General features: G+C 43.1%; 3 protein-coding genes and 1 pseudogene across 7 annotated transcripts; 3 read left to right on the top strand and 1 right to left on the bottom strand.

Annotated features, from left to right (window-relative positions):
- The window catches only part of LOC142437038 (non-histone chromosomal protein HMG-17 pseudogene), a 365-nt pseudogene extending 179 nt beyond the window's left edge, over positions 1–186 (bottom strand).
- Positions 187–53,162: 52,976 nt separating this feature from the next.
- On the top strand, positions 53,163–113,961 carry OTUD7B (OTU deubiquitinase 7B). 3 transcript variants are annotated; one of them, XM_075560996.1, is made up of 13 exons: positions 57,263–57,568; positions 58,010–58,139; positions 89,840–89,990; positions 95,808–95,996; positions 96,949–97,176; positions 98,751–98,852; positions 99,570–99,697; positions 103,522–103,634; positions 104,045–104,172; positions 104,489–104,638; positions 105,311–105,425; positions 106,344–106,428; positions 107,532–113,961. In XM_075560996.1, the coding sequence occupies exons 3-13, from the start codon at positions 89,906–89,908 to the stop codon at positions 108,738–108,740; spliced, it is 2,532 nt and encodes an 843-aa protein (XP_075417111.1). In that variant the 5' UTR covers positions 57,263–57,568; positions 58,010–58,139; positions 89,840–89,905; the 3' UTR covers positions 108,741–113,961. The 3 variants fall into 3 exon arrangements, with proteins under 3 accessions (XP_075417120.1, XP_075417111.1, XP_075417103.1); XM_075561005.1 differs by lacking the exons at positions 57,263–57,568; positions 58,010–58,139 and adding an exon at positions 53,163–53,308; XM_075560988.1 differs by lacking the exon at positions 58,010–58,139.
- A 516-nt stretch (positions 113,962–114,477) lies between these two features.
- On the top strand, positions 114,478–123,425 carry MTMR11 (myotubularin related protein 11). Of its 3 annotated transcripts, none has more exons than XM_075561030.1 (17): positions 114,482–115,084; positions 115,416–115,503; positions 116,146–116,267; positions 116,456–116,516; positions 116,701–116,843; positions 117,301–117,379; positions 117,534–117,669; positions 117,902–117,989; positions 118,147–118,235; positions 118,327–118,451; positions 118,907–118,973; positions 119,188–119,258; positions 119,759–119,922; positions 120,213–120,386; positions 121,421–121,603; positions 122,252–122,545; positions 122,818–123,425. In XM_075561030.1, exons 1-17 carry the CDS (start codon positions 115,019–115,021, stop codon positions 122,962–122,964), a joined length of 2,097 nt encoding a protein of 698 aa, XP_075417145.1. In that variant the 5' UTR covers positions 114,482–115,018; the 3' UTR covers positions 122,965–123,425. The 3 variants fall into 3 exon arrangements, with proteins under 3 accessions (XP_075417154.1, XP_075417145.1, XP_075417134.1); XM_075561019.1 differs by having other exon boundaries at positions 119,714–119,922; XM_075561039.1 differs by lacking the exon at positions 121,421–121,603 and having other exon boundaries at positions 114,478–115,084; positions 119,714–119,922.
- An 826-nt stretch (positions 123,426–124,251) lies between these two features.
- Positions 124,252–128,256, top strand: SF3B4 (splicing factor 3b subunit 4). Its single transcript, XM_075560977.1, has 6 exons — positions 124,252–124,379; positions 124,826–124,954; positions 125,050–125,592; positions 125,815–126,021; positions 127,468–127,641; positions 127,840–128,256. The coding sequence occupies exons 1-6, from the start codon at positions 124,346–124,348 to the stop codon at positions 128,025–128,027; spliced, it is 1,275 nt and encodes a 424-aa protein (XP_075417092.1). The 5' UTR covers positions 124,252–124,345; the 3' UTR covers positions 128,028–128,256.
- Positions 128,257–144,179: the final 15,923 nt, after the last annotated feature.

Below are 144,179 nucleotides of genomic sequence, written 5' to 3'. Positions count from 1 at the left end.
CTCTCCTTTCTTCGCAGGGGCCTTTTTCGGCTTAGGCTCTGGTTTTGGAGGAGCGGGTTTAGCAGATAACCTTGCTGAGCTCCTCTGAGGCTCATCCTTCACCTTGGCTTTATCTCCCTTAGCATCCCCTTCAGCCTTTCTCTTGGGCATGGTGACGACGGCGGCGGGGCGCAGGCGCTGGATGAGGGGATGCCACGGCGCACAGGCTCTGGTCGATCTGGGGGTCGTTCTCACCTCTTCTTCACACTGCTCCGAGAGTTTTGTTTTATAAACTTTTGAGTTAAAGCATTTCCTTGAGGGAGGGAGGTGAAGGAGTATAACTCCCTTCTCTAGCTACTGCTGGATTTTACCAGCTTTCTGGCCAAGACTATAATGTCACCTCCCGGCACATTCTTTTGCTTCCCCGGAGATTAAGGGACTGCTCCTTTCAGGTAGGTAAATGATAGTATCAAGGCTCAAGGCAATGAGAGTCTAGCTCTTATGTGTGAAAGTTTCATTCTATGCTTGACGGTTAAAACTTCACAAGTGACTGGCCATTGCACCACCAGGGGTCCTGAAGTGTTCCTTCCCTCTCTGCGGTCATTTTGTCACTTTTCTGTGTGTTCTACAAGAAAGTATCTGGACATTTCCACAGGCTTACTAACTCTTGACACTGGTTACTGAATTTATGGCGGGGATTCGTTTCTTAGGACCCCCTGTGGTATAGCGCTCATACTTTTAGCAGGGTCGGTGGTTTGAAACTCCCAGCCACTCTGCAGGAGAAAGACTGGGCAATACATGGAATCCACGTGGGGCTGTCTGCCCTGTCTCAGAGGGCCAGGGCGGTGGGAGCTGAGTTCGGGAGGGAGAAAGGTCACGAGGGCCCAGTTTGTAAGCACCTTGCTTTCTATTTGGAGTGCGATGTGAAGTCACTGGCGAGGGTCCCTCTGGCTGCCCGGTGGGAAGCAGCTCTGCGGGAGAGGAAAAGAATCAGGAGTGGTTTGGCAGCTTTTACAAGAATCCAGGTGAGCGGTGGCCAGCTTTGGAGGTGGTAAGAGGGCAGTCGGATGCTGGAGATTGGGTCCGTGTTTTCTAATGGCCGGAATGAGGGGTTCATGGGAAAGAAAAGAATTGTAGCTAGGTTTTCAGCCCATAACAGCGATTCTCCACCTGTGGGTCACAACCCCTGGGGGCACGTCGAGCGACCCTTTCACAGGGGTCCCGATTCATACCAGTGGCAAAATGACAGCGATGAAGTAGCGAGGACAACAATTTTACGGTTGGGGGGTCACCCCACATGAGGAACTGTATTCAAGGGTCCTGGCAGTGAGGAAGGTTGAGAACCTTGAGAGGCACCGCCTTTCACTGAGATGGAGGAAACTGCCAGAAAGCAGGTTTTCTTGGGAGACCTCCCTCCCTCCCTCCCTTCCTTCTAACATCACTACATCACCTACGTGCCACGTACCTGGAACATGGTCACAACCAAAGCTCTCGAACCCATCCTGCATGCATGGGAATCGTGACCCAGTTGTGTAGTTTGGGGAAAACCAAGTGCTAGGCCGCTATCCAAAGGTTAAACATATCTGGCATGTGTTTTGTTTAATATGTTTACCCTTCTATTTCATTGTTTCTGGTGTTGTTTTTCATGACCCAGTAAACTTTGAATAGAAGTGCTTTTGAGATTTCGTGACTTAGGTTACTTTTCACTAAATAAGTGTTGTAGTTCTTCTGTATAAGTTAGTGTTCATACCCTTTTGTAAAATAAACACAAAGCCGTTTTGTTCACTTAACATTTTTATATTTCTGATGACTGCACAGAGTTTACAAGCCGTCAGTGGGATGGGAGCTTTGTACTCTTTGGCGGATCCTAATGTTGTCCCAGACCGATCGTGAAGCATAATTGGCTTGTTTTGGTTGTTTCACATGCAGGACTTTAACAACACAGATTGGAGACAATGACACAGATACAAGAAAGCAAGTAAATTACTGTATCACTAAAACATTTAATTCTACTATCAGCAAAGTCTTCTCTAGAGATTTAGAAAGCAGGTTTGTAATTTTTCTCAGTGTTTTTCAAGCTCCCTCCTTCAGAGAAAAATGGACGACTTCTCTTCTATAAGAAGGTGTGAAGAGGACAATGTATATGCACCAAGCTTTGTCAGTGGTCAGCAGGGGCAGGAAGGCAGGGCAAGGGGGAGTTACTGCGTGTGGAGCTGAGTGTCGGTTCCCGTGATCGAAGAGTCACACTGTTGACGAGTGTCACTGATGTCAGTAAGTTGTACACTTGTTAAAAACATGAATTGGTAAATGTGTGAGATATATTTAAAACAATAACCACAACAATAAAAGAGCAGCTGCCCTTACTAGGTTTGGTTTCTCCAGTTGAAGGTTTAGGGTCAGGGTTTCACAAGACTTTCCAGTGAGGTGACCTTACACAGAGCTTAGAGCTTCTGTTCTTCCTCCAAGTTCATCCCACAGAGCCAGGGTGGGGGTAGGGGGAGGGATTTAAAAGCTTGCCAGCTGCATCCAAAGCATAACAATTGGTCTCTATTTGCCTGAAGCGGTAGAAGAAGCCTAGTCAGGAGCAGGAGGAAGAAATAGGATGTGTGGCTAATTGCTTCCTTGGCCAGGAGAACAGAACTGAATAGTGCCTAACTACTGAGTATTTTAATTAAAAGATTCCATAGGAGAACAGCGTGGAAATGATGAACAGAATTTCACATTCTCACGGAATTCAGCATTGCTGGAGACTTTGAGACTGAACAACACCCTGAAACTATTGTTCTGAGAGTTAGTTTTTAAACCTTAAACCCAAATATTCCTTGAAGTCCTCTTCCAGGACAGTGCATGAGCATTGTGCTTTTAAAAAGCATCGTAGATGTGGAATTACATTGACAACAGCAACTTGAAAGGCGGCATGGACAGCTTAGGGGGCAACAAGTTGATGTTCATGCGGAAGAGCAGTTTGGAAAAGGAGTGTGAGTGGGTGCGAGCCTGGAGAACAGACTGAATCCACGGAATGGTTGAATTGCAGTGTGCTCTGTGTGGCTTGTCAACAACAAAATTAGAATTTCCATTTTGTTAAATGTCTATTGAATCATATTTTTTACTTTAGAAACAGTGCTACCTTGTTTTCAAATGGCATTTGAAATCTAAATCTAAATCTTGATGTTATGACTGATTCTTTGGCATTGCTGGACACCTTTCTGTGTAAACACTTTGGGTAGAACTGCTACATAAATGTAGTGAGGAATATAAATTCTATTTTAAAAACTGAAGTGTTTTTTTCCCTATCAAATTCAAGACACATAATTGTAAAAATAATTGTCACGGGAACTAAAGTATCTTGCTTTGTATCTTCAGCTTATGTATTTCAGCTTCATGAAGAAGAATGGAGTAACATGCGACTTTATAGCCAGATATAATAATGAGATATTCTAAGTAGTTTTCTTTCCCACATATAAATTATTTGTCATTGCACATCTGATTTTGATGACAGTTTTGTGTTTCTGGTTCTCAGAATGGGTTAAGTCATATTTATATGTACAATATAATTGTATATGAGATTTCATTTATTCACACCATTTAAAAAAAAACAACAACCATGCTTTATTGTCAGGTAGGTAAAGGTTTACACATCATCAATTTTACACTCACCAATTAATACTCATTTTGTTTCAAATCATCTATTGCAATCTGTTCAATGTACCTATCCCATGACCTCCCTGTGTTTCCTGTCTTTCTTTCCATTAAAAAAAATCATTTTATTGGGGGCTCAACTCTATGCATTCTGTCCTGGGGTAAATGAAGCCCATTTGCTCTTAAATGGTTGATTATTTTGAAAGGGAAACCAGTCTCTATCCAGTCAGTAAGCCTAGTCTCTTTTATGATTTTGAGTTTTCTTTTACATTTTTCTCCCAATCTGTCAAGGGCTTTCTAATGTGAACTCTTTAGGGCAGCTGATGGTGGTAGCTGGCCACCATCTAATTCTGGTTTCAGGGCTGGGGAGACTGATATTCACATGGTCCTTGATAGGTCCACTGGACTAATTGTTTTCACTTGCCTTTCAGTTTTCTTTTTTTTTTTTTAGAGACGGGGTCTCGCTATGTTGCCCAGGCTGGAGTACAGTGACTATTCACAGGCGCGATCCCACTACTGATCAGCACGGGAGTTTTGACCTGCTCCGTTTCCGACCTGGGCCGGTTCACCCCTCCTTAGGCAACCTGGTGGCCCCCCGCTCCCGGGAGGTCACCATATTGATGCCGAACTTAGTGCGGACACCCGATCGGCATAGCGCACTGCAGCCCAGAACTCCTGGACTCAAGCGATCCTCCAGCCTCAGCCTCCCGAGTAGCTGGGACTACAGGCGCGCGCCACCACGCCCGGCTACCTTTCAGTTTTCATCAGTCTTCTTTACTCCAGGCAGGGAGAGACATTAGATGGCTTCTCAGGAGCTTTGAAGACCCCAATTACTACTCATCAAAGAAACATGTACAACAGCGCCTTTGTGAACTCCAAACAAACTTGAACTCCTGGCCATAGAGCAGATTCCAGCTGATAGTGACCCTGGAGGATAGAGTGGAATGGAGTAGCCCCCGGGGGTGTCTGAGGCTGTAAATCTTTATGGGAGTAGAATGCTCTTCTTTCTCCCTTTTCTCTTCACCAGCCTGGCAGCATAACCCACTACGATGCCACCAGAGCTCCTTTGTTATGCCAACTGACCTTGGTCACGTCAGCTTTTTGGACATTGTGGACATCACCAAAAAATATGTCTGAGTCCTTGTACTGTGAACAAATAGGCATCAATGTCATCTAAAGTTATTAACATTATAATATTATAATTTATACTTTTATAAGATAAAATTTATATTATAAAAATTGTAACCCACAATCACAGAAATAGTAAAGATTTTAAAATATTATGCTCTTTTTTTAATAGCAAGATCTTTAATATCTAGCTGAAACAGAGGGGTCTTAGGAAAATACAAACCAAAATGGACTAAAAAAGGAGAAAATCTAATAGTCCAATCATCATAGTCAGATTGGAAAAGTAATTTTAAATATCTTTAAAAAGGAAAGACTCCAAGTCTAGGTGATTTTGAGCAAATTATTAAAAAAAGAAAACAAACCTTTAAGGAAGAGATTGATTCACTTGTGATTTAAACATTCCTAAAGCACAGAAAAGGAGCTCTGATGGCTCAGTGACACGCACTCTCTAACCAAATGCTGGCACTTCCAAACCACCAGACGGGGCAGTGCACTTCCTAAAGATTCCCAGCCTTGTAGACCCTGTGGGGCATAGCTCTATTCTGGCCTGTACAGTTGTTGAATCAGAATTGACTTCAAGACCATGGGTTTGGGTCTTTCGTTTGTTTAAAGCACAGAAACCCATTAGATGGATTAACACAATAACCAAGACAAAGGGCTCAAGATGAGGCAGTGTTTTGTTCTAAGAATTCATGAGGTCTCCAACTCAACAAAGGCGGACAATCACAGAAAATCAACACAATCACAGTGTATTCCTAGGTCCAAGCCAAACACTGCTGTCAAACTGATTCAAACTCAGTGAGCCTAGAGGACAAAGTACAACTGCTCCAAAGGATTCCTTGCTGTAACTCGTAACAGAAGCACTCTTACAGCTGGTAAATTTGAACTGCTGACCTTTCCGTTAGCAGTCAAGTGCTTTAACTCTTGTGCCACCAGGGTTCCTATGTAGCATAAGGTTAGCCCAATCTGTCTAAAAGGCACCATGCGGGGTGATGCCGTGGTTTCCCGAGGGGCTGGGATCTGTCAGCAGTGTGGTCACTAGCAGCTCCCAGTGAGAAAGACTGGGCTTCCTACTGACATTCCAGACTCAGAAACCCACAGTGCGTTAGCACAGACTCAAAGGCAGTGAGTTTGTTCTAAATCTGTATAAGAAAAGAAGGTAAGGCGTCAGTCACATAGAAAATTGTTACCTCAATCCATTTGTGAATGTAAATACAAAACTCAGCAGTTGATTAAAAGAAAAATAGATTATACCTGTCTGCTGGAAATATAAACTTCATGAGGGTAGTAATCATGGTCAGTTCTGTTCTGGATGCTAAGCGCCAAAAAAGTGAAATATATCAGATTCTTAACTACTTGGTGAATTGAATTAATTGAAGTAATCAAGTAGGGTTAATCCCACAAATCCCAAGGTGATTGGCCTTATGGAATGCATTCATTATACTGAGAAAAAAATACCAAATATTTTGAAAACAAAAACCAAACCCTGATAAAATTTAACTCCTATCCTAATAAAAAATATTATAAGCCCAGAAAAAGAAATTTTCTTCATTTGATAAAAGCCAAATATTAAAAAATGTAAACATCATATTTTATCGTGCAACATTAGAAACCTTTTCAGGACTAAGACAAGAATGCCTGCTCTAACCATTGCTACTCAACAGTGTTTTAGAGGTACCAGAAAGAAAGAAAAATGCTAAATCTGTGTATTATGTCACAGTTGGTAGAAAATTTCCATTATCTTTTCATTCTGCTTTTCCAAGATCCTTTTGAAGCCCCCTTGTCTGATTGCCTATTTAGATCATAAGGAAAGCATTGGAACATTAATTAGAACTAATAAAGACAGCGCAATAAAGTGACTCAGTATAAGATAGACAAAATGCACAGCTTCCTCTATGCCTCATTAGCAATAACTGAGGAAGTGTAGTCCGGGAGGCGAACAAAAAGCGATCCCATTTATAAGAACAGAACTAAAACCCCAACAATAAGTACATAAGACATATGAAAATGATATTTTTGGAAGACAATTGAGAATGTTTTGAATAAATGGAGGGGAAACATGCAATATTCAATGCTCAGGCTCGTTCATATGATGATGATAGTTTCTAACTAGTGCTTAACGTGAATGTAGACAGGATGTAGAATGCAATGTTTAACTTGAATGTAGACAAGAATTCCATTTTAAAAGAATGTTTTAATGAGCAATGGATAGCAGAAAGGGCTGGAAAGACTTTCTCCAACACATAATAGAACATTAAAAGTAGTTAAGATAATTTAGTAATGACAAAAGAAAGACACATAAATTAAAATGGAATAGAATGCACAAAATGGACCCATGTATAAATGGAAATTTATGATAAAGATCATATTTCAAATCAACGTGGAAAGGATGGGCGATCAAAGAGATGTTGAGGCAATTTGCCACCCATTTGGAAAATAAAAACAAATCCTTTCTTGAAATCTTATGTAGAGGGATACACATGGTAGACAACTAAAAAGGAGGTGGGGAAAGGAAAAAATAATAATAAAAAAGAAATGGGTAGTGGGGGCACAGGCACTAACCCACCCAAGGGGAGGGTATTGTTTATATCGCCACAGGGAAAGAGGGACCAGACTTCAACCCAGTGCTCCAAGATGTGAATGCAACATGGCGGTGTGGAGTAGGGAACCAGTGGAGAGGTCTGGGGGGCTGGCCCCAATCGCAAATACTAAGTGGACACCTGTTCCTCCCCCCAGAAGAATTCATTTCAAAAGACGGCATTGAATCTGCAGCTACGGGAGAGGGGCATAACTGATCGGAGCACACAGGAGCAGATGAAGGGGGAGGAAGGGAGAGTGGAGCACAGCCTGGCCCACCAGACCTTGAAGACGATGATCCTGATTAGAGCAGCCAGTCCACAGAGAGGACCACATGACCGGGCCCACCATGAGACATGATGGCCCTCATTGACCCATAGCCCTACAGGGGACAACACCGGAGACAGTGTGGGAATTGTGCCCGATATGATCCTGCTACACTGAGGCAAAACACTAAGGGGGTGCAACAAAACAGCAAGGGAATGGAGTGGCGAAGTCCCCAAGGGATGCTGAAGGTGGACTTTGGGGCCAGGGCGTGGTGCCCCAACAGACTGGCCTGGAAAACACTCCTAAAGGCCAACAAATGATCCTTGAACTAACTACAAGCTTTTCTTTCTTGTGTTTTGGTTTGGATTTTTGTCATTAGTTTGTTGTATATTGTTGCTTGGTTTTGCTGTCTTGTTTTTGTGCATGTTATTATCTCGGCAGGTCTGTCTAAATAAGATAGGCTGGAGGAACAATTTGGAGGAGAAAACAACAGGACCGACTGTTGGGGGGGGGGCGGGGACATACGGGAGGGGGGGAAGGAAGTGGTGTTAACAAACCCAGGGACAAGGGAACAACAAGTGATCCAAAATGGTGGTAAGAAGGGTGTGGTAGGCTGGTTGGGCATGATCACGGGTAATGTAGCAAAGAGGAATTGCTGAAACCCTGGTGGGGACTGAGGATGATAGTGGGATAGGAGGAAAGCCAAGGGAAATAGAAGAAAGAGCTGGGAGGCAAAGGGCATTTATAGAGGTCTACATAAAGACATGTACATATGCAAATATATCTATGTATGAGGATGGGGAAATAGATCTAGGTGCATATATTTATAGGTTTAGTACTAAGGTAGCAGAAGGATATTGAGTCTCCACTCAAGTACTCCCTCAATGCAAGAATACTTTCTTCTATTTATTAAATTGCCATTCTATGATGCTCACCTTCCCGACACAACCGCTGAAGACAAAGTGGGTAAATAAGCAAATGTGGTGAAGAAAACTGATGGTGCCCGGCTATCAAAAGATATAGCATCTGGGGTCTTAAAGGTTTCAAGGTAAACAAGAAGCCATCTAGCTCAGAAGCAACAAAGCTCACATGGAAGAAACACACCAGCCGGTGTGATCACGAGGTGCCAAAGGGCTCAGTTATCAGGCATCATCAGAACAGAAAATCTTACCATAGTGAATGAGGGAGGGGAGTGCGGACTGGAGGCCCAAAGCCCATTTGTAGGCCACTGGAGATCCCCTTGCAGAGGGGTCTCGGGGAGAAAAGAGCCAGCCTGGGTGCAATGTAGCAATGATGAAATATATAATTTTCCTCTACTTCCTAATTGTTTCCTCACGCCCCGCCCCCTCCAACTATCATGATCCAAATTCTCCTTTGCAAGCCTGGCTAGACCAGAGGATGTACGCTGGTACAGATAGGAACTGGAAACACAGGGAATCCAAGGCGGATGATCCCTTCAGGACTTGTGGTGTGTGTGGCACTACTGGGAGCGTAGAGGGAGGGTGGGTTGGAAAGGGGGAACCGATTACATGTGACCTCCTCCCTGGGGGATGGACAACAGAAAAATGGGTGAAGGGAGATGTCGGACATGGCAAGATATGACTAAATAATAATTTATAAATTATCAAGGGTTTATGAGAGAGGGGGGAGCGGGTAGGGAGGGGGGTAAATGAGGAGCTGATGCCAGGGGCTTAAGTGGAGAGCAAATGTTTTGAGAATGATGAGGGCAATGAATGTACAATGTGCTTTGCACAATTGATGTATGTATGGGTTGTGATAAGATTTGTATGAGCACCTAATAAAACGATTTAAAAATCCTATGTAGAAAGAACTATAGATGTGTTAATGATTAAAATGTGCAAATAAAAATTGTAAAAATATTATCTCTAAAAGAGAACATTTCAATCCTTGAACTAAGAGCAGCCTTGCTAGCAAGACATAAAACTCAAAACCATGAAGAGCCTTAATCTTAGGCTTCATGAGCTAGCTCTGCATATTGAAATATTAAGAACAGTCAATTAAATATGAAAATAGAACATATTTAGAGACTTAGGTGACAGGAGAGAATAAAGAAAACAATCAATTCCACGGAAGAAAGGAAATGGGACAGAGAAGGGGAAAAAATCCTAAACCGCAAAAAATTAAGATGACAGAAAATAATCCAAATATTCAATATATATTTATAATTAGTAAAAATGGATCCAACTTGCCAATTTAAAGACAAATTAATTATTAGGTTAAAAATACCTGTATGTTATTTTTGATAGACATGTGTATAATAATAATTTTCTAAATGACAGATTGGTACAAAGCAGAAGTAAAAGAAAAGATACAGCAGGTGAATATTAATAAAAAACAATCTCCACAATGCATTTTAAGCTAAAAAACCTGTAAGACATAAGTGGGAGTGGGAGAAGAACTTTTCATTTTAACTTCGGATAGGAAAGCCATTCTTAAACCAGAAAAAATGGTAGCATAAATTTTAAAATAAAAGATCAATTAATTTGAATATATACATAAAAGTTACATTATTATCTTCAATTAAGGGACTATAAATGAATGAAAGCCAAGCCATAGACTGAAAACTCCAAAATCACCACCAGAGAGTCAACTTTGCCGCATGGCGATCCTATATATAGGACAGGGTAGAACCGGCCCTGTGGGTTTCCAAGACAGTAACTCTTCTCGGGAGTAAAAAGCCTCCTCTTTCTCCTGAGTCATAATCTAGGAGAATATATTTGGGTCGGGTGTATCAGTGTATATCCTTACAGATCTGAAAGGATTAGTATCCAAGGTATTTACAAAACAAAAACCAAACTCATTGCCATCTTCTATTCTGACTCACAATGACCTTATAGTATCTTATGTATCTTACAAAGCAGAATTAAAAAATGGATGAATATGTAGAATCTTTTGGAAATGGGTGCTTTCTTTATGTTGTGAAGGGAGGGTTAATGTAAATGTGCCTGGAATCAGTGTCTTTTTAAAAAGATATCAAAGATATTAAACAAGCAAGTGAGCCTGCAGAGATGGGAGAAGAGTGATCCAAGCTAGATCGAGCTCTAGGTGGCACAGTTATGCAACTGATCCCAACTCCTGAGGACCCCTGGGTCGGAGGGCCCCTGGGTCAGAGGCCCCGGGGTCAGAGGGCCCCTGGCTAGCCCCGTGGGTTTCAAGGCTGCAAATATCCATGGGAGCAGAAAGCCTCGGCTCTCGCAGAGCAACAGAGAAATTAATGAGCACTTGGACAGACAGCTTGTACTAAAACCAACCAAACAGAAAGATGAGGGTCTATCAGAGGGACTGACCTTTGGTATTCCTATTATTAGATAAAATGCTGAGTGTATCTGATGGGCTGTATCTGATGTCATTTTTGCTAGCTCTTAATTTTCTCATGTATGCTCGCAAGCAGTTCTAAATAAAGCACATTATTTTAAAATTAATCACGGTGTCTTGTCTCTGTAAAGTGAACAGGAACAGTGGAAGAGCAATGTACCTTTACTTGAAAAGGCCTGACCAGTAGTGTTTTCTGTCGCTGCTGTTTAAATCTTTCAAGGTGACTAATTCGATTCTAGGAAATAATTAAAGAGGTACATGAGCTCAAATTCTTTAATTCTGTGCTGTTGTTAAATATTTTGGAATATGTTTGTTTTATTAAGTAGGATGAATTATTTTAACCAGTATGGAAATCACCCGATAGCATCTCTTAGGTTGTTTTTTTCCTGAATTCACTCCCATGTAGGTCATTCCACTAAAATAATAATCTTAACTTTTCTGAAAGAAAAAAAATCTTTGAAGAAAAAAATTCCAACTATTGTTGTTATTGTTGTCAGGTTCCATCAAGTTGGCTCTGATGCACGAAGACCCATGTACAGCAGAACGAAGCACTGTCTGGTCCTGCGTCGGCCTCACAATTGTCCCTGTGCTTGAGCCCACTGATGCAGCCACTGCGTCAATCCTCCATCAAGGGCAGTGGTCCTCAACCTTCCTAATGTCATGACCCTTTCAGACAGTTCCTCATGTGGTGGTGACCCCAACCATAACATTATTGTCGTTGCTACTTCATCACTCTCGTTTTGCTGCTGTTATGAATTGGACGACCCCTGTCAAAGGGTCGTTCAACCCTAAAGGGTTCGCAACCCACAGGTTGAGAACTGCTGGTCAAGGGCCTTCTTTTTCCCTGGCCCTCCACTTTACCAAATATGATGCCCTTCTCCAGGGACTAGCCTTTCCTGACAATATGTCCAAAGTATGTATGACGAAGTCTTGCCATTTTTGTCTCTGTGGAGCACTCTGGTCTTACTTCTTCCAAGACAGATCCGTCTGTCCTTTAACAGTTCATGGTACTTTCTGTATTCTTCTCCAGCACCACAGTTCTGACTTTCACACGCATACGAGGCAATAGAGGATATCATGGCTTGGGTGAGGCACACGTTAGTTCTCACAGGAGCATCCTTGATCTTCAATACTCTTAAGGAGGTCTTGTGCAGCAGATTTACCTAATGCAGTACATCTTTTGATGTCGACTGCTGCTTCCACGAGCATTGATTGTGGATCCAAGTACGACAAAATCCTTGACTGCTCTAACCTTTCCTCCCTTTATCCCGATGGTCCCCATCGGTCCAGTGGTGAGGATTCTGGTCTTCCTGACATTGAGTTGTCGTCCACACTGAAGGCCACAGTCCTTGATCTCCATCAGCAAGCGCTTCGAGACCTCGCTTTCAGCCAGCGAGGCTGTGGGGGCTGCATGTCTCAGGTGGTTGATACACCTTCCTCCCATCCTGATGCCGCACTCTTCTGCATAGAATCCAGCTCCTCTGATACTCTGCTCAGCATACAGATTGATCAAGTCCGGTGAGAGGATACAACTTCCTGGTTTTAAACCATGCAGTATTTCCTTGTTCTGGTCATACAACTGCCTCTTGATTCATGTACAGTTTCTGAATGAACAACGAAATGCTGTGGAATTCCCATTCTTCTCAAGATCATGGTCCACACGGTCAGATGCCTTTGCGTAGTAGTCAAACACAAGAAGCTGCTGAAAACCTTACGCACAGCTTGGAAGCATTTTCCAATGGTTAGGAATTATGTATTCTGATGACATAACTAACAACGAGCTATTACATCGTTTTTTTAAATTATTTTTTTATTACATAGTTTTTAAAGCAAAATACCTTCAACACATGAAAATGAGTATACAGTATTCAAAATGTGGTCTGGGGGCCACTTGAAACCTTTCTTTGTAAGATTAAAACTAAGACATTATTTGCCTCCCCCCCCGCCCCGCCCCTTCTTTTCCCATCTTAACATTCACAGAGAGCAAATGGCTGGTGCCTCCCCACAAATGACGACAGAGGCACCGTCAGTGCGGAGCAGTCATTGCACGAGTCACTGTCAGGCACTGGCAGGAAAAACAGAAAAAGGAGAGGCCAATTTCACTATGAATAGTCTTAATGAAGCAGAAAAACTATTTATTAGATGTCAGTTCTTGAGTACATGCGTTTTTAATATTCTGGGCGATGAGATAAATACACAAAAGCACATCTGCTGTGCTTTAAGCTAGAGTGGCCAACTTGAGGAAGAACATTTGTCCGATTGAGTTGTGAGCTGAACGAGCAACTTTTAACAATTATACATCATTTTTACTTCAAAGTGACTAATTGTGGACATTGAGGCGTGTGTATGACAAGCATTTCTGAACAACTAATGAAATGAGCCTCATGCTTCAAAGGAAGCAATTGACCAAGACTGTTGCCAATGATGAAATCAAAGCTTCCAAAGAAATATTAGAATTTGGGGGGAATATATGTTTGCTACTATCAACTAGACAGCTCTCTCAGAATTAAAGACTTTCTAATGAGCTTGGTGGCATTCATAAATGCAATTTTTGATGGTGTAAAACGGAATGTGTCACCATTTAGAAGAACAATAGCATTCAGGTGACCAGTGTTTTTAAGCGGCCACCGCATGGTTTATAAAATAAGAATGGGTAAAAGATCCATGCAGAGTGTCAGACAGAGCTATGGATTTTAATGTGACAAAGTATGGAAAAGCCTTTGATGTACTTTCAGATTCCATATGGTAACTGTTGTTTTTTTTTTTTTTTTTTTGGTAACTAACCTTTTGAAACGAGTCCTTACAGGGAATCCAGGGTGGATGATCCCTTCAGGATCAGTGGTGAGAGCGGTGACACCGGGAGGGCAGAGGGAGGGTGGGGGTAGAAAGAGGGAACAGATTACAAGGATCTACATATAACCTCCTCCCGGGGGATGAACAACAGAAAAATGGGTGAAGGGAGACGTTAGACAGTGTAAGATATGACAAAATAATAGTTTATAAATTACCAAGGGTTCATGAGGGAGCGGGGATTGGGGAGGAAGCGGGGAAAATGAGGAGCTGATGCCAGGGGTTTAAGTGGAGAGCAAATGTTTTGAGAATGATGAGGACAATGAATGAACAAATGTACTTTTCACAATTGATGTATGTATGGATTGTGATAAGAGTTGTATAAGCCCCTAATAAAATGATTTAAAAAAGAAGAAGAAATGATTGCTTGCTGAATTTGGCAGGATCAAAGATTATCTGCAATGAAAACAGTCTTCCCCTTTCCAACTATAGATCGGAGTGAGGCTGAGATTTTGCCAGAGATTTCACCTTTTAAAGATAACATTGCACAGACTCAGATAGGAGCAGAATCTAGCTGTCTTCTGTGAAAGAGATTTGCAAAATTGTAAAACAATGCCACATTCTCACTAATTTCTTATCTTATAAATTAGTTGTTTTTCTTTTAAAATATGCTAGCGTAGTGAGTCTACTTTAAAATGAATAGGTACAATCCATGTAAATAAACTTCAGGAACTTCAATACTGTTTAAGAATGCAGAGTTCCTCAGGCCCCACATTTAAGAACGTCTGGAACAGAGGATTAAAATGACATTTTTTTGTTTTTTGTTTTCTTTTTAAAATGACATTTTTTTGGTGGCTTGATATTATGAAAAAAGCTGATAAAATTTATTTTATAAAATAATCAACTTCGCCTCTCATCCTCCCTCTCTCTGGCCTTCCCGGAGAAACTGATGCTTTTCTCCTGGAAATGGATCCCAGGAGTCCATGTGCTTTGGATCCCAAGTCCGAGCACTGGTCCTCTGTAAAGAGAAGAATTGAAACGGCTGCAGCTCTACTTCCCCGACTCCCTCGGATGCTTTAGGCTGAGCCAGACCCCAGGGCTGGCACTTGTCCCCTTGCTTAATTGATAAGCCATCCAGCTCGACAGACAGACAGCTCTGAAAATGACAGCAGGGAGGAAGCTAGCCCTTGCAGGTCGTGACCCGCACTGTGAAGCACAGCCCGCTTCAGTCTTCAGTTAAGGCGTTGCTGATGTTACAGGTTACCCAGCCTTCCTTCAGTTCTGATGCTGGGTCTTCTTCATCTGGAACGACTTACCACCCTTGGATTTATATGATCCTGTTTCAGAGATTACTACTCAGCATGCAGAATGAATAAATATGGCAAAGGATACAACCCTGACACATATCTTTTCTGATAATAAACAATGAAGTATCCTTTATTCTACCGCCTCTTGGTCTACTTATAGCTTCCACAGAAACATAAGGAAGTGTTCTTCTAAGAACTAGCACCAAGGGTTATGTACCAGGAAAATTAAAATTTATTCTCCAGGCAAAACAAATAATCAACCTCATTACTCTAAATCATATAGAAGTATTTTTAAAGATCCATAAATGACCACAAAGTAATAAACGGCTACAATTTCAAAACATATGTTTGAAATGTAATAAAAGCCTACATACTTGTGTGGTGTGTGTGTGTGTGTGTGTGTGTGTAGTTGGTCTAATGCCATAAGCACTTCAAAAAATGAATGCTAAAATAGTCAGGTTCTCTGATTACAAGGATCTACCTCCTCCTTGGGGGACAGACAACAGAAAAGTGGGTGAAGGGAGATGTCGGACAGTTTAAAATATGACAAAATAATAATGATTTATAAATTATCAAGGGTTCATGAGGGGAGGTAGCAGGGAGGGAGGGGAAAAATGAGGAGCTGATACCAGGGCCTCAAGCAGAAAGCAAATGTTTTGAGAATGATGAAGACAACAAATGTACACAGGTGATGTGCTTGACACAATGGTTGGATGTATGGATTGTGAAAGAGTTGTACGAGCCCCCAAGAAAATGATTTTTTAAAATTCAGGTTCTCTTATTCTAGCACTGGAAACATATTTCTAGATTATTCTGTTTACAAGATTATAGTCGTAGTCTCCAAAAACCAGGAGGATGAGCAGTTTCAAACGTTTGCAGAAATTATTTCTTCTTTTAAAAGTAACTGCCAGCTGAAGAGCAGAAACAGAAAGGAGCAAACTCGCTGAATAAGAACGGGCTGGAGCAGGCAAGAGTTGTCACATTATTCCGTAGCTGGCACTCCCACCACAGCTAGGAAAAACCTACGTGTGGGGAGGCCTGGAGGTCAGGCTGTCATCTACATTGTGCCCACCATGCCATGTGAGTAATTTTTAAGTCCTAGCTGCCGGTGTGGCACTGGCTATGACTAATTGGTAGCAATTGAGTTTTCTGCCCTGGCTGTGTAAGGTTGAGCACTCGGCGGATCACCGGAAGGGAGGTGGTTTGAACCCACCAGCTGCTTTGCTCAAAACCCTTGTGATGGTCAGCTTCCATCAAGAACCCTTATGGGGCTATTCTATTCTGACCTATAGGTTTGGTATGAGCCAGAAGCTACTTGAGGACTGTGGATTTTGTTTAACGTATTGAAATAGACTTTGGGTCAGTTACTTAATATATGAATGGATCAGAATATAATATTCACTATATCCCACAGACTACATATGTGAGAGTCTTACATATAGTAGTGCTTACACATAATGGTTACATGTTGGGCTGTGATCTTCAAGGTCAGCAGTTCGAAACCACCAGTTACTTTATGGGAGAAACATTTGGCTTTCTACTCCACTAAAGAGTTACAGTCTCCAACAACAAGTGATCCAAAATGGATGGCGAGGAGGGTATAGGAGGCCTGGTAGAGTTTGATCAATGTCAATGTAACTGAGAGGAATTAATGAAACCCAAATGAAGGCTGAGCATGATAGTGGAACAAGAGGAAAGTAAAAGGAAATAGAGGAAAGAACTAGGAGGCAAAGAGCATTTATAGAGGTCTAAATACAGGCATGTGCATATGTAAATATACTTATATATGACCATGGGGAAATAGATCTATGTGCATATATTTATAGGTTTAGTATTAAGGTAGCAGATGGACATTGGGCTTCTACTCAAGTACTCCCTCAATGCCAAGAACACTTTGTTCTATTGACTTGGCATTCCCTGATGCTCACCTTCCCAACATGATCGCTGAAGACAAAGCAGGTGCATAAGCAAATGTGGTGAAGAAAGCTGATAGTGTCCAGCTATCAAAAGATGTAGTATCTGGGTCTTAAAGACTTGAAAGTAAAACAGCGGCCATCTAGCTCAGAAGCAACAAAGCCCACATGGAAGAAGCACACCAGCCTGTGTGATCACGAGGTGTCGGGATCAAGTATCAGGCATCAAAGAGCAACAACAACAAAAAAATCATATCATTGTGAATGAAGGGGAGCGTGGAATAGAGACCCAAAGGTGATCTGTAGGCAACTGGATACCCCTTTACAGAAGGGTTGCGGGGAGGAGATGAGCCAGAGTGCAGTATAGCAATGATGAAACATACAACTTTTCTCTAGTTCTTTAAAGATTCCTCTCCCCCACTTTTCATGATCCCAATTCTACCTCACAAATCCAGCTACACCAGAGGATGTACACTGGTACAGATAAGAACTGGAAACACAGGGAATCCAGGACAGATAAACCCCTCAGTCAGGATCAATAATGAAAATGGCGATACCAGGAGGGGAAGGGGAAAGTGGGGTAGAAGGGAGAAATCAATCACAAGGATCTACATATAACCCCTTCCCTGGGGACAAACAACAGAAAAGTGGGTGAGGGGAGATGTCAGACAGTGTAAGACATGACAAAATAATAATAATTTATAAATTATCAAGGGCTTGTGAGGGAGGAGGGAGGAGAGGGAGGGGGAAAATGAGCTGATATCAAGGGCTCAAGTAGAAAGAAAATGTTTTGAGAACGATGATGGCAACAAATGTACAAATGTGCTTGACACAATGGATGGATGGATTGTGATAAGAGCTGTATGAGCCCCCAGCAAAGTTTTTTTTTTTTTTTTAAAGAGTTACACTCTCAGAAACCCACAGGGCAGTTGTATCCTGTCCTACAGAGTTGTCACGAACTGGAATCAGCTCGATGGAAGTGAGTTAAATGAATGATGCTTATTAGTATTAACAAAATGTTTAAACAAGTGTGTTTCACTTGTGTGACACTCAGGTTTTGCCCATTATAAATGTATCTCCTGTCGCTGGGGGGTTCAGTGAAGCAAAGTGTTTGCTACAGAGCCTGGACAAACGTGCAACAGACGGTCACTGTTGTAATTACGAACCAGAAGGTTAAGAAAGACTGGAGAGATCTAATGTCTTGTTATTTACCCTTCATATACTCTGAGTCATAGAGACTCGGGTAATGCTGGATGCCATTTGAGGATAGCGTTAAGATTCTTATCTTCTTTCAATGATTTCCCTTTGTTTAGACAGCAGGGAATATGAGGTTGCAAAGCTGGAGGAAGAATTAGTTTGTCCTCCAAAGGCCATATTTAGAAGAGGCATATTATGAGCAAAACTATCAAAGATAGAAATGCCATGTCGGTGTTGTTCAGGGAAGCAGGCTAATGGATATGTAAAGTGGTACAATCTTTTGTAATATAATTCAGCAATCCCATCCACTGCCATAAAATCAATTTTGACTCAAAGTGATTTTACATAGGGCTTCTGAGGCTGTAAATCTTTAAGGGAGCAGACAGCCTATCTTTCTCCAGAAGAGTGGCCGGTAGGTTTGAACTGCTGGCCTTCTGGTCATCAGCCCAGGACCACTAGGCCTTCTTCAATTTAGCAGTTTGTATTAAAATTCTTTACGATATTCAACTCTGACCCAGAAATCCTATTTTTATTTTTTTCAATTTTTTTTGAAATCCCATTTTTAGGAAAGTCTTCAAAGGAAAAGAATTTACTGCACATCAACAAGGTTTGTGTGTCTTATGGATGTTCTGCACATCATTAATTATCATTGCCAGTTTGAAACAGGTAAATGCCCAACAAGAGACACTGATTAGGTAAATTATGACCTGGTCGTAGCAGAAAGGAAAATGCAACTATTCAAAATCATGGTGTTGGTTGAAGCTAAAAAACCTGAAATGCTTTTAGACCTTCAGCAAGTAAACCGGAGCGTGTGACAGTCTGAGCACAAGGCTCAGGAGCAGCGGGGCTGGGTGAGCTGGAGAGTTCACGCCCCCCGGGAGGCACTGAAATTCAAATTATAAAACTACATGTGTATATCACCATATAACATGGTTAAGACAAAAGACAGTCTAAAGTAACTTTAAACAGCTGCTGCTGAAGACTATTAAAACATGGGAAATTACTAGTGGTGTCAAAGAATAGTCGTGTCACCCGGACCTAACTTCAGGAAGGATAACAGCCAAAATCAGGACAAAACGGATTCCTATGAAGTTGGAGTCAGCCATACCTCCACTTTTTTTTAACAACAAAAAATTGTTTTTATAAACAAAGAATTTTTAAACAAATTTTCTTTTTTTTAAAACCAATCCTGACACTGACACTCCTATAGCCATCGCCATTTCTCTTCTGGGTCCAATAATTTGTTGCAAGAGCCACATAGAACTGACAGCCATACTTACAGCTCCGTCATTTATTCAGGAAGTAAGGAGGCACAACTCGGACTCAGGATCAATAGCCTACAACTCAGGATCAGGATCAGGGAGCATGCAGGTAATGCCTCCCTTCTTGAGCACAGAATAGTTCCCTCGGGTTTGCTCCGGTCCCCTCCTCTCTCTCTGCAGTCTGTCCTCTCAACTCCGCCTCTCGCCTCTCGCTGCCTTCAGTGTCTCAGACCGACTGGGGTGCAGCTCTTTGAGCGTGTTCCTGGCATCTCTCTCTCTCTCTTCCTTGTTATTATCGCTTCTCTTCTGGTTTCTTTCTATCTGAAAAACCTGTGTGGGGTATACACAACTCTGCCAATTTCAAACATGACTCTGCTACAACTTGGGTCATGAATTGACCAATCCCACACTCATTAGGCAACGCTTTATTTGCACATCAGGCTACAGAAACTTGATTTTTACATTCTGTTAACAAATTCCTGGAAGATGCATACCTATGCCAGAGCAGACTGTGTCCAGGACCAGGCCAAAAATATCAAACTACAGTTCTTTACAGCTTACCTAGGAAAAACCAAGACAAAAGTAATAAATCCTCTTGGGTAGAAACCTCTGGCAAAGGTAACTCCTCAGGGCTTAGGGAAAAAAGATCTCAAGCTATTGCTCAAAAAATAAAAAGGTCATTGCCACATGAAAGAACTAATTTCACTACACATGGTTTAATTAAGTGACAAAAGCAAATAGAAAAGCATAAGTAGAAAATCATTTTTAATACACACACAGAGGCACTACAAGGTCAGCAGTTCAAACCCACCAGCTGCCCCACTGGAGAAAGAGGAGACTTTTCTACTTTTTAAAGATTTATAGCTTCAGAAATCCAAAGGGGCAGTTCTTCTTTACCTATAGTGCCAGGATGAGCCAGAATTGACTCAAGGGCCCTGAGTCGGTAGGGTTTTATTGCTAGATGTATACCTCTTTTGATTGTCAGTCTATCTGTGTAGAAGAATATTTGCCAAAACAAGAATAGCATTTGCACACCCCTTACTATGTGCCAGGAACGATTTCAATTACTTTATATAAATTCATTTAATTTCAGAGCAATAATTGGAGATTACTATCTCTGTTTTTGCAAAGCTGAGGCATAGAGAGGTTTTGTCCAAGGTCACACACAGAGAAAATCATGAAGCAGACACATGGCGGCCGTGCGCACACCAGGATGAAAAGCTGCCAGATCTTGAGTCATTTCAGTAATGGCTGCCTTAAGTCCATGGCTGTGGCCACCCTGTCAATCCATCTCACTGAGGATTTTTCCAGTTTTGCTCACCGTACTGAACCTGATGTTCTAGAGATTAGTCTTTCCTGTTGACATGCTCAAAGTCAGCAAGGTGAAGTCTTCCATTCTTTCTTCTAGAATATTCTGGCTATATTTTGTCTAAGACGGATTTTTTCTTTCTCCCGTCAGTAAAGGAGAAATGCTGTATAGTAGCTCCAATAGGTTATGACTCATTGTCTCCATTGGTTTTTTGTTTTTTTTTACATTTTATTAGGGGCTCATACAACTCTTATCACAATCCATACATATACATACATTCTTTGCCCTAATCATTTTCAAAGCATTTGCTCTCCACTTAAGCCCTTTGCATCAGGTCCTCTTTTTTTTTCTCCCCTCCCTCCCCGCTTCCCCCTCCCTCATGAGCCCTTGATAATTTATAGATTATTATTTTGTCATATCTTGCCCTACGTGAATTTTATTTTCTCAATATCTCGGGCAGTTGAATTTTTCCTCATAATGAAGATGTGATTTATGATCAGAAAAGGCACAATGTTTTGTTAAAATATATACATTTATAGCCTAAGGCTATATTCCTTTTGTTTCTCTAATTATTGTAGTCTATTACTAAAAATTAGTTTGTCCAGCTGGCTGAATGAAACCTTAGGCCCCGAGGACACAAAAACTAGGACAGGTGAATTTTATAGAGATGGAAGGGAGAGCATGCCACTGGCAGGCTCTGTGGGACAGTACAACGGGGCCTTGAGCAGAAAGAGCAGGACGAAGTTAGTCAGGAGTGCAGTGTGAGCATATTTTCAACTGGAGATGAGTTCTGTGTAGGCCTGACCCTGCACCTCATCGCAAGTCTCATGACACAGAATTCTTTAACGTCACTTAAATTTTCCATTATTTTATAAGCATTGATTAGCTCTTTTACTACTAGGCACAATAAAGCATACAAAGAAAGATCATAGAAGGAGCTTATAATTCACTAAGGGAGTTCTAGAAGATAATTGCCATAAAAAGATATTATGTGCCTTAAGAGGTCTTAAGAGGTCAAGAGAGCTTTATTTATCCAGCCAGCACTTTACAGGGATTGAGGAAAAGGCTCCTGATGGCACACACGCTTCTTATCCTCAGTGAGCTTGCATCCCAATGGTGAGGACAGAGAACGGATTACATGACTGGGATCCCAAGCCCAGGGTCTTATGGAGTAACTGAAGGAATTCGTTGTTGTCACTTCTGACTCATCGGGCCTCTGTGCACAACAGAAGAGAACTCTGCCCGTGCTGGGCCATCCTCACGATGGCTGTTTGAGCCATTGTTGTAGCCACTGGCCGACCCAGCTTGTTGAGAGTCTTCCTCCCCTTTCTCCCGTGCCTCTGCTTTCCATGCATGATGTCCTTTGCTGCGGAAGGATGGGTTCTTCCTGATAACGTGCCCAAAGGATGTACAAGGAGGTCTTGCTATCTTCTCTTCTCAGGGACATTTTGGCTGCACATCTTCCAAGACAGATGTGTTTGGTCTGGTGGCCCATGATATATTTAATATTCCTCGCCAGCACCAAGGGCACCAATCCAAGGGCACCAATTCTTCTTTGGTCTTCCTCACTCAGTGTCCAGCTTTTGCATGCCGATGAGGGGACTTGGCGAAGCATAAAAGCACAGAAAAAGAAGGAAAATTGGCAAAGTAAGGATACCAGAACCACACAAATCAGCGCAAGAAATTAATATTATAGGTCACACTTAGTTGCGAAACAAAATGCAAAGTTTTAAATATTAGAAAAATTAAAAAAATCAATGTATCAAAAGAATAATCTATCATCACCTAATCGAATGTGCTCCAGGTTTATAGGAATGGGTTAATATTAGCAAATTTATCAATACCATAATTTACTAGATAAATATACTAAAGAAGCAAAAGACATAAAAGATTACTTCAATTCATGGAGGACAAGGATGCATCAAATCCAGCGCCCATCCCTTAATAAATAGAAATTCATGCCAACAAGGAAAAAAGACATCTTCTTAACTTTATAAAGTATTTCAGTGTAGAAGTGGATATTCACTTCATGATGTATCTTTAGGAGAATTCTCAAGCAAGAAAATTCATTATTACAATTCAACATTGTATTACAAGTCAAACCCAATGTGATAATATGGGAATAATAAGAGGTATACAGAGTGTACAAAGAAAACTGGCTTTATTGGAAGCTGACATGATGGCCGACAAAGAAGAGAAAACGAATGGACAAAGTGCTAAAGTCCGTCAGAGCAGTCTGAGAAGATCAACAGACACAAATATGTTTCTTTACATCATTAATATGCTTGTCTACTAACCGAAAGATTGGGGATTCACATCTCCTCCGAGGCACTTGGGAACAAAGGCCTGGCCATCTACTTCCAAATACCAGCCATTAGAAACCCTGGAGCACAGTTCTACTCTGACACACATGGTGGCCATGAGTTAGAATCAATGCAATGGCAAACGGCTTAGAGATTATTAATATATAATTTAATTTGAAAAAACAGTCCTCAATTTTCTCTCTCCTTGCACTTCCTCCTAATTTGTCTTTGTCTCATAGCAACACCATGAAACAGATAGAACTGCCCCCTTTGGGTTTCCGAGCCTGTAAATCTTTACTGGAACAGAAAGCCTCATCTTTCTCCTGTGAAGCGCTGTGTGGATTTGAACTGCTGACCTGCGATAAGCCACCCAACTCGCAGTCCCCTATGCCACCAGGGCTCTTTCATATAGGGTCATTCTGAATCACAATGGACTCAACGGCAGTAAATTTTTGGTCGTTTGTCTGGTAAACATGGTGGTGTAGTAGTTATATATTGGGGTTCTATCTGCAAGGTCAGCAGTTCGAAACCACAAACTGCTACTTGGGAGACAGAAGAGGCTTTTTGTTCCCAGAAAGATTTGCAGTCTCAGGTCAGAATCCACTCGATGGCAGTGAATTTGGTTTTGGTTTTGTAGTCTTTGTCTAGTTGCCCCTGGGAAAAAATAAAACTTTGTATTAGGCAAAATAATCTGCATAGGATTTCATATAGTGGTTACTATGGTTTGAGCAGGGTTCTATGGTTTGTTGATGCCTACTTAATTCTGTGTACTTAGTCTCACAATGTCTGTCCTCTCCAGGATCCTTTTGATAAGAACATCTTAGAATCTTGCCAAGTCTCTTTTATTTAAACATATAACTCTTTTAAAAAATTTGTTATTAAAAGATCATCTTATTGGGGGCTCTTACAGCTCTTATAATAATTCACACATCAATTGTATCAAGCACATTTGTCCATATGTTGCCATCATGATTTTCTAAGCATTTACTTTCTATTGGTCTCTTAGTACCAGCTCCTCTTTTTTCCCTCCCTCCCCCCCATGACCCCTTGGTAAATTACAAATGATTATTTCCTATTTTACACTGTCCGCTGTCTCCCTTCCCAGATGGTTTCTGTTGGTCATCCCCCTGGAGGGGTGGGTGGTGGTGGTTATGTTGTGTTCGGTTCCCTCTTCCTCCCCTCCTCTCCCTCTCTTTCCCCTACTCTCCTGGTCTTGCTGCTCCCATTCCTGTTCCTGGATTCTATGTGTCATGAGCTCTTATCTCTTCGCTGTACCTGTGCACATGCTCCAGTCTAGCCCGAAGAGAAAGGCAGGACAGGGGACATGACAGTGGGGGGGTAAGGAAGCCTCAAGGAACCAGAGGGCTAGTGTGTGTTTCATCAATGCTGTACTGCACCCTGGTTGACTCATCCCTTCCTTGTGACCCTTCTGTGAGGGGATGTCCCATTGTCTACAGATGGGTTTTAGGTCTCTGCTCTGATCCTCCTCATTCTCAACAAAATGTTTGTTTGTTTTGTATCTTCTGATGTTTGCTACCCAATCCCACCGACACCTTATGATCACAGAGGCTTGTGTGCGTCATTGATGTAGGCTTGTTGCTTCTTTGCTAGATGGCCGCTGGTTTATCTTCAAGCCTTTAAGACCCCAGATGCTATATCTTTTGATAGCTGGGCACCATCAGCTTTCTTCACCACATTTGCTTATGCACCCATTTTGTCTTCAGCACTCGTGCCAGGAGGGTGAACATCTCAGAAACATGTAACTCTACTGAGCAAAACTGTTACAGGCAGATAATTTTGTGACAATATTAGTGATTTTCAACTACTATCTAATAAATTAAGGAGCTCTGGTGGCATAATTATGTGTGTACTGCTAACTGCAAGGTCAGCAGCAGAAATCCGCCAGCAGCTCCAGGAAAAAATATGAGGCTGTCTGCTCCCTTAGCTTCGAAAACCATACACAGGGTGCTGTGACTACCAGTTTGTCGTACTGTTGTGGCTTGTGTGATCCTGTTCTACTGGAAGGTATGTTACTGGTATTTCAAACACCAGTAGGCTTTCAGACTAAGAATAAACCATGAAGAAGGGATTAGCTATCTACTTATGCAGGAATTAGCCGTTGAAAACCCTAGGCACAGTATCCAAACACTGTCAAATACTGAAGCCCTACTGAACAGAAGCAGAGCACTGTCAGAGAGTGCCAGAAGATGAGCCCCTCAGGCCAGAAGACACTCAAAATATGACTGAGAAAGAGCTGCTTTCTCAATGTCGAGTCTATCATTATGACACGGAGGGGGTAAAGCCTGTGGACCTTCATTTGCTGATGGGGCACAATGCAAGACAAGGAGAAACAGCTGCAAAAAGTCTACCAATAATCAAAACTTGGAATGTACAAAATATGAATCTAGGAAATTTGTAATTGGTCAAAACAAAACGAAATGTATAAAGAACGATTTCCTAGGCATTAGCAAGCAGAAATGGACTGGTGTTGGCCACTTTGAACCAGAATCATATGCTTTACTGTGCTGGGAATGACGCAAGAAGAACGGCCTTGCATTCACTGTCAGAAAGAACATTTCAAGATCTCTCTTGAAGCACAATGCCATCTGTGATAAGATTGCATCTATCCACATTCAAGGAAATCCAATAGATACGATTTAAATTTATGCACCAACCACAAAAGCTAGTGGTGAAGAAAATGAAGAATTCTACCAACGTCTTCAGTCTGAAACTGATCAAACATACAATCAAGATGCATTGACAAGTATTGATGATGGGAATTGAAAGTTGGAAACTAAGAGGAAGGAACAGTAGGTAGAAAATCTGGTCTCAGTGATAGAAATGAAGCTGGAGGTCCCATCATAGAGTTTTTGCAAGACCAATGATGTATTTATAGCACATACATTTTTCAACATCATAAAAGGTGACTGTACACATGGACTTCTCCAAATGGAATACACAGAGATTAATCCGTGGGAAGAGACAACGGAGAAGCTCAATACCAGCTGCTAAAGCCAGGTCAGGGGGTGACTGCGGACCATCAATTTCTCATATGTAAGTCCAGGTTGAAGCTGGAGAAAATTTAAACACATCCTTTTTTTTTTTTAATATTATTTTTTATTTTTTAACAAATTATTGGGGCTGATACAATTCTTTTCACAGTTCATACATATACATACATCAATTGTATAAAGCACATCTGTACAGTCTTTGCCCTAATCATTTTTTCTCCTCTTTTCTTCATTTACATTTTATTAGGGACTCCAACAACTCTTACCACAATCCATACATATACATACATCAATTGTATAAAGCACACCCATACATTCCCTGTCCCAATCATTCTCAAGGCATTTGCTCTTCACTTAAGCCCCTTGCATCAGGTCCTCTTTTTTTTTCCCCCCCTCCCTAAACACATCCTTAACAGCCAAAATAAACTTTGCGTCTATTCCATCTGAATTTCAAGAAAATCACAAGAACAAATTTGCCTCAGAGAGATGGAGGAAAGAGCTAGGAGTCAAAGGGCATTTATGGAGGTCTAGACAAAGACATGTACATGCAAATATATATAGGAGGATGGGGAAATAGATCTATGTGTCTATATTTATAGGTTAAGTATTAAGGTAGCGGAAGGACCTTGGGTCTCTACTCAAACACTCCCTCAATGCATGAATACTTTCTTTTATTAAATTAGAACTCTATGATGCTCACTCTCCCGACACAACTGCTGGAGCCAAAGTGGGTGAACAAGTAAATGTGGTGAAGAAAGCTGATGGTGCCCGGCTATCAAAAGAGATAGTGTCTGGGGTCTTAAAGGTTTGAAGGTGAACAAGCAGCCATCTAGCTCAGAAGCAACAAAGTCCACATGGAAGAACACACCAGCCTGTGTGACGAGTGGTCCCGAAGGAATCAGTTATCAGGCATCAAAGAACAAAAAATCATATCATTGACTGCACACCTCCATGATAGGATCGCTGAAGACAAATGGGTGCATAAGCAAATGTGGTGAAGAAAGCTGATGGTGCCCTGCTATCAAAAGAGATAGTGTCTGGGGTCTTAAAGGCTTGAAGATAAACAAGCGGCCATCTAGCTCAGAAGCAAAAAAGCCCACATGGAAGAAGCACACCGGCCAGTGCAATCACGAGGTGCCAAAGGGACCAGGTATAAGGCATTATGCAAAAAAAAAAAGATATATGTGTGTATATGTATATATATATATATATATATATATATATATATATACACACACACACACACCATATTGAATGAAGGGGGAAGTGCAGAGTGGAAACCCAAGGCCCAAGTGTCGGCCAATGGAGATCCCCTCATAGAGGGGTTTAGGAGAGGAGATGGGTTAATTAGGGTGTGAGGTAGTACCGATGAACACAGCTTTCCCCCAGATCCTGGATGCTTCCTCCCCCCAACTACCATGATCCAAATTCTACCTTGCAGAGCTGGATAGGGCAGAGGTTGTACACTGGTGCATATGGGGGCTGGAGGCACAGGGAATCCAGGGTGGATAATACCTTCAGGACCAAGGGTGTGAGGGGCGATGCTGGGAGAGTGGAGGGTGAGTGGGTTGGAAAGGGGGAACTGATTACAGGGATCCACATGTGACCTCCTCCCTGGGGGAGGGATGGCGGAGAAGGGGGGAAGGGAGACTCCAGATAGGACAAGATATGACAAAATAACGATGTATAAATTACCAAGGGTACATGAGGGAGGGGGGAGTGGGGAGGGAGGGGAAAAAAAAAGAGGACCTGATGCAAAGGGCTTAAGTGGAGAGCAAATGCTTTGAGAATGATTGGGGCAGGGAATGTATGGATGTGCTTTATACAATTGATGTATGTATATGTATGGACTGTGATAAGAGTTATATGAACCCGTAATAAATTGTTTAAAAAAAAAAAGAACAAATTTGCCTCGCTGAACACAAATGATAGAAGACCGGATGAGCTGTGGTGGGACATCAAGAACAGCATTTACAAAGAAAGCAAAAGGTCATTAAAAAGACAGGAAAGAAAGAAAATATGAAAGTGAATGTCAGCAAAGACTCTGAAACTTGCTCTTACTTGTGGGGTAGTTAAATTACATGGAAAAAATGATGAAGCCGAGTTGAACAGAAAATATCAAAGGGCAGCTCAAGAAGACACAGTAAAATATTATCATGAAATGTACAAAGACCTAGACTTAGAACACCAAAAGGAAGAACAAAATCAGCATATCTTAAACTGAAAGAACTTAAGAAAAAAATTCAAGCGTTGAATTGCAATATTGAAAGGCTCTATAGGCAAATTACTGAATAATGCAAGAATCATCAAAAGAAGATAGAAAGAATACAGAGTCACTGTACCAAAAAGAACTCGTCAGCATTCCACCCTTTCAGGAGATCGCATATGAGCAAGAAACACTGATATCCGGAAAGAAGAAGTTTAAGCTGCACTGAAAGCATTAACCAAAACAAGGCTCCAGGAATGGAGGAAATACCAATAGAAGTGTTTCAACCATGTATGACGCACTGGAAGCACTCATTGGTTTATGCCAGGAAACTTGGAAGACTTGGCCAACTGATAGGTAGAGATCGATGTTTGCACCCATTCCAAAGAAAGGTGACCCAACAGAATGTTCAATTTCATTGACATCACACAAAGGCAACATGTTGCTGAAGATCATGTAACAATAATTGAAGCAGTACGTTGACAGGTGGGACTCAGAAGAGGATGTGGAACACGGGACATCATTACTGATGTCAAATGGATCTTGGCTACCAGAAGAAAACACCAGAAAGATGTTCACTTGTGTTTTATTGGCTCTGCCAAGATATTCAACTGTGTGGATCATAAGAAATTTTGAGAAGAATGGGAATTCCAGGACATTCGGCTGTGCTAATGTGGAACCTATACATGGATCAAGAGGCAATTATGTGAACAGAACATTTTAAAATCACTAAAGGTTTGTGTATGGTTGTATCCTCTCACCATACTTATTCAATCTCTATGCTGAGCAAATATTCAGAGAATCTGGCCTATATGAAGAACAACGTGGTATTGTGATCGGAGAAAGCGTTATTAACAACCTGTGATATGCAGATGCTATAACCTAGCATGCTAAAAGTGAGGAGGACTTCAAACACTTGCTGATGAAGATCACGGATTGAGGCTTCAATATAGATTAAGACTCACTGAAAAGAAGACCAAAATCCTCACACTGGAACAATGGGTAACTTCATAATACATGGAGAAAACCATTGAAATTGTCAAGGATTTCAATGCTCATGGAAACGACAGTCAAGAGACTAAAAGACAAGTTGCAATGGGTAAGTCTGCTTGCTATGCAAGACCTCTTTAAGGTCCTGAAAAGCAAAGATGTTATGTCGAGGACTAAAGTGTGCGTGACTCACACACGGTATTTTTAGTTGCCTCTTCTTCCTGTGAAAGTTGGACATTGAATAAGGACGACTAAAGAAGAGTCGATACATTTGGTGCTATGGAAGAGGATTGAAAGTGCTATGTACTTCCAAAAGAAGCACAACCAAGATGCTCCTTGGTGGCAAGGATGCTGAGACTTGGTCTCATGTACCTTGGACATGTTATCAGGGAGATCAGCCCCTGGAGAAAGACACCATGCCTAGTAAAATAGAGGGGCAATGATAGAGAGGAATGAAACAACGTTATTCTAGCTCTTTGGTGCTTCCTTGCCTCCACTATCATGACCTCAATTCTACCTTACAAATCAGATTAGAGCAGAGCAGGCACACTGCTACAGATAAGAGTCCAAAACACAGGGAATCCAGGATAGATAAACCCCTCAGGGCCAACAAGGACAGGAGAGATACCAAGAGGATTAGAGGGGGTTGGGGGAAAAAGGAGGAATCGATCACAAGGATCAATCTAGAACCCCCTCCCAGGGGGACGAATAATGGAAAAGTGGGTAACAGAGGACGATGTAAGATATGGAAAAAAAATAATCTTTAACTCATCAAGGGTTCATGAGGGAGAGCAGGCGTGAGACGGAAGGGGGAAGAAATGAGAAGCTGATATCAGGGCCTCAAGTGGGAAGAGAATGCTTGGAAAATGATGATGGTGGCATATGTGCAAATGTGCTTGGCACATTGAAGAATGTATAGATTATGATAAGAGATATAAGAGCCCCCAATAAAAGTATTTTTTTAAAAAAGAAAAGAAAAAGAGGAAGGCCCTTGGTAAGGTGGATTGACACAGGGGCTTCACATGGGCTCAAACATGACGGCAATGTGAGGCTGGTGCAGGAGCAGGCAGGGTTTTGCTTTATTGCCACAGGGTCGCTGTGGGTTAGAACTGATTCGATGGCACTGAACAACAGCAACAAAATGAGTTAGAACTGGTTGGATGATGGTAGGTTATTTTTTGTTTGTTTGTTTTGGGGGGAGTAACCTAATAAATCCATTTTCCTAAATAAATAAATGAATAAATCAATTTTCCTATCTAAGGATATTCAGTTTAAATTATAGATAGATTTGTGATTTTGAAAGATATATTACTTTTACTACTTCAAAAACATTTTCTTATTTTTCACTTTTCTGTATTAAAATGTGAGAAGTTCTTCAATCTTTGTCAATTAATCATCTTAATGATCTGAATGCACTGTATTAGTCGGATTTATTTACATTTGTAATCTCTCGTGAGAAAATAAAACATATATTTCAGAGGGAAGTAATAAGAAAAATAAAATTTCCAATTTGTAATTTTAAGACATTGTGTTTTAGACTAATGGATAATAGTAGAATTACCAATTAAGTATTTAAAGGAAACTTCTTTTAAAAGTATTTAAAGGAAAAATGTTTAGTAATTAGATATTAGATAAGGGACTAATGTCTAATTTGGTAAATAAAGTTGGATACGTGTAGTTGCTCACTCCTACCTTTGTAGCATTGTTGACTTTTACACATCTCTATGAGAGTGCTTCTCAACCTGTGGGTCATGATGCCGTTGGGGGTCGAACGACCCTTTCACAGGAGTCGCCCGATTCATAGCAGTAGCAACATTACAGTTTTGAAGTAGCAATGAAAATAATGTTATGGTTGGGGGTCACCACAACATGAGGAAGTATATTAGAGGGTCTCGGCATTAGGAAGGGTGAGAACCACTGCTCTCTGACATTGTGTAGTATCTCTCTGTCTACAGAGTTGGGGAGAGTGACGTCATCTTGTATTCCCTGCACCCAGCTATAAGGGTGATTATCACACAGAACACACTCAAGACATACAGCAATTTTTATTTACATTATCTGAAGCCTGGAGCAAATATTTTTAAAGTACAGCATATCATATAGGTAATGGAATTCATTGTTATGTTTGTATAGTTTGGTTTAACATTTTTAAATGTTAGTTACATTAACAAAAATACAGAATAAATGCAGAAGCCCAAATAGAATGAGTGTAAGCAAGATAAGGGTGCAATGACTCTCATGGCCAAATTGCAAGGAAGGCAGAGGTGAAGGTGTTCTCAAGGATAATTAGCTCTAGAAAGGAAAGAGACTCTACTTACATAAAGCACTACTAAAGAACAAGGTAGAAAGCCTCACGCCTCCTGATCTCAAAACCTACGATACATCTGTGGTGGTCAAAGCAAACTGGTGTTGGTACGATGGTAGATACACAGACCAGTGGAACAGTTGAGAACCTATCCATCTGCAATCTTTGACAAGTAGTGGAAATTCATTAAATGGAAAAGAGAAAGTCTCTTTAACTAATAGTGCTGGCGAAACTGAATATCCATTTGCAGAAGAATGAAACAGGACCCATGATTCTCACCACATGCCAAATCAAACTCAAGATGGATCAAAGACCTACATGTAAAACCTAACACTAGAAAGATCATCAAAGCAAAAAACAGAGTAAGGAATGTAATGCATGGTCTAAGTACAATATCAAACACAACTAAAAATGCACAAAAGACACAGTAGACGAAGGGGAGCTCCTGGAAATCAAACCTTTATGCATATCAAAATATTTTACCAACAGCGTAAAAAGAGAACCTAAAGGTTTGGAAAGTTTTTCAGTAATGACATATTAGATAAGGGGCTAATGTCTAAAATTTATAGACTCAATGTAACTCATGTAATATAGTGAATTATGTACTATGGCCCATCGACCTACAGTCTTTGATACTCCCACCAAATGTCTGCGTAGGATTATGCAAATGTGAGGTGCTTGCGGCCAACCAAGGGAGTTACACTGCTTATTAATAATGCAAATAAGATGCATGGTCCCCTTATGGGAGTGGGACTATGCAAATAAGGTGTATGGAACCCTCACACAGGAATCAGTCAGGTTTGCCATTCCTGTAGGCTTAAAACGAACCATCCCAGAGGCAGAAAAGGGGATCTCATGATCACTGAGAAAGAGAAGCCAAGAGTAGAGCATGTGGGCTCCCTGTGCTGCCAGCCCCTTCAATCCAGAGACAAAGAACTGTGCTACCAGAGACGGCCACGAGCAGTGGCCGAGAAATGGTGGCAACAGAGGCAGCAGAACCAAGAGACTGGCATAAGACAGAGGGGTGGACTTCTCAGTGCACAGATCAAGAAAGCTGGGTGCCTTCAGCTAGCTGATGGAGTGGAGTGCTTCTGCACTCTTAGTAAAAATTGGTTTGCTAAGCCACAGAGTTAGACCGAGCTCTTTTGGGTAGAGGTGTGCTGATAGAGTGGGATGCCTCTGGACAGATATAAAAGAGGTTTGTAACACTTGCCTGAGTAGGGCAGAAACCATGGAGCTTCGAGACTGTGGGGCTGAGATCGGCGAGAGAGAGATGGGGCTATGGGAACTTCTGAGAACTGTCCTGATCAAAGGATTGTATCCTAAATGCTCTTGAACTTCAATTATAACCTGCTATTTACCTCATAAACCCTGATGACCCTGAATATCACCTGTGAGTTCTGAGTGGCAGGGGAGGGACAGTGGTGTCAGGCTTGGTAAAAAGACATGCCATACCTCTGTCTCACAGGCTCAGCCTTGGGCTCTTGATCTTGATCTTCCTTCTCTCTTGTGAAGTTAGAGGCGATACACCTCTGTCATACCATTTTTACACTTTGACAATAAAAAGTAAAGCCAATTAAAAATAAGCAGAGGACTTAAAAAGACATTTCACCAAAGAAGGCATTCAGGTGACTAATAAACACATGAAGAAAGGCTTGTGATCATTGGCCATTAAACAGATGCAAACCAAAACAATAAGATACCATCTCTCACCCCAACATTAATAACAAATAAAAAAACGAAAAGAAAAAATATTGGCAAGGACGTGGAGAAATTAGAATCCTTATACACTCTTGGTGAGACTGACAATGGTACAACCACTGTGGAATATGGTACGGTGCTTCCTTAAAGAGTTAGAAATTGAAATTCCATATAATATAGTAATCTCAATGCTGAGCATATATCCAACAAAGAAAGAGCTACGGCACATATAGACATAAGGCCATCATAACAGTGTGCACAAGGGCAAAAAGGTGGAAGCAAGCTAAATGCCCAGCAAGAGACAAGTCAGTAAACTTTGGTCCACATGAAGACGAGTCAAAAAGTATTGCTGTTAGGTTTCCAGTTCATACATGTATGGGTTTATTCCAAAGAAAGTGTGTTAAAATATAGCTGGCAATCAGTGCAAACAAGTTCTTTCAGTAGTATACTTTGTTTTAAGTCAAATTCTTTGAGGCCTTGTATTTGAAGTCCTTGGATAAAAGAGGAGGAGAAAAATATGGGGAAAAAAATCAAAATCACACACACACACACACAGGCTTATATGTCAAATAGACTGGAGGAACTCCCAAAATTGTGGACCTTACTCACCCCATAGTTCAACTTCAGTTAGTAGACAGGTTTAGACAGTGACAATAATGCCAGGAAGGTGTGCACACAGCACCAATGGAGAGTCAAAGGCCTCTGCGTGGGAATGAAGTTCAGAAGGCAGAATGGAAGCGAGAACCGCAGGGAGGAAGCGGTCGAGTGCTGTTACCTTTTGAGGAGTACAATCAATGTGGCTGTTCCTAGATGCCGTCCGGTTGGTTCTAATTCACAATCCAATGTACAACACAATGAAACACTGCCAGTGCTGTGCCGTTCCCACAATTGTTGTAATGTTTGAATCCATTGTTGCAGCCACCGTGTCAGTCGGTGAAATCAATGGCATGAAAAAAATGCATATGCATTGTTTGAATGGATAACTGATTTGCTCTATAAATGTTCACCCAAATCACAATAAAAAGTTTTAAAAACTAAACTAAGAAATAAAAACTTGTATTTCCCATACACGATGTTACCATTTGAAAAAGAAAGAAAAGGATGACTGCCCACTATCATTTCCAGTCTCATATCTTTCCCTTCACTTCTTACCTGACCCATTGTGATCTAGTCAGAACCCTTTCTCCAGATTTTAAAAATTGGGCAGAGAAAGTGATCTCATGCTTTCTCAGAGATGAGCACTGTGGGATGGGAGACTCTGGAACTGCTGTTCTTCCCGCTTGTGTGGAAGAAGCCAGCTTGCAATGGAGAAATTAAGCAGAAAGAATAATGATGAAGATGCTAGAGAATCCTGAAGACATCTGAGTCATTGGCTTCAGTCTTCCCCAAGGTTCACCATAATGGTACCTTCCTTAACTCAGCTCATACCAGATTATGGTGTTTTTAAAAATTCACTGAAGACTGATTTCAAGTAAAATTTGTAGAGAGAGAATAAACTTACCCAAAGAAACAAAAGACGTACAAAGAAAACTCTAAGACACTATCACAACAAATTAAAAGTCACAAACATGAAAGAATGCTCTTTTTTCATGGATAGGAAGACCTGACATTGTGAAAATATCAATGCACGAATAAGAAAGAAAAACAAAGTAGGAGACTTCTCACTTCCTGAGCTCAAAACCTGCTACACAGCCACAGTAGTCAAATAACCTGCTATTGTTAAAATGAAAGATATATATAAACCAGTGGAATGGAAGAGAGAACCCAGATAAATCCATACATCTATAGACAATTGATATTTGACAAAGGGCTGATATATTAAATGGGCAAGAGATAGTCTCTTCTATAAATAGTGCAAACTTGGATTTCTATCCGCATAAGAGTGAAACAGGACCCATACCTCACCCCATATATAAAAAATGAACTCAAGATAGATTAAAGAACTAAACATACACCCTAGAATGATAAAGATCATCAATGAAAAAATAGGTACCAACGTAAGAACCCTAATACACACCATATAAGTAGAGGACTGAGACCTCCTAAAAATATGATTTATGTGCATTGAAAGACTTCATCAAAAGAGTAAAAAGAGAATCCACAGACTGGGAAATTTTTTGATAATCGTATATCAGAAAACAAACTAATCTTTAAATTTTATAGAAAACTGCAACACCTCAACAAGAAAAATATGAATAATCCAATTTAAAAATGGGCAAAGGGCGGGGTGGGGGGGAACCAACCTAGGGACAAGGGAACAACAAGTGAACAAAAATCAATGGAGAGAAAGGTGTAGGATGCCCAGTGGGGCTTAATCAAGGCTAATGTAACAGCAAGGAATTACTAAACCCAAATGAAGGCCAAGCATGATGGTGGGATAAGAGGAAAGTAAAAGGAAATAGAGGAAAGAACCAGGAGGCAAAGGACATTTATAGAGGTTGAAATACAAGCATGTACAACATATGTAACTATGTTTATATATAATGAGAGAGAAATAGATCTATGTACTTATATCTATATGTTAAGAATTAAGGTAGCAGATGGACATTGGATCTGCACTCAAGTACTCCCTCAACACAAGAACACTTTGTTCTAATAATCCAGCATTCTGTGATGCTTGCCTTCCTGATACAATTGCTGAAGAAAAAATGTGTGCATAAGTAAAAGTGGTTAAGAAAGACGATGGTGCCCACCTATCAAAAGACATAGTGTCTGGGGTCTTAAAAGCTTGAAGAAAAACAAGCGGCCATCTAGCTGAGAAACAACAAAGCCCACATGGAGTAAGTACACCAGCCTGTGTGATCATGAGGTGTCGAAGGGATCAGACATCAAAGAACAACAAAATCATATCATTGTGAATAAGGGGAAGTACAGATTGGAGACCCAAAGCCCATCTGTAGGCAACCGGACATCCCCTTACAGAAGGGTCATGGGGAAGAGATGAGCCAGTCAGGGTGCAGTGTAGCAACGATGAAACATACAACTTTCCTCTACTTCTTAAATGCTTCCTCCTCACCACTATCATGATCCCAATTCTACTTGACAAATCATTCTATACTGGAGGATGTATACTGGCACCGATAAGAGCTGGAAACACAGGGAATCCAGGATAGATGATCCCTTCAGTGGTGAGAGTGGCGATACTGGGAGGGTGGAGGGAAGATTGGGTAGAAAGGGGGAACTGATTACATGGATCTACACATAATCCCCTCCCTGGGGGACGGACAACAGAAAAGTGGGTGAAGGGAGACGTTGGACAGTGTAAGATATGACAAAATAATAATTTATAAATTATCAAGGGTTCATAAGGGAGGGAGAGTGGGGAGGGAGAGGAAAAATAAGGAGCTGATACCAGGGGCTCAAGTAGAAAGCAAATGTTTTGAGAATGATGATGGCAACAAATGTACAAATGTGCTTGACACAAAGGATGTATGTATGGATTGTGATAAGAGTTGTACAAGCCCGCAATAAAATGATTTTAAAAAATGATGATGGCAACATATGTACAAATGTGCTTGACACAATGGATGAATATATGGATTGTGATAAGAAATGTAAGAGCCCCCAATAAAAGTATTTAAAAATAAAATAAAATGGGCAAAGGACATGCATAGGCAGTGAACTAAAGATGTCATCCAGGAGGCCAGCGGGCATGGAGAGATGCTCAGTATCGCCAGCCATTTGAGAGATGCAAGTCAAGCAACACCCTCACACCAAGCCTCAGAGCCAAGTTCCAGAAACAGGAAGCAAATGCTGGAAAAGATGCGAGAGCTTGGAGTCCTCACACAGTGCTGGTGGCTCGGCGACACTGCACGGCCAGATTGAGAAGCAAAGGGGACTGAGTGAGAAGACTTGTCCGCTCTTCACTGCTGTCGGTTCCCAGGTCCTGTGTGCACACTCTAAAATGGTAGCAGCTTTCGTGACTGTGTGAGGACTTTGTTCTCAAAAGCGACACTGGAGTCTATACAATGCTTGTTATGTATCTTAGGCTAAAGTCCCAAAACAGCAAAAGTAACCCTTGACGCATGCAATGAGGGAGACGGGGCACAGCACGCAGATGAGCATCTTTAACCACTGCTAGCTCGCTCCATCAAGCCCTCTGCCCTGGCCTTTATCCTCTTTATTGTTTTCTTCCTGCTTAAGCTAATGTCCCCTCCTAAGCCTCTGCCATCCTTTATTCCCCAGAGTGCAGATCCTCATTAGGGACAAGCTCCCAGCAGAAAAATGTTTACCTTGGCTTGGTTATTTGCCCTGGACTCATCCTTACCAAGGAGCCACGTTAGGCCACCAGCCAAAAGGTCAGCAGTTTGAGCCCACCAGCCACTTGGCAAAAGAGAGATGAGTGATTCTGTTCTTATGAAGATTCACTGCCTCAGAAACTCAACGAGGCAGTTCTATTCTGCCCCATGAGGTCACTGTGAGTCAGAATTGACTCCATAGCAGTGATTTCTGTTTGTTTATTTTATCAAACGAAACAACAGTAGTTTAACTGGCTCTACTTGAAGGAATTTATCGTCTGCGGTCTAAAATATCTCATATGCTCTTAGAAAGGCTAACCAGGAACTAGATCTAACTTCTTAAATGTCATATTTATCTCACTGCTTTGTGCAGAGAAAGGAGCACTTGCGGCACAGTGGTTAAAGTGCTGAGCTACAGGTCCAAGGTTGGCGGTTCAAAGCTGCTCCCTGCTCTACTCCATAAAGGATTGCTAGAACTTGGAAGCCCCCTGGGGCAGGTCTACTCTATCCTATACAGTCTCTATGAGTTGGAATAGACCTGATGGTTGGTGAGTTGGGGGTTGGTTTGTGCAGGCAAGTGTTTCAACGATGCTTTTGTTAAAATGCTAAGTAGTGAGGTTCCGCTGTGGAAAAAATGCCTTTCATTTTCCTAACACTGACCACCATCTGCTATAAAAACAAAAGCTGAAGGAAATAGTATTGCTTGTGGTTAAGGAACTTCTGACATCATTCACCAATATATGTAGGAGGAAGCCAGAAGTGTTGATGTCACTCTGGTAGGTTACTATATATTTTTTTAGTGTTTTAAAAATAGCACTTCCTGCTTCTGCTTTCACAACATATGCCAGGTGACAGGAATGTCCTTGTCTTTTCTAGCACCTGGTATTGCCATGCTGTCATTTAAGGGTGGCAACCTCCTTGCTGCAACAGTGGCAAACACTAAAATCCTGCTGCTGGTGTCAGGTCTCATCGAGGCGGTTCCGACTCATAGTAACTCTGTCTACACAACAGAATGACACCCCGCCTGGCCCTGCGCCATCCTCACATGCGTTGTGATGCTCAAGCCCATGGTGCAGCCACGGTGTCCACCCAGCTCGTCAAGGGTCTTCCTCTTTCCTGCTGCCCATCTGCTGAAGTCTGCGTGGATGCCGTCTCTCTTAGCTGTTGTCACTGCAACAAACACGGCTGTGGCTAACAGTGGCCATGCTCTGATCTTCCAGGAAAGAGACTCCTTGTGCTCTTCAGTAATCGGGTCCTGGAGGCGGTTTACCTCCCGGCATGATTTGGACACATAATGAAGCAGCTGAGATGTAAGAGGGCTTCAAAAAGTCATGGAAAAATAGAATTTAAAAATCATGGAATTTTTGGATGAATCTTTGAAGCCTCCTTGTACCACACAGTGCAAGAAAACTCAGGGTGAATGCAGAGTGACTCCGAACTGACTTACCCAGAAAATATCTCCGTTGGTGGTGGTTTGCAGAAGTCTGCTTTAGAGTCGTGGTGATAAGATGTCATTACATGCCATTATATGAAGTGTCTTTTTTATGCCTGTGATCGTCTCAGACCTGGACACATGAGATTTTACAGTGTCGGTCACAGGTGAGGACTGTGATACTAACCCTGACTCATTGTCTCCAGTTTAATTTCCAGACTGGGGCTGGGAAGCAAGGAAGAATGAAAGAAGAGAAAGAGAGAGCGAGGCTGACACTGGAATCGAGATGAAATTATAGTTCTCTTCATTTTCAAATAAGAAATGTTTTTGCATCTTAATGACTAAGTTAGAAGTTCTGTTTGGTGCAAGAGAAAGTCCGTTGCCGTCTGTAATCATAGTAAACACTAAATGTGCACATTTACTCCTTCCCACTCCTCTGCTGAATTAGCTGGCAATGTACACATTTAAGGCTGCTAACCCCAAGGTTACCAGTTTGAAGCCACCAGTTGCTCAGAGGGAAAAAGATGAGGCTTTCTGCTTCACTGCCTTGGAAACCCAAAGGGATGGCTCTTCTCTATCCTCTAAGATCATTATAAGTTAGAATGTGGGTGGGCACATATTTTAAGGAAGTCTTATATATTCTCCATAAATATTGTTGACTGATTTCGTCACTCCAAAAATATTCATTGAGCACTAGAGTCTGGATTCCACTGAGCTGGTGCTGCTCTGTCTTCTGTCACTCAGTCTGATGAGGCTTAGCCCAGATTGGCCCAGCCCATAACAGGGAGCTCTGGGACTACTGCATGCTATACACCTGGTCCCTCTCACCTCATACCTGCCTTAGTCACTACACTCGAAGTTACTAAACTCTGTCTTCATCTCCTATTTTTGGCTCGGAATTTGCCCATAGGACTTGATGACAAGATTTTGCTTCTCCAGATTAGTATTTAACCCCTGCCACACCTCCCAAATATCACTCACCCTCTGGCTTCGTTTTCTCTCGGCTGCTGGGGGTAAATACCTAACTCAGTTCCTCCTAGCCTATAGCACCCTTCCCAAGTCTGGCCTGCCTCTCTCCCCAGCCTCGTTAATGGAAGATCAAATATCAAAAGGCTTAGCCATACACTAGCTCATATAACAAATGGACCGTATAAGGCTGAGTCAAAAAGTAGTGCTACCCAGGTTTCAGTTTATACATACGTGGGTTTATTCCAAATGAAACATATTTAAACATGTCTCCAAAATCCACGGGTGGCTATAAATAGCTTTTTTCAGTAATGCCCTTGTCTAGTTTCATTAGGGAACTGAGCTTGGACCATTTGGGTAGGGAATCTCAGATCCCCAGACACCCAGAGTGTAATCGAGAAGGACTGTGTAGTTCTGGGCTCCACGTGGGCATCTCGCCTGGTCCTGTGGATTCCTCATTTCATGGGAAGAAGTATGGCAAAAGGAAGACCAGAATGGGTCCTCTCTGAGTTGAGGCTCAGACTCAGGACATTATTGATCTGTACCTGGAAGTCACCCTTCATTACTCCTACTCAGGAGGAACTCATACTTAGAGAAGAGCATCATGCTGTGTAAAGGTAAGGGCCCGTCACATAGAGGAATGCCCCTAAGGAGATGGATTGACACAAGGGCTTCCACAATGGGCTCCACCACTTCAATCTGTGACTCACAAGGTTGCTACGAGTCAGAAGCAATTCTAAGGCACCTAGCAATATTCCTACTCCACTACTAATCCCTTGTCCTTATCTTTTGCCTCTTTTCTCGTCTACTGTTTTCCTTCCCACCAGAAAGAGGCCACCTCCTGCCCTGCTCAGATAGAAGTTTTCATTAAATAGGACACTAAGATGGTTTCTCCATTATTTCTCTCTTTGGTTTCAATTCCCTCTACTAATTATCTAGGACCTTTCCTATTAGCAAAGTTTACCCAGGGGAGGACTGCCAGGGAAGAAAGAGTGTAGGTGGCAATAAGTCTGGGGAAGAACATGAAGGAGGAGGGCTTCAGGATATGGCTGCTCTCAGGGTTCCTGGCAGATTCTACCTCTTGGTTGAAGAGTCTCGTCGTCCCAGCAGCATTTGCACCAGGGAGGAGGGGGTGCTGTTCGCTGGACACAGCCAGAGATGATGGAGCAGGACTCTGAGCAGATCATTTTAAATGAAAAATTCACGTCAACCCCATTAGAATATAGAAATACTTACTTAGTGCTCAGACACATCATTTCACTGTCTCTAGTGTGTGGTGGAAGTCCCTGGGAGAACACATTTGGTCACTAACTGAATGGTTCACTCTGAGCTCCTTGGCAGAAAGGTTTCTAAAAACCAGTCATTGAAAACCCCATGGAGCTGGGCTCTCCTCTGACACATACAGAATCGCCCTGGGTGGAGTCCCGGACAACTACTGGTTGCATTTAGTTTTAAGCAGGGTCATTAGTCACAAATGCACCCATGTGGCCACCTATGTGTAGATGCGTACATACCTAGTGTTGGGGTGTCCCAACGGAATAGCAGACCAGGTAACACCAGGTCACTGGCCTGTGTTTGCAATTGCAAGAAGTCGTTACCATGCTGTCTTGTTGAATGTTAAGAGCTGGCTCATTGCTGCACACATAAAAAATCCATACTCACTGCGGCTGAGTCGATGCTGACTCATTGCTACTCTACAGGACAGCAAACCACTGTCCCTGTGGGTTTCTGAGACTGCACCTGTATGGGAGCAGACAGCTTCATCTTTCTCCTGAAGAGGGGCTGGAGAAGAAGTGCTTCAAGTCGTCTTTGCTTTCAGCAAGCAAAGTTGTGCCCTCTGCATATCTCCAGTTATTGTCAACCTTCTTCCGGTCCTGATGCCACACTCTTCGTCATATAGGCATTTCGTGATGTGTATGGCGAAATGACACCACCCTGACAGACATCTTTACTGGTTTTAAAGCATCCAGTAACCCTTTATGTCTCCTACTTGGTCTGTGTAAAGTTCTGCATGAGCATAATGGAGTGTTCTGGAGTTCACATTCTTCTCAACGTTATCCTTAGTTTGTTATAATCTACGCAGTACAATGCCTTAGCATAGCCAATAAAACGCAAATAAGCATCTTTCTGGTGATCTCTGCTTTCAGCCAAGATCCATCTGACATCGGCAGTGTTTTCCCTCGTGCCACATCCTTTTCTGAAACCAGCTTGAATTTCTGGCAGCTCTCTGCCAATGTGATGTTGCAATTGTTATTGGATGATCTTCAGCAAAATTTTACTTGCATGTGATATTAATGATATTATTCAATGATTTCTGCATTCTGTTGGGTTACCTTTCTTTAGCATGGCAACATGAGTGGAATTCTTCCAGTAGATTGTCCAAGTAACTGTCTTCCAAATGTCTTGGCATAGATGAGTGAGTGTTTCCAGTGCTTATCAGCCTGTTGGAAGGTTCTCTTTAATAAGCCATCAATTCCTGGAGCTTCTTTTTTTTTTCTAGTCTTCAAGGCAGCTTGGACTTCAACCTTCATTACAATCGGGTCTTGGTTGTATGTTACCTCTTAAAGCGGTTAAAGCACAACCATTCTTTCAGTCCAGTGACTGTGTAGTACTTCCACCTTCTTTTGATGCTTCCTGCATCATTGAAAACAAAACACCCAAAACACTCCACGGAGTTGATTTCAACCCACAGCAACCCTATAGAGTTTCCCAGACTGTCCGTCTTTTCAAACACAGACAGTCTCCCCTTTCACTCACACAGCAACTGGCGGGTTTAACCACCCGTGCCTAGCCCACAGTGACACCAAAGAATCCTTCAGTGTTGCACTTGGAATTTTGATCTTCAGTTCTTTCTGCTTATGATATGCTGAGCATGCTCTTCACGTTGGATTTTCTAAGTAAGTGCAAGTCTGCACAGTTCATGACAATGCTTGACTTTGTCTTTTCCAGCTGCCCTTTGAACTGCGAGTCAGTGCTTTTATATCATCATTTCTTCCATTCCCTTTGATTACTCTATGTCAGTGGTTCTCAACCTTCCTAATGTCATGACCCTTTAACACAGTTCCTCGTGTTGTGGGGACCCCCAACCATAAAATTTTCGTTGCTACTTCATACCTGTAATTTTGCTACTGCTGGGAATCATAATGTAAATATCTGATATGCAGGATGTATTCTCATTGCTACAAATTGAACATAATTAAAGTGTAGTGATTAATCACAAAACAATATGTAATTATATATTGTGAAATATTTATTTCTAATTAGAAATAAATGAAATGTTGTCTTGAAGCATGGTGTAGCATGGGTAACAGTCTTCACATCAGGTACTCCTATGTGGGTGGATCTGCCTAAAGACGGATAGAGGAGCGGTGTCTCGGTTCCTAACACCATCGGAAATATGGGTTTTCCTATGATCTTAGGCGACCCTGTAAAAGGGTTGTTTGACTCCCAAAGGGGTAGCGACCCACAGGTTTGGAACCACTGCTCTATGTTCAAGAGTCAATAGTCAATATCATGATGAATGGAGAAAAGATTGAAGTTTCCAAGGATTTCATTTTGCTTGGATCCACCAACAATGCTCATAGAAGCAGCAATCAAGAAGTCACATGCTGTATTGTATTGGGCAAATCTGCTGCACAAGATCTTTTTATAGCATTAGAGAGTAAGGATGTCCCTTTGAGGACCAACGTGGGCCCAAGCCAAGCCTAGGTATTTTCAGTCCCTTCATATGCATGTGAAAGTTGGACAAGGAAGACTGGAAAATAATTTCTGCATTTGTATTATGGTGTTGGGGAAGAATTAAAAGGACCACGGACTGTCAGAACAAACAAGCAGGTCTGTCTTGGAAGGAATATAGTCAGACAGTGACTTAGTAGCAAGAATGGTGAGTCTTTGTCTCACATACTTTGGACTTATTGTCAAGAGAGACACGTTCACTCGCTGCCATTGAGTCTATTCCAGTTGGAGAAAGACCTTGTGCTTCGTAAAGTAGAAGGTCTGTGAAACAGAGGAGGACCCTTAGCAAGAGGTGCAGCCATTGGGAGGAGGGTGCCGGACTGGGCACTGGTTCACCCCGCTGCACGCAGAGTTGCTGTGGGTGGCACCTAGCAACAGCATTCAATAGGATGGTGGCTCTCAACCGTCCTCATGCTGCGACCCTGTAATACAGCTCCTCGGGTTGTGGGGACCCCCAACCATCAAATTATTCTCATTGCTACTTCATCACTGTCATTTTGCTACTGCTAGAAATCGTCATGTAAATATCTGATATGCAGGATGTGTTTTCATTGCTACAAATTGAACATAATTCAAGCATAGGATTAATCACAAACCAAGATGTAACTATATATTGTGAAATATTTATGTGCTTTCCGATGGTCTTGGGTGACCCCTGTGAAAGGGTGGTTCGACTCCCAAAGGGGTTGTGACTCACAGGTTGAGAGCTGCTGCAATAGGAGGTTTCAGAGTTCCTTCTGACATCCACTTTGTTTGTTGTTCTTTTTCCTTATCACCTTTTAAATAACTTTTTGTTTTCTTCACATATAATCTTCTGGATGTCATCCAAAAATTCTTCTGGTCTTTGGTCCTAAGTGTTCAATGCATCATATCTGTTATTGGTAAGATCTCTGAGTTCAGGTGGGAACTTATTCAAAGTCATATTTTGGTTCTCGTGAACCTGTTTTAATTTTCTTCAGCTTCAGTCTGAATTTGAATGCCAGCAATTGATTGTTCCTAAGTTTACCCCTGGCCTTGTCTTGGCTGACAATATTGAGCTTCCTCACCGTTTCTTCCCATGAATGTAGTCTTTTGATTCCTGTGTATTCCATCTGGTGAGGTCCATGTGTATAGTTGCTGTTTATGTTGTTGAATAAAAATAGTTATAATGAAAAAGTCATTGGTTTTGCAACATTCTGTCATGTGATCTCCAGCTTCATTTCTGTCACCAAGGTCCTATTTTCCCAGCTACCATCCTTTGCTCTTTGTTTTCAACTTTTGAATTCTAATCTCCAAAACCAAACTCACTACCATCTGGTTGATGCCGACTCTCAGCGATCCTATAGGTTAGGGCGGAACTGCCCCTGTGCATTTCTGAGACGGTAACGTTTTTAGGGGGTAGAAAGCCTCATCTTCCTCCTGTGCTATGCAGTTAGCAGCCCAAAACGTAACCACTATGTCAGCAGGGCTCCTTCTAATCACCAGTAATTATCAATACATCTTGATTGCATGCTTGATCAATTTCAGTCTGAAAAAGTTGATAGAATTCTTCAAATTCTTCATCATTGGCTTTAGTTAGTGTGGAAAGGTGAATAACGGCTGTAGGAACTGTTCTTCTTTCTAGTTCTTAGGTACTATCCTGTCACAGACAGATGGGTCATTAGTCGCATAAGACAGGCAGGGAAAGAGAGCTCAAGTGAATGCCCCAAAGCCATAACCAGAGTTTGGTTCAGTCTCACATCTTCTATCTCCTAATTGCTCTGTTGGTTTCCAGTATCCTGAATCTGGCCTACCTCCCAGTGCTGACCTAATTAGCATGCAGTGACTTAGTTATTTCATTTTCAGACCGCTCCTCATTGCCTGGCCTTAGTCATTCCTACTTGCTTCCTCCAAGACTGTGAGGGGAGGGGGGCTGTCACCTGTGAGAAGGAGTTGAAGCTGGCCCACTTGGTTGGCATTCCATATAGGTTAGGTAACTTTACAGCCTCAGAAGCTGACTTCTCTTCCTTAACTACCTTTTTCTAATCTTCGGTTGGCCTTAAAAGTCTTTCTTACATCCTCAGGGGGGTTGTCAGGATATGAATAGGAATATTCTCAATCTTGCTAAGAGCTCTTTATGTAGCTTCCTGATGCCGCTCTCCTGGGAATGTTGTTATTGTTGAGCGACCCTCTGTACAACAGAACAAAGCACGGTCCAGTCCTGTGCCCCCTCACAATTGTTGTTAATGTTTGGATGCATCGTGGCAGCCATTGTGTCATTTCATCTTGTCAAGGGGCTTCTCTTTCCCGATGCCCCTCGACTTCACCAAGCAAGATGCTCTTCTCCAGGTCTGGTCTCTCCTGACAACATGGCCAACGTACAAGAAGTGAAGCCTTGCCCTCCTTCCCTCTAAGGAGCATTCTGGCTGTACTTCTTCCAAGATAGATGTTTGTTCTTTTGGCAGTCCATGGTACTTTCAATATTCTTCACCAACACCATAATTCAAAAGGATTGGTTTTTATTCTGTCTTCCTAATACAATCTCCAACTTTCACGTGCATGAGGCAGTTGAAAATGCCATGGCTTGGGTCAGGGGCACCTTAGTCCTTCCTTGCTTTTCAGCAGTGTAAGGAGGTCTGGAGCAGCAGAATTGCCCAATGCAGCAATGCCCACGGCTGCTGGTCTTGTGCACAAGATTTACCAAATGACTATCCTAGGAATAGGCTTTTGTATTAATCAGGAGCTGATAAATTCTATTTTTAATAAAGTAATCCTAATGATCTTTAGTGCTCATAGGGCCTGGGTTCAGGAATTTCTTCCTAGGAGTTCCCTTAATGCCTAACCTAGGGTCCCTTTAGAAGAAATATGGGATCATGACTACTTCTCTTTTAAAAAGAATCATTTTATTGGGGGCTCTACAACTCTTATCACAATCCATACATACATCAGTTGTGTAAAGCACATTTGTACATTCATTGCCCTCATCCTTCTCAAAACATTTGCTCTCCACTTAAGCCCCTGGCATCAGCTCATTTTCCCCTCCCTCCCCGCTCCCTCGTGAACCCTTGATAATTTATAAATTATTACTTTATCTTATCTTACACTGCCCGGCATCTGCCTTCACCCACTTTTCTGTTGCCCATCCCCCGGGGAGGAGGTTATATGTAGGCCCTTGTGATCAGTTCTCCGTTTCTACTCCCCCTTCCCTCCGGTATCACCACTCTCAGAATACTTCTCTCTCTTGATGCTTTTATTCTTCCTTGGTTTTTCCATAAGAAAAATATGAGACTGACATGCACTTCCCGACACAATTGCTGAAGACAATGGGGGTGCATAATCAAATGTGAAGAAATGTGGTATCCAGCTATCAAAAGATATAGCTTCTGGGGTCTTAAAGGCTTGAAGATAAACAAGCGGCCATCTAGCTGAGAAGCAACAAAGTCCACATGGGAGAAGCACACTAGCCTGTGTGATTATGAGGTATCAAAGGGATCAGGTATCAGGCATCAAAGAACAAAAAATCATATCATTGTGAATGAGGGGAGTGCAGAGAGGAGACCCAAAGCCCATCTGTAGGCAACTGGACATCCCCTTAAGGAAGGGCCAGGGAGGGGGAGAGACAAGCCAGTCAGAGTGCAGTGTAGCAACGATGACATACAATTTTCATCTAGTTCTTTAATGCTTCCTCCACTCCCACTATCATGATCCCAATTCTACCTTACAAATCCTGCTGGAGCAGAGGATGTACACTGGCACAGATAGTGTATTGGAGACACAAAGAATTCAGGACAGATGAACCCCTCAGGACCAGTGGTGAGAGTGGTGATACTGGGAGGGTGGAGGGAAGGTTGGGTAGAAAGGGGGAACAGATTACAAGGATCTACATATAACCTCCTTTCTGGGGGATGGACAGTGGAGAAGTGGGTGAAGGGAGACATCAGATGGTCTAAGATATGACAAAATAATAATAATTTATAAATTATCAAGGGTTCATAAGGCAGGGGGTGCAGGGAGGGAGGGGGAAAATGAGGATCTGATACCAAGGGCTCACGCAGAAAGCAAATGTTTTGAGAATGATGAGGGCAACAAATGTACAAATGTGCTTAACACAATGGATGTATGTATGGATTATGGTAAGAGTTGTACGGGCCCCCAATTAAATGATTTAAAAGAAAGATGAGTCTCTCTTTTTTCTATAAGGATTTACAGCCTCAGAAACCCGTAGGGGCAGTCCTGCCTCAGAGTATTGCCATGAGTCATAATCGTCAGTGAGTTTTGGTTTGGAGATTGATTACCTAGTCGACTTAGCAAATATTTATGAAAAATGAACAATTTCAAGACAATTGTTAAATTCCAATTAGTTGATAAAGACATTTCTGGTTTAGGACTTAACTAAGAAGTCTTTAAAAGGTGATACAGGTTGATCTTTGAAGTAACGGGAGAAAATTTATAGACAGAAGAGAGAAAGTTGGATGGTATCAGAATGGTGTGCTGGACCCATCTCAACTGGCCCTTACTGGTCTGTTAGAGCTGATTGCACAGCTTCTCCCAACTCCTTGTTTAGTGACATCATGTTGGTACAGTGGCAGGAAGATATGTTGTTAGGTGCCATTCAGTTGGCTCCAACTCATAGCAACCCAACGTATAACAGAATGAAACAGTACCCAGGCTTGTGCCAAGGAAACTGGCAAATACACACACCAAAAGAACCAACCTCCCTGCTGTCAAGCTGAGTCCAACTCAGGGCATCCCTATAGGACAGGGGAGAATTGCCCCTGTGGGATCTTGAGATTGCTTCTCTACGGGAGTAGAAAGTCTCATCTTTTTCCTAAGGAGCCGCAGGTGGTTTCAAGCTGCTGATCTTTGAGCGAGCAGCACAAGGTATAACCACTGCACCACCAGGGCTCCCCAAATAAACGTACACCATAGTTAAGAAAAATATTCACCATGGAAAATGGTAAATGCTATATAGACCAGGACTTTTTCTTTCTAGAGAACTCATGAATAATATTCATTAGGCCCCCATTGGTGATAAAGGAAGTAAAACAAAAATGTAGGGATGGAAATTAGCAGGCTATATTCTGCAGTCAGAACCAGATTTAGACTCCATAGGACCTTACAAGGCAGACTAAGACATTATCCTGCAGAGATTGGACGGCTGTGGATTGATTCCTACTAGTTTAAAGCTATTGGTGACAAATACCATAACAGGAAAACTAAGCTCTAAATGGCTGCCTTAGTCACCCCGTGTGCTGTAAGGGAAAGAACAAACCCCCAGAAATGTGTGGCTTTCAGGAACAGACGTAGCTTCTCACTGCCCAGGAGATGAAGTGTTCAAATCAGGGTCTCAGCTGTGTGGATTCCCTCTGGGGGCCCCTCTCTGGATGCTGGTGTCTGTTGGCAATACTTGGCATTCCTTTGCTTGTGGATGAGTCCTCATGTGTTGTCTGTCTGCCCCTTGTGTGTGTCTCTGTGTATATTGTTCTTTCATGAACACATGATGTTCCCATTAGGGTTAGGGCCCACACTACCCTGATATGCTTTCAATATAGCAGAGAACCTCATATTCACAATTATTGTGGTTAGAACATTAACCACATGTTCTAGAAAATTAATGATTTTTTTAAAAACCATGCAATCAACAATTGTGATTTAAACCATAAGAAATAGGCACTATCTCATATAACAAGAATTTCAAGTAGGACTACATCAGGGTTGATTAATTCAGCAGGTCATGAAAGACCTAGATTCTTGTCATCTTTCTGCTCTGACATCTTTAATATGTCAGCTTACTTGGACCAGGCCAGCCCTTCTAGACGTAACAACATTCCTCAGCAGAAAAGAACCATTTATTTTTTCTTTTTATCTCATAAGAACAGGGAAATATTTCTTAAGCCTCCAGCAGATTTCCTCTCATTGGCCATAACTGTATCACGTGTCCATAGCTAAACCAATCACTGGTAACGGGACCCACGGTTAGCCTAGATCAATCAGCATTTCAACCTTTTCCGTTCCTGTCAATCTCCCCTGAAGTGCATTACCCTGAGGAGGATGGCTACTTCAACATTATGTTAGTCTGGGTACTTCAGAGAAACAAATCCACAGAAACTCATAGATAAGAGAGAGTTTTATATAAAAGGTAATTGCACATCAAGAAAACATCACAACCCAGTGCTGCCCAACCCCACAAGTCCAACCCATTAACCCACCTGTCCAACACATATGTACAAAGTCCTCCTCCATCTCACAAAAGCACACCCAATGACACAGACTGCAGGAGGAAAGCCGAGTCAGTGAACGTGTAAAGCATCTCAGCGCTGGCAGGGGTCTCCACATGGCTGCCCCAGCACCCAGGGCTGCATCGGGGTAGGTCCATGTGGCTTCTCCTCAGGGATGTCTTGCAGGAAGTGAGCCTTGCCACCTGAAGCAGGGAACTGGCTAAGGCAGCTACACCCTGGTCTGACCATGATAAAGCAAGAGACCTGAGAACTAGAAAGGCGAGGCTCACTGAGCCATTTATCCCTCCACCCTTCAATTAACTCCACATGTGTTCATCGGCCAAGTTGGCACAATAAACTTTAACTAACTCAAACATGATCAGGATTCTGTAAGTAAAGAGGAAGAAGATGAACATTACTTAAATGACAAACTTGTATGCTCCAGCTTATGAAAATGGGAGAAAAGATCCATGCACTATTTTAGGAAGCAAAATCGAGGGTAAAGAAGGCCTGAGGATAGAGAGAGCCAGTTCTAAAAGTCTGGATGTAAAATTATAAGCTATCAAAGCAATGGTTCTCAACATTGGCAGCCAATTTATCTATTCATTCATTGGATAGTTAAAGGATGACTGCCATGGGTCAGGCTCGATGCTAGGAACCATACAGTGAGTTTATTTCATGGAGCTTCACAATCTAAGGAATGGGGAGATGTTAATCCAATAATCCCACAAGAAAAGTTCAGTTTACAATTTGGTTGTTACAAAGGAATCCTGGCTGTCCCCCCACCATCACCAAGCCCCCCCACCAGTAGTTTAAAAAATTGAAGTGAAGTTCACATACCACGACATGCATGTAATGTGTATATATCTGCTTGGAAAGTTCCCTCACGTCCCATTCCAGCCTCTTCAGCCCCCAAATTCTAGATTTTGCCTGGTTTTGAATTTCATATAAATGGCTTCCTTAAAAAAAAAAAAAGACTTTTAGATTCATCCATGTTGTTGTGTTGAAAGGTAGTTATTTTTTTTACCATTTATTTATTTATTTGTTTTAAAAATACTTTCATTGGGGATTCTTCAGTCTCTTATCACAATCCATACATTGATCCAGTGTGCCAAGCATGTTTGCACATATGCCGCCATCATCATTTTCCAAGCATTTTCTTCCCACTTGAGCCCCTGATATCAGCTCCCTACTTCTTCTCCCTCCCTCCCCCACCCACTCTCCCTCACAAACCCTTGATAAGTTAAAGATTGTTATTTCCGTCACCCCTCACCCACTTTTCTGTTATTTGTTGCCCTGGGAGGGGGTTATAGAATGATCCTTGTGATCAACTCTCCCTTTCTCTCTCCACCCTCCTCTAATCCTCCTGGTATTGCTACACTCCTTGTTGGTCCTGAGTGGCTTATGTATCCTGGATTCCCTGTGTTGTGGGCTCTTATCTGTACCAGTGCATATGCTCTGGTCTAATCCGATTTGTAAGGTAGAATTGAGGTCATGATAGTGGGGTGAAGGAATCACCAAAGAACTAGAGGAAAGTTGTGTGTTTCATCAGTGCTACACTGCACCCTGACTGGCTCAACTCTTCCCTGTGACCCCTCTGTGAGGGGATGTGCAATTGTCTACAGGTGGACATTGGGTCTCCACTCCATGTCCTCCACCCCATTCACTTTGGGTATGGTTTTGTTCTGGATCTTATTTACTTTTATTTTTACAATATAATTCTAAATTTTATTCAGGAAGCAAATCTCAAACATAAAAAATTATTTTTAATCATTTTATTGGGAGGACTCTTACAAATCTTATGACAATCCATCATTCAATTGTATTGAGCACACTGTACATGTGTTGCCATCAACATTTCCAAAACATTTTCTGTCTACTTGAGCCCTTGGTTATTTTTTTCCTGCCCCTCTCCCTCCCTCCCACCCTGGTGAATCCTTGATAAATTATAGGTTATTGATGTAAGGTAGTTAATTTTTTAAGTGGCATCTGATTGTATGGATCACAGTAAATTATGAGTAACATTGTCAATACTGGAAATTCTGGAACACTTCATTGTTCTTAGACCAAGAGGCAGTCCTTCCAATAGAACAAAGCATATTGAATGGTTTAAAATCAAGAAAGGTGTGAATTAGGGTTGTATCCTTTTGCCATACTTATTCAATCTGTATGTTGAGCAAATAATCCAATAAAATGGACTCGATGAAGAAAAATACTGCATCGGGATTGGAGGAAGGCTCATTAACAACCTGTGATACGCGGATGACACAACCCTGCAGGCTGAAAGCAACGAGGACTAGAGGCACTTGCTGGTGACGATCCAGACACAGATGTCATTACGGTGACAGCTCCATGTAAAGAAGACCCAAATCCTCGCAACTGGGCCAGTAGATAGCACCACCACTTACCGAGAAAAGATTGAAGTTGCCAAGGATTTCCTTGGATCCACCACCAGTACTCATGGACACTGCAGTCATTGGACAAATCTGCTGCCCAAGAGCTCTTTAAAGCATTAAACAACAAAAGATGTCACTTTAAAGACTAGGGTGTGCCTGACCCCAAGCCATGGTATCTTCAATTTCCTCATGTATCTATATGAAAGTTGGATAGTGAATAAGGAAGATTGGAGAAAATTTTATGCATCTGAATTATGGTGTTGGCAAAGAATACTGAATATACTATGAGCTGCCAATAGAACAAGCAATTCTGTCTTGGAAGAAGTGCAACCAGTATGATCCTTAGAAGCAAGGCTGGTGAGACTTGATCTCACGCACTTTGGACATGTTACCGGGAGAGACCAGACCCTGGAGAAGGGTATCATGCTAGTTAAAGTGGAGGGGCAGCAAAAATGAGGACGATTTCCTGCAGGAAGGACTGACACCGTGACTGCAACAATGGGCTCAAATATAACAATTGTGAAAATGGTGCAGAACTGTGAAGGGCTTTGCTCTGTTGGACAGAGGGCTGTGAAGAGTTGGAACCAACGTAGTGGCTAACAACAATATATGACTATGCCACATTTCTAAATCCATTTTTCTTGTTAGTAGGTGTAATAGTCAGCTTTCATGTCAGTTTGACCTGGCTGGAATTCTCTGTGGTTTGACAGTTAGCCCTTCCTCAAAAGATGCAAGACACAGCCTGATGATTTATCCTTGGGAGTGTGGCCTTTTGCTATCTATAAAAGGGACACGGTGGAGAACTGGCCCTCTCTCCTTCTTGCTGGCCTGGATCCTACATTTGATTTCATGGGACATCTGCCGGCAGCCCAGAATATTGTCTGCAGATCCTGAGAGCTATCTGCAGCCTACCATAATATCTGCTCTGCCAACCTGCCTCTGTCTCCACTGGCCTCTGATAGTCTAGCTCCCCAGCTTCCAGCTCCAGTCAGTCATGAGAATAAGGAGCAGGCTGGAGACCAGTGAGCAGGTCAGAGATCAGAAGTAGGCTGGAGAGCCATGGCAGCTGGAGAGCAGAGCTCTTGGCTTCTCTTGGCTGTGAGAAGCTAGCTGGAGCTGAACCAGTTTCCAAGGACGGCAGCAAGGTAATCCAACTGCCCACCCTTGCATCCCCTTCCAACCCCAATCCAACCCCAAACATCAGAATTGCAGCCTGAGGGTACGGGAAGAGTAGTGGGGGCAAGGGGGGGGGTGGGCTGATGGCACGGATGACCGCGTAACCCCCCTTAAGGCGAGTGAAGAACAGAATTGTCTATGAAAGGAGCTCGTGGGTGGGGTAAGACATGGCAAAAATAAACAATGGTTCATGAGGGTGCAGGGAGGGGAGGAGGGAGGAGATAAAGGGGATCTGATATCAAGGAGTGCAGGAAGAGTGTTTTGAAACTGACTGTGGTAGCAATTGTACAACACTGCTTGATGTGACTGAACTATGAAATGTTATGATGTCTGTAAGAGCTCCCAATAAAATGATTTAAATCAATCAATAAAATCAATTTATCATTATTCTGTAAAATACAAGTCACGTAGAAAATAGTTAACAACAACAACAACAAAAGCTGTCGATTATTAGCCTCACTCCCAGGAATTCTGAATCAAGCGGTCTGAGGCCACTTGGCATATGCGTGTCATCTCTGAAGGAAGCTATTTTGGGAAGGAAGCTATTTTGGTTTAGTTCTTTTTTCCACCACAAAAGCATATAAATGCAAATGATTTCTGGGTTGTTTTTCCCCCATCTCTTTCTTCTTCGGAGTTAACTGCAGAATCTCTTTCTCTGAACACTTTCTCCCAATCTATCCCTGAGCTGCACTGTGGAAAGTCTCCGCTTTTACTTTCTCTGGTGGAACGCAGAGCTTTGGTCTATTTGCTCTCCATAAAGTGAGGTAAAAGTTCAGAGGGCTCTTTGGAGAAGCACTTAACCAGGCTTTTACAATGAAAGCAAACTTCATACCAAATGGCAGCTGAGGAGGTGTGTGGTTGTGCGTGTACTGGTGGGATTTTCTCAGACTGCTTTGTCATTTTCCCCTTATGATTCTTTCACCTGGGAGCCAAAAAAATGATCAACTATGTTCTAACTGCCATCTTCTACTTCTCACTGCTGTTTTTGAGCATCCCACATAGTGACAGTCTCGGTGACTTCACATTACTAGAGAAGAGGCCTCCAGTTTCTAGGCAGAAACACAGATCTATAGGAAGAGGAATGGCATCGCTTAATTGATTGGGGCTGGCTGAGCTAGGACCAGAACCCAGGTGGCCTGGCTCCCAGCCCGGCTGACCACACTGCTACCCACACAGCCTGGGCTGACCAAAAACAAGCAGCCTTTGAGCAATTGCACAAATAACAATGAGTGACGGGTGGTCAGAGCAAGAAGCAGTCACCCAGCAAAAGCAACCCTGTCCCTTCCTGGCCCCTAAATTTCCAGGCAAGCTGGTAAAGTGTGGCAACTTTAGAAAGTCAACCAGCAACTTGGCCCTCCTTTCGGATTGGAAAGTTTTTGTGGTCAATCTCAAAAGATAAGATCTGCCGTGAACGAAGGGTGGAGAATGCCTTTGGATGCTATACCTGGTCCCGAGAAGTCCACAGTCGTAGAGTTTAAGACCGGAAAAACACAGTTAACAAAAGGGGATAACCTGGCCCTGAGATGGTCTTGGTGAAACAAGACCATTTTCAGCTTTTCGAGGTTCCTCATCTTTGGATGTGTTCTTTTACCTCTGGTTTAACTTGCAACGGTTGGGTGTGATCAGTGGAGTGCAGTTAGAAACAATTTAGGTGACCTTACTTCATCCTCCTCTCCGACTCAAACCTGTCATCAACTGACATTTGCATCCCCTGCATGCTTAGCATGCAGAACACGTGGCTCTGCTCATAATATCGTTGGTGCTGGGCATGACCCGTGGAAGGGCCTTCCATAGAGTTGTGGACGATTCAATGATCTTTTGATTCAATTTTTCCATGAACATTTCTAAGCTCCCTTTAATACTTATCTAGAATGTGTGTCAAACAGGGCTGGAGAAGAATATGCTACGGACTGCCAGGACGGACAAATCTGTCCTGGAAGAAGTATAGCCAGAATGCTCATTTGAAAAGCAATGATAAGACTTTATGTCACATACTTTGGACATGTGGTCAGGAGGAAGCAGTTTTTGGAGAGGGCCAGTAACTAAGGGGAAGCCCCTAAATGGGATGGATGGACACAGAGGCTGCAGCCTTCAGCCTCAACATGGCAGCCACTGTGAGCACGGCACAGGATAGGCCGGGTTTTGTTGTGCTGCCACAGGATTGCTACTGGTAAGGACGGCTCCCTTTAATACTTCAACAAAACCTAGCAAGATCGATGCTATTTGTTTCAGGTGTCAACTTTCTACATCAATGGGTAATTCTAATACAGCTATACTTAACTCCTCCTTTATAAATGGAAGATTTCAGAAATTTGTGAAAGGACAGAAAAGTTGATTGAAAATTTGTTTGTATATAGGCCCAATGGGTATCATGTAGGCAAGAAACATTCTTTTTAGCATGTAGAGGAGGTGTCGCAAAGTTAGGAATCTGGTTTAAAATTTGGAATTTGGGTGGTCAGATTATAGGTTGGCTCAGTTTGTGTTTTTCCCCAATAAAATTTCCTCCTTGGACATCAACATTCTTTAGTACTCATTCAACAAATATGAGAGGCACGTCCCCGTATTTCAGGCATGACTTATTTATGCTCGTATAGCCATAGTCTTGGAAGTATGGCCAGGACGGTGACACTTCATGTCACGCACGCTGGGGATGTTATCAGGAGAGATGAGGAGCCAGAAAAGGGCTTCATACTTGGTTGAGGGTCTGCACACAGAAGAAGATGCTCAAAGAGATGGATTGACACAGAGCTCTTACAGTGGGTCCAACCTAACAATTGTGAGGGGAACACAGGATCGTGTAGTGTTTGGTTTTGTTTCACACAGGGTCGCTATGAGCTGGAACCAACTTGATGACACCTACCAACAAGTAACATCCACAGAATTATTATAATCCACGTTATACATGAGTTTTATACATTTTACTAAATTGTAAGATCCTTGATACCTGAAACTATGTTGTTCTTTTAAAAAATTATAATGAAATATGTGCCACACTTGTCATTTCCACCATTCTCTGGGGTGCACTTCAGTGGCATTAATCACACCCCCTAGGTTGTATAACGATTACCATTTGTTCATTGTTGTAGACTATCACTAAGCACGGTGCCTTGCATATCCCCCAAACCCACTGCCCCTGAGTTGATTCTAACTCAGAGCGACCCTGTTTTCTAAGTTTTGAAGTTGCAGTTTCTAAGGCTGTAAAGCTTTATAAGAGCAGATGGCCTGCCTGTCATCCAGAGGCAGCAGTCCGAAGCCCAACCACAGGCGCTAGGGCTCCTTTGTACATGAGGGCCGCAAACAAACAACACGAACTTGTGTTGAATCAAATTAGGTTGCAATGCTGCAAAAGGCGCTTCCCCCAAACTCCATAACGGTGTTTTGTTTTTTAAAAAAAACTGTTCTAACAGTCTGAGGCAGATCTATCAATACAGTAGCACAGCTATCCAAATAAATAGTAAGCTTTTATAGAGAAGGGTACGATCAGTTCGGGAATGAAGGAACAAGAAGTATTGCTAATTTTCCTTTGGTCTGTCCAGAATGATTGCGTAGAAGAACTAGAATTTCAGTCTCCTCGTTCTGAAGTATTTTCAGCCTCCTCACCTTTCTAGACTTACTCCGCCCCCTTTGCCTTCTTCCCCAAAGGCTGCAGCCTCTAACTCTACCCCAAATGCTCAAGAACCTGCCCGCACCCCTCGGGTCCCGGTTCCGAGGTGCGCTAGACCAGGGGCGGTAGGAACCAGGGCCCGGAGAACACGGGTCATCCGTAGGGCAGGGCTAACCCGGCCGCGGCCCGGGAAGCGGCGCTCCAGGCGGGGCTGCTGCGGGGCGGGGCGGGGCGGGGCGGGAGGAGGCGAGGCCGGGGGGGCGGGGGGGGTTGGGGGGTTTGGGTGTCACCACCAACCCGCTCCGGCCGGAAACTGGTGCTTGTTTCCGGCCGGATGGCCGAAAGCCACCAACCCAGAACCAGCCGCCGGAGTCGGAGTGGCGACTGAGTGCGGAGCGGGCAGCAAACCACAGGGGCTGGCCAGTCGCGGTCAGTCCGCTCTGGCCCTAGCTCCCGATCCTGCGCGGAGCGACAGCCGCGGACACCGTCGGCGCCACTGCCTCCGCCTCCAGCGTCGTCGGGGGAGGGGCCGGCCGGACCCCGGGGTCACCGCCGAGGAATGGAGCGAGGCGGCCGGGCCCCGCGCTCCGCCCCGGCCTAGGGCCTAGCCCCGGGAGCCGCGAGGGTAACGGAGCCCCCGCCTGCCACCCCTCCCTCGTCGTTCCCCGCCCCCCGCCTCGCGGACTTTGACCCTCTGCGCCCCACTGTCCCCCTGCTCCTTTCCGACTCTATTCCACCCGCAGCCGTCTGCCCCCGCCGCCTCCCTCCCTTTCCCTCTGGCTCCTCCTCGCTTCTTCCCAACCTCTCCTGCTCCTGCTCCTGTCCACCTGCGACCCGCGTTCGCAGCCCCTTCGCGCGACCTGGCCTCCCTCCCCGAGCAGTGCTGGGCAGTTTGGACGGCTCCCCGTCCGCTGCCCGACTTTCTGGAATGGGAGTTTTAGGGTGGGAGACTTTCTGTTGGCTGCGAGTGCACACTGCTACTCACCTAGTAGCATAAAAGTTCACTTTACAGCCTCAATATACAGTGAAATGAAAAGAGAAGACGCTTGTTCTCCCCTCTTGATAGGCAAAGTCCAGTACGGAGGATTGGAGCAAAAACGTGTGTGCGTGCGTGTGGGAAATTCTAAGACAGGCTGTGAACTTTAGAACAAGAAAAGTTGCCATGAGCCGATGGAAACTTTAGAAGCCGATGATGAGTAAGCCGGGGGTTGCGTGATCTCACTCCCCTGCTCATAATTACTAGGTTAACGGTGTGGCTCCGGTGGGGATGGAATGGGGTTTGTTTACTGGCCGGCATATTTTTAGCTTGTCGGCGGCTCGCTAGGACCCGCGCCCTGAAGGAGTCCAGTCTCACGCTTTCTCTTTGCACAGTAAAGAAAAATTAAGTTAAAGGAGCTGCCTAATGAAATATGTAAAAATTTCCCCCCAAACTTTCAGAGAGTTTTCATGAACGTAAAGTCAGGATTCAGAAGGACCTTGACTTTTGTTTTCCTGTTTATAAATATGTATCTAAGATGCCTTATTTAGAAAGTCAAAAGCCGGCTATTTTTCAGCTTTGGGCTAATCATACTGCAAATGTCAGAGTTCTTTGAGGAGACTGAATCTCTTTGTTAGAGAACCTATTCCAAAGGTGGAACAGGACAAATTAAAAAGGAGTTGGTGGTAGGTCAAGTCCACAAGGGTAGCTAATCTTTAAATCTTTCAAAAACATTTCTATACTATATAACTTAAAAAACCACTTAGAAAATGCTCCTTCCTGGGAATTGAAACTGCATTCCTGATGGGGTGGAGCGTTGAAGACTGCGGGGACTTAAGCTTGTTGACTAGAGAATAAGACTGTAGTTAAATATTTGCTGTGTATAACTTAAAAGCGAATACATTATAAGCAAACCACAAAGAATTAATTACACTCTTTATCCTCATTGTGTGCCAAACAGTTGTTTTAAAGTTTAGTAACCAGCCTGCTGTGATGTTCTATTGATATTTTGAAGTCTGAACAGAACTGTAAAGTAAATGAAGTTGATGTTGCTCTTCTGCAGACTGGTATTCATACTGTTCTAATTTCCACTAGCTACCCAGCATGCCTCAGAGCACCTCCCTGAGTAAGTGGCCAGTTACTATGTACTTAGAGATTGTAAATGGATACATATATTAGCTCATCCGAGGAATAAATGAGAGAATAAATATGCTGAAAACATATGTCCCCAAACAGAAGTAGATTATTTTTTGATTCCACCACCCCCATTTTGGGTTATCAGCACCTTTCTGCCGTTAATTATCTATTAGCATGAATAATTTATAATTGAGTAGCTATCCACTTTGGACATTATGCATTCAAGCAGGAAAGATAGACAGAAGTAAGAGAGTTCCCAAACTCTGACATTTTTTGGGGGGGGGCATGATTGACTTATCCTAATGTAATGCCAAAGAGTGCTTTGGGGTGGGCGATGGTTAATGTGACCCTTTGCCAGAGGTCATACTGACTGGTGTGAGACAGGCTGACCCGTGGTGGACGCTGATTTGCAGTTGGACTCTGCAGGGAGTTATGTCGCCACCAACTTGGAAATTTCTCTGAAGCTCTGTTCTTTAATGCCTTTCCCTTTAAGACCCCTATGGACACAAAACAAAACTTAATTTGGAGAGCAAAATCTACCTTCTGAAAACTGCGCACACACACCATGTCACTGTTCTGCCGGAATCTGTTGTTTATCAATACTTGCTTTAATTTGTGTGAGTGGGTTGGTGCTAACATTATTGATGGTCTCTGGGTGAACTGTGTCTAGCAACAGCCCCAAGCTAAATGGTAGGGCTCGAAGAGGTTGAATAAATTTAGAATTACAAAGTGTAGAGAAGGCCCAATAAAAAGCCCATCGCTATTCCCAGTTTTTATAAGGCTTTGGGAATTTGAAATTCAGTGTATGCTTCAGTAATTCTATTAATTATTATGGACAAAACTCAGAATTACAAATAAGCCTGCCTATTGTGAAGGGGCACTGAATGCCACTTGTAAAGTTTTGGAGCCTCCTGAATATGTGAAGTATGTGAGGATGTAGCAGAGGTCATTACCCCCTCTCCTCACCCCAAACACCCATCCCACTATGGGTAAAGTCCAGAAACCAGGCTTTGAAATGTGATCTCAGCAGGGTCTTTCCTCTGGAAACCTGCAAGCTGTGGAATAGTGGACTGGAATCTTCCCAACTGCCCTGATCGATTCAAATAGTTAAAACTACGTGTAACTGTGATGTAGATGCAAGGCAAATTTATCATGAGTGCCTGAATTCAATAGATTTTCAGTATAATACAAGAAGTGAGTGGATGTCTGTGTGTGTAATAAAAAAATCTTTGCTGAATGACTGAACACTCAAAGCAACCTCTAAGCATCAATGACAGGCTTTGAAAAGATATATAAATGTAAAGGCAGATGTCCCTGCCCTTGGGAGTGGGTTAGATCTATGATATAAATGAGAAGCCAGACTATTACAAGCTTTAACATTTAAGAAACAAGTCAACAAAACCAAGTTAAGTGAGCTACCAGTGGAGTATGTAAGGGCTGGAGAAAAAAAAACAACCCTGGAAGTGACAAAGTAAATGAGAAAATTTCGCGATGATTTCTGAGCCAATGCATTTTAAGATGGATTTAGGAAGCCAGGAATTAGAGTTATGCAGGGGCATGGGCTTTGCAGGTAAATGAAGCTTTTTCAAGTCCTGTTTATCCTTTTCCTGTGTGATCTTGGATACGTCACTTTTTAAAAAAATGTATAAAATTAGTGTGTGCATTCAAGTGAAAGAAATAGTGCAAGGCACATAATAGTTATTCTGTAAGTGTTAGGAATAAAAGAAAACACCTTCTAGGCAGAAAGTATAGAATGTACAGTGTGCAGCGATGGTATGAATGACTGAGTGTTTGTGGGGGGAATAATAAGTGACGAGAGAATGTGGGTTGGTCAAGCCATGGGTAGAGCGGCAAGAATTATGGTTGGTGGAGAGGACTCAGAGGCCAGACTCTGTTGGATGTTGATAAAAGGGTCAATAGAGTCATTGTAGGTCCTTGAACAAAGGGTGAATTTAATGAGAAGTATTGTGCCCTCTGGTCCAGGAACTCGGGGACAAGGAGTCAGGCAGGCACCAGTACATTGTGACTCTTCTGGCCTAAACAGAGCCGCCCAGGAGCCATAAGATTCCTTGTGTACGTTTTTAAACTCAAGCAGCCTTTCTCATTGTGCTGAACACTGCTTGTGTTGACGGATTGTCTTCCAGCGCTTATGGTAAGGGCACCATTATGTTTCAAGTGTGTTTAACTCACAGTTGTCTATGCTAATGCAGGGAGGAGGAGTATAGATAATTCAGAACTCAATAGAAACTTCCTGGGTTTATCAAACATTTCCCCCCTATAATTACATTTACTTGTGTGTGTGTGTTTTTATCATGCTGTTGTTGAAATGGGTTTGCATTTCTAAACCTATAAACCTATATTACCTGACTGGCAAACAACAAACTTGGATTAAAAATTTATCTCCAGAAATCCATAAATTGAATAGTCTATTTCTGGATAATAAAGATTGGACTTTCCTAAGTATGCTACTGATGAGCAGTTTCTCTTTAAAAACCCATGAAGGTGCAGTGCAGCTGCTCGGGCTGTCTGCCCAATACCCTGAAGAGCAATTAGTGGATGATGCCGGCCGTGCAACCGGCATGAGTTTTCACTCACCGTGTTAGGAGGGATCTCACTGTGCTGTGTGGCTCGGTTGAAGCTTAACCTGGATTTCTCAAAGCCCTTGGCTTTGTAGATCTCTTCCAGAGGCTCCCGGAAAATGCCAGATGTTTTCCTTCTGAAGGAAATGGGTTTGAAAATATGTCAAGTTAAAAAAGAAAAACAAAATCAAATTAGAAGTGTCCACATTTAAAAAGTTAACAATATCCCAGAGCTGCTCTTCTACCAGAGAAGTTCAAATTGACCTTTCACACTGGAGGTCTTGCTTTCCTTCACCCCTGCTCCCCCACCCCCGCCTCCTCATAATCATTACCAAAGCTAGGTGCTTGTGATGTCATGAGCACAGGATTATTATTTACCTCCTGCCTCAGGAGATTGTCGGATTTCTGAGCTGGAAAGAGATGGAAAAGTGAGAAATCTATTTTAGACAGCCAGTTCAGAATAATTTTTTTAAACTAAAAAACAATAATTATGTCTTAACCCATCATTCACTCTAAGAAACAGTTCAGGATAGGATAAAGTATTTTCATTTTTAGTCTAACTCGACGTGAGGTACTGTGGAGGATTAGGAAAAATGACAGCTTGGTGCCATTGAAGAGATTACGGCTTGCTTGAGAGGAGTAGGAGAGCGTGAACACTTGGTGAACCTCTATTATTCTAGACAAATAAAGAGATAAGGAAGAGTATTGTCTTCACGTAGTCCAGATGCTAGGCCAGTGGTGGTTTGGGAAAAGAGTATTCAGATAGTCAGGAATGATGTCACAGAGGAAGGATAACTTACTCAGATTCTTAAAAATAAGTAGTTTTTATTAGCTTCAAGGGAGATGGATTAGCCCAAGATGAAAAATACAGGAAGGGACCAACACCAAAGGCTGGACACAGGGATGGAATGCCCTAGGATGCCTTTGGCGCCCACGAGACTGACCTGGGCAGTAGGGAACAGTAGTGACTCGCTGGTGGGCAGATAGGTTTGGAGACAGATTTGTGGAGCTGAGTCAGTGCCGACTTGTGGTGACCTTATGGGCAACAGAACAAGGCGTCACTTGGTGGAGCACTATCGTGATCATTGCTCTGTTTGGGGCTATTGTTGTGGCCTTTGTGGCAGTCCCTCTCGCTGAAGGTCTCCCTTGTTTCCTTTGGCCCTTTACTACACATGATGTCCTTTCTAGTCACTGATCTTTTCTGATGACAGGTCCAAACTAAATGAGCCGAAGTCTTGCCATCTCTCTTCTAAGAAGCCATCTGGTGGTTTATGACCTCCTGAAGCGCATTGCTAGCCAGTCAGTTCTGACTCCGAGCTACTCTACAGGACCGAGGAGAACTGCCTGTGGTGTCCAGGGCTGCGACCTGTGGGAGCAGACTGCTGTCTTGTCCTCCTTCAGAGCACCTGGTGGCGCTGAGCCTTTCAGTTAGTAGCTGAGTGCTTAATCACTGTATCACCGTATCACTCGGGCTCCCTCTGATGAGTTATACAGGGCCTTAAAAGCCAGGCTTGTTTATGAGTTTAGATTTTAAATGATAGAAAATAGGGAATCATTGTAAAGTTTCATTAGGATGATTAATATGGTAACATTCCAGTTAATATGACAGCGGGTTACAGGTTACTTTGGAGGGAAGGGACCTTGGTACTAGGGAGTGTGAAGGCCATGAGGTCTGTGTTGGAATTATGGAGGGTGAAAAAGAGCTTGCAAAGAAAACAAATTTCATGAGGACTGGATCGTGGAATATGATGAGAGTGATGAGTCAAGTATGACGATGACATTTTAAGCTCTGATACCTGAGACACTGACTGAGATAATGAACTTAGGAAGGGTTCCTCTTTTTTTTTAAAGGGGAATATGATGAGTTCCATTTGAGATGTGTTGGATTTAACATTATATTGGAGATGTGAGCCTAAAACTAGAGTGGAGGTGAGGCTTAATGAGCTAGCAAATTTAGCGTGGCAGTGCATTGGTATCCATGTGGTAGCTGTAGTTTGCAGAGCTCTCTGAGGGCTAGAGTGTAGGGCAACAGAAGACAGTGGTACTGATGGACCTGACCATTAGCTATTCCCCACTCCTCAGGCCATCTTTACTGAATCCTGCCCTCTCCTTTCCCTGACCCTCTTATCTGTTCCTCCTTCAGGTTCCACACCCACATCACATAGCTGTTGGATGTTGCTTACCTTTGTAAGCACTATAGCACTATCATAGCCGCTGAGGGGATTCAGAGGTGAGTCAGAGGTCTTTATGCATAACTCACTGCCAATTGAGTCAGTGCCGAGTGACCCCCTGTGGGCTTGTGAGAGTGTAACTGTTTACACAGTAACATCACCACCACCACCACCACTGCTCCCGCCACCCCCCCCCCCCCGGGGGTTTCTAGGACTTTAAGTGTTACGGCGTAAAGCCCAGTCTTTCTCCTGAGGACCTGCAGGCCATGTGGCTCACCGGCCATTGCGTACCACTACACCACCAGGCCGCCTCTATCTGGAAGGAAGTTCCAAGTCTAGTAAGAGGAAGTAGACGTGCAAAGACATAGTTGGGATGAAGTGTGATAGATGCTGCCATAGACTCCCGAAGGAGCAGAGTGGGGCCCAAAGGTCTACTCTGCTTGAGCATGCGTGGCTAGAAACTTCCTCCTGGAGGAGATGACATTTGATCTGAGCCTTGAAAGATGAGCTAAGAGATGACAGAGAGAAGACAGCTTAAAGAAATGAAAGGACCAGACTTCTGGGAACTTTTCAGTGCCTGGAGGATGAGCAGGGATGAGAGCAGGGAAGGAAGCAAGGCTGGGTCCTGGAGAGCTTTAGCGCAGACTGCAGAAAGTGACGAGCCTTTATAGCAGCGGTTCTCAACCTCTTGGTCGCGACCCCTTTGGGGGTCGAACAACCCTTTCACAGGAGTCACCTAAGACCATCAGAAAATATATATTTCCAAATAATAAATATTTCACAATATATAATTACATATATTTGTGAATAATCACTATGCTTTAATTATGTTCAATTTGCAACAAATACATCCTCCATATCAGATATTTACATTACAATTCATAAGAGTAGCAAAATGACAGTTATGAAGCAATGACAATAATGTGATGGTTGGGGGTGACCACCACATGAGGCACTGTCTAAAAGTGTCGTGGCATGAGGAATGTGGAGGACCACTGCTCTAGAGAAATTTTCCTGTCCCACAGGGACCCTGAGTCAGAATCGATTTGATGGCAGCAGGTTTGGTCATTCATTTTCATTTGGAAACCTGACGTTTACTTAGGATCATAGAAGCAGTTTAGTAAGAGATGATTTGGAATATGATCTTCAGTGGCTACTAGGTGATTAACAAATATTAGTTAATCACATTTTTATTCCATTCTAAGTCCCGTTCCAGAGTTTGTTGCGTTGTGCAACGTTGCACTGTAGCAGAAGGCAATGGGACTGTTACTCCATTTCACTTTCCTTCACATCAGTGCACAAGGCACAGTGGGATTCTCCCAGGTCTGACCGAGGACAACCTGCCGTGGGGTTGAATGTCTTGGGTAGAGCGACCACCTTTGGACCGGGGGCAATTGGGTTCCTTGAAGTGAAGAAGGTGTTAGGATGCTCAGGTGTGATGCTTCTCATGTAGAAGAACTTCAGGATTTTGTTTAGCTGAGCTAAGTTTGTTCCAGCTAAACTTTCTTTTGAACTTATTTTGGAATTGTGCAAATGGAACTTTTGTTGAAGAGAGAGGTAGTGGTAAACTGGGCACTGAGAGAAAAGGTCTGTGGATCTAAAGAAGATTTGTTATGCTTAGGTTATAAATCTTCCTTTTGTTTTAAATTTCATTAGATTGTGTGTATGGTGTGGTGAGGAGTTACATGGTTTTTAAAATGCTAAATAAGATTTTGTGTTTGATTCGTTTTTGATGGGGGAAGAACAGAGCCCAGGGATAAAATAGAAGCTGTCTCAGAATTCTGCCAGGAGAGTCAGGACATAAGTGGGGGCATGAACGGATAGATAGATCCCTTTCCTTGGTAGGCCATCATCAAAATTTTACTGAGTTGTGATTTCTTTACTTTTTTCTCCGGGCTCTGTCATCATCTTTCCCAGAGAAGAGCCTTCGTTTGGAAGCTGTCCACTTTAGCTGAGCTGCCAATTCTTAATTCTTTCTCAAGTGGGCAAGGGTACATTTTGTTTTTGTTTGTGAGTATTTGCACGAGGGGAGGGGAATGAGGAGGCACAGAATAGCTCCTCACAGTGAGTCCTTATCTGAATTCCTACATAATTCAAAGTTTCCTTGGCTTTGTTTTGAGAGAGATGACTTGGTCAAAGTGGCATTCATGTTATGTGGGAAGGTGCTTTTCCCTTAGAAAAGTAATAAGGCTTGAGATGGCAATAAAAACTTGCCTCTTTTTTGTCAGCTCCCACCGCACCCCACTCTGTTCTTTGTGCCTCCCGCACACACTGGCTGAGGGATGTGAAAGATCCTCTTCAGTCTCAAACGGAACCATTGAGGATTCCGCTATAGATTCTTCCTGATTGTTCATCACTCCACCATTTTCCACTCACCTGGCCCCTACCTTAATTGAAAATTTTGAAATAAGGGGCTATTTCAAACATTTATAACGGTTCAGGGGGAAAGCCAAACACAGGCAACTTTGAGCCCACAACCCCACGGTAATGCATATTGAGATTTTCTTGAGATTATTGATGATAGAGCTCTCTCTTTAAAATATGGAATGTCACAGATAGAGCTAACGGCCTGCCTCGCATTCCTCCTTCCTTCCTCTCGAAGGTGATGACCGCTTGCCTGCTTTGGTATGTATTATGCTGTGTCATGTCTTACAATACAAACAGTGCTCTCGTTTTATTTTACTTTTACACTTGTCATTACTAGCACCACACTAGACATATATAGCCTTTGCAGCTTTTCCCTTCCACCCTGTTTTTACATGTGCCCACATGGAGAGCTAGTTCATTCAACCAGTGAATCTTTACATCGGATTCCTCCATTGCCTTCCCTACCTGCCCCATTAAACAGCGCCTTTCAAGTTCCAGCTGTACACAATCTCTTCTGGAAGAACATTACTGATAGCTTTCTCCGACAGAATGTGACTTCTCCCACTTCTTATTGCTCGCTGGACCTTGCCGTGCAGGAAAGGAGCTCTGGTGGCACTGTGGGTGAGGTGCTGGTGTGCTAGCCTCAAAGTCGGCACTTCAATCCACCCGCTGAAATCCAGGAGCAAGATGAAGCTGTTTGCTCCTGTAAAGATTTTCAGGCTCAGAAACCATACATGGTCACTATGAGTTGAAATTGACACCATTGCACTAGGTGGTTTTTTGGGGGGCGCGGGGTAGGGGAGCTAAGAGATTGTCATGTAGGTGTCTTGGTCACACAGTGACTAAAATGTTCCCCTGCTAACCAAAAGGCTTGCAGTGTGAATACATTGCTGGAAAATGTGGCCTTGTGCTTCAAATAAAGATCGGTGGCCTTGGAATCCATATATGCCCCACAAGGTCACTATGACTCAGAATTGACCTAATGGCAGTGACTTTGCTTTGGGAATTATCAGGTAGTAATTGTATATTCTTGTATTTTTACTTATTTGCATCCTGGTATGCCTCTTCGCTAACACTGTAATCTTGAAATTAGATGTGTAGTATCTTATTTTTGTCAAGGTGACTTATAAAAGGCATTAGAAACTATTACATGACTAAATGATTAGATTAATAAAGGGCCTGCCCTGTGTTTTGGTGAACTATCAATTTAATTATAAATGTTAGAGTGCTCCTTCACTATGACAAATACAGCTTATTAAATGTATTAAGCATTCATCATTAACAACTATATAGAAGTATATATAAGTTATGAGAACAGGCAAGGTCACTTTACTGCATGGGGGGTGGGCTAGTGAGATCAAACATTTCCTGGGCATGGAAAGGGGAATTGATGAGTGATAGCATCCCAAAAGGGAAACTCCTAGGAATTGATTATAGTGACTTTGGAGGCAGTGTGCTCCTGTGGCCAGACTTTCCCCTCGCTATCAAATTCCGCTGTTGTCAGCAAGGTCTTGACACCTTCACTGGAGATGGGATACTGGTGTTGAGAAAAAGCAGCCTGTCTGTTCACTTAATAAGCACTTAGGATGGCCAGGAATTCCTGAGCCTCTAAAGAAGAAAGCCTAGTACATACATATACTTTCAACCCCTTTTGCCGCCTTTATTGAGGTCAGCTTGTATCTCAACATAGTATTCTGAAGCTTTTAATTCTGGAATATGTAGCCCCTGCAGAAGCATCAGTTTGGTCTCATAGGAACTCCTCCCTCCCAACTGCCTCCAGAAGAAATAGATATTTTAAGTTGAACTATATGGAATTGTCACTGTGTCAGTAAAATCTAAACAGGTCCTAGATTATGAATAAGACTTCCTAAGTGTGTCTTTAAGCCAAATTTATAGGTAAGTCAGAATAGGTACAAGAAAATGCTAAGCCTTTTCCAGTGATTTAGAAGCTACATGTACAGCAAGTGAAGGTGATTTTGAGGAAGAATTTATTGCAAGTAGGAGTTGACTCAGGAGCTCTTATGGCAGAGTGGGCAAGGTTGGCAGTTCAAACCGGCTAGCCACTCCTCAGGAGAAAGTTGAGGTTTTCTGTTCCCATAAAGATTTATAGTCTTGGAAAACCAAAAAGACTCATTCTGCTCAGTCCAATAGGGTTGATGGCCGTGAGTTGAGTAAGTGAGGGTTGTTCAATCATTTCAAAGTGAGGGCAAATTTATAGAACATTAAGTGGCAAGTAGGATTTATTTATAAATTGGTCATTTACAAACTGGGGACGAGGATTGCTTATATTGGCAGCTTCATGTGGTTCAACCTAATAGGTCTGATCTTGATTTCTTCTTTGGGTTGACGGAAACCACGTAAGAGACCAAGTAATACGGAGCCCTGGTGGCGTTGTGGATTGATTCAACATTGGGCTGTAGGGGACCAAGTAACATGGACCTCTTGAAGAAGATCATACCAAGTCCACTTACAAGGTCTAAAATGTATTTCTGAACTTTATTTTGTAACAGATTTTCTTTTGCAGTTCTCTTTACCTGAAATTTATGGTAATTAACATTTTTTTCTGAGCCCATACTTAGTACATTTGGGGAGGTTGTGGCAGAAGGTGTAAGAGTTGCAGGGTACAGATGACTCTGGGAAATAAGGCTGAGCTGAAAACTTTTGCTGTGTCTACATGTAATTGATGGAGTGTAACATCAATGAGCTTACAGCTCCTGTGAACAAATGAGGTTCTTCCCCATCTCCCCTACTTTCCTACTATTCCCATGTCTCCTCTTCATTCTGGGTAATGTATGAGAACTTTGCCTAAACCCTCATGACTTTATTAGGGGACTAGACAAGCAAGAGAGCAAGAGACTGAATAACTTAGCTCCAAGTGATTACCTTGTGCTTAGATTTGGGTCGGGGTGGGACTAGATTGAGGAATAGGGCCTGTGTGTGCACAAGGCAAGGGACAGACCGAAAATCAGAGTAGATAGCAGGAGTTACAGATAGCATAGGGTAGAATGGAGGAACATGAACAGAAGAAAGGGAGAGATGTGTACAAACTCTTAAAGGGGTTCTATTCCATATCTTTTAAAACCTGGGTCAGAATTCTCTAAAAATTTTATACCTTAACTATATCAAATCTGTATTCAGGCTGCATACTGTAGATCCCTACATGGAAAACATCATATGTGGACTACAGCTTTGAATGTATCAGTTTCTATTCTAACATGACAATTCTTTGAAATGTCAGAGTTATTTAAAATGAATTAGCCTACTAGTGTCTTTTTAAGTGTGTCTGAATCATTAACCCTGACATCAAAGGGAAGGGAGTGGAGGCTTTAGCATTATTAAATCCTGATTGATGTTCACGTAGAGATGATCCTATGTTAGGAATTGAGACCAGACAATGAGGAAGTAAAATATGGCTTATGGAAATATACTTTAGACAGCAAGTTTTCGTCTGTTATTAAACATTATCTGGTCTGAGTTCCTTTGGGATTATTTGCTTTGGTCTCCTTTGAGCTGGGAATTTATCCAGCTAAATTTCAGACCATTTTGTACCTGAAATTTTCCATCATTCCAAGACTAGGATTCTCTGTAAAGATTCCTTGGTCCTGTTACTTACTGACCAGGGAGAGAGATTTCCCATACCCTTCTCAGACCTCTGGGAAATAGGATTTGCAGCAACCTAGCTTCTTTGGTTGTCTTAAAAATAAATTCCCGGTTCTTTATCACAAATGGCCTCTAGTTTTAACAACATTACTTTCCTTTTCATGTCGTCATTGTGATTTTGGTCACATGCTGGTTCAGTGGTGAAGATCTGAAAATCATCTACACAAATTTGTCCTGATGCCTGCTACCTTGTAACTACAAATTCCTTTTTACTGCACACCTGCTATATGCTAGAATTTAGACAAGATTCTCTAAGGAGATGCCAAAGAACTACAACACAATAAATATACCTAAATAGCTACTGAGAGAATTGGCCCCTTGGGGACTTATGTTCTGAGTTAAATAGGACCTAATTACATGTATGCAAATCCCAGTATATCATTTGTCATCAAGTTAATTCTGACTCCTGGTGACTTTGTGTGTGTCATAGTACAAGTGTGCTCCATGGAGTTTAGCAGGGCCGATATTTCAGAAGTAGATCTCCAGGCACCCAGGTACTCCATATATATAATTGAATAGATTGAACCAAACTCACTGTCAGCAAGTTGATGCCAACTCATAGCAACTCTATAGGACAGGGCAGACCTGTCCCTGTGAGCTTCTGAGACTGTAGCTGTTTACAGGAGTAGAAAACCCTGTCTTTCTCTTGAGGAGTGGCTAATGGTTTCAAACTGAGAGCCTTGCAGGTTGCAGGTCAGTGCATAACCAGTATGCCACCAGGGCTCCTAAATGCATAAACAGAAGGGGGAAAAATGCAAGGAACAAATACAGACTTTGTAGCAGTATACATCATATTCATATAGCAATTTGGAACCAAAAGAAGTACACATCTTGTCATCATTTTCAAGGTGTCATTGTTTCAACCCCAGAAAATGTAAATGACTTCTCCAAGGTGGTAGTTACCATCAACAACAAGCATTTTATTGGATATCTGCACCCTGAAAAGTTAGGCCCCTGGTATGCCATTAAGATACTTAATAATTAGCTGTAAAGACTGTATAAAAAGATAAGTAACAATACAAACACATGGGTATTGAGTCGCAAGTGGGTCACACAATGAGTTAGGCTGTTACATGGAAGTTTGGAGGTAGGGAAACATGAATGGAGTCCTCACAGAATCTAGGCCTGGGCAAGCGAAGGCCAGATGAACATGGCAAGGAAGAACAGTGAGCCGAGCCTACATTACTTGGAGGGGAAACAGGTAGCTTGACCTGGTGGGTAGTGAGGTTTAAAGAATGGAAGAACCTCTTAGTCATCCAGTGACTTGGCACCAGGTTTCTAGGACCTAGAGTCTAGGCCTAGGAGGTTTTAGCACAGGGATTCTGAGTCCAGTCCTCTTCTCTGCTCTCTTCAGTCTCCTTTCAGTTCTTATAAGATAAAAGTATGACTCAAGCAAGAGTGTGACTTGACTTGAATAAGGGCAGCAACTCAAAACACACTTCAACTAAGCCTGTCTCATTAGCATGTGCAGTATTGTCCCCACTGCCGTTACATATTTATATAAGGTTTATGAATACAGAAAGCCTCATCTTTCTCCTGAGGCATGGCTGGTGGTTTGGAATTGCTGACCACACTACCAGGGCTCAAACCAAACTCATTGCCATTGAGTTGATTTTGACCCATAGCAACTGATTATGACATAGTATAATTTCCCCTTTGGGTTTCTAGGCTTTAAATCTTTATGGGAGCAGAAAACCCTATCTGTGTCCCCAGAGCAGGTGGTAGGTTTGAACTGTAGACCTCGTATTTAGCAGCACAACTCTTAACGCCCCCCCCCACCCCCCAATGCTGCCAGGGTCCTTTAACACGTAGTGGTTAGGATTTACAACACATCACAACATGAAGGCTGATTGTATCACATCACAAGGTGGAGGACAGCTATAGAATATAGAGGGAATCATGACCTAGCCGATTGACATGTATCTTTGCATTTATTTTTTTTAATGAAAAAAGCACAGCAAACTGTAGTCTAAACAAACAGAACCAATTTCACTGCCAATGAGTCAGTTCCCACTCATACGAACCTTTTAGGACAGGCTAGAGTTGTTGGCTAATAGGGTTTCTGAGACTGTAAATTTTTCTTTTAAGTGGTTAAGATGAAATAAAAAAATAAAAAAATACAAATAATGAGTAAGTGAGAAAAGACCACCATCAGTATTTAAAAAGCCAGGGAAGAAATGTTTGTCATGGAACAAGCCAGAAGCAAGAAATACTTGCACCTAGAACAAATTCAGGTTGGATCAAGAGGGAGGTCAACTGACCAAGTATCAAGTTCAATCCAACATAATCAAGATTGCAATGATCTCTGTCTGTTAGTGAAGCTGTTGGACACCCTTGCCTGTGACTAGAGGGGATCTGCCAGCGGCTTGCTCTGACTAGCTAGTCTGCAGATGGGTTGTGGGCTCCCACTATCCTCCATAGCCTTCTACAAATTGGGTGTTCGCAATTTAAGCTCTGACACTTTTCCCTTCATCATATTTGGATTTTATTATTGTCATCTTTGGATCACACAAGCTGGTGTGCTTCCATGTGAATTGAAACATGGGTTTTGGAGGACATAATTTAGTCCATGACAGGAAGTTAGAAAAATTGGGAAGAACCTTAAATCTAAAAAAGTTTGGCTATTCCCTGACAGCAAAACATCTCCAAGCAGGGGATTTTATGAGTAAATTAGTATTTTCAAAAATTTTATTCAATAGTGTGGTGTAAAATGGAAGAAGAAAGAAAAGTTGTAATAGTCCTAGAAAAGAGGTGGGAGGAGGGAATTTGAGAGTAAAGTATACACACACATTATCAAATGAAACTGGTAGCTGGTTGTGGGAAGAGATTAGAGCAGTGAATACATTTTTCAGTCTGGGTAATAGCAGTAGAAGCTGGGTTTGGGCTAAGGCTAGTCGAATGCTCTCAGTTAATTCTGAATACAGAGAGTTAAGTGACTGGCTTAAGTTTGCATGCCTAAAATCCAAAAAAAAATCTATTGCTATTGTGATTTGACTCTCTGAGACTGCTAAAGGTCAGAGGGAACTGTTCATAGGGTTTCTAAGATTAAATCTCGACAGGAGCATAGAGCCATGTCTTTCTCCCCAGGAGCAGCTAGTAGGTTTGAACCATTGCCTTTGGGTTAGCAACACAGTGCTCAATCCCCTGCATCTCTGATAAGACGTGTCATTAGGTGTAGAACTTATTCTTTTGATTCATGATTTTTCTCTTCATGGCTCATTTTACTGTATACTGCTTAAGAGGAGACAGCTCAAGTGGTTAAAAACCCAGAGCATCTAGATGTCTGGGAAGTGAAATGGGAAGTTGAAGACCACATGATGATGAGGTTAACCACAAGCTGTTTCAGTTCTACGTAGCCTTTCCTTGTGTTTAGACACTCGATGTGTATTCTTCTGTCCACTGGGCACACAATTCTACAGTAGTACCCTAGGTTGGATTCATGAGAACTGTCTTTTCTGAGATTAAATTCTTTATATTCAAGGAGTAAGATTTCATTAGATTTTTTATTTGATTGCCTATTCTGACCCTTTTTTTTGAAGATTAAATTGTTTCTGCCTTCTTCACTCCTATTCGGCTTTCTCAGTTACAAGTAGAAGTAGAAATAGCCTCACAGGCGCTGTTAATCTTTTTGGAGTGAAAAGAGAGGAGGGCCTTGTACCTAAATCTTTCAGGCTTATTTTTACCTAGTCAGGAGTTAAGAACAATTTTAAGTACACAAATTTTATAACTAAAACAGAATAAATAATGTGAATCCGCTTTTGCCAACGGGAGGTTTTTGTAGGGCTTTACTAGACTTTAAAAAATGGTCTATATTTGGTTTTGTAAATGTGTAATCAGGCATAGTTACGATACACCCCTTTTCTTAGCCTCTCCCCTCTTTTCAAGACACGTATCTACCAGGTAACATATCCAAGGACTCAAATGAGCATTTTCTAAATCAAATAGCAAGTATTGTACACCTGAATTGTACTGCTTAAGTCCCTAATGGTAAACATCTTCTAATACCTGATTTTTACAATCCTCATTTCAGTTTAATCCTGGGGCTTGTTCTATAACAACTTCTGACCTGGCATTGGAGGAAGAAGAAGAAACAGTTTAATAACAGTAATCTACCCTGAGTCATCTATTATGCTAAGTGCTTTATATATTACCTTATTTAATTAACATAGCACTTCCATAAGATGGATATTTTTATACCTCTTTTACAGATTAATTCATCCAACAAGTATTTATTACAGTGAGTTAAGGGGCTGGAGATACCACAGTGAATAAGACAGATAAAGTCCCTGTTAAGGCAGCCGCTGTTACCACTGACCTTGAGTGGATTCTGACTCATAGCTTCCCTATGTGGGGTTTCAGCAGCTTCATTCTCCTGAGTGCAGCTGGTGGGTTTGAACCACCAACCTTGCCAGTAGCAGCCCAGCTTAACTACAGCACTACCAGGGCTCTTTTGCTAAGGCATGGAGAAGTTGACTACCTTGTCCAAGGTTACACAGCAAAAAGATAGATTTAAATGCATTTTGAACTGACTCCAGAAGCTGCTGTTTGCATATATTTCCTGTTCCTTGTGAATACATAGTCAAGTCACAAAAATAGCCGCCCCGCCCCCACACCCTTCCCCACCAGTATTTTTTTTTTGAAAAAGGTTCTTGATGAATTCAAGAAAAAAACCTGTCCTGGAGCTGACAAACATATATACCTGCCCAATAATGCTTTTCTTCCCTCCCTCCCTGTACCACTCATACCTGGGTATGCCCTAGACAATGTGATCTGCTTTGGCATGAGGATGTGTTTGTGCTTTGAGGGCTGGGAAGAGTTCTGTTTGTTTCCTTGGCTTCCTGAAACGTCCTTGCCTACTTGCAAGTTCGTGCTTGTAATACATTGGTGAGTAATGTGTTGTTAACATTGTAATGTGTCATGCCAGTTTGAATTTTTTTTTTTCATTTTCTCCCGGTTCTCTGATACGTATGTGAGTGGGGACTCTTGCCTCTTACAGTTCATACAGATAGAAAAGGCTGTCTGAGTTTGGAAGACTAGAAAATAGTTTTTTTAATTGGGTAAAATATCAGAATCTACTGTCTTATGCCCAGCTAAAATGTAACTTTTCTAGGTCAGTGTACCAGGCTCATTCTTCAACTTGTGCGCTTCAGAGTATCTGCTTTAGATTATAACCCTTATCACCCTATGCCATACCTGAGATGAGGGTTCATAAGTTTTCTGTTGAGCATTACTTAATAGAAAGCATTAAAAAAATACAACGCTTAAGTCTCCCAAGAGTAAGGAGTTGCATTCCGGTAGGGGTTGCGTACCAGTTGAGTTCTAGGGGTTAGGTAGAATCAATGCTGCAGGTAATAAGACTGTTTAGTGTTGAGGAGCTGATCAATTTAGTACTAGGGATCCAGAGTATTTGGGCATAGCTCTTGAGGGTAATGGGATAACTTATGTGAGATGTGTCTAACTCAGTGTTTGTCATGTGGCAGGCACACAAAAAAATGTTAGTTAAACCTTAAAAAGGCACTTGAATGTTTGGTGTTGTCAGTTGATCTTACCAGGACAGCTTTCTCATCATTAAGTGCCCCTTCTTTCAAAGAATTAGGAAAGGCTTGGTATAGAAACCAGAAAGCCAAACCACATCCACTATTATTGAGTCAATTTTCACTTATAGCAAGCCTACATAGGGTATCTGAGGCTGTAAACTTTTAGGGGAAACAGATAGTCTCATCATTCTCCTGTAGTGCAGCTAGTGGGTTTGAACTGCCAACCTCATTTTAAGATTTACAAATTGAATCAATGAGACTGGAACTTGAAGACAACGTTGAAGTCAGTTTTGTGAGTTTGCTTTGTTAGTACTGTGTTCATTTGGTCTTTTGTTTCATTTTGTTTTTATTTTTTAATACTAAGTTCATTTGATAGAAATAACTTCTTGACTCTTTGGTAGACATGAAAATGCTCACTTTTCAATTCCAGTTTAACTGGATTTGATAGTTTGTGTTTAAGATAGTTGCCTATGATGTTACCTTTTATTCTTTCACATTTTTCAGTGAACGAGATAGTATATCTGCAAGTATTTTGCAAATTTATGAAGATAGCAGTTGTTGCTGTCCCATTACTAAGAGAAAATATTAAAAATATTAATGGGATCAAATTCATTCTTAGAGGGGTTGGTTTCCTGGATTATTTTGAAGGAGGAAGCTTTAGAGGACAAGGAATATTTATTTGCCTGATGATTTATGTCTTAATTGGTACCTTTTCATGGACGGAGGTTGGAAAAATAAAGACCTACCACCCTGAAAACTTGGCCTGGTTCTGTCATACTGAAGGGTCACCAAACTGCTTGGACCCAGTTTGTATGGTGGAGGATGAACAGAATTTGTCATGTGTTTGACGTCGAGTTTATAGCATATTCTACTGGAAGCACCTGTCTGTATAGGAAACGAGTCTTCTCACTTTGTTGGAAAAATCAACCACATTGCTGTTATATGGATCCTCCAGTAGAAAATCCTCAAAATGTATTGGTCCAAGCTGGTATTGACAGAGTAGTAAGATTAAAGGAACAGTACTATGAACAACTTTCTTGGTTAGGTATTGTCATTAAAAAGCCTTTGCAGCCAACTCCTTATGGTTGCCTTTCTTGGAGAGGAACACATGATTTGAATAATCCAAATGAAAAAGCTGAGTAAATTTTGAGATGTCGCACCTGTAAAATTTTCCTCTGCAACTTCTTCTGTCCATAGTGCCTGGCATTCGGTGAATGCTTGTTGAATACAGGGAATTAACTGATTGTAGCCTCTTCCCTTGAGAAGAACTTGTAGAAGTAGGCATGACGACGTACATCAGTGGATGACCTTTTTCTTCCATCCAGTAGACTTCCTAGCACAGAGTGTGTCCTCAGAAAGTGAATGTGGGAAAAGTTTATGCTTTAATATTTTCAGGCTTTACCCATTGGGGAAGGCTTAATGGTATAGTGGTTAAGCATTGGGCTGTGATCCATGTGGTTGGTAGTTTGAAACCACCACGCAGCTCCTGGGGAGAGGGACTAGGCTTTCTATACCCATTCACAGATAGTCTCAGAAACACAAGAGCGCCGTTGTGAGTCAGCACTGACTCGATGGCAGTGAGTTTGGGTTACACCTTTAGATAAGGAGAGTTCATATGTTAAAATTTTGTTTCCATCTAAAATTTTATGTTGTCCTGTTCAAAATGGAGTTGTATCCTGTGGCTTCTTTGTCATTTTGAGTATAGCTTCAAATTCAATAGGAAAAAGAAAATTCTATCCCTGTATGATACGTAATTTTGTCCTACCCATCTCTTGCTACAAAACTTCAGATCTCAGGGCTTAACTTCAGGATATTTTGAGCCTAGTTTAAATCATTAGTAGGGATGAGAAAAAAACAAAATGACTATTTAATTTTAGCATGCCTTTATTATCTTCTTCCCTAAATGTGTTTTTTCTTTCTGTGATTAAGTTTCCTAAATACACATCTTTTCCTTTGGCACCCACAGGAAAAGTAGACACAGATTTAAGCTCTGTGGCGTGGGAAAGGTAGTTTGTGGAGTGGATAATATGAAGAGTTTAAGAGAGATGGAAGTGAAGCAGCAGTTGCCAGAATGGGAGTAGGCTGATGTATGCTCTGTACCCAGGTTTGCTAGTAGTTAGCTCCGTGACTTTGAACCAGTCACTTAATCCCACTCACCGGTGCTCAAGTGTAACCTGAGGGATGGAACAAAATGCTCTCTAATGCCCTAGTTCTAAAAGTCTATGATGCTTAAGTGCCAAACAAAGAAAATAGACTGACTTTTTGTCCCTAACCACCAGGTTTACTCATGTAAGATCTAAATATGAAGGGATAATTATGTAAATATTGGACTATAGAGCCTGTAGTCCGAATTGAATTAGAATTGTTTTATTATATGTTTGTAACTAATTTTATGAGTATAAATATAGAAGGCTTGGTTGCTCTTAAAAATTATAGGCACAACTTAATGTAAATGAAAGAGACCCAAATAATGCTCAGGGTATCCTGTTTTTAACTCCAACCAATTTTTTTTGGTTTTATTTTAAAAACTGCTCTTAAAAATGTACAGGAAAAGAGAATCTATTCTCAGTGAAGAGAGAGCTATACACATATGAAGGGGCTTGAAAAAGTTTGTGGAATTGAGAGATAATGCAATTTTCCCATGGACTTTTTGCCTTATATAAGTTCTGCTCAGTCATGTAGACCTTCATTATCCATATCATAGAGTAAATGTGATTGTTGAGACCAATAAGTAGTCCATGGCCCTATTTTAGACATAGAGAACTCTCAGTTATCCAGATGGAATAGCATAGGTAATGTAAAACCACCAATGTTTTAAGGTATTTCCTGTGTGTTGAGCAACCTGTTGCAGGCTGGTTAGAAGTTTTTAAAGTATAAAAGAAAATACCAATCTCAAAGATCTTAATTCTGTCTAGAATGTACACCTGCCCTCCAGCCTGGTGAGCTCTTTTATACGCCTCAGGATTCATTTAAAATCTTAAGCCTCACCCATCCAGGTAACATGGTTGTGCCTTATACTCTTCATACTTCATTGTATAGTACAGTAATAACTGGAGTGCCTTACAGGTAGGACTGTGGCTTCTCTCCTTTATTTATATTCCCAGGCCAAAGTACAGCACTTACTACATGGCAGTCAAACTTGAATGGATGACTAATAGTCACTTGGTGAGATAAGATATGAGGATGACCAAATTTCCAAGGTAGTTTATAATAATAGCAAGTGCAAGATGATTGCTTCCCATACTGGCCCTGTAAAAGTATAAACGAGATTTATGTATGGAAGGGAAGATGGAACGATAGAACTGAAGATGGGCAATTAGAAGAAGAATAAAGGATATATTTTTAATAAAAGATGTATTTCCTTTTCTATTGTATTTCTTTTAAGCTTTTGAACGTATTAGTGGTTTATGTGCTCAGTTAAAGGAACCCTGGTAGTGTAGTGGGTTATGAACTGGGCAGTTAACTTCAAGGTGGGTAGCTGCTCCTTGGGAGAAAGATGAGGTTTTCTGCTCCCTTAAAGATTTGTAACTTCAGAAACCCAACCCACAGGAGCAATTCTACTCTGTCTGTCCTATAGGGCTATTATGTTTTAGCATTGACTAATGGCAGTGGAAGAGAAAGGAGTACTACTAAATAAGGTGAGGTTTAAAAAAAACAAACAAGGGCAATGAATATACAAATGTGCTTTACACAATTGATGTATGTATGGATTGTGTTAAGACTTGTATGAGCCCCTAATAAAATGATTTAAAACAAACTAACAAACCCAAACTCACTGTCAGGAGTCAGTGCTGACTCATAGACCCTATAGGGCAGGGTAGAACTGATCTTGTGAGTTTTCAAGACTATATACCATATATGCTCAAGCAGAAGCCACCCCAAATATCAGGCGAGGCACCTCATTTTACCACAGGAACTGCATTAAAAATGTGCTGAAAAACTTGGCTTATACACGAGTATATTACGGTAACTCCTTACAGGAGTAAAAAGCCCTGTGTGTCTCCAGAGGAGCAACTGGTGATTTTGAACTGCTGACCTTGGAGAGAGATCTAAGACCAATTTGTAACCACCACAGCACCAGAGCTCCTAAGGTGAAGTTAGAGAAGTGTATTAACCTGGAGAAATTTAGAAAGTGGATGCATTTCTGAGGGTAACTAAGCAGAGTAATGTGAATTTTTCCTTTGGCTATTTCTCCCTTCTGTGACTAACAGTGAAATAGCCAATAGTTAGGAAACAAGAAGAGTTGAGATGGTTGTATTAGCTACAGTGTTTGAGGGTTGTAGAGAAATAATGTGTTTTGTGATTATAGTAATTAAAAAAATAACAAACATTCTGCAATAGAGTCCATGGCAACCGTTCCTTAAGCGTTTTCCAAGGTTGTAATCATGATGGAAACAAACTGCTCCATTTCCTCTGGAGTAGTGGTGATTTTCACTGCCAGCTTGCCAGTGAGTAGCTGAACTCTTAACCATCGTATCACTAGCTCGTAGCACTATTAGACGAGCCTCTGGTGACTGGTAGTATTTATTTTTTCTCTTATGCCAAAAGTTCAATAATCAAAACATAAGGCCTCAGTAGAACTTTTGTTTTTGCATACCATTCTATAAAAAGTTGAGCTTATTGAGAACCTAAACTTTGGGCTATCCTTGGTTCTGGTTGGAAGGAAAGAGAAAAACTTCCGTGTGTGGTAGACACGCTAGTGCAGATGTGAAAAGTCAACATGACTGTGTAGAGCCACAGCTCATGAGTGAGCGCTCATGGGGAACTGTTCTCCCAGAGACTCACACTGAGTGTCGTAGTGCTGTGTCATTGGAAAATGGATGACATCAGTGTAGTCGCCTTTACCTCAGGGGAATGATTGACAATGTTTCACTTTTTTGTTTCTGTTTTCCTGCCTTTAGTTTGTTTTGTCTTTTTGCTAGTTGGTTTCTTGCTGCTGTTGGTGTAGTTGGTCTTAGAAGGGGTTTTGAGTTTGTCATAATATAACTGCCAAAGTAAACCGGAGTCGTGCATAGCCCAGAGACAAGCAGATGGGTTCTGGGCTCTCACTGAACTCTAGCCCCAATCCAAGAACAGTTAATTAGTTTTGGTAACATGGCCCTGCTCAGTACTCACCGTCATGAAATGATCAGTGAAGATAATGGTGCTGTAGCAAAGAAAGTATGATGAACAAAGCAGATGGTGCCCAGCTATCGATCAGAATAGTGTCTGGAGTCTTAAAGGCTTGTATTCAAACAAGCAGCTATCTAAGTTAGGAGTCAGTTACCTCCACGCGGAAGAAGCACACCAGCTTGTGTGATCCAAAGATGACAATAATAAAATCCAAATATGATGAAGGGAAAAGTGTCAGAGCTTAAATTGCGAACACCCAATTTGTAGAAGGCTATGGAGGATAGTGGGAGCCCACAACCCATCTGCAGACTAGCTAGTCAGAGCAAGCCGCTGGCAGATCCCCTCTAGTCACAGGCAAGGGTGTCAAACAGCTTCACTAACAGAGATCATTGCAATCTTGATTATGTTGGATCGAACTTGATACTTGGTCAGTTGACCTCCCTCTGAATTTATTCTAGGTGCAAGTATTTCTTGCTTGTTCTAGGACAAAAATTTCCCCTGACTTTTAAAATACCAATCAATGTTGGTCTTTTCTCACTTACTCATTATATGCATTTTTATCTATATATTATTTTATCCTTAAAAAGAGAAAAATTTAAAATGTCAGAAAAATCAGTATGGAAATATCTTAAATAACAATTTTATTGTTTTGTCAGGTATTATCTGTTTTCATTAACATTTTAAAACTCTTCCTTACAAAAAACAAAATAAAAAAAAAGGCAGATTTTGGTTTCTATTCAAGCTACTATTAGGTAATATTATCACCAAAAACTTTTTCTATGACCTTTCCTGTTTTTTCCTGCTGGTCATTTTCATTGAACAGGTTTTTCAAATCAGTATATTTTCCAAAAGAACTGTAATCCAAGGAGCCTTTTCATCAGAAGTGCTGAATAGACAAGTGTGAGTTCACAAGAAGTTCTCTGTAAACCGATCTTCTCTTTTTGTTAACATTTGACTGTTTGAGGATATATCTCGGACAGATTTATTCTATTCTTTTTAGACCTATGACAAACCTAAAAATTGTTGAAAAATAGTTGAATCTCTCACACACACACACACATCATCATCATCATCAGTGACAGTAATGAAGCCGTGGACCAGTTCTTGAGTAAACCCAGAGCACGCACTGTAATGGAGGTAGAAGACAACACGGTGTGCAGGGTGGATGGAAGGAGATGTGATACCAAATACCAAAAACAGCAAGCATGAAAAGAGGGAGAATGTCATAAACTCTTTTGGTCCAGAAGTGAGCCTGGGATAAAGTGGGGAGGTAAAACTGGGAGATTAAGATATGGAAATTCCAGGAAACGTGTGTGAAACTGCTGTCTCTGAGAACCTGGGAGTGAAGGAGCCAGCCGTTCCGTTGTGTCTGTAAAATCTAGCTAGGAGAGAACATTGTTCTGGTGCGGTTATTTTTGACAAACCGTTTGGTGGGGGTTAGACATTTTCTACAGACATCAGGAGTTGAAAGGCAATCGACTGAGAATGGTGTGTATGTGTGTGTTGAGACTGAGGCACAGGGAGTGGGTCTAGAGCGGAAGGCGTTACTTGGGAGTGGAGGGAATGTTTGAAGGCAAGCTTAGGGAGCTAGGTTGGCACTAGTGGGCTGAGGGAGAGTGGAAGGGAGGGACTTGGGCAGAAAATGGCAACTGACTTGGGGGATGTCTGTGCTGGGTGCTACCTTAAGGCTTTACCTACTGTAAGTTATCTGATCCTCACAAGAGCCATTAAATGCCAACATTTTCCTATATTTCTACATGAAGGAACTAGACACAAAATGCAGATATTGCGTAGCCTTTACATAGGAGATCAAAGATTTAAATTTCAGTCTGAATCCAGAGCCCCTCCTCTCTGTCCTGTCACAGGCATGTCGTTGGACTGTGGAGTGGAGAAGACTTGCTGTGATGGGGGTGACTGTTGTGGTATAGTGCAAGTGTATGGCCTCTGGCGTCAGATGGGCTGGATTCTTAAACATCCTGGTTCTGCTTCCTCTTTATTTGTGTAACCTTGGGCAGATTAATAGTGATTAACAATACAAACATTGTACAGTTGTCTGGAAATTGGAAATGAAATGAAGCATAAAATGTTCACACTATTTCCTTTTGTTTTTCTTCCAGGAAGAAAATGGGTGCTTCTGGGTCTTAACATTTATGTAGGTCCTTTTAGTGTGGAAAATTTTATCATACTTTTTTCTAAAACTGTTTTACTTTGTTTCTTTCACTTGGAAAGACCCAGATTAACCAAAAACATTCTGCCAAGACAATCATTTATCTCTCCTTCTTACCTAATAGAGGATTGTGTGAAATTTCTGGGGGCTGCTGTCCCTCCTCTTTGTCACTGTCTGGATGCCTTGGGACTGACATCATAGACAGACATGGAGGAGTCTCTGACCTTTGAAAAATTCCTCACGGTCTTCAGTGTTGTGGTTTTTCAGTGAGTGAGTTTTGGAAGGAGTTAAACGCTTGAACTCAGATGCAGCTCTAAGGAGGGTGGGTATAGTGTGAAAATTTGGAACCTGGTGTAGTCCTGAGAAGGTAGGGCCAGTGGTTTCTCAGGCATTTTAGAAGAACTCTGAACTACAACAAATAGCTAATTTTGAGAGTGTTTTACCTTGTTGAGCACTCTAACCATGTAGCCAGAACTTAATATGTCTTAACTTATTAAGGAAAAGAACTTTGTTGCAAGTAAAACCATAACAATATTAAACAGATGTCTTTTAGATGAGCCCCTGGTTTAGATTATCTGTGTGCAACATTGATCATGTGTGTGTGTGTGTGTGTGTGTGTGTGTGTGTGTGTGTGTTAAAGAAGGGTACAAAGACGTTTAGCTCAATGCACAAAAATGTGAACACCTACTAGATGCTTGACTAATCGAGGTACAAAGATGAGCAAGACAAGATTCCTGGCTTAGTAGGGAGACAAACATGTAAATAAACACTAATACCATGTATGATAAATAATCTAGAGATGGAATACAGAGTACAGGGTGGAGTGGGAATCCCAAGGAATAAATGACCAATTTAATATGAGAGGCTATTTTTTTTTTTCAAAGATGGTAGTATGGACAATCCTTGGATTACAAAAATATCAGTTCCTAAGTGTGTCCTTGTGTAGAATATGTAGGTAAGTCAGAACAGGCATACACGGCTTTTATTTAGCCTTACAATGAGTTTGGTGGTCTGGTTTAGTGCAAGAAAAGGCTGACAGCCTTTTCAATGATTTAAAAGCAGTGTGTGTAGCAAGTGAATGTGATGAATTTATTGCAGGTTGGGATTGATTCACTTAGTTCAAAGCTAAGAGCAAATTAATGTAATATTAAAGAGCATCGGACTTATGGACTTGATCTGGACTGGACTGGGAAGTTTTCTCAATACAAAATTGCTCTTATATATAAAGTTCTCTCTTACACACACACATACACACAATTAAAGAGCAAGTAGGAATTTCCCCTATATCTGATGTCAGCAACCCAGGGACTTACTGTACTCAAGTTGTTTTAAAAGACCCCCTCTCACTGCTATGGAGTTGATTCTTACTCTTAGTGACCCCATAGACTGCCTCTGGGTTTCCAATACTGTAACTCTTTACAGGGGTAGAAAATCTTTTATTTTTCCTGCAGAGTGGCTGGTGGTTTCAAACTGCAGACCCTGTGGTAGCAGCCAAAATTTACCTGCTACGAGCTGAAATCGACTCCATGGCTGTGAGTTTTCGGTTTTGGAAACCACTAGTTATTCTAGGTTAAGGGAACAATATGTGCAAAGAGACTGAACTTGGAAACATCTTCTTGAGGAACTCCCAGTACAAGAAGGGGCAGAAGGACGATAAGTTGGAGGCTGATAGGACTGAAGAGTTAGAGAGTAGCAGACATTGAAGGACCTTATTAGCTAAATAGATGAATATTTGTATTTTAAGGTTTAGTCATTGAGAATCTATTGCCAGTTTTAAAGCAGGGAATAATACTATCATATTTGCAATTTAGATTGGTCTCAGTGGCTGATTATCAAGGAAGAGGGAGGAGTTAGGAAGCTAATCGGTTTGTGAACACTTGCGCTAACTAGAAGAGATGTACTGTGGAAGGTATTGAGTGGATGTAAGAAACCGGTAGGATAAAATTAGTAAGACTTCATGAAGGATTAGGATTCAGTGAAGGGACAAGTCCAAGGTGTCCCTTAGGCTTATAGGTGGGTGATTGGGGGTGGTGTCATTTACTAGAGTAGGCAATACTGCGAAAGGAACAGATTGAAAAGGCAGGGGACAGAGATAAGAGAATGAGCTCATTTTTATGTACTGACTGCAAGTGCCCGTGGGATTCCCAGGTGCAGTGGAAAGAGTTAGGGGCTACAAAGACCAGTTGTTGAATAACAGTGTTTGAGTGGTGTTGGGGGGGGGGCATGGATGCATTATGTCATGGACTAGGTTCAAGTGAAAAGAGGGAAGGCCTGCCCTATTCATTAACTACAGGCACAGGAAAGGGGTTCTTGATAGAGAAGCCAGTGAGGCAGCAGAGTGGTTTGAGTATCAAATGCTACAGAGAGCAGTTAAGTAAGCAGTGAGAGGGTTTGCATAATCACTTCTGAAAATTAGCTCCATTCCCTTCTTACAGTGATCCACTTTATTAGGCTGAAGGCCTGACAAAAAGTGGGAAAGTAGCCTTGGCAAATATAGTCTGTTTTAAGGAGTTTTGTAGGGAAGAAGAGTATAGCAACTAACAGGGACAGGAGGAGAAAACTAGGAGGTGTTATTCTTGTTTTTTTTTTTTGTTTGTTTGTTTTGTAAAATACAAAGGAAGGTAGTTAGCCAAAAGTAAAGAAGGTGATGTAGATTGAGTTGGACCCCTAGGGTAAAGGTGAAGGTAGGTATATCATAGTAGTTGAGAAGACTGGTTGAGGGTGATTCAGTATTTCAGTGAATGGAATGAGGCTGAATATGCATAACCTAATTTTAGTGGTATTCCTCCTAACTGGTGGCAGGTATGGGTTACATGTTGGGCTACTAAGCACTAGGTCAATAGTTCAAACCCAATAGCTGCTCCTTAGGAATAAGATGACATTTTCTGCTACCACAAAGATTTATGCCTTGGAAACCCAAAGGGGGTAATTCTAGTTTCTTATGTAGGGTCACTATGAGTCAGAATTGACTCGATGGCAATGAGTGAGTAGTAATTCTCTGAAAGGTTAAGTGATATTATCTTGCTCCATAACTCCACTTAAATGTCAGAGAAGTTGAGTGTGGGATCCTTCCAGGTTGGGCAGGTGATGCAGAAGGATAAAGGACAGTGGGAAATAATTTGAGCCAGTAACTGTTAGGTTCATTTTTGGTGAGGAAGGAACCAAATGGAATCTATCTATTTCTCTTAGTCTCCGTACTATCCTAGTATAACATCATCTCTTTTGAAAGTGTTTTCCTAGAACCTCTTTTCCTTAAATCCACTTTTGCTTTCTCCATATGCCCTCTACTGCACTGAGGGTGTAAAGATGCCACCAGACCTCCCTGTCGAATTTCCTAAGGGTAGAAAGAATCCATCTGGATCCTTTGAGGGTGAGGTCAGACATCCCCACTTTCCAACCTTTTTACCAATCCTGCCACCAGCTGTCCCTCCCATGGCACTCTTGGGCTCTATGCCAGGTTCAGTAATTTATTGCAATGGCCACACAGAACGCTCAGACCATATTCAATTATTTGGGGGTTATTATGGAAGTCTCACTCACTGCCATTGGGTCGATGCCAACTCATAGTGACCCCTATGGATTTCTGAGACTAACTTTACAGGGGTAGAAAGTGTATTTCTCCCTTGGAGAGGCTGGTGGTTTCAAATTGCTGACCATATGGATGGTAGCTCAACTCATAACCACTATACCACCAGGACTCCTTAGGAAAATAGCAGGCTATAACTCAGGATTAGAACTATTTGAATACAGTTTGTTTTTTCCATCAGGATAGTTTCTTGGTCCATGCCTGTAGGGAGTCCTCTCTTGTGGCCCTTTGTCCTGGCCTTTGCCCAACTCAGATAAATGTTAAAGCTCTTTCTTTAATTTCCACTGAAATGTGCTTGGAGGCACACCACTCTATCAGCCAGCCTCCTGCTTGCTGCCTGAAGACACTCTATAGTTTGTAGGTCTTCTCCTACAAACGGCCCACTGTACCGTCTCACAGAACCACAGTCTCCTGGTTCTGTTCCTGCTGTTTCTCTCCCACTGGACTCTCCCGTACTTGCTGCCATTTCTTGCAGTCAGCATGCCATTACTTGTGCTGTCTGTCTCTGGGGTCTGGGAGATTCTCAGCACAGGGACCTGAGTCTAAAGGATGCTTAGCTCTTCTCTGTGCAGTGGAGCCTAGGAGGATGGCAAAACTGGTCAGTCTCTTTGTTCTGTACCAGCAGTAGTCCATACTGTGGGCTCCCAGAACAACTACAAATCTGTTTTAGAAGAAACACGACCAGAATTCTCCTTAGAAGTGAGAATGCTGATACTATGGCTTGCTTACTTTAGACATCTCAATGAAAGACTGACCAGAAAAGGAAAAGTTATTTGGTAAAGTGGAAGATCAGCAAAACCCATCCCAATGAGATGGATTGGCACAGTAGTTGCAACAGTGGACTGAAACATACCAACAACCATGAAACTAACAGCAACATTTGTAAATTTGGAATGTTGTAAGTTTTGTTGCACCTGCTGCACAAGTTTTGTTGATAATGCATTAAAATAGGGTTTTTGTAAATCCATAATGTTAACTTGCTAGTTTTTATCATGATTACTGCCATCACTTCAGGAGGGCACAGAAGTAGAAATAAGGATGGAAATAATTACCAAAGTTCTTTGCAATTAGAGGATTTTTGCTCCAATTGAGATGTGTCCATACACACACAATAGTCGAATGCTACCTCTTATATTAAAAGCTTGAAAGCAAGTGGGTTGTTTCCCTCCCCCGGTGTGCTGGAACAGAGCCACGGATTTTAAGTCTTAGTCATTGGCTTAGATATCTCCATTTGGAATGTGCGAAGCTCAAGGCAGGTATCCATAGTGATGTAACAGAAGCGACTGTCCTCACGGGTGGGTGGGGTTAGGGTGGAGCCCATGGCATGCACCTGGAAACAGCAAATATAAGGGTGTGTGCCAAGTAGGGTGGTTTAAAGCTTGGAGTTTTAGTTCAAGAAATCATTAGAAAAGGATCACATTAAAAGGACTTGGATAGAGTGGGATAAAATTGTGGAACCGATCTGTAAAAGAGACCTGGCACTGATTGGATAGAGACCCTCAAGTCTATGACCTCACTGTTAGAAAATCACCGATTTAAGATCAAAAGGGCACCATTTCCCCTAAGGACAAACTTCATAGGGTTAGGAAAGGAGGGGGCTCGGAACCAGGATGTGGAAGAAGTGGCCATTGAAGGGATTGCATAGTGATGAGCTGGATCAGAATGTGTGAATTAGTCAACATCAAACTATGGTCAATTCTGTGACATTCACTAGTTCACAACACAACACAAGGTTTTTAAAAGTCCTCGATAATGCTAGAGCTCTAAATTATTTTTCCAATACTTTTTGAAATAAGTGACCAACCATGTTGACTGATCTATGATGTCATAATATTAATGTAATAAATAATTTGACCGAAATCACCCAATTATTTTGAATAATTCACAGATAAGGGTAAAATAGCATGAAAGTAAAATGGTAGTGATAGTAGTGTACATCCTGATTAGTATGGCGTTTGCACGGCATGGCAGAATAATACTGAGACTAGGATAAGAACAGACCCTTGATGTGGGAGTTCACTTAGTCATTTAGTCACCTGCCTGCTGTGTTGTCGCTATGAGTCAGCATTGACTCCATAGCAGTGGGTTTGTTTGAGTTTTAGACAATCGTAGGTGCTTTGCTCCGTGTTAGAGCTACAGGTGGGAATGAAGCATATCGCTGAACCCATGGATTTCTTATACTGGTAGAACAGTGTGAGAGAACACATTATATTTTGCCATCTCTCGCAAATAAACACCCAGTGTTTAGTAGTCAAGCTAGTGACCTGACTGGGTTTTATTACCCACAGATCTTTTCTATTTATTTGCCCAATATTTCTAAGGAATGCAGAAAACCAGGATTTGATCATACTAGTAAACTGTATTCTAGAATAGAAAGCAGTGCAAAGAAAACCTGCAGACTTTAGGCTGTTTAGGAGGAGCTGTTTTTGAAGAGGCTGTCATCAGTTGCTTTCGAGAATTCCACCTTTGACTTTCCCTAAAAGGATGGGGCGTGGTAGGTGTGGTAGGACAGGTGTGTTCCTGGTGACTTTAAGAAAAAGCCTTCTACAAATAATTGTAAATCCATCTGAAATAGCAGAATGGGAGTAGGTATTATTCTCAGATGGGATTGCTCATCTCAGAGGAATGTGGATTGGTAACAAAATGTCAAATCAGGGACATAATTTTTGCCAAAGTCCAGTCTGAAAGAAGAGCTCTCTTACAGGTGTACATACTTGGCAGTCATTTGTCTTAGGGAATAGCCCTGTTTCCTGGGTTATGAAAGTAGTGGACAAAGTTTGGTCTTTTGGTAAGCAATTTAGATTCCCATTCTGCTTTGTGGGTTTATTTCTTATTTTTATTTTGAGTTCTGAATGTCCATCTGTTAGTTGCGCCCTTCAGCTACCATCAGAACACTAGTCACCTCTGAGGTTATCTGATGTAGAATACTTATTCATTCATTCAACTAGTATTTATTGAGGGCCTGCATGCCTAGCACCGTGCCAAGTGATACACGTTGGGGATACATTAGGGAACAAGATACACAAGGTCCCTACTTTTAAGAAACTTGTATACAAGAGAAAGGTGAGAAGCAACTAATTAAAATAATTTCAGCATATATCAAGTGCCAAGAATGAAATAAACAAGATACCATGTTACAGAATAATGTCGATTCAGGAATTCCTTAAGGTGGTAGTTTTCCCTTTCCATTAGTTTGGATAAATAACCCGACTATAGAAATGTAACATTCTAAAAGGCAGAAGGAAAGCATTGTTGGTAGCAGTCTTATGTTTTTGCAATTCCGTAGGAGTAAGAAATTCATGCTAACGAGCACTTAGGAAATTCAGTGCTACGCTCCATAATACTGTATATACTCGTGTATAAGCAGAGTTTTCCAGCACATTTTTAATGCAGTTTTTGTGGTAAAATGCGGTGCCTCGGCTGATATTTGGGTTGGGTTATCATCAAGTGTATACAGTAAATTTGGAGCTGGTTTATTTTCAAATTCCATTGAAAGGAATGAGCAGCTGGGATAGTTTCCCCATTTGCTTAGGAAGCAGCTGAAATTGAAGTGTGATCATCCAGTTGCATTGTATTTGAGCTGATGTTTTTATTTCTTCCTCAGGTGGAGGCCTGAATTTTGATCTATGCCCTACCTACATCCAGCTGCCTGAAACTACTTAATGATCACATGACCCTGGACATGGATGCTGTCCTGTCGGATTTTGTCCGTTCCACAGGAGCAGAACCAGGGTTGGCCCGTGACCTCCTGGAAGGTAAGGAGCCATTGGGGGAGACAGAGGAACAGGCGTGATGTAGTGTATTCATTGTTAGGATGCTAGTATTTATTGTTAGGGGGCATTTCCGTTGAATAGGAACCCACTTTATATCTGATAGGCCTAACCTTGATGTTATTTCTAATGTCCCTTTTTATGACCCACTATAATTCTAAAATTCAAAGTCCTTTTTTCCACCTTGAATTTATTGGAGTAACTTTTAGGCTCAGGCAACAAAGTGGAATTTTTTATCCATCTATTAAAACCATCAAAACGCAATGCCAACTCATAGTAACGCTCCAGGACAGGGTAGAATGGGCACCCCTTTGAGTTTCCCAGACTGTAACTCTTGACAGGAATACAAAGCCCCATCTTTCTCCCTTGGAGTGGAGCCCTGGTGATAGAGTGGTTACTGTTGAGCTGCTAACTATAAGGTCCGCAGTTCAAAACACTGCCACTCCTTGAGAGAAAGTCAGGGCTTTTTCCTCCTGTCAAGAGGTACAGTCTCGGAAACTCACAGGGCCAGTTCTATCCTGTCCTGTAGGGCTGCTATGTACTGACATCAACTTGCTGACAGCAGGTTTTTTGTTTTATTAAAAGCATGATTCTATGTCTACAAGACTTACTTTTTATAAATCTAAAAACTTACTGCCATTGACTTGGTTCCGACTCAGCAACACTGTAGAACAGAGTAGAACTGCCCCCGAGAGTTTCCAAACTGTCGATCTTTACAGAGGCAAACCATCCCATCTTTCTCCCATAGCACAGTTCGTTTAATGGCTCACTTTTCCCTTAGCAGCTGTCTGATCACTTAACCTCCTGAGACACTAAATCACTTTTGTATTTCCATATGAGATCTCCTGTGATTTTGTTTCTTTCCTGCCCTAACGTACATGGGTAATTGTATGTTGAATGAATTAATTCAGTGTTTTTATTTTGCTGCTTGTTTTCACATGAATCTATAGATCGGTAAGTGTGACTTTTCTGTTTGAAGGCCCCAGAGGACCTAGTCATGTCTGTAGGATCCTTTGTTAGCAGAAACTTTGGAGAAGAACACGTACAATGACAAGCACACAAGCTGGGAGGGGGGGGAGTGACAAGTTTTAGCAAACTAAAAAAAAATAAATAAAAAATGCCTTACTGCCATTGAGTTGATTCCAAGTCAGAGCAATGCTCTCAGCATACACAGATAATTTTTTGGATTGTTGGTCTTTCGAGGGGAGAAGAATTTGACATTTGCTTATAGTGACCTGTGAGAAGATCATGGGTTTGGAAACAGAGGATCAAAATGTAAATCCCAGTAGACTAATTGAGTATGACCTCACCCATAGTTTACATTTTCATTTTCCCTTTAGAGTACTTTCCCCACAGTTCCTTTGCTCGAGCCACACCCTGGTCATGTTAGGCTGTTTCCGAAGTACAAAGTATCCTGATCTCCATTATCCTCTTCCTCCTTTAAAATTCAGTTTAATGCCTTTCTACAGAGCAACCCTTTACTATTCCTCATTCCCCTTGTAGCATGTTGGACACCTAATATGTGTGAGGTACTTGACATGTATTATTTAATTCTCACACCTACTTTGAAGTGTAGGTTTCATTATCCCAATATTAAAAAAAAACAAAACCTGAGGTTCAGTTCAAAAGAGGGTACAAGGTGAAAAAAAATTAGCCCATTGGGGAAACTTAACAGAGAGAGAGGCAGGAAGAGTGATGAGAAGGGTGGCAGGAGATAGAATTGAGAGGTCTTTGTAGACCAGGGGCATGAATGTAAATTTTATTCTAAGATTAGTAGGAACAGGTAAAGGATTATAATCAGAGGTGTGACATGATTTGGTTTGAGTTTTTCACAGTGGATTGGGTGAAGGGTGTGGAGGGTATTGGAAGGTGACCAGTGAAGTGGTAAGACCAGTTAAGACGAGTGCCATAGTTCAGGTAAGAGATGACAAAAACTGAGACTATGTATGAGAAGTGGTGATATAAAATGTAATTTGGTAGGTAAATCTATAGAGACAATAACTAGGTTAATAGTTTCTTGGGATCATGGTAGAGAAGATTGAGGGAAATGGGGAGCAGCTAATGAGTACAAGAATAAAGAAAATTGTTCTAAAATTGATTGTGGTGATGAGTGCACAATTCCTTTTAATATGTTTAAACTTTTGAATTGTATGATATGTGAATTATATGTCACTAAAATGGTTAACATTAAACGATAAGATGTGAAAAACAGCAACAAAATATGTAATTTGGAAGTCACATCAACAGAACTTCATTCGTGTAGGACAAAAGTTCTGTATTCATTCAACAAGGCTTTATTGAGTACCTACAATATACCACATACTGTTCTAGATGCTTACCAACAAAGCAAGCAGAAATCCCTGCCCTTACGTTCTAGTGGGAGAGATAGTCAATAAACATAACTATGTAATGACATAAAGGAGATGTTAAGATACTAAGTGCTGTGGAAAATAGAAGGAAAATGAGGTAGGTGGTATTTTTTTTGGGGGGGGGTGTTAGGATTTAATACATATATTATTCCAAATTTCAATGAAGTTGTGATTTTGAAATTGGGTAGTTAGGGTAGACCACATGAAGAATGTGCCAGTTGAGCAAGTACCTGAAGGAGATGAAGAATTCGCTTTCGTAGATATGTAGAGGAAAAAGCCTTTTGGGTTGTGAGAATAGTCAATGGCAAGGCCCCAGGGTGAGAGCAGTTTTAGCAAGTTCTAGCTACAATAGGAAAGCCAGTGTGACTGGGACAGACCGAACAAAAAGGGAGTTGGAACAGACGTTCACGTAACGGTTTGGAAGTAAAGTCATCAGACTTAGATGATTAGTACAACTTACTGGAGCATTGTAGTACTGAGAACATAATAACAGCAATCACAGTGAGCACGTAAGTTTGGCTTTCTTCATAGCACACTCTGGTATAAGTATGTTCTACTCGTTTAGCCTTTATAATCTATGAGATATTATCATCTCCACTTTCACAGATTTCTACGCCATTTAATCTTCATGATAGCCTGCTGATGAGGAAATTGAGGCACAGAACAAAGATGGGAACGTAGATTGGGGCTAGGCTATAGAAAGTATAGATGCCAGGTAAAGGAGCCTAGGCTTTACGTAGGTTGTGATAAACCACTGAAGATTTGAATCATGAAAATGATCAGAATTTGTTCCATGAGATTCTTTCAAGTGGATTCGAGGTAGGACACAGTGGTGGCAAGTGGTTAGAACAGCAGGGGGTAATTTTTTTTCTTTTTACATTTTATTAGGGGCTCATACAACTCATCACAATCCATATATATACATACATCAATTGTATAAAGCACATCCATACATTCTTTGCCCTAATCATTCTCAAAGCATTTGCTCTCCACTTAAGCCCTTTGCATCAGGTCCTCCTTTTTTTCCCCCTCCCTCCCCGCTCCCCCTCCCTCATGAGCCCTTGATAATTTAGATTGTTATTTTGTCATATCTTTCCCTATCTGGAGCCTCACCTCACCCCCTTCTCTGCTGTCCATCTCCCAAGGAGGAGGTCACATGTGGATCTTTGTAATCAGTTCCCCCTTTCCAACCCACTCACCCTCCACTCTCCCAGCATCGCCCCTCACACCCTTGGTCCTGAAGGTATCATCCACCCTGGATTCCCTGTGCCTCCAGCTCCCATATGCACGAGTGTACAACCTCTGCTCTATCCAGCCCTGCAAGGTAGGATTCGGATCATGGTAGTTGGGGGGAGGAAGCATCCAGGATCTGGGGGAAAGCTGTGTTCTTCATCGGTACTACATCGCACCCTGACTGACCCATCTCCTCTCCTAAACCCCTCTGTGAGGGGATCTCCAGTGGCCGACACTTGGGCCTTGGGTCTCCACTCTGCACTTCCCCCTTCATTCACAATGGTGTGTATATATATATACACACACACACATACACACACACAAACATATATATATTCTTTTTTTTTTTTTTTGCATGATGCCTTATACCTGGTCCCTTTGGCACCTCGTGATCGCACCGGCTGGTGTGCTTCTTCTATGTGGGCTTTATTGCTTCTGAGCTAGATGACCGCTTGTTCACAGGGGGTAGTTTTTTTAACAAGTACCTAATTACTGAATAATATGAGTGTAGCAAGCAACTGATAAATTCATATGACAAATTAACCATTTAGGATCTTTTTCTCAATTAAAAAAATCAAACTCACTGCTAGGGAGTTAATTCTGAATCACAGTGACCCTATAGAACAGACTAGAACTGTCCTGTGGGTTTCCGAGACTGTAATTTTATACAGAAGTAGAAAGCCTCATCATTCTTGCGAGGAGTGGATCGTGGTTTTGAACTGCTGACCTTGTAGTTAACAGCCCAATGTGTAACACCAGGATTCAGTAGGGTAGTAATTTTTAAATCTTTTGGGGGGCAATCACAGTGCCCTCTAATAGCTATCAGCCCTTTCCCTAGAAAAATACAGATACCACCGAATTTTGTATACAGTTGCAGGTGGTTTAGGATATCCTGAAGCCCATCTAGGTTGAGCATCTCTCTGATATCAGAGTTTGGAAACCTGAGTGCTTGAATCCTGCAGGACCCCAAAGCAATCTAACTATGACGTTGGGAAAATCACTTTATTTTATTAATCTGTAAAATGAGATTTTATTTTTTATTAGTTTTTCAATTACTAACTAAGTGATAATAAGAAGGCACTTAGCCCTCCAAACTTCAGCTGCTGTTGGTCAGTTCTGGCGCACAGCAGCCCGTGTGTGCAGGATAGACTGCTCTCAAATGAGGTTTATGGTCAGTGAATTTCTAAGGGTGCTTTCAGTTCTGATTATTAGATGATCAATTTTTAAAACTCAATTTTAGTATTGGCTTCAGTTGTGTTTTCTAGTAACAGTGTGCCTGGATTTCCCAAACATTTATAAGTAAGTGGATTAGTATTTTTCAAATAATGATAAATGAAATCAAGACAATGATTGTATTCAAATATTTGTATTGCACTGTGGAAGCCCAGGAGGGACCTTGTTTTAATACTTTGACGGTTGCTCTAAGTGCCTATCACATACCAGGGACGCTGCTAGTGCAAGCTGTCAGTGAAGCAAGATGAATTTAAAGTTTACTATTTCATTTGTAGATTATTTTCTCTCAAACTAGTTTTCTCTGATTATTTCCTTAAATCATCTCCTTAAGGATTAAGGAAGGACACCACCTTAGGATAATAAGAACAAAGTATATTTCATTCTGTAGAGCAGAGCAGTTGATCACAATTGGCTATAAAACCTCAGTTGTTTTCATGACAACCAGCTCTGTATAACCTCTGGACACACATCTCGGACACACATCAGATAGACTTTTTAAAGGACCCTGGAAAAGTCACATCTCAGTTAATTGCCAGTTAGATAATACCACCTGAATATCTGAAGTAGTAAAGGTAGGACATGTGTACGGATGCTTTCTAATCCTGTTTGTGTATGACATTTTATTTATTCAATAAATTCACCAAGTATTTATCAAGTACCTTTAATGTACTAGGTGGTTTTCTAAATAGATGACAAATAGAAAGACCAAGTTTCCATCCTCATGAAGTCGACCTAAGAGATACCTATACATTACACCACTGAATGAACAGTTGAGTGAAAGTTCAGCGTGATGCAAGTGTTGGGGAGACAGTGACAGCGGAGTGAGGAAAGGAGAGTGGAGTGTCCGTGAGTGTGTGCTTACAATTGTTGATCGATTGGAGTCATCTCCAGCCTTCTTTTCCCAGTCTCCCTATGTGCCCGACTCACTAACGCACCCGACTCACTTTTTGCTTTATCTCCTGACCAGGAAAGAATTGGGATGTGAGTGCAGCCCTCAGTGATTTTGAGCAGCTACGTCAAGTCCATGCTGGGAATCTGCCCCCACCCTTTAGTGAAGGGAGTGGTGGCCCCAGGATCCCGGAAAAGGGTTTTCCTGATAGAGAGGCTACTCGACCTCCCCGGCCTACCCTCCAGCGGCAGGATGACATCATTCAAGGTACTGGGGTAGCAGAGGGACATTCCGTCTGTGGGATAGGGAGGGGGCTGCTAAGTGGAGTCCGTAAGTCCAGGAGCCTGTGGAGATCACTCCATTTCTCCTCTCCCTCCTGCGTAGCCGTGTGGTTCATGTTGAGGGGTAACCTTTATGAAGGACTTCTTCAGAGGATGTGAAAGAAATAGGGGAAGGAAGACAACAGCCAAAAGGTTGAGCTGAGGAGCATGTCAAGGGGGCATTTTGTTAATACTTGCTTTGTCAAAAATTGTAAATGAACATATGGTCTTTGATTCAGAAGTTTCATTTTTAGCAAGTTATGACTTGAGTAAATCATAAATTGGAGACATATACATCTGTAAATGTAGTACGGGTATCCAGAGAAGTTGTAGTGTGCGATATGTTTACACTATGCTAATATGTAGTCTCTGACTTTGGGGTGTCAAGAAAAGTTACAGTAAGGAATGCCCATAGATGCTATTAATGTCAGGTAAGAAAGTTCTTGAATGTGTAACATTTGTCACTAATTTATGTAAAGTGGGAATCCTTTCCTACATTCCTTAAGACCTTGAGAAATTTCAGAGATTATTTGATTAATTCTAGATATGTGAAACCTCATTTCCCTAGTCTGCTCTCTTCTGTCTTCCAATCAATGGCCCAGCTAAATGGAGGGGTGTCTTATCATATTGGTAAACAGAAGTGGAAGAAGACATATTCCACACAAAGGTAGAAGAAAGGTATAGCATTTGGTGCTAATGTGAGGGCCTGCAAAAATACCACTTTCTGTATTTCTCTCTGTGTGTGCCTTGAGAAAGGAGGTTTTGAAATTCAGTAGCCAGTTAGGTTTTCAGTTTTTCCTACCAGGAAAACTGTGACGAGGGGTAACTATCACCACATGAGTGGAGGGTTCCCTAACGGGACTGTGTGTGTTCTAAGGTGATTCCATTTTTCATTGCAGAAAAACGCCTGTCTAGGGGCATCTCCCACGCCAGCTCCAGCATTGTTTCCCTGGCTCGGTCCCATGTCTCCTCCAATGGTGGGGGTGGGGGGAGCAATGAGCACCCCCTGGAAATGCCCATCTGTGCCTTCCAGCTCCCAGATCTCACTGTGTACAATGAAGACTTCCGCAGCTTCATAGAGAGAGACCTCATTGAACAGTCCATGCTCGTCGCCTTGGAACAGGCAGGTCAGTGAGTGCTTCCTGTCCTGGCTCCACCCTCTACCTGCACACGGACTCTGATGACAGAGTCCCAGTCCGCAGTCAGTCAAATAAACATGTACTGAGCTAGGCTCATTTTGAAGTTACAGAAAGGAAATAGGTAAGATACGTCCTTCTGGAAAATTCCTATCTGATGGAGAGAGACTAGCTATACAGGTGAAAAGCCTACAGATACTGAAAATCAACACCGGAAAAAGTACAAGCTATTTATAATTGGCTCTGGAACTCCCTTGTAAAAGAAAGGACCAGTGCTTTATGTCACATCAATCTAAATGTCACATTTATTTATATGAGCCTTTGACAAATGAGTTATTTACAAGTTTTCCTGCCTTCAATTATTTTTAAATTAGTTTATATGTTGACGTGAGGCAGCTGAACGTTCTGGGAAACCTCTCTCAAATTCACTGCCTTCGAGTCCATCCAACTCGTAGCAAGCCTGTAGACAGGGTAGACCTGCTCCTGGGGTTTGCTGAGAGCAGACGGCCTCATCTTTCTCCCAGGGGCTGGTGGGCTGGAACTACTGACCTTGTGCTTAGCCACCTAACTTGTAGCCCACTACGCCACCAGGGCTGCTGTGGGGAAGAGAGTCTGGTATTAGAAAACTCGAAATGGAGAAGAACTAGAGGTTGGAGGTGGGGCATGAAAGGAAAGATTTTACTTTTCATTTTGTACCCTCTGTACTGTTTAGATTAAGGAATAAATGTGTACTCATTTTTAATTTTTAAAAGATTTAGCAAGTTACCTGGCTTGTAAGATTGTAAACCATTTTGTCTTTCCATAAACTTTTTGTTAAAGAAAACCGTTCTTTTTAAGCATCACTCATAAAATATTTTCTTTGTATAAGAACTGAATTGGCAATCCTGGGACGAGTACACAGAAGTGAGACTCATGTTTTATGTGCTATTTCATTGCTCGTTTGTAAAATCACACCATATGCATGCTGATGTATATGGAGATGATATCCCCAGATGGTAATGAAGACATGCTTTAAGTTGTTTTTCTGTTACTAATGCTGAGTTTGTGCTGTTTTATTGCTACAATATTTACTGGTCTTCTGACCAGAGTGAAGGATGTAGAGTCAAACCGAAGAGCCTACATGGGATTTGACCTTATGACCTTAGGTTCGCTCATCATCTGACCTAGGGTTTCTCAGCCTCAGTACTAGGGACATTTGGACTGGATAATGCTTGGTGTTGACGCTGTCGGTGTGTTATATCATGTTTAGCAGTATCCTTAGCCTCCAACCACTGGCTGCCAGTACTACCTCTCCTCCACTCCCTGCATTGTGACAACATGCAGACATTGCCAAATGTCCCTAAGGGGGAGGGGAAAACCAAATTACACCTCCCTGAGGACCACCAGTCTAACCCATCATGCTCACCAAGTTCTTACTGACTAGGATGAAGAAGATATAAAGAGGAATTGAGCACTCAGAACTGTGTAATTGTATGAATGAGTACAATCTAGGTAGGCTTCCCGGAGTCTGTGTTAGAAGTAGGAACGTGTGAATAACCTTTTCCTCCATTGTCATGCTCCTGCAGGGCGTTTGAACTGGTGGGTGAGTGTGGACCCCACCTGTCAGAGGCTGCTTCCTTTGGCAACCACTGGAGATGGGAACTGCCTTCTGCACGCGGCCTCCCTTGGTGAGTCTCCAAAGCTGTCCTTTATTTTCCTGTGGGAAGGACACTAAGGAGTCAAACCTCATTTGTGAGACTCAAGTAAACCTTGACCTTAGGTGATAGAGATTTTTTTTCATGCTTAATATTTATTCCTTTGGTGTGTATAAAAGGTATTTTCAGCCATCATTTGTAAGCTTTATTTCAAATTACCATATATACTTGAGTGTAAGCCGACCTGAATATCAGCCAAGGCATCTAATTTTACCACAAAAACTGCCTTAAAAATGTGCTGAAAACTTGTCTTATATACAAGTATATACATATAAGGTTTATTTACAATACTATTTGCCTCAGCTTTTTAAAAATCCTTTATTTTCCAACACCCCTCATGCTCTTGATACTGATTTTAATATGTGAGACCCATCTTATCATCTACTACTTTGATTTTGTATTTTAGTTTGCCAGACTTTCTTGAGGATCAAGGCCTTCCTGTCAGGGTTTATAATGTGGCATCCCTCCTCCACCCACCCACCCCTAGTGCCCAAAGTCTAAACTACCAGAGTAGTAACATCTTTCTTGGTTAAATATGGTCTTTTCTAAACTACAGCAGGGGTTTCATTGAACCTGGCTGCAGCTAGTTTTCCTTCATGCCAGGGTCTGTGTGTCATAATGAATAAGTGGAACTGAGTCACAGCACTGTGTCTTTGCTCTCTTGGTCACCAGCTTGCTTTCTTGTCACAGGGATGTGGGGCTTCCATGATCGGGACCTGATGCTCCGGAAAGCTTTGTATGCACTGATGGAAAAGGGCGTAGAAAAGGAAGCCTTGAAGCGGCGCTGGAGATGGCAGCAAACACAACAGAATAAAGAGGTGGGGGATGTGGGGTCGGGCACCTTGTTTCTCAGGGTTAAAGCTAGCCGGGTGCAGAGTAGTAGGACATGTCTGTAGGTGCTAGGTCAGTGTTACTCTCCTCGCATGTGGCAGGGTAGATCGGTGCCCTCTGCTGCGGCTCTGAGCCCTGGAGTGGGGCAGCTGAGCCCCACGCTCCACCTGGGAGCTGTGGAACATTGTGCTCAAGAGCCTATGACAGCCTTTGTAAAAGAAAATATGGCCGTTCCAGTCAACTTTGCTTTCACTGGGTGTTTTGTTGTTGTTTTCCTTATAATAACATAGACCAAATTTTAAGGACTCAACAGTGTTTACAATCCTTACAACTATAAGTGCTTAAATTTTTTTGCAGTTTTTCATATATTGAGTTTTTAATTTGTTTGAAAAATGTTTAAATGTGCACCTGTTAAATTGAGTTTGAATGGCCTCAAGGATGTAGCAAATGGCGAGGCGGCTCCTATATAAGAAAATAACGGATCGGTGTGCTTTTCAGGGTCAGGCAAACAATGGCCCACCAGTTGTTTTTGTGACAAAGAACAGAACACAGCCCATAGCTGGTGGTGTTAGGTAAAGTAAGCATTGGACTGCTAACCACAAGTTTGCTCTGTGGGAGAAAAGATCAAATCTTGTATAGATAGGGCCCCTGTGTGTTGGAATCAACTCAGTGCACTGGCGTTTGATTTGGAGTTTGTTCCTGTATGTAATCTTTTCTGCTATAACAGCAGAGGAAAGCTGTTGAGGCACCTGAAGCACTTACTGCCCGTCCCTTAGCAGGAAAAGTCCTGTCTTTTACTTATGACATAATACCTTACATAGAGATCATCCTCACTGCCACTGAGTTGATTCCAACTCACAGCAACTCTGTATCGTTTCCGAGGCTGTAAAGCTTTACAGGAGCAGATAGCCTCTTCTCTTCTCCCACAGAGCAGCTCGTGGGTGTGAACCAGAGAGAGACCCTGGGGTTAGCAGCCTAGCACTTACCCGACTGTGCCCCCAAGGCTCCATGGAGCTAATGAGGCTCCTTGTTTCCTCACTGTTTGTGTTTCTGCCTTTCCCTCACGAGTAAATCTGGTGTCCCTCACGAAACCTGAGAAAATGTCTGGGAAGCTTTCCTACTTACCCACGTTCTCCTCTATCATTTCTCCTTTAGTTGCTCTCCTATAACTGGCCGTAATATAGAACTACGATGTGTTTAAGTTAGGAAAAGTTAATACCTGAAAGATTTAATAGAATGGTAGTAGGCCCTTTTCTCTAAAACAAAGGGCCCAGTTGTTTACAGAAGGATAATAATAAGATCAGAATACTGTCCTTGATGAAGCCACTCTTCCCCAGAAGATTCCTGAGAGAAGTAAAATTACAAGGGGAAGGCCAAGTAAATTGCATTCTTATGACCACCCAACCCCAGTGTGGCTTGGCTCCCTGGTGAGCTGGACAGATCCTGAGGCAAGCTGCTTTTGTCTGAGCTAGAACCAGCCTAGAGCTTTAAGCCAAAGCAAACCTGTAGTCGGCTTTGCCTTCCTTTCTTCACTGTTGAATTCATACCAGAACCTAAGAATTGAGACCTCAGAGGTAAGAGAAGGCCAAAGGCTAGCTATTAGGTAGACAGGATCACAACATTAAAAAATATGCATGCCCAATTCTAGCTACTAACGCCATTGTAGTTATTATTTAAAGAGGGGATGTGATCACCATGGAATTTAGCCAGGAGACCAAAAAATAGCCATCCTTGGTCATCCAGCCTATCTTTTTCAAAGCCCCAATGGGAAATACATGTACATAGAATAGCAGGTAGGGAAGGATCAGTCTTTCGCTCTTGATGAACTGGGGGTTTTGAGCCAGTACCAAACACCAAACTAAATTGCCTTTGATTTCAAAGGCCTTAATTTGTGTTGAAATAGATGAGAAAGCCTGATGAGTAACAGTTTCAGACTAGACTGGTGCCACCTAGTGGTTGTGTGTATAAAAACAGGAAGCCAAGATGAGAGGGAGGCACACAGTTTTCCCGGATTTATCTGTCTGTATCAGTGGCCGCAGTACCCCACATACTAGAATTAAAAGATAATGGAATTTTCCTAAGAACTTTTTGAAGTCATCTACTATGACTTATATAACCTTCATTTAATTTTTAAGTATTTGGAATAGTATTTTATAAACTGATAGTTTTTTTTTTAATTATTAAAGTGTACCCAAAGCAGTTCTTTAACATCAGTTAAATTTATCAGTTGAAACATGATACCCCTCAAGTTTTCAGTGTAAGTCCTTTGCCTTTACATGACCGTTAGCCAGTAAGTTGTTGGTTGAGACCCAGCAATAGGCACCTCGGAAGTAAGGCCTGGGGGTGATAAGCTTCCAAAAGGTCACAGACTTGAAAAGTCAATGTTGTGCAGTCCTGCTGTACAGTCACATGAGTTGGAATCAATTCAAGGGCAACTAACAACTCAAGTGTATCTCACAGCACTGAGGGGTTGATATGCAAATCTATAATTGTAACAAGTGTAATATGCTTGAGTTTTTGATAGACGTCTGTATAGCAGCAGTTGGAGATGGAGGGCTCCAGCTGGGAGATTTAAGAAAACTTCCTAAAGGAGACGATACTTGAGTACAACCCTGAGAGATAAAAATAAAACTTATTTTTCAGGTGGGTAGGGAATTGGCTGCTCCAGGCAGAACAAACAATCTAGTCAAAAACTCAAGAAGTAGACCAGCAACTGAAAGAACTTTGGATAATTTAGTTAGCTAGCAGACTAGAGAGGTAAATGGGGTTAGGAAGTGAGCTGTGTTTACCACCTTTAAGGCATTTGATATAAATGTAACCAGTAGTGCGGATTAAAGAATTTTTAGTCACAGAACAAACATCAGATTTTAATTTTAGGAAAATCTTTATGGTATCATTAAAGAAAATGGATCAGAAGATTGTAGAACCAGTGGTAGTAAAGCCATTTAAAGAGTTCATTGCAGAATGAAGGGGTGCAAATATTGGGTAGAAATAAGAAGGGGGAAAAAAGTCTTAGCTAACGCTCTTAATTCTACCTGGGTATATCTAGGTGTGTAGTTGGTGCTACACACTAAGCTCGAAGTACAGGAAGAAGTGGGTTTTAGAAGAGATAGTTTTATTTTGACTCCTCTGTATGTTTTGAGGTAGCTATGGGCAGGTGGCAGTCTTCAGTAGGTAGCTGGGTATGTGAGTACAGAAATGTTGAGGAAGTTTGGATCACTAGAAAGGGAAGTTTGGTCATGAACATATAGATGGTAGTAGACTAGGTCATGGCAATAAATGAGATTGCCCAGGTGTAACCACACTAAAATCCCCGACAAAACCAATATTTATGGGACAGACAGAATTCAGTGAGAAAATTCAGTAGGAGAAAATGTGCTGTGAAATTTGAAGGAGAAGAAAGTTTAAAGAGATGGTTGAATGATACCAAATGCTATTCAAAAGCTTAGAAGGATGAGACTTGGAGAGTCCAATGGATTTGGCAGCTCGCTGATCATTGATGTCCTCTGCCGTAATCAGTTAGGTAAAGTAGTAGTGGTGGGGGGAAAGGGTAGGGGGTAGCGTGGTGGAGCACAGAAACAGAAGCCAGATTGCAGTGGGTTGGGAAAAGAATGTAAAAATACAAAGAAGTATGAATGAGATCCTAGAGTATTATTTTGTGTATATTAACTGGTAAAGGGAGGCTTTGTAATATAAATTATAAGACAGATACCAAAATTAGCAGTGGGACAACCTGAGTTAGAATAGGTATTACTGTTGGGAATTCATTGACCTTCTCATTGTATCGTGTCCCTGCCTGTCCTTCATACAGTCTGGGCTGGTATACACAGAGGATGAATGGCAGAAAGAATGGAATGAGCTGATCAAACTTGCCTCAAGTGAACCCCGTATGCATCTGGGTACCAATGGAGCTAACTGTGGAGGGTAAGTATGGCTAAATGGAGGAACAGGAAATCATTTCCCCTAAGTCCTCCCTGGGCTATGGGAGCATCTAGAAAGCTCTGTGCTAAAAAGCTGTTAAAAGGAAGCAGAGGGGCCAAAGAAAAGCACAGAAATGTGTGTTCTAGGAATTATAAGTAGTCCAGTGTTGTATTTACATCGTACAAAGTGATAGGTGAGACTGGCAGACCAGTTTTTGTGTGCTGGGCTAAGGTTTCTCTTGGACTATACTAAGAAATTAAACTTGTATGCTATCCAGACTTTGGTAAACTGCAGGATAAATGACCCAATTTCTCTAAGTAAATCGCAGATTGGCCTTCAGGAGTCTCTAGTTTTGTATTTCTTCCCTCGCCCTCTGTCTGTACCTTTCTGCCCTTTTTCTTCCTGTACTCTAGGGTGGAGAGTTCAGAAGAGCCTGTGTATGAGAGCCTAGAGGAGTTCCATGTCTTTGTCCTTGCCCATGTGCTCAGGAGGCCAATCGTTGTCGTGGCAGACACCATGCTGAGGGACTCTGGGGGGGAAGGTGAGTCGGTCAGTCAGGCCAGTCTTCACCTGCTACTTTCAGAGCCTTGGGCTAAAGACCCAGGAGGACTGCAGGAAAGGAGCTATATGAGTGTGGACTAGACCTATGGAAAAGAGCAAAGTCTAAATTAGAGCAATGCCAAATTCTCAAGTGATTCAGAATATAGCAGTTGGGGCTGATTGACAAGGCTTTTTGGGAAAGAATTATTAAACAGAGACTGGAATGAAAGAGATGACTTAATTGGCAGGGTGGGGTGGAGAGACTGTCTACTTGGCAAGAGCATGGCCTTATTGATAATGTTCATGGTTTTCTGCAGCCTTTGCCCCCATTCCCTTTGGGGGGATCTACCTGCCCTTGGAGGTTCCAGCCAACCAGTGTCACCGCTCTCCCCTGGTGCTTGCCTACGATCAGGCCCACTTTTCTGCACTTGTATCTATGGAGCAGAAAGAGAACGCCAAGGAACAAGGTGCTGAATTCAGTGTCTGTGTGTCTGAGGTCTTTTGGTTTGCTTTATTTCCACTTGGAAAAAAATTGAAACGAGATAATGCAGGAGGAAAGAATGACGTGACATGGAAGCAGCTGTGAGACATACTGGGTTTGCTTTTCTGTTCTCTTTTTTCACTGTGGTTCAAAATATGCACAAGAAAACATTTGCAAATCCAACAGTTGCTAATATGCACAATTCAGTGAAATTGATGACACTCATCATGGTGCACAACCTCACCTCTACTTTGCTACCTAGATTTTTAAAAGTTTGGGGAAAAACATGGGAGCCTAATGTCCCTTTTTTCTCTTCTAGAATAAAAGGCTTATGTATTAGAGTCAAAGGGCCTGCCAAATGATGCTTTGCTGTATTCATCTTACAATGATTAATTCCCTGAATACACATTAATTGACAAGAACATCACTGTTATTTGACTAATGGGTGGAAAGTTGTGGAAATTACTGGCTGGTTTTACATGGTCAATTGGTTTTTAATGCCAGGAATAATTCAGATGTAAGAATTGAGAAGTGACTGGAGTCTTGACCCGTGGTAGAATTTTTGCTTCCTCCTTAGCATCGTAGTCTGTCTGTGTTCAGTGGCCTTACTCTCTCCTGGAGGCCACTTTGGTGACATGTTGTTTTTTTTCCTCCCCAGCTGTGATCCCCCTTATAGATTCAGAGCATAAACTGTTGCCCTTGCACTTTGCTGTGGATCCTGGAAAGGGCTGGGAATGGGGCAAAGATGACAGTGACAATGTCCGATTAGCCAGGTGAGGCAGACCGAGCCTTTTTTGTTTACTTGGCAGCTGGAGTTACTTCCACATACAGCATCTGTCTGTTGGGGATGCGCGCCGGCTCAGAGGCAAGACTGTCACATCCTAGCTCTGCTTTGGGAAGATGGGGAGGAGGGAGACAGAGGTTGGGCAAGGCCAAGTGAATTACATTGGGCAGCTGTTTATTCTCCCTGAAGGAGAAAGAAAAACTAGTAACCTTCCCTTATATATTCCAGAATCCCTGTCACTGTGATCAGAAAATTAAGAACGATTATCAACTCACACTTCCTCTCCCAAGTGAGAAGGGATTTAAATAGTTGACCAAAATGGTCTGCTGATTTTTTGCTTTTTTGGCATTTGACTAGAAAGACGGCCCCGCCCCTCTCTACAACTTCCCTAGGGAAGACGTATGAACACCAACTCTCCCCTTACTGAATACCTCCCTTCTCCTTTGGGGTCCTGCAGCTGGGACCTGGCTGAGAGAATTTGCTTTAAAAATCTAGAATTTATGGCTTTTAAAATAAGCCCTCATTTGATTAGCAAATGCTTCTTCTAAATAATATTTATGATGATAACTAATAATTTATTTAGTAAGTTATTACTAAATAATAGTAATCTAGCAATAAATTGTATATAGTATTTCCTATTTTATAGCAACTGTATGTCAATCTTCACAATAATCTTTCAGGGTAGATAGGATTTTCCATCCCCATTATCAACCCCAGTGGTGTTTCAGGGACATCAAAATGACTTGCTCAAGGTCATAAAGCTAGCGGTTAATGGAGTTGTAATTTAAACCCATTCCTAGGATGAGTTCCAGCCATATAACCGCTTGCATTGCACCCTACCTCTTAACTGAATCATACTGCTTTGCTTTTTAGAAGTTATAGTAAGTTTTTTTTTCTCCTTTCACAGTGTAATTCTGTCCCTAGAAATCAAACTGCACCTGCTGCATAGCTACATGAATGTGAAGTGGATCCCAGTGTCTTCTGATGCACAGGTAGACTTCACCTCCATCCCTGTGGTGATGACCTGCAGTGTCAGTGACAGGAAGAATTAGGAGACCTCTTTCTGAATATGTGCTAAGTGGTGCCCTAGTGCTGTAGTTAGTTACATGTTGGGCTACTAGTCTCAAGGTCAGCAGTTCAGAGCCACCAGCCACCACTTAGAAGAAAGAGGAAAACTTTCTACTGCTATAAAGAGTTACAGCCTCTGAAACCAATAGGGGCAGTTCCACCCTGTCTTTTAGGGTCACCATGGGTCGGAATTAAGTCAATGGCAGTATGTGGAGGGGTGTCTGTCTGTCTGTCTGAGTCTTATCATTCAAGGTTAGGCATGACTGGCAGGTATCAGACAAGTTGTGAGGGTACTTTTTCTCCTGCCCCTTATTCCTTTTAGTCCCCTCCATTGTCATTTTCCTCCAACCAGGCTGTGCTTTCTGAAGCTAAACCTTCCCATAGGGAAAGCTTTCTGGACTTTTTGGGGCATGCAGTGCCACCATTACTTTGTCCCAAGCGCTCTGTAGGGCTTCCAGGACCACGTTATTACATGAAGAACAGGAGTAGGAGAGCCCAGGCAAACTGATGGGCCCCTGGGCTGAAAGCTTACAGTCTGAGGAAATGGAGAATGGCTAGACTTCATTGGTTGTGGTTAGTCACTTGAAATCAATTTAAAGCAGAATATATTCCAGTGTGTATGAAAGTGTCTCACTCCTCACCCAGAGACCATATTGGTTGTTCATTGCTCTAGAAAAGTGGTCAGGCTTTACCTTATCACCTTATTCCCAAAGGAAATCAAGCTACCCTGGGTAAAAGAAAATGTAGCTCTAAGATACATTTTTGCTTGGCTGGCCTGAGAGGTGACTGGAGATGGGAATGGACCAGGTACCCCTTCCCCATCATGACTGCAGTCCTCCTCTGGAGCTAGGCAGCCTCTCCAGGTTGAAGTTCAAAGGAGTGTTAATGCCTCTCTTCTACATGGCTGATTCCTGTAGCAGTGGCTGTAGGGAGCCCCCTGAGCCAGATAGGTAGGTTAGAGGTTGATGGGGGTCTCCTAGATTCAGACCAATTGGTTAACTGCCAACACCATTCTTGTCTCTCTCAGGCTCCCCTGGCCCAGCCTGAGTCCCCTACTGCCTCAGCTGGAGATGAGCCTCGATCTACTCCCGAGTCTGGGGAGTCAGACAAGGAGTCAGTCGGCAGCAGTTCTACCAGCAATGAGGGCAACAGGCGGAAGGACAAGTCAAAGCGAGATCGGGAGAAAGACAAGAAGAGAGCAGATTCTGTGGCTAACAAGTTGGGCAGCTTTGGCAAAACCTTGGGCAGCAAGCTCAAGAAGAACATGGGTGGCCTGATGCACAGCAAGGGCTCTAAGCCTGCAGGGTTGGGAACGGGATCGGGGGTAAGCAGTGGCACGGAAACGTTGGAGAAGAAGAAGAAAAACTCACTGAAGAGCTGGAAATGTGGCAAGGAGGAGGCAGCTGGAGATGGGCCTGTGTCTGAAAAGCCCGCGTCTGAATCTGTCGGTAATGGAGGGAGCAAGTACAGCCAGGAGGTGATGCAAAGCCTGAGCATCATGAGGATTGCAATGCAAGGGGAAGGGAAGTTCATTTTCGTTGGAACCCTGAAGATGGGTCACCGCCACCAGTATCAGGAAGAGATGATCCAGCGGTACCTTTCTGATGCTGAGGAGAGATTCCTGGCAGAGCAGAAGCAGAAGGATGCAGAAAGGAAGATCATGAATGGAGGAGTAGGAAGTGGGCCTCCTCCAGCCAAAAAGCCAGAGCCAGATGGTGGGGAGGAGCTGGTGCCTGTCCCACCAGTGGAGTCCAAGGCAATGGCTTTCTCCACTGGCTATCCTGGGGGGTTTACTATTCCTCGGCCTTCAGGGGGTGGAGTCCACTGCCAAGAACCCCGGAGACAGCTGGCAGGGGGTCCGTGTGGTGGAGGCCTACCACCATATGCCACCTTCCCCAGACAATGCCCCCCTGGGCGGCCCTACCCACATCAGGACAGCAGCCCTTCTCTGGAGCCAGGCAGTCATACCAAGGATGGCGTTCACAGGGGTGCATTGCTACCTCCTCCTTTCCGAGTGGCTGATTCCTATAGCAATGGCTATAGAGAGCCCCCTGAACCTGATGGATGGGCTGGAGGTCCCAGGGGGCTTCCCCCAACCCAGACCAAATGCAAACAACCTAACTGCAGCTTCTATGGACACCCTGAGACAAATAACTTCTGCTCCTGCTGTTACAGGGAAGAACTGAGACGGCGGGAACGTGAACCAAGTGGGGAATTGCTGGTGCACAGGTTCTGAACAAGTGGAACCTTGAGGGCAAAGGGGCTAAACAAAGAAGGATAAGCTTAACAAATTGGCTCATCAAGACCCAAGCCCCCATGTCGATGGGGAAAACACAATGATGTTTGAGGGAGCCTGGCTGGAGACTATTTAAGTGTGTGTATGCGCGGGAGTGCTGCTGCCAGGCTGGCCTGAGCAAGGCAGAGCTGAACGGTACCTCAAGGGCTGTACTATTCTTGGCAGAGCTGGACTTGATGGCATGGGGGAAATATAGGGGGAGAGATGATGGTTTTGTCTCCTAACACTTTTGAGTCCTATTCCAGGAACTCCCACCACATTTGGGGTGGAAGGTGGGCCTAATAACAGGCAAAAAAGATTCTCAGTCAATAAAGAAATAATAGACCAAAGTTCTGATAGGTTGGAAAAAAGCACATGTGGAGGTGGGGAGCTGGGGGAAAGTGGGAGATGAGATGAATTGGCTATTAATCTGAATGATGGTAGAAATGCGGGTTGAGTGTCTTCCTCCTGGAGGATTGGGAAAGACCATAGTAATGTCTCTCCACTCGTGGGTGGTTGTTAGGAGATGGGGTTCATTTAAATCATAGTTGGACAAGAAAAGAACTTCAAAGGGGAATCCTTTTCCTCTCAAGTTTTATTTCTTTATAAGCCACCTGTCATGTGTTGTAGTTTGAGAGGAGATCGATGCCTATTTTTTCCTTATCCTTTTTAAGGGCTGAGTTCAGCTAACTTAAGAAGGTTGTGGTTTTTTAAAACTTTATTTTATTAAAGAGAAAAGTTCCCTCTAGGGAAGGGAAGAGAATGAGGAAAAGACCAGCTGCGTGAGTTGAATTTTCTCCAAGTGAACTAGTGTAGAGGTGATCCCCCCCCACCCCTTTCTTTTAAACTACTTAGCAATAACCATGTATTGGGGGTATAATTGCACCTGCGGAGGGGTGGGGAAAGGGCAGACATTTGGCCAGACTGTTTCAAACCAAACCAAAAATCTAAATAGAGCACTACCATCTTCTGCTGCTATTGCTTTTCTGTAGAAAACAACTTATTTTGTGGGCTAATTTTTTAAAGGTAAAGAAAAAGACACCCCAAGCAAAAACAAAACAAGAACCTAACACCTGCCCATTTGCCCTATTTAAGTAATTGTTTCTCCTTCCTCTCTACTTTTGGAGAATGAATTTAACATCCCGGCTTCTTTTGTTAAGCCATAGCTGACCTTAATCTGTGGTTTATTAAAATGATACATACTTTGTAAGAAGAGATATTTTTTATATTAGGACTGATGTTGAAACACAGGGTTGGGTTAGGGACAATTTATAAACAGGTAGTTAAAGAAATATATTTTAGTGAACTATAACTACAGACCACAGTTACTCCAAATGAGCCGATCTGTCTTTGGATTTCTCCCTTTCCTTAACCCAACCCTTCGCTTCACAGGGTGGGAGTGAGGATGTGGACACACAGAGGGAGCTCCTTTGCATTTTGCACAAAGCACAAGTCTGGAAAGCTTATGCTCTGACCAGAGCTGTTTATAAGAGCTTTAAACCAGAAGACCTATCCCGGGCCAATTTTCCTTTTTCTTTATATTTTTTTCTGGAAAAATAAAATCAACTATGCAATTGTATACACTCCTGGGTGCATACAAAGAAGAGGAATAAGTGTACTTAAGTGTCCAGAGTGTTACTGGGGCTTTTTTTCTGTATTTGGATTTCTCTTGAGGTATGTAGTCATAACATCCCCTGGAATGTAACCCCCCCACATTTGACCTAAGCCAGACCGGAGTCGGGTGGAGTCGGGTGGAGTTGTTCCTGTCTGTAGCTGCCCCTTTGCCCAATTTAGAAAGTTTTTGTCCTACTTCCAAGCAAGACTGTTCTCTTCATCGGAGATGCTTTTCCTCCGCACACTCCAGTTTCCCTTTCCAGATCTGACAGGCTGTCGATGTAATCATTGCCTGTGGCTACGAGACCTTGGGCTCTTACGTGATACTAGTTTAGTTTTAAGGCTGCAGTGAAGTCAAAGGAAATGACCAGAGGAGGAGGGGCAGCAGATACATATTCTAGGTAAGGCTGACACTAAGATAAGGCTCACCTCAGGTGCGAAATTTAAAGAGGTGACCAAAAGTTCATGAGTCAAGATAAAACAAATTTTAATAAAATTTTGTAAACATAATGGGAAAAAATGGTGAACAAAATAGCAAAAATTTAAATAAAGAAATAAAGACTGGATCCAACAGAACTGGGATATTGTGAGGAAAGTGAAGCTGCATGAAGCCAAGTATAGAGTATAATCCTGCATTTAAAATTTTGGTATTCTACTTTTGTTGTCTTGTTTTTTTTCCCCCTACACCCTCCCCAACCTACTGTGAATTAGGTGAAGGTTCTCAGAGCAGATCATAGCTTTACAGTGACCAATACACAATCGGAGTCAGCTCAACCATGGCAATCCCTCCCCGAGTCCCACTTCTTCCTCCTTCCTTATTCCTAGTCCTCCTCCTTTCCCAACCCTTTGATCTTTGCCCTTGGGTCAATGCTGCCCTTTTGAGTTTACAAGTTTGGTGGAGGTGAGTTCAGGTTCCTATCTGAAGAAGAATCTTGAGGGGCCCTCTAGTCTCTGTCTGACCTGGTCTCATGACTGAGTTCTCATCCACATTTTCCTCGCACTCCACCCAGAGCCTTTTCATGTGAACTTCAATCTTTAAAATATGAACTTATCTTGACTACTGAGTGGGCACTCCTTAAATTTTGTGCTCAAAGTGAGGCACTTACCTAGTCTGGGCCCCTTTCTGGAGATAACACTAGTGAGACTTCCACCTCCAACCCCCCAACAAACATGCAAACAGGTGGCTCAAGCTCACGCCTTGAGGTTGCAGAGTTTACCTGGCTTTCCCTAGGCCTCGGAGGCATAGGCTACTGGCCTGTACCAATATGAATGGAAACATATCGGGGTTTCCCAGAAAAACCTGGAATTTATTTTTCCTCTGGAGTGCTGTGTTTGGGTTTGATCTGTTACTAGATTCTAGTTGATACTTTTTGTTTTTTAATAGTTGAGGACAAATGAACAAAAATAAACCTTGTATGATGCTTGTTTTTATAAATTAATCCCAATTCCTCTTTCTAAGGAAAAAAAAGCTGAAATTCTGGGGACTGGCTTAGGGATGAGAATAGTAATACTGGGCTTTAGACCCTGTAGGTTATTAAGTATTTTCATTTGAAAAGAATGCTTTATTGAGGCATTTAGAAAAGGAGAAAAAGCCTTTCTAAGGATGATGGATATTGAGACAAAAGGTATTTTTCTATAGGGAAAAAGTAAAGTTTGTTGTATTCTCAGAGGGTTGAGTGGGTGTAACAGGAGTGCAGGAACAGTTCTTGGGAAATGAAGACAGGCAAGTTGGTTTGTGGTATTTTCAGAGAGGGGTTGGACAAGGCAAGCCCATATAATTACTGTTATAGGGGGGAAGGGGGACTATTGACATTGATTCAGAGCGAGCAGAAATCCCTTAGAGCATAAGTGTGTGGGTAAATGGAGATAAACCCATAACCCTAGATGAGGGGTAAGTTTCAGGCATAAATAAGTGCACTTAGTCTTTTAATCAAGGGCATCTGGGGTACCTAGTGAGGTAATGAGAGGGAGATATTTTCAGGCTTTTTCCCCCCTCCCACTTTAAGCCAATGCTAACCCCTCCAGTTTTTCCACCCCACTACCAAAGGCGCAAGGATACAATAGGATGGGCCTCCAAAGTAACCCATGTTAGCTTTGTTGAAAGAAGATGTAGTGAAATGTCTTCCCCTAATAATACTTTTATCAACAAAATAAAAAGATAATTTAAAAGTATATATTTTTAAAGCTCAAATTTCTTTTTGAAAAGGGAGTGGTGGTTAACACTGTTCAGGGCCTAGAAAGGAACTGTTCTGTTGGGTCAGTCCAAGTGAAACTAAAGCTCAGACAATACAAAAATCAGTGACTTCATTTGGTATGTTGGAGTTATACTGAGACCAAATGAATTGAACTAGTTCTGAATGATATAAAACCTACATTTGCCATTCTTCTAACCCAAGGCTCCAGGCACGTTTTTTCTTTCCTAGGAGGACACTGTGCCCTCCTTTCGCCAGTGTACCCCCAGATATAACCACAGGTAAGACAGTATTCAAAGCCCCTATCCTGGCCTGGAATCACATGAGATTTTTTTTCCTCCCTAATTCTCTCCCTCCATGCCTTTCAACTGCAGGTTTTGTGAGTCATGCAGGCACTTATTTTGCAAACCCCTGTCTGCAACACGGTATTTTGCCCCCTATACTTAGCAAAATATTTATTGTGATACCCCCATATAGACTGTGCTCATGTCACCGCCTTCATTGGCCATGTGGGTGGGTGGGTGGGGAGTGGTAGGAAAGGAAAGGAAACTAGCTGAGAGGAATGGGGGGTGGGGAGGCCCTTAGCCTCTGTGCTCTTAACAGAATCTGACTCATCTGGTGAGTCACTGAGCTCCACCTCCCTCCTCCAGCCACCCCTCCCAGCAGCCTTCACTCCTGGCACAAACCTGCTACCAGACCAGGATTCTGAAAATGGAAAAATCTGATACAGCCTCCTGCCTCTCCACCCTTATTTTCATGCACTAAGCCTCTGCTAGTGGGCATGTCTTTAGGGGGCGGGAGTGAGAGGCGGCCCTGTTACTTAACCCTCAGCTGCTGCTCCCTTTTGCATTCCTGGCGGGGTACCGATCCAAGTCACCCAATTTATCCTTCCCTTTTGACAACCCCTACCACCATTCCCTTGATGTCTCCACCCCCAGTATTTCTCTGATGCTCGCAGATCTCTAAGTAAGAATAGAATGAGGCTCCTAAATGATGGGTGGTTGGTAGGGAGAATGAGATTTAAATGGTCCCTTCCCCAAGAAGTTGAGCCCCACAGAATGCAGGTGCCAGAAGGTAGTAGCAGTGCTGGGGTGCTTAATTTGAACACTTCTAGAATCAGGCTTCCAGGCCCCCTTGCTAGCAGGTACACATGCCTCTTCATTCCAGACTGACTCCCTATCTCATAGCTCCCTATCGCTTCATTTCCATAGTTGCAGCCAAGGCAGGGAACTTTCAAAGTGGGAACTGTAAGGTGTGTGTGCTGTGGGGAGGGAGAATTGAGTGTCACTTTGGAAAACGGAGCCCCCACCTAAAGATTATTGGCCTCTGTATGGACTCAAGAACAATAAAACAGCAGCTGATTTAACTTTTTCAAATTTCCTGGATTTTTTTAAATGTCTAAATAACAGATTCTTTAATTGCTACGCCATACACACACCTTGAGCTGCAGTCCCCCAGCTCACTGCTCCACTCATCTTTGCTGCTTGGGTTACAAGGAAGAGGGGGAGGTGCGATTTTAAACAACTTGTTTCCAGCCCTCAGCTTTCAAAGTCCTGAACATGAATCATTAATTTGGAGATCTTGTGTCTGAGATGTAGGGGAGGGGTCATGTAAATAGAAGGGGCTCTAGTTTCTGAATGAAGAGAGTTATGTGACAGGCTTACTGGGGTGAAATGTTTTCCCTCTCCTTCAACATTAGCACCCCCACACACCTGTATATCCTGAAGGTAATTTTCATTTCTTGCCTTGTTTCTCCATAACATTTGCATGACTTATGTTTTCTGCTCTCTGGTGCATAATGTACAAAAACCATTAAGACTCCCCCACTTCTGGGGCATCGCCTCACAAGGATCCCTGAGATTTCCCCTTCTCCAAGATATGTTGGGGGAGGGGGCACTAGTGGGTCCGCATGAATTTACATTCCCTCCTTTTAAGAGGATACAAAAGGTTGCTGAGCTGCCCAGAGCAACCTTTACTGAGGGAATACAGTGAGGGGCCTCAAAGACTTGTTGAATCATGAATATTTCTGCTCCCATCAAACCGTCTCCACTGCTCAAGAACCAGAGGTGATAAGATCTGGGGCTGCGGTGCAGAAAGAAGACTGGGTGGTATTCTCCCAATTCCCCAACTCATTTTCCCAGGTTCCTCCACTTCCCACTTGGCCCAAAGTGTGTGTATTCCCCTTTAAGAGGCTGGGCATCGCTCCCGCCCTCTCTGGAGGCGACTTAAGTTTCCGAGGAAGCCTTACTCTGGTTGGACACATCTTTCAAAAGACCCCCAAACTGTGTTGGTCCATTTCAAATGCCCCTTACCCTGTGACCTCCCTTCTGTTTCCTCCCTCTCAAAGCTAAGATTCAGCCTCTTCCCTAAGGAATTGAGCATCCTCCAAGTCTCCCACCCTTAACTGCTCCATCCCCGGATGGAGCCAGAAAAATGTGGTGGGGGGGCCGGGGCCAGAGTTTCAACATCAGCCCCCAAAAGGAGGAGCCAGAAATGGGGGTAAGGAGAGGGAACCTGGGAGGAGGGCAAGTCAGTAAGGTTGTCTAAGAAGCTGAGGAGAAAAGGGGTGGGGGGCTGGGGGCGGATCTGGAGAGGTGGAGGGTGACTCTCAACCGCTGATGGATGGTGCTAAGTAAGCTTTTTTCAGTCTCAAGTTTATTATCTCATTATCCATTAACCAGCCCCTCCCTTTACGGTCTAACTCTTCCTGAATTCCCTGTAGCCACAGATCTGTTTCCCCGAGTCTGAATGTAGGTCTCTAACGGCGACTGCTGAAAAGCTCATAGAGCAGGATCAGGAAAGCTTAGGGTTTTGCCTGTATCATTCTCAGCTCTCCAGACCAAAGTCAGACCAGGGAAGCAGGATGCCAGAGCCCAGGAGTCAGCCCAGCAGTTGCCTGGCCTCTGGATACCTCCCAGGTAACTATCCTTCCAATACTTCTGACCTCCAAACCCAGCTCCTCTCTCCCTTCCCACCCTGCTTCCAAAACAAACTCACTGCCACCAGGTTAAGGCTCATAATGACCCTAGAGGCCAGGGCAGAACTGCCCCTGTCAGTTTACAAGACTGACTATGGGCGTAAAAAGCCCGTCTTTCTCCTGAGGAGTGGCTGGGGTATAACCTCTATGCCAACCAGAGCTCCTCCCTGATCTCCGAAGACACCTATTTTTCAAGCTTCCCAAACTTTTCCCAATACTTTGGTATTCTGGCCTGATGTGCTTCTGCTTGGGGCTTGCACTCTCCTGTCCAGAGATGGCTGAGAAAGTTTGGACCCTAATTATTTTTTTGTGTTCTTGACCCTGTTACTTCCCAGTTACTTATTCAATCACTACGTGAGTGCCTATTATGTGCCAGACACTGATGTAAACTCTAAAGGTAGAGAGGCTTAAAAACAACCCCCCCCAAAAAAAAACCTTAAATTTTCTATCCTAATAAGCTCACATTCTAGTAGAGCTAGGGGAGGGTCCCTATCTTCCTTCTTTAGACCCTCCTGCTTCAGAGGATACAATTGTGGGATACACTGGGGGTATCATAATCTTGCTTCCTCTCTTCCCCATTTAGGGGAGCAGATCCTAGCATGGGCCCCAGGGATAAGGAAGGGGCTGGAACCCGAATTGTCTGGAATACTAATCTGCACCAACTTGAGGGTCACTTTCCAGCCCTGTGGATGGCAACGAAGCCAGGTGAGAAAAGACAGGTATTGGAAATGACAGGATGTCTAGAAGGATTTAGACAGTGAGATAAGGTTATAGGTTAAGGCCTATTTGTTGAATGTATTAGGAATAGTCACTGGGAGGCTAGGGACTGCCAAAGAAAGGACAAGATATTTCAAGTACGTATGTCTTTAGCGTAAGTCATATTCCTCTTCTAGGACATTCCTGTGAGCAGTGAGTATGATTTTGCCTTGGTCAACATTGGGCGATTAGAGGCTGGTAAGTATGGGGGTCTGATGATGGGGGGCGGGGGGGAAGGGGAGTGGTGTTCACTAGGGTATGGGAATCTCTCCTTGTCCATCCTTTATCCTCAAAGGACAGCCAGGAATGCGGTAGAGTGGACTGGAAGGGTTCCTTCTGGAGAGATCCTGATCCATTGTTACCTGCTAACTCTTGATTTCAGTGAGTGGCCTGTCCAGAGTTCAGCTCCTCCGTCCAGGGTTCCTGCTTAAATTTATCCCTGAGGAGATCCTGATCCACGGCCGAGACTTCCGACTGCTCAGAGTTTGTTTTGAGGCGGGAGGACTAGAGCCTCAGGCCTTTCAGGTAGGGTAGCCCCAACCCAAGGTCTCCTCCCCTAAAGTCCTTGGGATTGTCTCCCTGGCTACCCCAGTATCACTTCCCCTCGCAGCCCTCCACGGGTCCTCTCATTACTCCTGTTTCCCTCCTCAAGGAAAGGCTGAGATTTATATATGAAGGGGCCTGAATTCTAGCCTCTGCCAATGGCCAGCAGTGTAAATGTGGGCATTTTTTCCCTCTGAAAACTGTGGAAACTTAGATAAGAGTGTTCCTAAGATCCTCCCATGAACTGGCATTCTGTGGTACTGCGGTTCTAGATTTGTCCTCTGGACCCCAGTCCCAATGACCTGTAGTAGCACCCTTCTTGAAGGATTGTCTGCATTGTTCTTCCCTGTGGGTGACAGTGGAGACACCTGGGCCTCATTCCTTCTTTTCACTCCTTAATGGTCTGAGCTACAAAGCTGGGATGTCCTTTTCTCCACAGGTGACCATGGCCATTATCCAAGCCAAAGCTCAGACCTGTCAAGATCAACAGTATGCGGGGATAACCCTGAGCACAGCGGGTGAGTGAGGGAGCTTTAGAGGCAGGGGAAAGGAGTCTGAAAAACCAGAGGATGAATGAAGGCAAAGAGCTTTGGGTTTTTCATTTGCATTCTCTTCAGTCATCCTTTCTTTGGATTTTCTTCTTCCTTTTATGGTGCCTCACTCCTGCCCCAGGTCAGAGTTCTGGCCCCAGAAAACCACCTGTTCCGCTCTTGGAAACTTCAGAAGATTGGGAGGCTGAGCGGAAGCAGCAGGGAGCCAGGGGCTGGAGGGTCAGCACTGTCAATGAGAGATTCGACATAGCCACTAGGTAATTCCCCCAGTCTACCCCTACACCTGCTACCCTTCCAGTCTTCCAACTTGCTGATTTTCTAAAACTAGTCCTAACTAATCTCCTAGGACATCCACCAAGCTTTCCCCCAATACTTTGATGGCCTTTAAACCTGAGATCCCTTGTCTTCTCCAAATCCGCTTCTTGTAATAAAAGCTTTTCACTATCATTAGGTCACTGAGCCAAGCAGTGATATAACTCAATTTCACAGCCTCCCCCCATACTTCTGGGTCCCTAACCGAACTCTGGACAGTGAGGTCAGAAGAGCATTTGGTCACTTCCATCAGGGCCGTGGACCGGTCAGTATGAGGGTCAGAATAATGGCTGAGGTCATGGGAGGTCAGGGGTCAGTCAGTGTGGAGGGGAGGGAGAGACTCCTGTGAGGTCAGTGTGGGAGCAAGGGTAGGGAGGAGACTGAATTTTTTTCCACAATGATCCTCTCTTACTGGTTTGAAGCGGCTGTCCTGGCATCACCCTGGGGGCAGCGATCTTCTCCGGTGTGGAGGCTTTTATACAGCCAGTGACCCTAGCAAGGAAGATATCAGGTGAGGGGAGGCTTGAGGGAGGAATCGAGGGTTAGATGCTCAGGGTAGGGCAGCCTCTTTTCCCTTTACTTTGTGACTCCCTCCCCTCTAGAGCAATGGAGTCAATGCTCCAGGCTGGGCATTCAGATGTTGTCCTGGTAGATACTGTGGAGGAGCTACCCAGTCTGACAGATGTCCAACTTGCCCATATGAGGCTGAGGGCCCTCTGCCTGCCTGGTAAGAATAAACTTTGGTACCTACCCTTGCCCCTAAGTCTGCTGTCCTTAGCAGGGTTTATATTTTGCCTATTGTCGATAACTTCAGTCTCTTGATTCTTTTTTTTTTTTCAGTCTCTTGATTCTTAAGTTTTCTATTCACTTAACTTCCGTACTCCCAGACACCACTTTCCTGACACCAACTGTTTTTAACAGCTTTATTGACAAATAATGTATATACTATAAAACTCACCTTCCCGTTTTAAATGTGGAGTTTAATTTTATTGTATTTATTGTGTAACCATCACAATTTAACTTTTAGGGACTTCATAGCCATTTATAGTGACCCCTCATTTGTATGCCAACATCTAGGGAACCATGCCCCACTTTATTCTTAACCCATCAGACTATAGACTCTGTAACCTGAATTCCAGGTTCTGATTTCTTTATCCTTCTGACCCTTCTGCTATCTCCCAGACTCATCGGTAGCTGACGATAAATGGCTCTCGGCCCTGGAAGGAACTCGATGGTTGGACTATGTCAGGTACTACCCCTTCATCTAGTCATGGCTTAATGTAACACAGTCCTCCCTGGCCTTCTGTTACTTGGGTTCCTAAATGGCCTTCCATCAGTTCCTCTCCCTGGCCTCCTAGGTGATTGTTTCATCCATAAAGGGGCAGGATTTGGGGGTGTCCTTCATTCCATCCCATGACCTATCACTGTCTTCCTCCAGGCTTACTATTCCTCTGTCCTTCCAGGTCTTGTCTCCGAAAGGCCAGTGACATCTCAGTCTTGGTGACATCCAGAGTTCGCTCTGTAGTACTTCAAGGTGAGTTCCACGGGTTATCCCACTCCACTCCTTGCCTTTTTCCTTGATCTACCTGATTTGAGTTCTGCCAGGGAAGGAGAGCCCTAAGGCTCCTTTGTCCCCTTCTAGTGCTAGCCCCCTTGTCTTTGGTTATTAGAAACTACCCAGGAGTTCTTCCCTTTTCCATGGCACCTCTTCCTCCTCACTGGAATGTATGGTCCCTCCCGCTAGGATTCTCAACACTTTGCTCCCTGCCTTTAGGGGCTGGGGCTGAGATTGGGGTGGGAAGGGCAATGGCACCGCTGGTGTGACAAATGTGATTCTGCCTCCTGCATTGAAGCGGTGTTTTCTACCCTGGAGGAACCTATGAAGTGAGTCATTCAAGACCTTTGTTTTCTCTTCACTTCTCAATCCGACTGACTCCTCCCTGTCTCTCTCCTCTGCCACGCCTCCTTTCCCATTCTCTCCTGCTCTAGTTTCTTGGCCACCCGCCTTTGCCCCTTCTCCCTCTTTAAACCCAGAGCGCAGTGATCGCGATCTCAATGGCCTCCTCTCTTCACTCGCCCAGCTGCTTTCAGCCCATGAAGCCCGAACACTGCTTGGCTTCCAATCACTGGTACAACGAGAGTGGGTGGCAGCTGGACACCCTTTCCTGACCCGGCTTGGGGGAACAGGGGGCAATGAGGTGAGAAGGATTCTGGAATGTAATGGGGGGAGGTATTACTAAAGAAAAAAATGAGGAAATTGCCCAGTATAATCCACTCTAGAAGGATCAGGTCAGAGGGTCCTGAGGTTGAGCTGTGCTCAAGAGGGAGATCCAAATGAGTGAGGTCCACAACTCCATACAACCCTTAATTCCAATTTCCATTCCCTGGCCACTTCAGGGTCCCCTGCCTGTGTCCCCTACCCTTAATTATTTTGTGATCTTCTAGATCTTGACCAACTCTTGTAACCTCTTATTTTCCCTCTTCTCAGGCCCCCGTGTTTCTCCTCTTCCTTGATTGTGTCTGGCAGCTCCTCCAGCAGTTTCCAACTGAGTTTGAATTCTCAGAGTTTTTTCTTCTTGCTCTTCATGACAGCATCAGGGTTCCTGACACCCTTACCTTCCTGAGAGATACTCCCTGGGAACGTGGGAAGCAGAGTGGACAGGTCAGTGACTTTCCATTCTTGACCGTTTTCCCCACTGAGAAGTAATCGCTCGTTTAGCTTGATTTGTTTTGAGTGGGGGAGAGGTATTCTTGTTGGATAGTGAGGAAATGATGTGGGGGGCCGTCTCTGACCTCCTCTGGCTACAAAAGGGGGAAAGTCACACACATCCAAGGCTGATTGACACAAAAAAAGAAGTCAGACATATCTCCACCCTCCAACTTCCTTTATTCTGACACTACCTAGCTCTCCTACATCATTCTAATTCTCTGCTGAGTTCAATAATCCATTGCATAGACAATACTCATGACCTGTTAGGCAAGTTAATAGGCTGCCACAAGTTAGGAACAGAGAGCAGTAAGGACTGTCCTTTTGCTCCCGGTAGCCCCACTTCTCAGTCTTGCCAGCAGGTCCATCTCTCTCTGGTTCTCAGCCCCTTAGCCTCTGCAACTGCTCTGCAAGTGTTACATAGCTCCTTTAGTGCCCCCGATAAAATGCTAAAAGGGCACCCCATTCTACAAGCCAGCCTCCTGCCAAAAAGCACTGTGCTGCTGTCTCAGTCGGTGTGGCTCCCTTATTGTTTCACAGCCTTGGCTCTTGGTGCTGTGGCTTTTGCCACCTTTGTCACTTTAGGTGCACCCTGCTGATGGCGCTTTTTGTTGTTTTTGGCACTTCTTTCTTAATGGTCATGGTATTCCCTCTTCCTGCATTTGAGATGGCTTGTTTATATCCATTGGGATGGTGAAACTTTCCCATCTCCATAGAGACTTTTACACTTCTACTAATTATTCACTGCCCCTGCACAACCTAGTCCTTTGATGTTAGTTACAAGGGCTATGGAGAGAAGAACCATAGAAAGTAATTGCACTTTACTACAGGCAGGGAATGGGGAGGTTGATGCTCATTAACAGAACTTGTGAACTTTTGCCTTACATTTGATTTTAGGAATAAGATGTGAGTGTTTCATGATTATTTACACAAAGGAGAGCATTATATATTTTTATTTAACCATCCTTTTTCTTGCTTCCTTTGACTAGTTCAAGTCCTATACACAAGTCTACACCCCAGGGTGTCCACACCCTCCAGCTGGGAATGCTGTTAATCAGCAGCTGTCTGTCTGGGACTGGGGTTTACGCTACAGCAATAAACAGATACAACAATTCCATAACCTTGGCTATGACCCTGAGCACTGCCCAGATTCCTGCTTTCCTAGACAGCAGGTGAGATGTGTTTAATACTAAATTGCCTTAATTTTACCAGAGGTTCATCCTATTAGATGAAGAGCGGTGAGAAGATAGTCTCCCTAATGGGAACCAAGTTCCCCAGATGCAGCTAGTCCCACTTCTCTTATGCAGCTGCCACTTACAGTCCATGATTAACCCCAGAAAGACCAAAATAAATAAATAGATAAACTCACTGCTGTGGGGTCCATTTTGACCCATGGTGACTCTATAGGACAAGGTAGAACTGGCCCTGTGGGTTTCTGAGACGGTAACTCTTTATAGGAGTAGAAAGCCTCATCTTTCTCCCACAGAACAGCTGTTGGTTTCAAACTGCTGACTTTGCAGTTAGCAGCCCAAGGCATAACCAGGGCCCCGAAAGACAGAAATGCTAAAATAGCAAAGAAAACATCCTTTAACCTTCATCTGCCTTCCAGTCACCCAAACACACTGGCTAGGTTTCCCTAAATTGCTGTCAGTTAGTTCTGGGTTCTAGTTTGAATCCTAAGAAGAGCAGAAAGTGCTCAGGCAGTGAATTGAAGTTCTAATCACTAGTGCAGTAGCAGTTGATAACTGTTTCTTCCTAACTTGGAAAAACTGTGTGGTCTGCTTTCTAGTTTGCCAATTATTTTCTTTTCCCCTCCATAGTCGAGCTTCATGGTTCCAGGACCTCCCAAATCTGTGTGGCTCTTCTCCAGAGGGGCCCTGACTCCCCTGAATCAGCTCTGTCCTTGGCAAGACAGCTCCTCCCTGCTGGCAGTCTCTTCTCGTTGGCTTCCCCGGCCTGCTATCTCTACTGAAAGCTTGGCTGACCAAGAATGGGGGCTCCCCTCACACTGGGGGGCTTGCCCTTTACCTCCAGGGCTATTGCTACCTGGATACCTGGGACCCCAGATCAAGCTCTGGAAACGCTGCTATCTGAGGGGAAGGCCTGAGGTCCAGGTGAGAAGGGAAGACAGAGGTTGGGAGAGAGGGTGACTGTGAACCAGATGAATGGGAGCTGGAATGACAAGGGACTGGGAGAGAAGAGGGAGAAGACAGACCATTTCTGCTGGTATCAAAAGGGATGTTTGGGAGGGTAGGGGAAACTGTGGCTTAGATAAAGTGGAGCCTAGGGCATAGTTGGAATGGAGAGAATTTAAGACACTGGACCTGATGGATCTCAGAAGCATAGGCCTAAGATCCTGCTATATTTCTATCTGCTCCATTTCCAGATGGGCCTGTTGGCTCCCACAATCTCCGGACTCCAAGATGAACTATCCTTTCTTCAGGAGCTATTAAGGAAATGGCCACCAGGACTATCTTCTGAGGACCACTCCGAGAAAAGAGACCCAAATACTATTCTCTCCCAACCCTGCTGAAACGGCTTGTATTCTCATAGGCAGGGCACAGGCTGGGCTGGGATGAAGGAGAAAAGGTCTCTCGAATCCTTGTTTTTCTTATCTGGTTTTGCTGCTTCAGCTTCTACACACCAGCCCTCAGTTGACTTGAGTTTCTATTGTAAGTAGGTGGTGCAAAACGTCCCAATTCTTGTCTTGCCTATCTGGGTATCTGGTGATGTCTTTCCTGTGAGCGCCACTTTCTTCAGGCAGTATCACTGATTCTGGAGTCTCTAGCTGTTAAATTGCAGAGAACTGAGATACTAGTCTCATCCCAACATGATGACCTAGAGACCTCATGCATACCTTTCTTGCTGTTTAATTCTAATGAATACTTTTTATAGTTTTCCATGAGAATGGGGTGGGAGACAACCTGCCTCCTCCGTGTATTTTTGTAGTGACAGTACTATTTAAGGGGCTCATTAAAGTATATTTATACAGCTGCGGCATTGTGTCTTGTGTTTGGCTAGGGAATCTTGGGTAGTAAAGGGTAGTTCATCCTATTAGATGAAGAACAGTGAGAAGACAGTCTCCTTTATGGGAACCAAGGTCGCCAGATGCAGCTAGTCCCGCTTCTCTTATGCAGCTGCCCCCTAGGTCCCTGATTACCCCAGAAAGACCAAAAATAAACTCACTGTGGTGTAGGGCCAGTGTGAGGACCGGTGGGGGAGGGGGGGAGACACCCAACATATGACGATTAAATACGGGATGGGGGCCATTTGAAGCTCCGCAGAATTCACACACAGTGTGGGAAAGGGGTGCATTGCTCAGTGCCTCCCACTTAGGGGCGGGTGGGGGGAAGGCTGGGGAGCCTGTCAATAGTGGCTGGGGTGTTCCGAAGGCTGAGGCCGCGCTCTGAGCTTCGGGTGCCCCGTCAGCGCTCAGAGCTCCGACGTCACTCACTGCGGCTCCGACTTCCGCAGGCCCAGCCCTGAGGGAAGAAAGCGAAGTCCCCCGAGCCCCGGCCCCCAGAGGCCCCCAGAGGCCCGCAGGCCAAGGGCCGCAGGGAGCGGTGGAAGGCGGCGTCCGGAGGCCTCCGCCCGCTTTTCGGAGGAGGGACCGGGGAAGCTTACCTGGCAACACAGCTACGAACAGTAGCTGTAGCTCCGCCTTAGGCTTTCTAATTGGTCCTTCTGGAGTCACAGCGAAGCGCGCCCTAGAGAGTTAAGACTGCTCGCCCCGCCCTCCTCAGGGCGGGCACTCGCAGCGGCAACTCGGAGATCCCAAAATGGCTCCGGCCGTTTCCGGCTCCTCCCCGCCCTCGGCCCCGCCCACCCCGCCCCGACCCCTGCCCTGGAAGTGAAGCCCCGGCTGAGGTCAGAGGGCGGAGCCGCTGCCTGGAGACGGCGGGAGCTCGTTCGCCATGGCTGCCGGGCCCATCTCGGAGCGGAACCAGGGTAACTGGAGGGGACGCCCGTAGAGTAGGTGTGGGAGAGCCCGACGAGGACCGGCCACCTCGGGCACCGCCAGGGCGAGCGGCCACATGGCGCCGAGGGCGCCGGGAGGGGAGCGCGGCCTGCTGGGCGCAGGGGCAGGGGCACCGCCGAGGCCTGCGGCGGTGAGATCCGCCGGGCCTCCCCGCTCGCCAGGGAAGAGGAAAAGTCCACGGAGAACAGTAGACTTCTCCGTAGAACCCGATACTGGGCAGTAGGAAATTCTCGACTCCCGGGAGAGGGAGATTTCAAGGGCTTGATCTAACGGCATTTTTTTTTTTTCCTTTTCTTTATTTTCCTCGCCCTGGCCTCCTAACCCCATCCCCACGGACCCGGCCTGGATTCCGCCTTCGTGTGGTCCCTTTTCCCTCTTCTGCGCTCACTTCGACCCCGACCTTCGCCCTTTGCAGATGCTACGGTGTACGTGGGGGGCCTGGATGAGAAGGTCAGCGAACCCCTCTTGTGGGAGCTGTTCCTCCAGGCAGGGCCAGTAGTCAACACTCACATGCCAAAGGATAGAGTCACTGGCCAGCACCAAGGTGAGTGCACTTGTGTTGAGGGGACAAACTGGCCCTTCTCGGCCGACAGTGTTGCACGCACCTTTCCCTTGCTAACCTCCGCTCCTCTTCCCCAGGCTATGGCTTTGTGGAATTCTTGAGTGAGGAAGATGCTGACTATGCCATTAAGATCATGAACATGATCAAACTCTACGGGAAACCCATCCGAGTGAACAAGGCATCAGCGCACAACAAAAACCTGGATGTGGGCGCCAACATTTTTATTGGGAACCTGGACCCAGAGATTGATGAGAAGCTGCTTTATGATACTTTCAGCGCCTTTGGAGTCATCTTACAAACCCCCAAGATTATGCGGGACCCTGACACAGGCAACTCCAAGGGTTATGCCTTCATTAATTTTGCGTCGTTTGATGCTTCGGATGCAGCGATTGAGGCCATGAATGGGCAGTACCTGTGTAACCGCCCTATCACCGTGTCATATGCCTTTAAGAAGGACTCTAAGGGTGAGCGGCATGGCTCAGCAGCGGAAAGGCTCCTGGCAGCCCAGAATCCACTCTCCCAGGCTGACCGCCCTCACCAGCTATTTGCAGATGCACCCCCTCCACCTTCTGCCCCCAATCCTGTGGTGTCATCACTGGGGTCTGGGCTTCCTCCACCAGGTAAAGTTGTTGATTCAGAATGTGTGTGTTTGGGGAGGGGGGCGGTAAGAGCAAGGCAGAGAACTGGAAAAAGGACAGTGAGTGATGAGAAGAATGATGTTTATGGCGGGGAAGAAAGTTGGAGAGTTGGGAAAGAGCTCATCCTTGGCGAGGCATGATTGGGATAAACTTTGCAAAGACCTCTTCTCACAAACTTTAACCCTTCTTCCATTTCTTCTGTAGGGATGCCTCCTCCTGGCTCCTTCCCACCCCCGGTGCCGCCACCTGGAGCGCTTCCCCCTGGTATACCCCCAGCCATGCCACCACCACCTATGCCTCCTGGAGCTGGAGGGCATGGCCCCCCGTCAGCAGGAACCCCAGGAGCTGGACATCCAGGACATGGACATTCTCATCCCCACCCATTCCCACCGGGTGGGATGCCCCATCCAGGTATGTGTTCTTTGGTGGGGAGGAGGGTGAACTTGCTAGAGGGCTTTATGAGCACTCCTGCTGCCGCCCTTTATCCTCAACAATAGTGCCACAGATCTTCTTTCCCTCAGACATCCTTTTATTTAAACAAAACCTAGATATTTTATTCTTACCACAGCATGTATTACTCTGTTTCTTGAGTGTGCTTGGTTTTAAGTCATCTACACTTTTAAAATTAAAGCTACACTTGTAGCCTTTTGCTTCCTCAACATTTATTTCTTTTCTCTCCTTTTACTTCCACCCAGAAGTGACCTAACCTAGGAGACATGTCTCTCTCTCTTTTTTTGTCACTTTGACCACTACTGAACTTGAAACTGACCATCTTCTGTGAAATTCTTGTCTGTTTTGGATTTTTATTTCTCTGAATTCTTTCCTCGCTGACACCTCAATTTCTACCTCTTTAATAGCTCCCTTTTTCTCTATTTGCACCTAGGTTTTTCTGGTTGGTTCTCCTTCCTGCCTATTTTTCGTTATTCACTGATAAGTTCTGTGTTTTCAGACCAGGATTATTAAGATTCCAGACCCATAACTCTGTTTAACCGACAGCTCCACTTTGCTGTACTCTTGGCATCTCAAACCAAATGTGACTAAAATGAAATTTTTTTTCTTTAAAAATCTGCCTTTCCTCTAGTATTCTTTTGTTTTCAGATGCTTAATTTCAGAAATCTAGGAGCAGTATTTCATTATTCTCTGTTATCTCTGCTCTTCATACCAGTTAATATTTCTGGAATCCACCATAATGCCAGTTCAGACCCTCCTTTCGTTTTCAGACCTAATTTGTCATAGTAATCTTCTAACTAGTCACTTTGGCTCCCGTTGTCTTTGCCCTTGATCTGTCTTTTACAGAGTAATTTTTCTAAAACACTCTTGGCTCAAAACTCTTCTGTTTTTCCCTTTTAACTGCAGAGTGAAACCAAAACCCACTAGCCTAGCATTTGAGGCTTTTCATGGTCGGCCTCTTAATCAGTATTCTTGATTACTGAGTACTGGATGAACACCTGTGCTTGTTGACACATCTGCGTTTTGTATGTGTTCATCTTCCTGGGCCTGGTCTATTCCCACTCTTCTTGGTCACCTGAAAATTCCTATTTTTCCTTTATAATTAGATCTTTGTTCAGACAGTATCTCTGCCACTCTTTCAAAATCTGACAACAAACTAATGACATATCATTCACCGTGACCGTGCTTATGTGATAGGAGCACAGGTAAAGAGTCTATGGGCAGTTGATTTGTTTATTATCATTGGAGCAGGTCAAGGATAGGTGTGTTTTACCAGCCTTATTTTCCCTACCATTCTCTTCCTAATGCTCCGTCCTTCCTTCAGCCATTGTGTTCTCTTCTCTTCTCCATTTTCTTTACCCTGCTCACTGCCCTCCATTTAAAAAGCTTTTCATTGTATTGCTGTAGGGATGTCCCAGATGCAGCTGGCCCACCACGGCCCCCATGGCTTAGGACATCCTCATGCGGGACCCCCAGGCTCTGGGGGGCAGCCACCGCCCCGACCTCCACCTGGAATGCCTCATCCCGGACCCCCTCCAATGGGCATGCCCCCAAGAGGACCTCCATTTGGCTCGCCCATGGGTGAGTAGGTTCTAGCCACTTCCTTTATCCTCCAGACCATTTCTTAGACCTTCCTACATCCTGCCCTTCAGCCCTCTACCCTTTCTTTGTTTTACGGTTTTGCATTTTTCTCTGTTTTCCTGTCTGTCCTTTCCCCACAGGTCTCCCAATGTCAGCTGTCTACTCTTTCTTGCTTTTACTGACTTTTTTCTATTACAGGTCACCCAGGTCCAATGCCACCACATGGCATGCGAGGACCTCCTCCGCTGATGCCTCCGCATGGATACACTGGCCCTCCACGACCTCCACCCTACGGCTACCAGCGGGGGCCCCTTCCTCCACCCAGACCTACTCCTCGGCCTCCAGTTCCTCCCCGGGGCCCTCTGCGAGGCCCTCTCCCTCAGTAAATTCTCACTCTCCTTTCTCCTGTTTTAGTTTCCAAATATCTTCTGGATTCCTTGGACCAATCAGAGTTGCTGTAGCTCCCTAGAGCTAAGGCAGTAATTACTCTCAGGCCTTTCTCTTTTTTTTTTAAAGTAACTTTCACCACAGGGGGTTTGTCTTTTTTTTTTCTATGTTGGTTCCAAGTATTTTTCAAATGCAAATTTGCAAAAAAATAAAGTGGAATTTTTTTTCTTTGTGGTTTTATCATTGGCAAAGTAATTTCTCTAAGCGATGTCAGTATATTGAGACAAGAATGAGAAGATGGAGTGAAAGCAGTCTGCCTACAAAAAATTATGCCTCGGGAGGCATGCCCAGGGAGACCTGGGAGGTGAGCCGGCTGCGCCATGAACGGGAACTACAGGAGTGTTGGAGTCAACAACAAGGAGGAGATAGGGATCTGAGGTGGAGAGGGGGTGTGTCGGAGCAACAGCAAACTAGCTAAGAGGAGGCACCAAGAGGCGGAAATAAGGAAAGTGACAGTGGGGCAGGAGGAAGGTAAAAGGAAGCAGAGGAAGGACCAAGGAAGCAAAGCAATGGATAGAGGTATAAACATAGCAGTGTATAGATGTAAATACATTAATCCACAAAAATAGAGGTATTGGCCCATGTACATATATTTAGGTGGAATACACTGAGGTAGGGGATGGACTTCAGGCCTCTGCGCATACCCTCTCAATACAAGAACACTTTGTTCTAACCAATCGGCAGTCAGATGTTCACCCTCCTGACAATCGCTGAAAACAGAACGGGTGCATAAACAAGTGTGAAGAAGGCAGATGGTGCCCGACTATTAAAAGATAAAGCGTCTGGGGTCTTAAAGGCTTGAAGTTACACAAGCCACCATTCAGCAGTGAATGGTGCACGCCGGTGCAATTAGGAGTCTAGGAACTGGGTAATAAGCATCAGCATAAAACAAATAAAAACGTTGAGAACGAGGCCGCTGGAGCAGAGATCCAAAGTCCATCTGTAGACTGTAACGATCTCCACAGAGGGGCCACGGGGAAGGGCTGAGTCACCAGGGTGCAGTTAAGTAGCAATGAACCACACTATGTTCCTCTGGTTCCTTGAGGCTTCTTCATCCCCCACTGCTGTGACCCCAGTGCTGCTGCTCAATTCAGATTGGACCAGGACATGTACACAGGTATAGAAAGGGATGGGAGCTCACGACACAGAATCCAGGAGCAGGAGTGGGAATAGTGAGACCAGAAAGGGGGAGAGGAAGGGAGAAGGGAACCAGTCGCGATGATGAGCACATTCCTCTCCAGCGGGAAGAACAACAGAAAACATGGGGGAAGGGAGACTGGTTGGTGTGAGAGATGAAAATAATTACAATATACAAGAAGGAGGGTGGGAGGGGGGAGCTGATACCAAGGCTCAATAGAAAGTAAATGTCTACAAAAGAATGAAGGCAACTTATGTACAAACATGCCTGATTCAATTGGTGTATGGTTTGTGATAAGAGTTGTACGAGCCCCCAATAAAATGATTAATTAAAAAAATTGTGCCTATAGTAGAAACTGAAATTTCCCCCTTTCCAAACATCAGCCAGTCATCTTGAATATTCAAGAATGTCTGCACCATGAACAACCAAAGCTCTACCTTGGGGGTCCAGCCATTCATTTTTCATAGAAGAACTTTTTTTTTTTTTCAAAGCCAGGTATGGTAGGTAGTATTTTGCCTGGTCCTTTCCCTGGCTGGGTCACTTTCCCCTCCAGTCTGGTATATAGTACTTTACCTCCAGTTTGGTTTATAGTGCTTTAGGAGAAAGTAGTCCCTAACCTCTAGAAACCTGAGAGAAAAAGGTAGAATTGGGTGGAAGGTAGCCCTCTGCAGTGGCGTCCTGATGCCCGGGTAATGCTGAGGCTGCAGTGGGCAGGTGGAGGAAGGCAGCAAGAAACAACAGACCTGCCGTCAGGCAGACTCGCAGTAAAGTATTGTCTTGGTTTGCTGATGCCCGCAGCTGGTTGTGGCCAACAGAAACTGCTCAGCAACAAGGACATTTGCCATATTCCTTTGGTCCTAAGACTTGGGCTAAGAGTGTTTACTTTTCCTAATAAAGGAGTATTCTGATTTCTTAATTGCGATTGCTGCGAGAGCAATATTCCTACATTGATTTAAATTTCCAGTCTGTAAAAAGACCCAATAGCTGACATGTTGGGTGCTATCAAGTCAGTTGCTACTCAACGCCGCACGCAGAAGGAAATAACAGCACCTAGTCCTGCACCATCCTCAGAATTGTTCCCACGCTGGAGCCTGTTGTTGCAGCCACTGTGTCAGTCCATCGTGTTAAGGGCCTTCCTCTTTGTTGCTCCCCCTCAGTTTTACCAAGCACGATGCCCTGCTCTAGGGATTGGCCTGTCTTGGCAACCTGTCCAAAGTAATTGAAAGAGAAAAAGAGGAACAGATATCCAGGCATCAAAGAACAAAATGATCATATCATTGAGAATGAGGGGCAGTGCACAGTGGGGACCCAAAGCCCATCTGTAGACAACTGGACATCCCCTTACAGAAGGCTCGCGGAGAGGAGACGAACAGGGTGCAGAGTAGCAACAATGAAGCATACAACTTTCCTCTAGTTCCTAAATGCTTCCTTCCCCCACCCCCCTCATCAAGATCCCATTTCTACATTACAAATGTGTCTAGACCAGAGGATGTACACTGGTACAGATAGGAAAACTGGAAGCATAGGGAATCCAGGACAGATGAACCCTTCAGGACCAGTGGTGTGAGTGGCAATACCAGGAGGGTGGAAGAAAGTTGGGGTAGAAAGGGGGAACCAATCACAATGATCTACATATAACCCCCTCCCTGGGGGACGGATACCAGAAAAGTGGATGAAAGAAGACGTCGGACAGTGTAAGACATGGCAAAATAATAATAATTTATAAATTATCAAGGGTTCATGAGGGAGAGGGCAGCCGGGAGAACGAGGCAAAAAAAATGAGCTGATGCCAAGGTCTCAAGTAGAAAGCAAATGTTTTGAGAATGATGAGGGCAACAAATGTGCTCAGCCAATGGACGTATATATGGATTGTGATAAGAGTTGTACAAGCCCCCAATAAAATGAATTTTTTAAAAAAAGAATTGATACCAAGGGCTCAAATAGAATGTAAATGTTTAGAAGATGATGATGGCAACATATGTACAAATATACTTGATACAATTGATGTATGGATTGTTATAAGAACTGTAAGAACCTCTAATAAAATTATCTTTTAAAAAAAAGTAATTGAGACAAAGTCTGCCAGGACTGTAAGGAGAATTCTGGCTGTATTTCCAAGACCAAATTCCTTTGTTCTTTTGGCACTCCACAGTACTTTGAATATTCTTCAGCACTGTAGTTCAAACATCAATTTTCTTCCGTCTTTCTTGTCAAACTTTCCCATGCATATGCGGCAGTTGAAAACGCCATGGTTTGAGTCAGGGGCACTATAGTCCTCAGAGTAATCGCCCTGGTTTTCAACACTCTAAGGAGGTCTCATGAGGTAGATTTACCCAATACAACTCATGTGATCTCTTGCCTGCTGCTTCCGTAGCATTGATTGTAGATCCTAACAAGGGGGAAGCCTTGACAATTTGTCTTTTCTCCATCTATCGCGATGTTCCCCTGTTGATTCGATTGTGAGGACTGTGGTCTTTACACTTAGTGGTAGTCCTTTCTAAGGCTTCGATCTTTGATCTTTAGCAAGTGCTGGGAGTCCTCACTTTGAGCAAGCACGGTGTATCATTTGCATACGACAGATTGTTGATCATTCTTCCTCCAATGCTAATACTGTGTTCTTCATATAATCCAGCTTCTCTGATTACTTGGTCAGCGTAGCACAATGAAATGTTCTGGAATTCCCATCCTTCCCAGTGCGATCCACATTTTGTTATGAGCCACACTATTGAATCCCTTGGCTTAGTCAATAAAACACAAGTAAACATCTTTCTGGTATTCTCTGCTCCCGGCCAAGATCCCGCAGATATCAGCATGATAGCCCTTGTTCCATGCCCTCTTCTGAGTCTGGTCTGAACCTCTGGCAGTTCTCTACCACTGTATGGGTGCAACCACTGCCGGGTGACCTTAAGCAAAATTTTACTTGCATGTGCTATTAATGATATTGTTCTATATAATTCGAGCATTACGTTGGGTTAGCTTTCTTTGGAATGGGAAAAACTATGGATCTCCTCCAGTTAGCTGGCCAAGTAGTTATCTTCCAAATTTCACAGCGTAGACAAGCAGGTGCTCCCCGTGCTTCATCAGCTTGTTGAAACACTTCAACTGGTGTTCCCGCAGTTCTCGGAGCCTGGTTTTGGTTGATGCTTTCAGTGCCGCCTGTTCCCTCAGGTCGTATGTTGCCTCCTGGAATGGTGGGATAGCAACTAGTTCTTTTTGGTACAGTAACTGTATTCTTTCCATCTTCTTTGGATACTTCCTGCATCATTTAATACTTTGCCCATAGGATCTTGCAATATTTCAACTCAAGACTTGAGCTTTTCTTGAGTTCTTTCAGTTTAAGATATGCTGAGGGTGGTCTTCCCTTTTGGTTTTCAAACTCTAGGTCTTTGCACATTTCATTATAATATTTTACTTTGTCTTCTCAGGCTGCCCTTTAATTTTTCTGGCAGCTCTTTGGGTTCATCATTTCTTTGCCTAAGAGCAAGTTTCAGTTTTTTCTGACATCCACTTTGGTCTTTTTTTCTTTCCCATGACCTTTGCTTTCTTCGTGAATGATGTTTTTGTTGACATTCTACAGCTCATCAGGTCTCTGTTATTAGTGTTCAATGCACCAAATATATTCTTGAGATGTTCTTGAGATTCAGGCAGGAAAGACTCGGTCATTATTTTGTCTCTTATTAACTTATTTTCATTTTCCTCAGCTTCAACCTGAACTTACACAAGAGCAAAATGATGGTCTGTTCCACAGCCAGCTCCTGGGAATGAACTTTTCCATCATCTCTTTCACAAATGTTGTCAATTCGATTTCTGTGTATCCCATCTGGAAAAGTTCATGTGTATTGCCACCATTTATGTTGTTGAAAAAGGGTATTGCTATGAACACGTTGTTGGTCTTACAAGGTTTTATTATAATATACAACTTCATTTCTATCACAAAAAACATATTTTCCAATACTGTTCCTTCCCCCTCCGCACAACTTTTGCATTCCAATCACCAATAATTGTCAGTGCATCTTGATTGTATGTTTGATCAATTTTACTGAAGATGTTGGTAAGCTTCATTGTTTCTTCACCACAAACCTTAGTGGTTGGTGTATAAATTTGACTAGCTGTATTGGTTGGGTTTCCTTGAAGCTGGATATAATCCTGTGACAGACAGCATTGTACCAGATCAAGACAGATCTGGAAATGTCCTTTTTGTGGGGAGGGAGGGGGAAGATGAGCAGCAGGTATTAAGGGTTCAAGTAGAAGGCAAATGTTTTGAGAATGATGATAGCAATAAATGTACATATGTTCTTGACACAATGGATGTATGTATGGATTGTGATAAGAATTGTACAAGCCCCCAATAAAATGATTTTTAAAAAGAAAGGACTATCCTTTTTGACGATGAATGTCATGCCATTCCTCGTGTTTGTCCTCCCCAGCATGGTAACACATATGCTTGTCTCATTCAAAATGGCCGATACCAGTCCATGCCAGCTCATCAATGCCTAGGATATTGACTTTTGTACGTTCCATTTCATTTTCAAAGCTTCCAGTGTTCCTAGATGCATACTCCATACATACTAGTAGATTTTTCAGCTGTTTCTCCTTATCTTGAGTTGTGTCCAATCTGAAAAACAAAATCCTGAAGGCTTTCTTTCCTTATATTTTCTACATTCATGCATATGGTTGACTCTACTTGGAAAAATCAGCTCCTTCACAGTCCGTTTGAGTGCCTTCCAGCCCATCCTCTGGCACTACCTCTGACAAAGTTCTGCGTCCTGTCAGTAAGCCTCAGTAGCGGTCCATTTTCAGTTCTATGCAGAAGGTTTTCAATGGCTATGTACTCCAAAGTGGGCAGCTGATTCCTTCTTCGTAATCTGTTCAGCTCTGCTGAAACCTGTTCACTATGGGTGATCCTGCTGGCATTTGAAATACCAGAGACACAGCTTCCAGAACCATAGCAACACACAAGCCACCACAGTGTGACACACTGACAGACAATTGCTGCGTATCTGTCATAAGATTGTATTAAGTGATCAGAAACAAAAGTGTCTGGAGGAAAGCTGGCAAAAACGTGCAGCGAGATGCACAGAGCTATTTGCTGCAGTGCTCTTGTAATAGCAAATTGGGCAGAGTTAATACCCGCATCAGAACTGTTGGAGCAATATTGTGCAGCTCAACGAACAATGAGGGCTATCTGGCCTAGATCTCCAGGGGTAAGCGAAGAGAGCCACGTGCAGGACAGGCTGCACAGCGTGCCACCTTAATGAGGGGGCAGGAGCGCGTAAGCGTATTTGCTTCTACTTCAAACATGGAAGTTTTAAAAAGAACGAAGGAAAATGGAAGTTTAAATCAAAATCTGATGGAAATAGACGGCACTGACGGCAAGGAGAAAGTACCGAGGGAAGAGTTCCCTGAGTCTTCATTTTGGTGGTTTTCATTGGGAGCCAGCTGTCTTAATATAATTGCAAAACAGGGTTGAAAGGACTTAACTGGGACACGTAGGAAGAACTGGTGCCTTTGAGTGGTGTTGCTGGAGAAGAACGTGACGTTACCATGGACTGCTACAAGGACAGACTGATCTGTCTTGCAAGAACTATGGCCAGAGGCAAGGATGGTAAGACTTCCTTTGATGGACTATGGACATGTTGTCTGGAGAGACTGAGTCCCTGGAGGAGGACATCATGTTTGGTAGAGTAAAGGGGCAGTGACAAAGAGGAAGGTCCCCAGGGGCTGGATTGACACGGTGACTAACATTGGACTCCAGCACAGGAGCCATGGGGAGCCTGGCCCAGGACCGGGAGGTTCCATTCGATTGCACATAAGGTCCCGACGGGCCAGAACCAATTCGACGGGACCTAACAACAGGCCCTCGGTCTGTTTGCTTTTCCATCAGACATCCTTTATCACCAGGAATCTTAAATAAAACATTTGTATCTTTATCTTATTCTAGTTTCTTCCGAACCTCTTCCCATTGCATTTAAATCTCCATTTACATAATTTTCAGTCATCATCACATGCAATGGCCCTTTTTCTGTTCTTTGTCAAATCTGACCATGTTAGTCATAACATTGGTGAAGCTCCCTCTTTTGTGTGTATAACTATGAACCTTCCTAAACGCCAACCCAAAACAGGAAGCCTTGGATCGCTATCATGTTCTTACATTGTTCATGCCCATTTACCATTTTCCTGGTACCCACAAAGCCTATGCTGTGGTGGCTGAGTATGCAAAGTTAAGTAAGATGGTTACCCTATTCAGGAAGTCATTACCACGGATGATGAGGAGTCTTGGCGATGCAGCAGGTTGAGCATTGAGCTGCTAACCACAAGGTCAGTGGTTCAAACCCACTACCTTCCGGGAGGGAGAATGATAAAGCTGTCTGTTCCTTTAATGAGTTACAGTCTCGGCAGTCCTACAGGGCCATATTCAGTCCTGTAGGGAATCTATGAGTTGGAATTGACTTGAAGGCAGTGGAATTTTGTTTTTTGGTGAAGGGACTTAAGACAGGTGTATTACAGAGAGAACTTGTCTGCAACCTTCTACTGATCACAGAGATACATTTAAACACATTTTCTTTGGCAAAGAACCATGCATGTATGAGTCAGAAGGAGCACTGGTGGCATAGTGGTTACACATTAGACTGCTAACTGCAAGGTCAGAAGTTCGGAGGCACTGGCTGCTTTGCAGGAGAAAGAGAAGGGTCTCCTACTCTCAGAGAGCTACAGCCTTGGGAACCCTTAGGGGCAGACCTCATCTGTCCTATCGGGCCACCGTACGTCAGAATTGACTCAATGACAGCGAGTTAGGTTTTGTTTGGGGTATGGAGTGGAACCCTCATAGCAGTACTTGTTGACTTACCCTCTGTAGCACAGTGGGAAGCAGGCCAAAGCTTCAGGCTGCTTGGTGTTGGAGGCAGAGAGCAGCCAATTAAGGAGTTTCTGTAGATGGTGTTTTTCAACCCTTTCCCAAACCTGGCACAGGCCTGGGAGGCAAAGGGAAATCTGCTTCAGGCTGGAGGCCATTGCTTCCGAGATTCTGACTGCCCAAGCCTGTCTAAAGCGTGAGGGGTGCTGAGCGCACTAGCTCAGGCCCCCGATGGGACAGCTCTGCTCCACACGGAGGAGCCAGCGAAGGATGCCAAGTGAGGGAGGGCAGGGACAGATTTGCCTTTGGGAAACAACCAGGGTTTCTGAGTCTCCTCACTTGAAACCCTTAAGCAGATGACTCTCGGGTGATAGAGAAGCATCTCAGCGGTTGCCAGAGAAGAGGTGTGTGGTAACCGCGTGAAGGCACCATGGGGCTTTTGAGGGCGACGGGAATCCTCGTGATGCTGATCGGGGTTGTGCTTACAAGGGCATCTGCAATTGCTCAACCTCATCGTGCTGCACGCTTCAAACGGTGGCCTTTCCAAAGAACGAAGGCTCTGGAGCGCTCCTGCCTGGGCTCCCAGGATAGTGTTTCCCCTTCCAACCTGCATGATTGTATCAAATTCCTTAGACAACCCGAGCCTCAGTTTTAATTTCTGCAAATAGTGATCATTTCAACACGCCAATGGGAAATTCAATTAACTATCAATGTCAAGTGGGCAGAATAATGCCCACCTCATGGTAATGCTCGTAGGCAACATTTGCCACATACCCATTTCTTGGGCCATAGTCTTCTCTTCCCCCACCCAATATAGGCATTTATGGAGAAGAGCTAACTCTAGGGGACTAAGAGCAAGGCTGGATCGGGACAAAGCCTGGTGGCAAACAATAAGGCAATTCTCAGCAGGCAATTAACATATATTCTTTTAAACTGACAATTGTTAGTGATTCGTTCAACACTTATCATTAGTGGAGGTGAAAAGAAATTTATCACACGTGCTCAAGGTAACATTTTAATGGGAATAACGCTCAGTTAACTGGTTAGGGATATAGACACTGGCGATACAGCAGACAATGTTCTTGCCCTCTACTGTTACCCAAGTATTGGGTGCCCGGGAGCAATGAGACCAGTGAATAACCACTGCAAGTGGGACAGAGAAAGAGAGAAGCTGCTTCACTTAGAGGCTAGCCACTGGAGCACAGCAGCAACTGTGGGTGCTTAGTGGGCACTGGAGTAATACCAGTTTCAAGTGAGACACTAATTCGTTCTAACAATAGTAATCACTTATTACATGCAGGCAACTATACTTCTTAAGATACACGGCAACCTGCACAAAGCCATAAGGCAAAGTCAGTGCAGAAAACATCGTGAGTACCTGAAAGAAGAATCCCGTCACTCGTTATCTTTACATCTAGTGTATCTTTCCATCTACTTTCCAGTCTTATCAATGGAAAGAAGATGTGCCTAAGAGAAGAATCCTATAACTCATTATCCTAAAATCTACTTATCAACGACTGAGAAAGCTGGAGAGGTCAAAGAGAAATTACTTTTCCAAACTCTTAAAAAAAATAAACCAATGATTTTATCGACATATACTTTATGTGCCATAAAATTCAATGGTTTAAAGATATTTTTAAAAGTTGTTAAATCATCACCACAATCAGTTTGGGATCGTTTTCTTCATTCTTCTATCCATTGCTATTAACTCCCCATTTCCCCCGAACTTCCCCTGTCATAACTCTCAAGGCCTACTGACCTAGTCACTGCCTCTACAGGTTTCATTGTCCTGGAATTCATGCAAAGAAACCCCCCAAACAAACAAACCCCAAAACAAACCCATTAGCAACAACAAAATAAAACAGATAAACTTCAATCAACAAAAAAGAAATTAATAGAAACTAGAACAACTTAAAAATGGATAAAAAAAGAAATCAAGTGATAAGGTGTTAAATTTTAAGTTAACTCTTCCTGCAGTAATCCATCTTCCAATTCACTTTGTCTGAAGACTACAGTGTTTACATATCTGGCCAAAAGTCCAAGGGAGATCAGTAGAGACTTAAATTATGTGGGAACTTTGCAGATGGACTTTGGACTTTCACTCTCATCCGTAGCTTTCTGCACCCCGGCTGTTTAGAATTTAAGCTCTGACACAATTCCCTCCTTTGGTTTTAGAGTTCATTCTTTCCAGTTCTTGGGTCACAGGAGCTGGTGTGCTTCTGTGCAGATGCAGCGGACACTTCTCTTCGATGGCTTGTTTGAAGACAAGCCTTTAAGAGCCCAGATGTCATTCTTCCTTACAGATGGGCTTCATCTGATTTCTTCACTACTTTGCAATAGCCCCCATGTCTTCAATGGTCACCTTATGAGGGAAAGTGACCATCAGGGCCAAATCATAAGACAAATTCTTCTTAAATTGGCTTACAATTAAGTGCAAGCTCAAAATCCACTCATATATTTTACGTTTATATACATTCCTGGTCTAGCTAATGGTCTAGTACATAGCATGCTATTGAGAAAAGGAAAACATACATCTACAAGACAGCTCACTAGGCTACAATACATGGAATGTTCACTTATACCGACTGAAAGTTAAGCGACTGAACCCTGTTGGAGAAAAAAGAGCATTAGATACAAAGCGAAAATTCACTAAGGTAAAACTATGCCTGCAGAACTAGGACATGTCACAAAAAGCAAGGAAAATATTGAAATAGCAAAGGTATGTTTGTCTTGCATTGCCAATTATTGGACAACTTTAAATCAGGAAATTGCCACCCCCACTATCATAACCCCAATTCTACCTTACAAATCTGGCTAGAGCAGAGGATGTACATTGGTACAGATAGCAACTGGAAACACAGGGAATCCAGGACAAATGACTCCTTCAGGATCAGTGGTGAGAGTGGCGATGCCTGGAGGGTGGAGAGAATGTGGGGTAGAAAGGAGGAAGCGATTACAAGAATCTACGTATAGCCTCCTCCCTGGGGGATGAGAAGAAGGCAAGGGGAGAAGAAGGCAGGGGGAGATGTCGGACAGTGTAACAGATGACAAAATAATAATAATTTATGAATAATGAAGGGTTCATGAGGTGGGGGGAAGTGGGGAGGGACGGGGGAAATGAGCAGGAGATATTAAGGCTTCAAGTAGAAGGCAAATGTTTTAAGAATGATGATGGCAACAATGTACATTGTTCTTGACACAATGGATGCATGTATGGATTGATATAAGAATTGTACAAGCCCCCAGTAAAACGATTTTAAAAACCCCAGGAGATTGAACAGAAGTCCAATGACTTCCAAGGTCACAGCTGTCCTCAATTTCTTCTGATCCTAAGGTGTGTCAGATTTAAGTCCAAATAAGTAATTTAGTTCCTTTAATTTGCAACAGATCTGTTTAAAACCCAGTTCACTTGGAGGAGTTTCAAAGCTCTTGTTTGAGCCCTGGGAAACACTAAAAAAAGACAGTGATAAATACATAACAAAAAGAAAAGGACCCATGGCTGATTCAGATCAAAATGGTGGCAGGGTTGCTCACAAGTGCTAACCCCAACCCACATGAAGAACTCGCTGTCTGGCAGGTGAAGACGGAAACCAAAGGTAAACAAGGAAGGTTCTAGGTAGGGGTGTGTTGTATGGAAGGAAAGTAAGGCAGAGCTGGGGTGCTGGGGTGGGGACAGGGGAGCCCGAGGGGGGAGGCTCTTTCCGAAGGTGAGCTGAAGAGGTGGTTTTGGAACAGAGACCTGGATGACAGTAAAGATCTGAGAGAAGGACGAGTTAGGCCACTGGACTGCGAGCACCCAAGGCTTCTCACGGCTGTATGCTTGGCCGCTGGAAGCACAGCCCTGAGGTTGAGACTCGGCTGACGCGGGAGAGTAGCGGGCAAGGGGGTTAGAGAGGCAGCAGGAACCAGACTAAATGTAACGTTTTAGGCCTTGGCAAAGAGCCTGGATTTAATTTTTAGCCTACTCTGAAGCCTGCTTAGTATAATGTCTGGGTGATACCAAAAAAGGCACCTTGGTCACTCGTCGGAACCAGCTTGATGACAACTGGTGTGGCTTTGTATTTTATAATGGGAAGCCACTGGAGAACTTGAAGTGAATTGAGTGATAAGACCTGATTTTTTAAATTGTTGTATAACTCATATACAGGAAAATGCACAGAAAGTAAGTGAACTTTCACGGATTATATATGTATAACCCAAGCCACCCGCATCCATTGATTCTATTCCAACTCATAGTGACTCTATGTAAGCTTTTCAAGAGTATAAATCTCTATAGGAACAGATGCCTTATCTTTCTTCCACGGAGTAGTGGGTGGGTTTGAAGCACTGACCTTGTGGTTAGCAGGCGAACAACTAACTCACAACACTAGCAGGGCCTTTTATTATGTATGTTACTTCCATGTAGTCATCACTCCGAGCGACACGTAGCACATTTCCAGCTCCCCTTCATCATCAATACTCACCTTCCAGAGTGAACGCCATGTTCTCTATCACTGTCGATCAGTTTGCCTTTTCTTGAACCTTACATAAATGGAATCATATACAGTGTATACTGTTTTTGGTCAGGTTTCTTTTGCTTAATATTTTGTAAGAATTTTCTATGTTGTTGTATATAATAGTTTTTTTTTCTTTTCCAAATTTGCTATATAATATTGCCAGAGATGAATATTCTACAATTGGTTTACCCACATTTAACCATTCTATAGCTGATACATTTGAAAATAAAGTTTCCATTAAAATATTTGTATTTGTCTCTTTTGTGGGACACATGCATTCATTTCTCTTGAGTATACCCATGGGAGTGAATTTGTTGGGTCAGATCTGGTTTATTCTTAGATTATCCTGGCTACTGGAAACAATGGGTTGTAGGGGAGCAAGCCTGGAAGCAGGGAAAACAGTGAAGAGGTTGTTGCTGTAGCTGAGAGGTGGTGGCAGCTTCGACTAGGATGGCCGTGGTGGGACTCATGAGAAGTGGCAGGTTCAACTATTGTTGAAGGTAGAACTGAGAAGACCTGCTAATACAGGGATGAATGAAAGAATAGAAACAAAGGCAACTCTATGGCTTGGGGTCTGAACACCCTAATGAGACAAGAAAGACCTGGATCTGGAGTTTGGTTTTGGATCTGTCCTGGTGGGGTAGTGGGTTACATGTTGGGCTGTTGATCACAAGGTCAACAGTTCAAAACCACCAGCCCCTCAGCAAGAGAAAGATGAGGCTTTCTACTTCTACAGAGAGCTACAGTCTTGGAAGCCCACAGGGGAGTTCTCCTCTGTACTATAGGGTTGCTGGGAGCCAGTCAATGGCATTAAGCTTGAGATCCTCATTAGGATCCACGTAGTGAGGATGGAAAGGCAGATGGAGATCTTGAGGAGAGGAGTGTGGAGCTTGGTGGAAAGAGCTGGACTAGAGACATCAATGTGGGAGCCATTAACTTTTAACTCACTGCCATTGAGTTGCTTCTGACTCAAGCAACCCTGTCAAGCAGAGTGGGTTTCTGAGACTATACATTTTTATTGGAATAGAAAGCCTCACCTTTCTCCTACAGAAAAATTGGTGGTTTCAAACTGCCGACCTTGTGGCTAGCAGTTCAATGCATAACCAACTATGTGACCTCATCAACATATAGATCATCTTCAAATCAAGGTGCTGCCTGAGATGACCCAGGAGACAAGTGTAGATAGACAGGAAGAAGAATTGAGGATTTTGCCCCTCGGAATTCTATTATTAAACAGATTTTGAAAGACCAGCTGGCGAGGTGCATGAAGTAGCGACATAAAGGAGATATATATACACACCTCCATTCTCAAGAGGGAAACCATATCCATGTTGGTATCCTTCTAAGAGAGCAGAGCTGTCTGGTTTAGGGAGTTATGGGTGAGTCGAGTATGCAAGTCTCCTTAAAGAGAAGTCGTGGATCCCTGCCAGCAGGACTAGGTTATAGCCTCATTGAAAAAGGCTCGGTGAAGGGGGCGAGGGAGAGACAAGGGAGAGGAGGAGGTGGGAGAAAGGGAGGGGGAGCCAACAAACACAGGGACAAGAAAACAATAAGAGACCTAAAATCGATGGTAAGGAGTGTAGAATAATGCCTGGTGGGGTTTGATCAAGTGCAATGTAGCCGAGAGAAATTACTGAGAGTTGAATGAAGTTTGAACATGATAATGGGACAGGAGGAGAGTAAAAGAAATAGAGGAAAGAACTAGGAGGCAAAAGACATGTATAGAGGTATAACTATAGGCATACACATATGTAAATATATTAATAGGAATTTAGGTCTATGTACATATATTTAAATGTTAAGTATTAAGGTAGCAGACAGGCATGGGGTCTCTACTCAAGTACTCCCTCAACGCAAGAACACTTGGTTCTAAAAACCTGGTTTTCTGTGATGTTCACCTTCCCGACATGATCACTGAAGTCAAAATGGGTGCATAAACAAATGTGGTGAAGAAAGATGATGGTGTCCAGCTATTAAAAGATCTAGTCCCTGGAGTCTTATGAGCTTGAAATTAAACAAACAACCATCTGGCAGAGAAACAACAAGCCCACATGGAAGAAGCACTCGGCCTTTGTGATCATGCGGTGTCAACAAGATCAGGTATCAGGAATCAGAAGACTCAAAATAAACAAATATATTGATGCAAATGATGGGGATCAGAGAGGACACCCAAAGCCCACTTGTAAACAATTGGACATTCCCTCGCAGAAGAGTCACAAGGAAGGAACGAGTCAGCCAGGGTGCAGAATAGCACTGACAGAAGACACACATTCCTCCAGTTCTTTAGTGCTTCCTCTCCCCCACTATTATGACCCCAGGTCTATCTTATAAATCCAGCTAGAGCGGAGCATGTACACTGGTACTGATAAGAGCGTTGTATGCACGGAATCCAGGACAGATAACTCCCTCAGGAACAGTAATGGGAGTAGCAATACCATGAGGGTAGGGGGAAGGTGGGGGAAGAACCGGGGATCTGACTACAATGTTCGATGTATAACCCTCACCCTCACTTCCCAGGGGGACAAAGCAGAAATGTGGGCGAAGGGAGATAGTGGACAGTGTAAGATATGAAAATAATAATAATTTATAATTAACCAGGGGTCCATGTGGATGGGAGGGTAGGGAAGGGAGGGAAAAAAGAGGAACTGATACCAAGGGCTCAAGCAGAAAGAAAATATTTTGAAAATGGTGATGCCAACATATGTACAAATGTGCGTGATGCCATTGATGTGACAAGATCGATTGTGACAAGAGCTGTAAGGCCACCCAATGAAATGATCAACATATTATTTCTATTAATAAAAAGAGAAAATATTAACATCTAAATAAAGAATGTGTTAGCCTGAAGAGAGTCAGCAATGAAAGTCTAGTAAAAGGAGAGTCCCTGAGGCCCTCGTGGGCAGAGCTGGTCCAAGCAGCATCCTGGAAAGAGTGCTTTAGCCGTTGGTTAAGAGTAGGAGCTTTGGCAAGGCTGCTCATGGCATGGGGGTAGAGAATTGAAGCCAAGCAGGGAGCTCTCTGGTCTCATTGGCATGGCTCCTTATTGGGAATGGCCAGATGCCATTAAAGATACAAACCCTCCTGTTCAGTTATAGCATTGTGCATTTCTATGTTCATATTATGATTCTAATTTGGTTTCAGGAAGAGAATGTGCTGGACAAGGAGACCTGAGTTTTCAATCTGTTAAATTTCTTGTGGCAAATGAATATTTATGTATTTGGTTTTTCCTTTCAATAGTGAACTTTGTTGGCACAAACAAGCATTTCCAAGATCTGGGCTTTGGAGAGGGAAAACCCAGAGCCAACCCTGACCAGTGGTAAATTCAACCCCAAAAATACTACCTGTGAGGCCCCTGGGGACGCAGTCTGGCAGCCTTCGCTGTGTAACATTATCCCAGCATCCTGAAACCTCCACATTGAGAAAAGCACAATCACCCCCTCTACTACCTCGGAAAACGATTGGAGACCACAGCTTTCTAGATCAACCTTCTAGGTTTCCGGATGAGGAAACTGAGGCCCAGAGAGGCAGAGAATCTGACCAAGAGCCCACAGCTTGTAAGGACTGAGACTCCAGAGCAGAACATCAGGTCAGCGCTCTGCCCACA

Source organism: Tenrec ecaudatus, chromosome 1 (genome assembly GCF_050624435.1).
Source record: "Tenrec ecaudatus isolate mTenEca1 chromosome 1, mTenEca1.hap1, whole genome shotgun sequence".
Classification (NCBI taxonomy): domain Eukaryota; kingdom Metazoa; phylum Chordata; class Mammalia; order Afrosoricida; family Tenrecidae; genus Tenrec; species Tenrec ecaudatus.
This window is presented reverse-complemented; position numbering and strand designations above follow the sequence as displayed.

What these genes read in the sequence shown, in the direction of transcription:
- OTUD7B (XM_075561005.1), top strand. Translation starts at nt 89,906, where the DNA reads ATGACCCTGGACATGGATGCTGTCCTGTCGGATTTTGTCCGTTCCACA. An exon ending in GAGGGACTCTGGGGGGGAAG is followed by an intron (nt 104,173 to 104,488) that starts GTGAGTCGGTCA and finishes GGTTTTCTGCAG; the next exon opens with CCTTTGCCCCCATTCCCTTT. An exon ending in GACAATGTCCGATTAGCCAG is followed by an intron (nt 105,426 to 106,343) that starts GTGAGGCAGACC and finishes CTCCTTTCACAG; the next exon opens with TGTAATTCTGTCCCTAGAAA.
- MTMR11 (XM_075561019.1), top strand. Translation starts at nt 115,019, where the DNA reads ATGTGGTGGGGGGGCCGGGGCCAGAGTTTCAACATCAGCCCCCAAAAG. An exon ending in AGGAGGAGCCAGAAATGGGG is followed by an intron (nt 115,085 to 115,415) that starts GTAAGGAGAGGG and finishes TATCATTCTCAG; the next exon opens with CTCTCCAGACCAAAGTCAGA. An exon ending in GTGGGAAGCAGAGTGGACAG is followed by an intron (nt 120,387 to 121,420) that starts GTCAGTGACTTT and finishes TCCTTTGACTAG; the next exon opens with TTCAAGTCCTATACACAAGT.
- SF3B4 (XM_075560977.1), top strand. Translation starts at nt 124,346, where the DNA reads ATGGCTGCCGGGCCCATCTCGGAGCGGAACCAGG. An exon ending in CATCTCGGAGCGGAACCAGG is followed by an intron (nt 124,380 to 124,825) that starts GTAACTGGAGGG and finishes CGCCCTTTGCAG; the next exon opens with ATGCTACGGTGTACGTGGGG. An exon ending in GGGTGGGATGCCCCATCCAG is followed by an intron (nt 126,022 to 127,467) that starts GTATGTGTTCTT and finishes GTATTGCTGTAG; the next exon opens with GGATGTCCCAGATGCAGCTG.